Source organism: Molothrus ater, chromosome 6 (genome assembly GCF_012460135.2).
Source record: "Molothrus ater isolate BHLD 08-10-18 breed brown headed cowbird chromosome 6, BPBGC_Mater_1.1, whole genome shotgun sequence".
Classification (NCBI taxonomy): Eukaryota; Metazoa; Chordata; class Aves; order Passeriformes; family Icteridae; genus Molothrus; species Molothrus ater.
Window position 1 is genome coordinate 14766444 of NC_050483.2, and position 144179 is coordinate 14910622.

General features: G+C 42.7%; 2 protein-coding genes across 6 annotated transcripts in view; both read left to right on the forward strand.

The window, feature by feature from the left end:
• Positions 1-578: 578 nt before the first annotated feature.
• LOC118687564 (receptor-type tyrosine-protein phosphatase eta-like) lies at positions 579-73618 on the forward strand. The gene is given in 27 exon segments (XM_054515273.1): positions 579-854; positions 47205-47223; positions 48245-48346; positions 49132-49371; positions 49374-49406; positions 50005-50280; positions 52893-53083; positions 53085-53157; positions 53755-54030; positions 55147-55343; positions 55345-55423; positions 56662-56937; positions 57809-58075; positions 59777-60073; positions 60326-60460; positions 63017-63227; positions 63378-63493; positions 64042-64129; positions 65430-65471; positions 66404-66491; positions 67595-67685; positions 68489-68559; positions 68718-68852; positions 69292-69411; positions 69758-69918; positions 70383-70518; positions 71569-73618. Coding segments are annotated over 27 exon segments (3948 nt in total). The 5' UTR covers positions 579-785; the 3' UTR covers positions 71728-73618.
• A 15134-nt stretch (positions 73619-88752) lies between these two features.
• OSBPL5 (oxysterol binding protein like 5) overlaps positions 88753-144179 on the forward strand; it is a 174410-nt gene continuing 118983 nt past the window's right edge. For 2 of the 5 annotated variants that reach the window (XM_036383432.2, XM_036383433.2), the window contains exon 1: positions 127998-128154. In XM_036383432.2, the coding sequence (XP_036239325.1) occupies positions 128059-128154 (96 nt within the window). In that variant the 5' untranslated portion in view covers positions 127998-128058. Of the gene's footprint in view, positions 88869-126585; positions 127022-127468; positions 127660-127997; positions 128155-144179 lie in introns of those variants that run through there. The other 3 variants (XM_036383434.2, XM_036383435.1, XM_036383436.1) reach the window with 3 other exon arrangements.

Below are 144179 nucleotides of genomic sequence, written 5' to 3' on the forward strand. Positions count from 1 at the left end.
TTAAGGTTATAGAAGTGATTGCGTTTGATGATGTCACGTCCCTTTTGATGACATAGATAAAACATGTCCAAACCCGTGCCTGGAGCGGGATGAGACTTTCTTGGGGGACTCTTTGGGGATGAAAAATGGTGCACCAAGCAGAGCCCCTCACTGCGGCAAACCCCCGGCGGGGTAAGGGGCGCCCCTTACCCCGCCGGGGCCGCGTGTGGAGCGGACGGCGCAGCGCTCGCCTCCGGCCGGCGGCGGGGCGGGCAGCGGAGCCCCCGGGGCCGGGTTAACCTCGCCTTACCCCTGACCCTTCCGCGGATTGCCCGCCCCCGAGCACCGTGCCAGGGCCGCCCGGGCGCGCCCGCGGCGCCGCTCCCTCCGCGGTGCCGACGGAGACCGGGAAACTTTCGGAGAAAGCCACTTCCTCACCCGGCCCGGCCCGGCCCGGCGGGGGGAGATGTCAGATGCCGGCAGGGAGAGAGGGAGGGGGAAGGCGGGGAAGCCGCAGCCCCTCCGCCCGCTGCCAGACGGCCATTGAAGCCGCGGGCGGGAGGCGGCGAGGAGCGGCGGCGCACGGAGGGCACCGTCCCGGCTCTCGGCGAGCGCTGCCCCGCTCGCCCCCTCACTCCGCCCCGCGCAGGGCTTCCCCGCGGCCCCGTCCCCCCGCCTCTCGCAGGGCGGGGCGCGGGGGAGGGCCGGGACGCCGGGCGGTGCGGGGCTCAGCCCGGCCATGTCTCCGGGGGCGGCGGCGTCGGGCTGAGCGGCCGTGCGCGCAGCGGGGAGCGCTCTCCGCCACCATGAGCCGGCTGCCCCTGCCCTGCCTCCTGCTGCTGCTGCTGCCGCCGCTGCTGCTGCTGCCGGCCGAGGTGAGAGCGAGCTGCGGGAGGCGGGGGGCTGCCGCACCTGCCCCCGGCGCGGCTCGGCAGGGCAGGTGTGCGGCCGGGCTCGGGCTTTGTCCCGCAGCGGCTCCGCCGGTGCCGCCCGCAGAGGGGAGGGCAGGGGAGGCTGGGGCCGCGGTGTGGCCCGGCCGGGGCATTGCTCACCTGGGGCGGGATCCCCGCGGCCTCCCCCTGCCCCCCGCCCGGCTGTGCTGGGGTTTAACCCGGCGGGGCAGCCGCGTGGCTCCTTTCGGGGCGTGAGGCTGTCCCGGTTGTTTTCCTGGGTGAAAGCTGCCCTGGGTACAACAGGCACGGCTCCCGTCTCCCCGTGTTGTAGCCTGCCCTCCTCGTGTCGCTGCTGGTTGATTATATTAATAGGGTATATGTGGTAAGGGGGTCTTTGCGCATCGCCCGTGCCGCTGGTGCACATCACCCGCTGGGTTACGGCTTTCGGGATCAGCGCGGAGTTTCCCCGGGAAAACGCTGCCGTGGTGCGGAGCGAGCAGCCCTAGCGGTGCCGGGCAGCTGATCAGCAGGAGGCCTTGGCCAGCACGCTTGGCTTTGAGGCCCCGCTCTGTTCCCACGTGTGTTGCAGAGTGTCCTTCCAAGAACACCTTTCATTGATGTAAATCAGAATGGCGTGCCAGGTGACCCACTCAGCATGCTGGCACAGACTCTCAGCCTTGCTTCCCTCAGCTGATGTGTTCTCAGTGTTCCCGTAGGAGTGCTTCATGGCCGCTGTGAACTCCAGTGTTCTGGGGCTCGCTGAACTTTTGCTTCCAGATGTAGCCGCTTGTCCTCTCTGCCTCAATGGTTTCTGCTACAGAAGTGTGAATGTGTGTTGATAGGAACCAAGGTGCTCAGTAATCTGTGGTGACGGATTTGCCTGAGAGCTGTAGAGCAGAACTGTACTGCTGCTTTACGTTTTTGACTACTTTTTCCTTACCTTGCATTGATGCCAGCTTGTGATTGCGGCCATTGGCTGCAATTGACTGTTGTAAACCTTTGCTATCTCGTCTCATCTGTTTTAGTTTGGGGTTCCTTGCAGTGTTTTGTCATTTGATCTCTGTTTGTTGTTGTACCAAGCCTAGGTTTAAAATCTCTTCTGAGTAAGAGCTGAAACAGAATTGGATATTAAAGTATACCAGCATTTTGGAAGACCTCAGAGGAGGCCTGGATTCTCTTTGGGTACAGTCTTGCAGGATCTGCCTGCCATGACCTCTGTTGTTTGCAGTTTTTCTTCTCAAGCTGTGTATGATATCTTGTGACTTAGTGATCTCTAATGTTCTCTTAAGTCAGGCTCTTAATTGGTGTCTAGTATGATTAATAATAATACTAAAAACAGTGGAGCCGCTCTTCAATTACATGTAGTTAATTTTATGCATTCATCATCTTGGGACCCAGCTGTGGACCCTCAGCTAGGTCTCGTTAACCCTGATGTTATCAGAGGTCCTATCAACATGCTACAGGATATAGGTCAGATCTGCAGATTTTGGTGTGGCTCATAACTTCAGGTGGGGACCCTGCAGCTCATAGTGTCACTACTGAGAGTTCATCAGACAACATTCTCAATTTTGACTTGATTGTACTTGTGAATGTGAAAGCTGAGGCGAGGAAGTCTCAGTTTACTGAGACTCTCAGGCTTCTTACCTAGTGCTGATCAGCACCTGGTGGAGTTTTGAACATGAAGAGTATGTGCTTGGACTGCAGACAGGCGGGGAGAAAGGTCCTTAAGGATTTTTTTCCTTAGAGGACTAGGGTGTAAACCAGGTGCTCACTGATGGTGTGATTCTGCAAATCACCCTCTCACTAAATTTCACTGTAGCCACGTAGGGCTGGATAACTCATATTTGAAAAGTCGTTATGTTTCTATAGGCTGTAAGGATGCCTATGTAAAGCCTTGCTTAGAGGCAATGCTTCAAGTGCAATAATCTTGTTGGCTGTTCCAGTGCTGTTCACATGATCTTGCCCTGTAAAAATGAGGATGTTCTCTAACAGGGCAGATGAGGTCTTGCCCTCTAAAAATGAGGGTGTTCTCTAACAGGGCCAAGTCTTGCTCTTTGTGTAGGGCTCTTTGTATAGGCTCAGGCAGGTGTTAGAGTTGGCTGGTGTTGTTTGAGGTGTGGCGTGTGCTCAGGTGCAGGGACATGGCCTGGCACTGCCTGGGGAGGCATGGAGCTGCTGGAGGAAGGTGACAGCAGCTGGCAGGCATGTGGCATGAGCTGGGCCTTCATGTGCTGCCAGTAGGAACTATTGCCTCTTCCTTGCAGTCTCCAGCCAGCCCCTGAGTGGGAAGGCTGGGGTGGAAGTGGCTCTTGGCTGGCTCTGGCCTCTGTGTTGCCTCTCAGATGGCTGTGGGGTCGGAGAGGGGACAGCACTGCACACTGGCACCATTGTGGGCCCAGCCACACGCAGGGACCGGGAAGCAGCCGGAGCTGTGGAATAGCTGTGTCATGGCAGCTCCTCAGTGGTGTGATGGGCACATGATCTTTCTGTGGTGCCTTTTACTCAAGGATAAGCATCTTGCTTATTTTTCAGGAATTACAACATAGTGGGCAAGGTTGGAGTTGTTAAAAAACAAACCTTGCTCTCTGTTTCTTGTTGAGAGTGATCACATCAGTGATATGATAAATAACATCTAGTACTAAAAGAGCAACAGACAGTGGTTTTGGGCTTGTTTTGGTGTTGAGAATTACAAATGCCTTTTATGTGGACCTAATAGCTTGTTGTTACATCTTATTCCATGCACAGAACTACTGATACTGTGTGAGTTGATTATATAGGATTATCACTTATTTACTGGTCTGAATTTTCAAGTGAGAAGTTTAAATGAAGAACCATCTTATCTCAAATGTGAGCTTGCCATGTGTGTATGTTGCATGTGAGATAATGTCTGCTATATATTTGTCCTTATTAATCATCCTTGTTGAGTCTTCCTCTGTGTAGTACACTAAATTTAAATTTTAGTTTGTGAAATTATTCTGGGTAATCTTCAGCAGATGCAAGAAGAAGTTAATAGTCATTTCCATTTAACTTTGTGACTGGTCTACATACAGCTCATTTAGAGGCTTACAAAATAATAAAGCTAGAGAAATGCGAGGCTCCCTTGCTGCTTCTGTGCATGTACTTCTGGGGTAAACCCTTTAATGGCCACTATTAAAAACACAGTATGAGCATTGCTGATCTGGAGATCTGAGCAGGCCTGACCTTAGGCAGCACAGACCAGAAGGGGAAGCTGGAGCTGTGAACAGAGTTTGCTTGTGGCTGAGGAGCATAGAAATAAACTTTTCATCTGCCAGGCCAGGTTATTTTTGTATGATGATTGCTTTAATTTTTGCTTACAACAGCAACACAGGTTAATTTCCTGAGCTTCTTTATGTTCCTTACAAAGCCCCACAAGACAAGCACCTTCTGCAGGGCTCAATGGAGGCTTTGTCTTCAGTGTGGCATGGATGTGCTTCCTTAGAGGCATAGGCTGGCTGCACATTGCAGCACTCTCACATGGTTTCCAATACTTTGAGTCTCCAGCCAGCAACACACAACAAAATATCTTCTTCTGCATATTTGAGATGAGAATTGAGGCTCACAGTGGAAATGTTGTCTGTGCAAACAGCCACGCTATTATTAGTACTTCCTCAATTATGGGAGCTACATGCAAGTCTTTGTTGAGAATTTTCATGGCATGTAATTTTTTTATGGTTGGAGTTTCTAAATATGAGCAAAATTGCTGCTGCTTTAAAATCTTTGGTTGTTCATTGTGCAGGGCATAATCTATATAATTTTAATTTATGCATTTCCTTCCTAGAGTTACAGTGTATCATAGAGGGAGCATTTTGACAGTGCTGGAGAGTGGTTGGGTACTTGGATGTTTGTAGGTGCAAAGCCTGCCTATGACATTTACTTGCCTGCTTGAAAGATTCTCAGGATGAGTAAAGGCAAGAGACACTAAATAAACCAGTTGGTGGCTGCACATCTGGTTGTTAGCCTGATGCTTTTAGTTTGACTCCCGAATTTGAATGCAAATTGTACCTTGAACATCGTGAAAGGTTGCTGGAAGTGTAGGAGGAGCTAGCTGAGTTTTCTCCAGCAGAGAGGGCCTACTGCTATGTAGGGATGGGTGAGTGAAAGAACTTTGCCTTAAATGGAGCTATCAGTAGGAAATTAATTTTTCAGCAGGAGATGACTGTGTAGGGGAAGACTTCAACTGGGAGAGGGGGGAAGAAAATGAAGTGTAGGTAAACATGTGCTAATATGAAGTGTTAGAAAGCAAAGAGTGTGGGGGAAAGAGTGATCAGGCATCACAGAAAGAGAAGAACAAAACAGATGCACTGCTCTGGAAGGCTGCACCAAGGCTCTTCTCTAAGTGCTTTCCAGCTGTTCCCAAATGTATCTGCACATAAACAGGCCTCCTGGGGCTATTAATCCAAAATTCCAGGAGAAAATCCAAGATTAAGTGGGAAAAGTATTTCTGTAATCCAACAAAGAATGGACATGTAAATGTGGTCCAACCAGAGTTGAATCGATAAATGCATGGCCTCATTTAGTTATCTTCTATGGCCTTCATGGGCTTTCAGTAGAAAAGGCAGGAAAAGCTATGTCCATATCTTTCCATAAATGTTGTTGGTATTTGGCATGTCACTGAAAGTACTTCTTTTCCTATCATCATCAGGAAATTGGAAGAACCCCTTGATATTTGAAACCAAGCAGTCCACCCATCACTCTTTTCCTTCTCTGGTCTTTGTGAAGATACCAAAGGCAATGTAGGAAAGCTTCTTTCTCCACATGGAGAAATGCAATAGGAGAAAAGGTAGCTGTGCTTTTAACTGTGTCTCAGAATTGAAGAAAATGCACCTATAAAGAAAAAGAAATGGCAGCTCTAAAGGAGGAAGGAGGATGTTGGTGTTTGCTGTGGTGCCAGACCTGACCTTGGCTTTACATGGTGCTTCAAACCCAGCTGGTATGAGGGGGAAGAGGGCTAAGGCTGTGTTTGACACAAGTACTGCTCTGGGGAGGAGAAGGGAACCCTGCTAGGATCACCTTCAGGCTCTCCTAGCCAGTGCCTGGAAGTCTTTTTCTCTTCAGTGCTGCCCTTCTGCTTGTTTCCTGTTCTTCTTGTACTTCCCATTTGTTTGGTGCATTTCTGATTTTTCTCATTCTTCTGTACAGTTTCAGCCAAACTGAACAAGGAAAAGAAATACCTAGTGTGTCAATGGGACTCTCCTATTGCATGCAAAGGTTTTGTTATGTTCTGCATGTGGGCTTCTGCTTTAGGGTTGAGAATGTGGGTGTTTTCTTTAAATGTTGGGTTGGGTGTTTTGTTTATTGGAAGGGCCTAATGGTTTTTTGGTTGATTGGTTTGGCTTTGTGGTGTGCAGGAGAATGATGTCCACATACTGTAGTACTGGTTTTGTGGTCTGTGCACCAAATGAGCCAGGGCTTGAATATAAGGAATAATTTGTGTGAACTTCAGCCCCATTTTCCTCATTGAAGGTAAAAATTTTTGCTTCTGAGACTGTAAAATCGCCAAGTAAAGACTTGAACATCAGGTGCAGAGCGTTATTGCAAATTACAGCCTGTCTCTTGTGGCCTGGTAAGCAGATGCAGTCTCTTAGCACTTCTGAGCCCCAAAGTGCTGGAGCCCTCTCTCCCATCATAGTCCAGGTGAGTGGCTGGGAGCTTGCCCTTGTTAGGCTGTTATTTGTATCTACAACACAGCTGGCTCTGTGATCAGCTGCATTCTCAGAGTAATTCCTTACTTCCTTTTGCCAGTATTTTGGTAAGGGTTTTTTTTTTGGTGTCTGCCAGCTTGCAAGCAGTTGGGCTGTACCTAGCCTGCATAGGAGTGCTCCCCAGAGAGGGTTATTTGTGCAGACCAGCTTTGTGGAAAAGGTAGCCTGTCCTTGGTCATTGAGGGATGTAGATTGGCATAGCTTTAAATGCATATTTAAAAGCTTCTGCTAGTTCAGCAGGACTTTTTTTTTTAATGGAGTGTGTTAAAATGAATCATTCATGGATGTCTTCGCAGGTGGGTGTTAAGACAGGGAGCTCTGCATGCCTGTAAGAGGAACTCCTGGTCCAGTTCATGATGTTACACATCTTGCTCTGCTTGCTGATGGTTTGTCTCTGCAATGGTAGATGGCTCTGGAGGGTGTGGAATGCTTGTGGCTTTTGTTTCTGCATTTCCCGTCGTGGTGGAGCTTAGGCAGAGCTTTCTGTCATTATTTCCTCTTGTGCCCTTGGATTCTAGTAAATTAGAGCACTTTGAATAAGCATCCTTGTTTATTTTCTTATATACACACATGAGCAGGTCACTGCTGGCAAGACTGTTTCTACATACCTGATTTTGAGTCCTCGCTTCCAAATTCTATTTTCTACCAGCTCAGTTTCTCAAAGGAGAGAGCCATGCAGAGGGTGCCATCCAAAAGACTGTGAGTTTGTGAGTGCCACATTGACTCATGAGACAGGATGGTGCTGCAAAGGATGGGGCAGCAGAGCTTAGCTTTGGGACAGGCCAGCCTATATAAGCAGCAAAGCTTGTGACCATCCATGGTATTACAGGCTGGGAAAGCTTCCTGCTGCCTCCCTGTAGCAGTTGTTGTGCCTGCAGGATCAACAGTCCCTGTAGATAAGTGGAAATTGCTTCTTTCTGCTGCCTTTCCTTCCCAGCATTTCCTCATGCCCAAAGTAGCTCAGACAACTGATTCCCAGACTGTCCCCTTGAAACTTTCAACTTATTTTTCCTGAAGGTTTCATGATTCAGAAGGGGAAAATGGTGAGACTTCATTTTAGTTGCCTTCATCTGTCTGCATCAGCTTAAGGACAGGTGAATTGTTAGTTTCATCTGAATTCATAGTAAGAGAGGTCCCATCTTTGTCTTTATTTGTCAAAACCTGCTCTGCTGATTGACTTTGTGCAAGGTGGCCTCTGTGCTTTGAAGTGGAAAGAGCAGGGTGGATGCTGGTGTGGAAATGGACGAGGCTTCCACCACCAGGGACATCTGGATTGGAAAGGCAACCAGTTTTGTGTGCTAGCAGGGATTTGGGACAAGTGAGCTCTCTGAGACCAAGATGTGCTTTTGGCTGACAAAGAGAAGGGCTTCCACTGTTTCCCTCTGGGTTGCAGGTGAAAGAAATGCACATTAGCAGAAAGTAACAGTGTGAACCATCAAAAGAGATGGACTCACCCTTGCTGGTGGTTTTAGTACAATGTGAGATGTGCCACGGTTTCACTGTACTTTTTAAACAGTAAATGTGACTTTTTATGAAACACAATGTGAGGAAAAGAATGGGTGCCTGTGGCTGGCATCAAATTTACATATGTAAAATTGTATTGTGTTAATAAGGGAGTTTAGGGCTTTCTTCCTTTTGTGATCATGGTCTTTGATTCTGCAGGAATTTTACATACTTATAAGTACTTATAAATCAAGGGGGAAATAAAATGAACAACAACAAATCGGTAGGAGCCTTTTGGATCATCAAATTCTGTTTTCTTTATTTGCTTTTCTCTAGTGAAGGCAGAGATGGGAATTCTAATGTCTTCTTGACACTGCACGTTTTATAATTGCCCATTTATAATCAAGTTTAGAATTGAGTCCATGACTTTCCTGCTACATGAATTATATTTTTTAAATTCTAGTATTCTTTCCATCTGCTTGCAGGGTCAGCTGCTTCTTCTAATACTTGGCCTGAAGTTCAGTACCAATGAAAATATCCTTTTTGTGGTCAGCTCTGATGTGATATTTTTGTTAAGTAGGCTGTGCCTGGTTAACTGAGGTCTTTGATGGTTTCACCTTCTATGGATTTATACTTTTCTATTTTATAGAGGGGAAATGCAGGAATTGTAACCACAGTTTCCTTCCCACAGTCGTTGTAAGTGTGTATCTTCAACAAAAAAAAAGAAGTTCTTTCTCAGGGGAAGTTCGTTATCTTTGCATAACTTCCAGAGTAATTCACCTCTAATTCTGTGCAGCTGGGCACCAGGGAGAAATGAACAGCCCAACTTTGAGGTCAGGATCAGGCATTTTTATCTGGCACCCTGAGCATGTTGCAGACACAGGCCTGGTGTTCTAAACTCAGAGTTTCTGATAGATTTTGTACCAGACTGCTGAGGAAAGGAGACCAACGTACTCTTACATCTGGTAAAGGAGTGGCATTAATATTTGCAGGATAAAAGTTGTTTGTTGGTATTTTTAAAAAATTCAATATCTCTGCTGTTCAAAGTCCTATTTCTGAGATGAAAGGAAAAAATAAGAAATTTTTGTGAAAGTTTCTTTTGCATTTATTTTCAAGTGAGTGATAGACTAGCCAGTTATTCTAATTAACTTTGTACTAGTTTTAAGACTTCTTACAACCAACTAAAAAACCTATTGCCTTATTAGTACTATTAAATTGCTCATTTGAGTGATAAATTAAATGCATTGCCACATCCATTTAAAAATAATTGGAACTACCCCTAAGCTTAGCACATGCTAAGCACTGGTAGATATTGGTATTATGAATGTCTTAAATGAAATCCAATTTTAAGACAATAATTATGGGAAAGGACAAGGCTGTAAGATCTAGAAGTGGATCTGTTGGACCTTTGTTCTGTAATCTCCATAACAATGCAGGAAATTGTATGTATATGACAAATCTCAACAATACACTCCTTTCTCCCTATTAAAAGAGAAAACTTGCCTTTGTCTGTAACTTATTAAGGACTTGCATTTGGACATGTTAAAATTTCAGTGAGATCCAGAGGGGAAAAAATCCTAGCCTAGCCTTTTTTTTTTTTTTTTTGCTTCTGTTATGTGTTGAATCCATTTGGAGACGTTTTTTCCAGTTTAACAGTTTTTTTTCAGCCTTTTTTCCATTTTAACAGTTACAGATGAAATGTTGTTACAAAGTGTTTAGATGTTTCTTCAGAAGGTGTGACTTTAATGGCCAAGTCCTCCAGCACCATGTTAGTGAATTTTTATCTTCTTGTCTTTCTCTTCAATGATTTTTCACAATTGCTGAAGGGTAGTTTATCTAAAATATAAATGTCTTAACGTATTTATATGTGGATTTAAGGCTACATAATGAAACTGTAATTGCTTCTGAGCTTTTATTGTGTGTGCTCAATTCCTCTGTGACATTCTTGTTTCTGATGTCTGCTGTACACTTGAAGTAAAATAGCCACATTAAAGAAGCTGACAATCAGCTCTCTATATTCATGAATTTGAAGGCCTAAAATTCTTGGAAAAAAAGAGGTGCATCCTTAATTAACTTTATAATGTGCTTTTAAAAACCACCAAACACCCAAACTAAAAAAAGTCTTCCAACAACCTATTATATGCTTTTGATGATGAAAAGATGTAATTAGTTTATTGTACTCTGAATTCCGCTAACATTCTCCTTCTTTCTTGTCTGCAATATTTTGGGGAGTCCTGCTGCTGCTGCTGAGAGTGCATGTGCTGAGCTTTAGCCAGCAGCAAATATTTGCAGGTGGGTGCAATATCTGGAGCAGCCTTAGGCGATACTCATTTCCCAGTCCTACAAGACAGATCTACGGTATGTGGATTAACTGGTATTTATTTAACTATTGTCTTCTGACTCAGTCTTCATAATTTTACATGTATCTGTTCAAGTATTTCCTGGTTCAGTGTGTGAAGCACAGCACTGCAGGAGGAGTGAGCAGAAGGTCAGAGCTGCTATTGAGTTGCTGCAGAGCATGCTTTTCCCCCTTCACTGATAATGGAGCCTAGTTCTCTTCTTGGTGGAATTGGTTAGGACTTCATCTAATTGGTGCAAATAGTTCTCTTCTAAATTCTGAAAGTTTGAGCAGCCTACAAAAAAAAAAATGTCCTTTTCACTCACTTGCACTGTTTTCGACTTGCAGGAAGGGACTGCTGTACTGCAATGAGTTGTTAACTCATTAAGTTAATGAGTGGGTGATTCACACAGGGCAGCCCCTGCTTCATCTAGCAGAGCCACTGCCTGCTTGCAGTGCTCCTGCTGGACAGAAGGTCATTTCTGATGCTGCATGCAGAATTCTGTGCAGTGCACTTATGGTTTGTAAGCAGTGTGTGAGTGATTCCTCCTATCCCTAAGTTTAGGGCTATTCACAACACCTGGCACAGCTGCTGAGAAAAACAGTAAGTTGAAATGCTCAGCTCTGAAAAAAAAGCCTGTTGCTGCAGATCGAGTCTCCTGCAGTCTTGTTTCTGCAAATTGCCCACTTTAGTTGCTTCTTCTCTCTTGTAAATGATTGTTTTTTTTAATTGGAAAAAGGCAAGATGAAAGAGCAAACAGGTATCTCATATATGGGCATTTATTCAGTCATTGCTACGTGTGGTATTTGTCACTGTTGTCTCCAGATTTCATCAAAATTAATTCCATGGGTGTTAATCTGAGTTTTGCAGTGAGAACTGGTCAGCTGAACGTTCTGTCTCCTCCGGTAGAAATTGTGGAAAAGATGGGAGATAAGATAGTGCCAAACTTCAGTTTCCGTTCTGAACAAAGACCTCTTACTTTTGCTTTCCTGATCTCAGACATTTGCTGTTTCATGCTCCACCATGGAACATAGCGCTGATGAAATCCTGCTGGAGTTTTGAAGATAAAGCTAATGATTGAGAAGTTCTAGGACTTGCAGTAGGTTGTTTTGTCAAGATTTGTTCGAGGACTTGGGAGCTGCTCACCTGCCATGCCTCAAATCTTTTTTGCACTTTCCTCCCCTTTCTTTCAGTGGTTTTGTTTTGTGACCTGGAGGTTGTTAATGCCATGGGGCATTGCAGTTGTACATGGCTAGTACTAAGGAATCTTGTGGGGTTGGGAACTCTGGCAGTGACTTCAAAAAAGGAATCTTCCTCAGTCAGCAGGTGCATATAGGAAATCAGCATAGCGACCCACCTCACCTGTCTCCACCAGGATTCACTTCTGTTCACAAACTGCATCAAAAATGAGAGCTGCAAGGGGGAAAAAAAAGCTTCTTTTATATAACTTCCTGTATTTTGTGAATACAGGGTTCCTTTTTGGTCATGAATGGGTTATAAATCAGACAAAAGTGGGGTTGTGGGGTCTCGTCTCTTTCTTCTCTAAGTGAATTGGCTAATTCTTGGTGGGTTTGTAGATAGGAAAGGCATTCCTTACATCACGCACAGATGGGGAAAGGGTTCTTGTGTGGTGAGATAGACATTTACCTCTAGACACAGGGCAGCCTGTGGTAAACCACTCGAGTGCTTGGGAAAAGGGAGTAGGAGTGTGAGTGAGGCTGCACAAAACCTTGGCAGGCATTTAGTGGGACAGTGAATATCACCCTGGATACGTGTCATGGAGCAAGTCCCAGTTCTGAAGCCTCTACTCGTAGCAAGTGGTGCAGTGAGAGGCATTGGGATGCTAGGGAACTTCTGAAGGGATGGCACATGGATGTGCAGATCCTGCGAAAGGTAACAGCCATTCTATGGAAAAGGTGCAAAAATCAGTATGCTGGTGAAATATCTGTGTTGTGAATGGCTTCCATCAGGCTGTTCTAGCCCCAGGCAGCGTGTATTGTACATAACTGAAACAAACCCTTTTGTTGCTTTTGCACAGCAAGTACTGCTTTTTTTTTTCTGACCAACAAAACCCACAGTTTGTTTCTGGATGTCCTGTAGGGCTGTGACTGGCCTTGTGAGCAGTCTGTGGTTTGGATGTGTTGGGTGGTGTTTGGAGGACTTTGAGACGTTCCTGTCCCTGCTTTAATGCAGCAAAGAGAGCTAAACAAGAACTGGGGGTGGGTGTAGCTGAGGAGGACAAGTGTACAAGAGGCTCCTTGAGCCTGGGGTGTAGGCACTCCTCCATCATGTCCATCTCTGTGGAAGGAGAAGCAAAGTTTCTGAAGAAAAGGAAGTAGGCTGTTGGGGGGGGGTGATGAGTAAACAGAGTGTACATGAGCAGCAAGACTGCTGCAGCCTACGTAAGCTAGCAGCGTGCCTCAGCTGTTGAAGCTGTGCCCAAGTATGTGCTGTTTCATTACACAGAGCTGGACCGTATTCCCTCTGACATGAGACCGACCAGTCCACCTCCTCCTTCTTAATTAGATCCTCTTGGGATGAGACATCCCTTCCTGAAATGAGAGGGAGGCCAAATTCACACGCACCCGCCACCCCCAGACCTCTGCACTTGACAGCTGTGATAACATGGCACTGTCCCCTCTAATTTGGATTCTGGTTAAAAGTGATGGAAGACATTTCTGGACAGCTCATGTTGAACCTGCAGACTCTCTCTACATGAGATCATCATCTGTGTGCTGCTTGCAAAGAGGTAATGATGATCAGTGTTTGCTGATGGTCAACCCGTGATGATCTGAGAGCTTAAGAGGAGTGAGCCTGTCTGGTTCATCTGCTTCACTACACAGTAGCAAAGTCTCCAGTCTGTGATGGCCATTATTGAGGGGAAGATGTGACTGGTGTTACTGTTTGCATGTGTGTGTGTATATATATATATATATATATATATATAATATTATACTTCAGAACTCAAAACTCCCTAGTTGGGAGTGGGGCTACCTTGCTTTTGAAAATGCACGGGAAGGCAGTCTCTGTCTGAAGTGCCCAAACGTGTGTTACTTTAAGCATGTATGTGTGTAAACACACAGTCTGAATTTAGGGGTCATTTCTGTGACTTCATAATCCATCTCTGAAAGCCTAGGAAATGTTGGAGTTAAAGCTGCCAATTTGACTCTGCCCCTCTGCAAAGGATGGAGGCAGAGCCACACTCTTCTGCTCCCATTCTTGGCTGTCTTTGCTCAGTGCCTGCCCCCTCATGAGAAGGTGCTGCTGGAGAAGCTTCAGCTTGCCTGGGTATATTTTGGGATGCAGGTAGAGGGTGTCCCAGTGCAGCTCCCCATACAGAGCCTTACTAAGAGGTGTGTTTGCCCCCATGATTTTTTGATTAGCTTTTAAGCTGAGGTGAGAGCATTTCCCCCCCCCCCCCCCAGTGCTCCAGTTCTGCAAAGCCTCCATTAGGCAGAAGTCAATTAAGACTTTTTATTTTGATATCCTAAGTATTTCTGAAATATGTAAGTTTTTCCTAGCTACAGCAAGGGCAATTTTAGTGAAGGGAGCACTAAAAGGGTCAGGAAAGTCCATTTCTTGCCAGACCATAAAAAAAAAAACGGTCTTTAGGGTATTTAGCATTGGCACAGCAATCTGTTTTCCCCCTTTCTCAGTGTTTTGAAGCATTTTGGTTGCAACATTTCATAATTAACTAAATATATACAGGCAGATGCTGGCACATAGTCCTAAAACTTTGCCTCCAAAGCACTTGGGGTAAGTTATGAAGAGGGATCTTCTGACAGGAGACCCTGAGTAATGTCACATTACACCCTGTGAATTACCATTCAGATTTCTCATTTAACTAGTTGGCCTTGATTTTCAGAGCACCAGTGCCTGCCTCCCTGTCATACAGAAGAGCTCTTCCTCCTGCTCCTGTCCTGCTGCAGGTGTTCACCCCCAGCCAGGCTCTGTGGTGTGGGATGCACAGTGTGTGAGAGCAGCCCCAGTTAGAGACACTGGGGTGGTGATGCTCAGGTGAAATCTCCAAGCACACCTGAGATGGGCAGCCTTGACAGGGCTGTGGCACAGCCCAGTGTCACAGCCTTTCCTAAACTCTCTCTTCTCTGGGCCAGATAATCCTGGTGTAATTTAATGGGTGAAAGCTCCACCCATTCTCAGTTTTCTTCGTGCAAGTATGGATGGTCTTTCTCACAGCATTTCTCATACTTGTTTCTAAATCAAGTGTATCCCATTTTCTGAAGTCTTCTCTGTATATACATAATTGCAATTTGTCATTTTGATTGAAAATCCATCCCTAATGGCCCTGTCTTTTACATGTTTCCCTATAACATATTATTTTAGAAACATAGCTATTTTCATAATTTAGCATTTTTATCAATATGAAACTTCAGAACATGATTTCTCTATTAAAAAGTCTACTGCTAAAATTCAGCCCTGTTCTTTACAACTTTTTTTCTCCTCCTTTCCTTTTCTGCCCACACCTCAAGTCAAATTTTAGGTATGTAGGTGGAATAGGTTTTACTAATGAGGGGGAAACAGATAGTTACAAGTAGTGATGATGGAGAGGAATAAGTGCCTCTATTAGTGTTGTGACAAAGTGTTTTTTGCAGGACTCAGACTGTAGTTGCACATGGTCTATGGTGCAGCTTCCACCCCAATTTTCTTTCATGCTTGTATCCAGTTTTTGCATATAGACATCACAGAATAGTTTGGTTTCATTTGTATTTGTTTAGCTTGCTGAGGAGAAGGAGGGTGGTGTTTTAATTGAAAGCAAAAATTCCTGTGAACCATATGCCTCACTTTTCAGTCAGCTCTAATTAAATTTCTTTTTCCTCCCTGTTTCCCCTTTGTGTGCATGAATGAGAACTTACGTGGGAGATCCTCATCACTGTTATTGTGTCACAGTCCTGTTTTATGATCTTGTAGTTCCTTCTGTGTTGATCGGATTTTGTAATAACAAAGATTGTTATTACAAACACGTTTTTTGTGTGGAAAGAGCTAATGGAAGTTTAAATATTGCTACTGTAGGTCCTTTGGTCAGTATTTCAGAGTGATGATGAAAATCAATGTGTTGAGCCCCTGGGAAAACTGTTCTTAAATGTGGAGAAAAAGGCACGAAGGTCTAAAGTAACAGTGAAGTGAAGACACACAGACTTGGACTTTCTGAATTTCAGTGCTGCTAAGTCATTGGAAGGGGACCCTACTCTTGTTTTAGCTTTCTACCAAAAAGTCATTTTTAATACGAGTCAGTTTTTGAGTAACTATAAGATAATAGGATACTCTAAGTAATATAGACACACAATATATTTGTGTGTCATATATATCTCTATATATATGTGTATGTAACTGTGTATGTCCACAGTATCTATTTGTAAGTGTGGAACAGAAGAGAAGAAATGAGCCTTTAGTGAGAAATAATTTATTTTGCTATCTAGTTTTGTTTGTTTATTATCAAGTATTGTTTGAAACAGGCTAAAGGAAAAGGAACTGTGTTGAGATAAGCAGTGGGAGAATAATAAAAAAAAAGACATGTACTTGGCTTAAATGATGTCCAGACTTACTGTGATATTTTCCAGGCACTAGTATTTTCCTTTTTTCCTAAGATTATAAACAGTTGATTTTTGTTGAGTCTACAAAATAAAGAAGAGCAAGAGTATTAATATATTTAACTGTTCCTGAAATGTGCATTGGAGTGCTTTGTTTTACTCCTCCTTTGTGCTTTAAAGAGGAACCTTTCTACATCAGGTTTTAACTTCTATAACTGATTAAGGAACCATTAACTTGACAAATAATCGTGTGATGAATGGCAGGGGGGAAAATGGTGAATCAAATAGTGAAGTACTTGAATGGGTTCACCTTAGGCACTTAAAAAGAATTTCATCAGTAGAACATGCCAGCATTGTTTCAGTGGCTCTTCTGTTTCTGTTCGATCGATTCTGGGCAGGATGTCTTTTACACAGGCATTTTGTGTAACCGTGTCTCTGTAATTGGAGGAAAAATCAAGGGTCTCTCCCAGCCCCAGCGTCGCTGGTGTTGGTGTGTGTGCCTGGTAAGAAGGGTCAGGCAGCTGGTGGGGGCATTGTAGTGGTGTGTGTTTGATGTGTGTGCCTGAGCTTGGCAGGCCCTTGCTGGGCTGACATGTATCCACTCCAGATCCTCTTCTGGTGTGAAGCTGCAGCAAATACATCTGAGCAGGGGATGGAAAGATGGGATGAGTTCCCTGGGGTTCAGAAGGAGCACTGAAGGTTTGCCTTGCCAAAGCAAAACATGCATGCTTGCTTTCTACCCATCCCATCTTGAGGGGAATTTGGATTTCTTTAATGCCCAGGCATATGCTTATTTGTCTCCTTATGCCTGCAGCTCATTATGTCTTGGTTTAACAAGGTGTTGTGTGCATTTGAACTACAGGAGCCTGTTCTCTACAGCTTTTGGCCACATATCTGTGTCTGTTTTGTAACCTGGATGACAGCACTGCGAACTTCCCACTGCAAGAAGTTGTTTCTGGAGAAAAGAGAGAATTAAAAAACATGTGATGGATTTCGTACTTACTATCGAGAATGTATTTTCCTATGAAAATAGAATCAATGGAAATTTAAGTCACAGTCTCCTATGACATGGCAGAAAATTACTTATATGTACTGATAGAGCTCTAAGAGATTTGTTGCAATGTTTGAATGTCTCCAGATACATAAATAATGTCATATTATCATATCATGGTCTAGGCATATGTTGCCTTCAAACAGGAAAAAAACATAATACTGTTTGTTTAAAATTTTCTTTTCAAAAGGCATGTGCCAAAAAGCAGTATGCTGGAGAATAAGTTCAGTTATAACCAGAAGGCTTTTTTTTTATTAGCAGAATTGTTTGTGAATGAGCAATGGAGATAGTGACCTACAGGGTTTATAAAATGTGGGAATCTGCCTGTCTAGCCAGCACTATAAATAAATAAGAAAGGCTTTTGAAAGATTTTTGTCAGTTCAATATACATTATTTTGTTTCAGCAAGTCTCCTTTACTTCACAGGCTCCGTTCTGTATATGGTGCTATTTATAATCTGGGGTGGAGGAAGAGTCTCTGGGAGTGGGTGATTCACAGACAAAATAGGGCCATAAACAATGTTAACACTGTGGCATAATCTGATAAAATCAGAAACTTGGACAAAGAGTGCAATGCTGTTCCTCACTAGGGCTGTTGTGTGGCAGCTTTTTCTCCCTTTCCGCTGACCTTCTCTGACTTGCCAGAAATGCCCTCTAGTTTTGTTTTCCTGGGAGCCCAGCACTGAGCTGCTGAAGGTTAACCTGAGAGCCGTGCTCTGGCTCAGCCTCCTGCCTGACCCATGTGAGGAGTGTGTGTCACCGCTGGTTTTCTGGGACGTGGCAGGGGAGTGTCCAAGGACTTTGGTAGCTCAGTGGTTGTGTCCTCTGCACCCTGGCCTGGCTGCAGAGAGCTTGTGCTCATGGCCAAAGGTGGATCAATGATTGTATCATGGGCTGGGAGTTGAGGAGATGAGTTATGGATATGTGCTCTCTCACACTGCTCCGTTTGTGGGCTCTGGCAGAGAAAATGGAGCGCTTAAGAAAATCTGGAGCTTGCCTAGGACTGTGCTGGGGGACAGAGGGCAGAGCAGACAAGAGCTGTGGGACCACACTGAGGTGGTGTTTTGAGTGTGTGCCTTTATTATACAGGTAGAAATAGCATAACTACCTTCAGGAATAAGATGTGTGCTTCCTTATGCCAAATGGAACACTGACAAAGTCCAGGATTTGTTACTGGAAAGAGGGCAAAGTAGAAGGATTGTGAAGAGCAAGGACATAATCATTGATGCTTCTCTAAGGCTCTTCTCTAAGTTGGAGGTGTTATTTGAGCTGAACTCTGAGGCACAGTATACATTATATGCGTGTACATTTCTTTGAGGCTCTTACAGTCTGTTGGAGGGAAGTGATTTGTCAAACTTACCCAAGTACTGCATTGCAGAGCCCATCCTAAAATTCAGGGCCCATAATTGTCTGTCCAGCAAATCACAATTTAGGGAGTCACACAGGAGAGAAGTATATGAAGACATGAAGAAAAAGAGTGTAGCACAGGAGTTAAAGATGAAATTTTTCTGTGGTGGTGGATGGGGATCCCAAGGTACTTCCTGCTCAGAAGCCTGTAGGAACAAAATCAGAAATAAATTTCTGAGCATTCAAGCCACAACAGAGATGGAAAGCACATACAGTTAATTTTAAAAAGAGGAAAAACTAGCCCAACGAAATAAAAATACACAGGCAAAAGTGTGCACTCATCGTAGGCAGGAAAATTCTATCTTTTGCTTTCTCCTATTATGGGAGGGGTCATTGTTTCTTTTTCTAGTAAAAGAATCCTTTTTTAAAATGTCTGTGGGAAAGGAGAATAGTCTGAATTGAGTCTTTGAGATGTTGTATTACAGAGAGTCACAGAAAATGTACTATGCAAATGACTATCTGCCTTATTAGATGCCTCAATAGAGTTCATTGTCTCAATATTGCTATTATTGGAGATGGATGGACACTACGTGATTTTACCATCAAGCTGAAAAACTTCAGTGTTACAGTCTCATTACGAGGGCAATAATAGTGCACTGACTTAAAGGAGAGAATTGAATTAAGGGGAGTGAAAGGTCCATTGCTCTGTCCATTTTAGTTTGTCTTTTGTAGACTGTGCATCGTTTTAGGGGTCACAACAGGGGGGTTTGTGCTTCATGGTGTTGGTTTTGTTCATCTTTCATTGCTAATTTTAAAAAAGCCCTTTTATGGGGAGGAATCCTCCAGCACCTGCTGTGGTTTTGCTTGGTTGCAGTTGTGGGAATGCTGGTGTTGCTGGGTGGTGGTGGTGCTTTCTCAGGTGGGGGCTGCCCTGTACCACCCTGGTGTCCTCGTGGAGGCGGAGCATCATCAACTCCTTTGTTCCCTGATGTCAGGAGCTCATTGCAGCATTGCTCTTGTCCTTAGCTGGCTTCTTACCTGTGTGACTGCTCACTGAGCCTCCCCTGAGCTGTCTCTAGAGCCTCACACACTGCCTAAGCCAAAATATAAATCCCAAAAACTGCTGAAGCCAAAATCCGGCTGCTGTCCAAGCCTGTGCGTTGTTAGTCGCCCCTAAGCCTACTTTTGAGGCCTTGCTTTGATAAGAATGTTTTCTTAGGTCAGGTGCTTGAAATGACAACTAACTAGTATTTTGTGATGTGTATTTTTTTCTGGGCATCACTTGGTGTGCTGGATCTGGCTACATTACAGTATGGGAATTTCCAGACGAAACTTTGGCTCCAGAAGTGTGTTTGGTGTCTCTGTGGCCCTATGGCAATAGTAGGGATCCATCGTTGAGTGTGGAGCCATACTGCAGTTATCCATGGTATGATGTATCTCTTGAGGAATTTTGGTGGTTCTAAACCGATCATTTGCTTCATTTTTTTCTTGGTGTGGAGGGAGAAGCAACTGAGTTTGTCTCTCTTTTGTTATCTGGTTAATATGTGTGGAAGTTAATGAGTAGCTAAAAGCAGCACGGGGGAATTGTGTTGTAACACAGTAACCTCACTCAGTGTTTGCTTTCCTTCCTTGACTTTTCAGTTTTGGAGGGGATGAGGAAGGCCTATTACTCATTAAACAAAAACAGTTCTTTACAACCTGGAGCATTTTCCCCCAAATACCCAATTGCCTCCTGTTAGTCCTTGAAAGTAGCACCTGTCATGCAGTACTCTGTAATAGGTATTATAATAACCAGGGATTGCAATGCATACACACTGTGTGAGGCACATTTCCTGACAAATCTTTATGCAATAAAACCTAAATTGCAGAATAAGGCATGCTCTACTTTTACTGTGTCGTTCACTTTGGGGTATCTGCTCTAGATTTCTGTATTTCAGTGTTGCTTATTAGTATTTGGTAAACTTTACTTCCTTTTGGATATATGAATTTGTACTCTGTTCTTCTCCATTTCACTCTCCACTTCAGTTTTCCACACTGGTCTTGAGGGGTTAGTTTAATACAAGTGTGTATATAGGAAGAAGAAATGAAGACACTGGTGGCTATTGTAACCCTTTATGTTTTTGTGGAAGGATTGGATTAATCTCAGAAGAATTACATCTTCTCAGGTTAAAAATGGCCACGTAGTGTGGTCTGCTGGGCATTCTTTTGGGGAAGGTTTAAGCAGTAGATTACCCTTAATTCCTCTAGCACCTAATCCAGCAGATTTAGTCAAGTTGTAAAGCAGCAGCTCTTGTGCTTTTGTTTTTTTGATGACACTTTTCTACTGCTGTGACTCTGAATATGATGATTACTGAAAGTTTTTTAAAAAACAAAACCAACCCCAAAATGTGCACCCTTTCCTCCTGGAGCTTTTGGCAACACTTTCACCAAGTCAATGTTCTGTTTGCTCTGTGTTTTTGGTCATGTTGCACGTGGCAGACGCAAAACAGGGAACGAAAAGGTGCTGTAGGAAACAGCAAGATATGTCAGAAAACCCAGAAGCCTTTGTAGATTTCAGGAACTGTGCTTATCCCTAATAAATATCTTCAACTGATTAAAACCAGGGGAAAAAATCTAATTAACAATGCAGCTTTTTAGTTAAAATTCTGGTAATGCTGAGCTCAGTGAATCAAGCTAACTTGTGTTTTGCCATTATCCATAGAGATAATTTAAGGGAATGTTGGAAGACAGCTTGCAGTAGCACAATTTGTTTGGCATGTACAGCAACAGAAATTCTGCTTTTCTCCTGCTCCTCATCAGAAAAGCTCAGTGCACAGGTAGTGCATTGTTTTGCACTGAGCTATCTGTCTAGTCTTTCAAAGAATATGTGGGATTTTGTGTTGCTTGAATACATTCTGTGATTAGACATAATAGGTTTTATTATATGCAAAAAGCACACCTTAATAGTGGTTCTTGCAATTGTTTTGAACATCCTGGCTTTTATGCAGCTTCCCTTCTTCTTGTGTGACTTCTTTATATTTTTTTAACTCACTGTATTGAAATGATAAGAAAAATATTCTCATTATCTCAGTAAGGAAAGTATATTACACATTTATGACTGGCTGTGTAGAGTTCAATTAGCATTTCATAAAATGGCACTCAAAGCTGTGAAGAGCTCCTGGGGTGTTATTTCTCCCACCCTGTTTTTCTGACTCCCTTGTACATCTCAGAAGGGCTTTAGCTGCCTCTAGGAGTTTATATCTTATTTTCAGCATCACCCCTGCCTGAGGGGAAAATTCCTCCCCTTCTAAAGGAAGATGGAAGGTCTGGCTATCTGTTGAAGTGAACCCTTGTGCCTTTTGGTTGTTGATGATGGGAAGTGGAGCTGCAGCCTGTGACCACTTAACTCTTCTGACATCTCCCTTGCCTGTTCCCATTCCATGCCAAAGGAAATGTTTTTTGTTTGGGTTTTTTTGTGTGTGTGCTGCTGGCTTTGTATTTCTGCATATGACTTAAATTTTCTCTTTTTGCAAGGTTGGAGCTTTTTAATTCTTAACTTTGGTCCACTGGATTTTAGTAACTTTGAGTCTCCTTGCCAAAGAAGCAGAAGTTTGGAAATAACTTCTGAAACAGGGAGGGGTAGATTACCTCACTTTGTCATTCCTACAGGAATGACATGTGGAGTTTGTACCCTCCACATGCAGCACAAAAGGTGATTATCTGGCTGAACCTTTTCTGGACCATGAAGTATTTACATTAGGTGAATGCTGTAGATTTGTCTTTCAAAACACATGTTGTAGCAAATAGAATTAATGTTTTGCACTGGGGAAAGGGATAAATCGAATTCCAACTCCCTTAAAGACCCTGTATTGCTGTGGCTGGGTTGGAAGGGCAGTGGGCAGGAGCTGGTTTTGCCAGATGAGAACAGAGTTCTCAATAGAGTGGTGCCCTGGTTTCTGAGTGTTACTGAAGTACAAATATATGTAATTTGCACAAACAGGCAAAATAAAGGGTGCTGAATTTCCTCCTTCTTTCTTCAAGTTCTGCTATTTCAAGCTGCTGTTTTTGTGTTCTCCTAATTATTTGTGTTCTGCTGTATTTGTGTTCTCCTAATATTATTGCACAGGGGAAGGAGAACATTTTATTTTAAAACAAGCATTTCATGGCAGTTAATTTGTGCAGTGTTTATAGTAATTACTTGCAGAACACATGGTACCTTTTCTGTTGTGAATAAATACTGTACTAACCTCTGCTAAGGAGTAGTGCAGGTTGGCTAATGAATTGCATCGGGGTTCCCAACTGGTTCATTCATTTCATTGTTGGTCCTGGCTGAAAGATGATTTGTTCCTGCTGTGTCAGAATAATCCCTCTGCAAGTGCCTTGTGCATCTCAGTCGTGGCAGTGATAAAGTAGCGTGCCTGGAATAGAGAGTGCTTTTGAAAACAGCACTTTCTAAAAGGATGTTCTCATGTCCAGCCATGTACAGTGCTAAGGCAGAAGGACCTGAATTTGTCTGGTTTTTCTAAAGGAGTCACTTGCCCGTCTCGTGTCTTTCAACTGGTTCACATAGGCAAAAGACAGGAAAGTGAGGCAAGCAGGCAGGGAATGAGTGGATTGTAGAAAAGATGCTTTTGAGATTCCTGGTCAGAAAAGAACATGCCATCATTTTGTAGGCTGTCAGTAGAGCTTTCACCAGGAAGAATGATAAGCAAATGATTCTGTTTACTTGTTTTACATAACTGAAATATGCCACCTCTGTGAAATGACTGTCGTTGGCGGAAGGTGAATGTTTTCCTGCCTCAAATGCCATTGAAATGGGCGAGTGTTAGATCTTTTCCTTTATGTTTGAAAGAGGGTGAGGCCTTACGAAACAGCCAAGCCAATCTCATGGCCATCTTCTTCCCTGTGTCACCCAGTGACGTGAGCTGCTCCCTTTCACTCTGCTGGCCCGTGTCTGACCTCGTGTTGGGCTGGGTGAGATAGCTAAACTAGCAGAAAGCTATTCCCATTATTCTGGAAGAGAAGTTCTCTGCCAAGTGAGCTGCCTAAACAAATTCACTGTGCAGTCAAGTGGGTGACTGTGCCTTGGTGAGGGCAGTTTGAGGAGAGGAGGAATGGGGTAGGGTCAACCAGAGTCGGCAGCAGCAGTAGTAAAAGTTACATTAACTCTATTTCAGTTTCTTATGCAGTGTCATCATCCATCCCTGTAAGCCTCAAATCAAATGCCAATTTCAGAGCTAAATGCTCTGAACACCATTTTAATAGAGCAAATCGAAGTCCAGCATGGTGGCAATAGCAATGTGCTGATGGTTGATGAGGTTGTTTCAGCATTCAGTTTCTCCTACAGTTGCAAAGACAAGAAGCTCCTCTAAACATAAAAATCAATTTTTCTTTTTAAAATAATTTCTGCATTTGTTATTTTCAAGAAAACTGAAAATAACATGCTGAGAATGTTACACACCTGTGTAGCAAAAGCACATTATTTCCTATCAGCCAAAACATACCAAACTTACCAGCTTTTTCTAGGGACCTGTCTGCTACAAACCATGGGATATGAGAAGAAAGTATTAGTGTATGTCTGTGCCTTGCTGAACCTGAGGTTGGTGACAATGGTTAATTTCTTAATTATTAGGAATAACCCTCTTTTAATAAAAACATGCAATATTTTATAGACACTGTAATATTGCCTTATTCTTATATTTCTGCCACTTTTAAGACCAGTTTATTCAGACTAATTTGAGTAGTTACTGCTTGTTAACACTATGTGAAGGCAAAACACCTGCTTTGCTGAAGATCTCCTGTAACTTTTCTGACACATTCAGTGGGTGCAGTTGGGGTTTGTTTTTTAATTTCAGCCTAGAAAATCCTGATGTTAAGGTACCCTAAAATAGTTTGAATATTACCTTTTGGAGTAGAGATGCATGATTATGCTAACACTAATTAAGCTGGGCAATCATTAACATTGGGTTGTGATAGATTATGCAGTATCTGGCATTTCTAAATCAAGCTGGTTTTACCTTGAACTGATAATGTAGCTAAACCCCAAGGCATACATAGGTTTTGGGAAGAAACTTGCAGTTGGAGTCAGGCCTTGGTTCCCAAGGCATGTACAGATCTGTGACTTACAGTGAACTATTTTGGTGATTTGCTACAAAGAGCTGCAGTTTGTGCAGTGTAAGATCTAGTTTTTTGGTTTTTTGGGTTTTTTCTTCAGTTCACTTGTGTCCTGTCTGCCTAGCAAAAGTTGGGAGGACTGGGATCCTTCAGTATCTTTCTATGCACTTTCCTTTCTTGTTGCTGTTAGAAATTGCAGACTGGTTACTTAGAGTTCATGCAGAGGTCAGAACATGGGAATCTACTGGCAAGTATTTTTTCTTCCTCCTCCAGTTTACATTAGGGAAATAATTTTTGTTTCTTAGTTGTTTATTTTAGCCAAAGGCTCTTATCTGTGTCCCCAAACACATTTTGTTTCATTTGAGGCTTAATATTCATATTGTCTAAGATATTTATTACACTTTTTAACAAGAAAGGTGATTTTTAGACTTTTCTTGTAGTCATGTTGGTAAGGAATTACTTTTGGTTAGAAGATTGAGTCTAAAGCCTATTAGTTTTTACCAGGAAAAGCTCCAAAGCAGGCTGAAGACCTTTCTACAGCTCTGGCAGTTTCAAGCTACTGTTGCCAGATGCTTTCACTTGTAAATGTTATGACTGTATGTGTGCACTCACTTTTGTTTTGTGTTTATCTGTACCTATGAACAAGGTCTCAGTGAAAATAGTGATGTGAAAATAGACAGAAATACTGCAAACTTTATTCAAGCTGATTTTTGTGCCTTTGAATTATTCTTTTTGCCTCCATTTGGAACATGACACTTAATAACTCTTTGAACAAAAGTGATAGGGAAAACCCACCGTGGATTTTGGGTCTTGCTTTTGTGGAACATGTTTAAAGAGAGGTGTTAGGTGAGGTGAACCTGGGGCTCTTTTTGTGGCAGTTTCCCCTCTCAGGTTGTTGCAGGTGGCTCCTGAGCTGGGACTCGTGTTTGGGCTGCATTGGTTGGAGGAGTCAGGCAGATGGGATTCTCTAAGGATTCAGAAGATCCTTGGACAAAATTTGCCCTGGTAATTTATTACCTGCTTTGCCTGGCAGGGACTGGGCTGGCAGCATGGCTCAGTGATGTTTGAAATTTCCACAGTGGAACTTGTTACTTGTCAGCTTGCCTCCATCCTGCACCTGAAGAAGAGCAGCAAAGGAGCAGAGCAGAGGTTTGCAAAGGTGTCCATGGGCAGGAATTGGGACCTGGCTGTTTGATGACAGTGATTGTAGGAGTGTTCTGTGCAATCAGGAATGGGAGGAAAGCTTCCCCCTTGTCTGTAGTCTCCTACAGAGAGATAGGGGCTTGCTTCATTCACACAGAGCAGAGCTCAGAATGCAAACTTGGTTCTTTTAGAGGGGATCAAAATAATAATTGTGGGTTGGGGTGGGAAGAACAAAGCTGAACAAAAGTTCTTTTCTCCCATTGTCACTTGGCACCTCTTCCTGCTCTAAGTGCTCAGCCAAAGCATTAGTACTGAGCTGCTGCAGAGAAAGGCTGTGTACAGTTCTTGATAATATAACCAGGCCTTTTTTATTGAGTTGTATGGATTGCATATGGTGTCTGTTGCATGGATTGCATATAGGTATGTAGGTTACCTGTTTTCAGCTTTTTGAGGTGTTGACCATATTTCATTTGAGTTTCCCCATGCAAAAAGTAATCAGAGAATAAAATAGTCTGTGCCCCATGTTTTTAGGCTTCTGAAATAAGAGAATTTTTAAAAAGCAGCAAAACCCTCCCTTCTAAGTATATGAAGATTAAATCTTCTGATATAGGCGAGTTTACACAGAAATTTAATGATGAAGATCAGTTAGTCATACAAATGTTTGGATGTTTACCCACAACCAGGGAAGCGAACAGCAAACACAGTTCCCAGCTCTGCTGCAGCTCTTTCCTTATCTAACTCTTCCTCTTGTTTGCTGTTGCCTTATGGTGCTTTGAGAAGTAAGAGAGGGCTCAGCATTCCTTGGTGTATTTTGGGAATTCTTGTGCTGAAACTACTGGTGTTCTGTTCCATGTCATCTCTGTCACCCACCCTCTTTTTTTTTTTTTCTTCCCCTCTCTCCCCTGTCATTGCTGTTCTGAAATTCATAATTATTTTGAAAGTGCTGAGCTCCCATCCCCACTCTGCAGCAGAGACAATGAAAAAAGCAGGCATGTGTCTAATGACCCATGAAATCAATAATCCTTGTAAGCAGTTGGTTGGGAAAACGAGTCACATGTCTTTATTTTGAATGTCTGGATGTTTCAGAAAGCAGGCAATAGGAGAAGGTCTGTCAAGACAGTACTTGCTGACACCCGTGTGTGCATCAGAACCTGAGCAGCTGATCTGAGAAAATCTTTAGAAGCTGCTCTCAGATCTGTTCTTCAGTGTCTGTGGGGTCACAGGAAATCCTCCTAATGTGAAGTAATTTACCTTCAGCTTTTTCATTAGTGTGAAGGTTTCTTCTTCAGTGTGGAAGTCTTCCTAAAGGCTGTATGTTCAGGAAAGTGCTGCAAGCTCAGTAATAGTTGTACAGCTGTAGTTGTCTTGCCTGGCTTTCTTGCTGATCTTGGAGCTTGTCAGGGGAAAAAAAAGGACAATGTTAAAAGTGCTTCTCCTGATGTTCATTTCCATAACTTGTCAAGGTATGAAGGAATATGGATTTGTGGTTTCTGATTAGAGTGAGCAAACAAGTTTTAAGTTGTTAAGTTGTAAGGTCAGAGCAATTAATATATATAGATGTATTTTTCAGAGGCTTTTTTCATATTTGCAAAGATAACAAGTTTTGCCTGTTTCTGTACCAACAGCGATAGAAATCTTGCTTAAATAAACTGAAATAAAATACAATGAGGCCTTTAAAAACAAAGCATGGAAGGAAGGGGCAGCAATTTATTGGCTCATTGTGTTGATGACATGCTAAATACACAACTTGAGAGGGCTTAGCTCAGGGTCTAGTTCAAAAATCTTTTCATTTGTGTGTTGTGGTGAAAGGAGAAAGAATTCTTATGTCTGGAAACCGTCTTAGTACTAAGAACTATACTTTATCTGGTTAAACACTGTTGAAACTGAAAGTTTTTAAAATAGTACTGGGTGTTTTTTAACATCATGTTAACTGAAGTTACTTTGCATAAGGCTGTTCCTGGCTTCAGTAAGTGACTGTGGCCAGCAGGCCAGTTAAATATATTTCTGCTTAACACACTTGCTGCTGTGCTTATTTTGAGTAAGCTCTCCTTCCTGCACTAGAACTGTAATATTTCTTCATGTAATTTCTAACAAGTTATGCTTCTGTAGGCAAGGAGATGAGAAGTGTTCCTAAAAGCAGCCCAGTGGAACTGTTAAATGATTTCAAATTGCAGATCTGAAGTAATTAATTAAAAGCAAAGCAAAACAGAAAACCACAACCCAGTGAGAGTGGATAGAGTAACAATGGCAACTTGTCTGTGAGCTCTGCAAATTTGATGTACAAGTTGCTGAGATACAATAATGTAGAAACTGTTGCACCATTTTTAGCAGCCTTAAAAACCTTTATACTCAGGGCTGTACAATAAATCCTGCATCTTTTTTGTTATAGGGAAATGTTATCCTTTCACTATGAGACATTGCTGTGTTGTGTTTCAATTAATATGTGTACTCTAAATCTTCATATGTTAAATGCAGGCTGCAAAGCGTTTTAGATTTCAAAATTGAAAGTCATTTGATTTAGTCTGTTGCAAAAAGCCACTAAATTAGCAGAGCAAATAAAAAGGAAATAGCGTTGACAAGTTCCTTTTCCTTACCAAGATAATTTAAAATACTGGCTTGTAAAAAGGCCTGTGAGAAATCGTTATAAAATGCAGCAAGAGATCTTGTGAAACAAAAATTAGCTCTCCTCTTGGTTGTTACATGCAGCTGGTCAGGGAGTGAATGGAAAACACTTCTACAATAAGTTCTAAATTATAAGGGAAAGTAATTGTATTGAAGAATATACGGGTTTTGGGCAAGGGAAAACAGAAGCAATACTTGAGTATGACTAAACCCAGGGTCACAGAATTTCAGGCACTTCATTCTTGGTGCAGTCTTCTATATGCAACTGGTTCCATTTGAACTTCTGCACTTTTTTTGCAGGATCAAATCATGTCTAACATTTTCATAGTTCTGTGGGCCAAATACTGGCTGCCTGCTCTGCCTCATTCCTTACTCTGTGCAACAGAAACTTCACAAATTCCCATTCATCAGTTTGCTGAAAAACTGCCTGCATGTGTTCAGCACTGCAGTTACTGCCTCTGTTCCTTTGGTCCTCAGGCACCATAAGGGGAATGAAATGTTTCTAGTGTGTAATACTTTCAGCTGTTTTTTTATTTTATTATCATGCTCCTTGCTCAGAGGGATTAATATATTGCCTGGTCCCAGTGGATCAGGATTGCTTTAAGGCAGGCTGTTACTTTAAGCCAGACTTCTTATTGCAACTCTCCAAAGATGTAACCCTTAGAATTACAGTCTGTGTGATACTATGTTAAGTACTGAAAATAGGGATCACAGATGCCCTTTGCAGAAGGATTCCAGAAAATGCCAGTTTTACATGGTTCCCACTCTTATTTGCCCCTGAGAAACTCAAACTTGTTTTAAAAGCCCCTTTTGTCCTTGTAGCAGAAATGCTGCAGAGAGCTTTAAGGGAATTGTCAGTCATTTCTGCAGGAGCACACACAGTGAAGGGCTTTGGTACCTCATCCAGTCCTATCATAGAGGTATTTTTTAAGGGCTGATGTTTGCAGCAGTGTGAGGCTGAAATAAGTGCACACTTCCTTATCTTGTAGCACTTGTTGAGACTTGCAGTTTGGCCCACGGGTCATCTTGTGAACATGAGTTAGGATTTACATCTCCTTTTACCTGTAAAATGAATGGTGACTTTTTTTTTAAAAAATCCCTTTTTATCTGCTGAATCCAGGCTTGACTTGGATTCCACTGTGTGGGAATCAAAGCCCCTGGCCGGCCCCCATCCACCCTCCTCGTCGCTCTCCTCAGTTCAGAGCTGCTTCTGGCCAACTTCAAAGAATTCACTTCAAAGCTTTTTGGCAGGCACAGAACAGCCAGGCTGAGGTTGGAGTTTCCAGCTTCAGCAGAGTGAGTAAAGCCTCGGCTTCTTGGGGAGCCCTCTTCTCCTCTCCTGTTATTCACTGGAGCCAAACATGAGCTGCTTTCATGGGGGGCATGGAGGCTGCTTTCACCCCTCACTTAAATGTGCTTTAAGAGGGGAAAGTGCCTGGGGAAGGTAGGTACCTCCAGCTCTGGCAGAAAAAGGAACTTCAAATTCAGCTATGGAGAGAGATTCCATGTTAGCTCTCCACCTCCCCTGAACGCAGGATTGGCTTTATAACCCAAGTGCAAGGTTTACTCCTGCCCGTAAGGGATCCACTTCTTCTGTTTTAGCAATCCTATTGCAACTCTTCTGGTTCTGGTTAGTCCCTCAAAGATCTGGTTCCTCTTCTCAGCTTCCTGAGATCTTACTTCTCGGCAACTTCCTATAACCACAATGAAAATGTGCTCCACAGAACCAGTATGCACTGCCTGGAAATTTGTATTCTTTTGTATTTGGCAATGTGGGACCTTCTGGGTGTGAAATGTCCAATTACATGAGGGAACACTGCAGCTCCTGCTGGTGCAATTGCTCTGGAAACCTCAAGCAAGGTGGCAGCTGAGGCAGCCACGTCCCTCTTGTGCTGGGGTGAACCCCTCTGCATCTTCCTGCCTTAACATCCTGAAACTCTGTGTATTGGCTTTTGGGGGGACTCCTCTCCCCTCCAAACCCCAGAGCATGTGTTCTCTTAGCCACTGTTCTCGATTAAAAGCTGTCATGGTTTCAGGAGAAGCCAAATACCAATGTGGCTGGGAGAGCTGCCCGTGGAAAATGAAATGGGGGTGGGTGGAGAGCACCTGGTACATTTTTGTGTGAGGTACTCGGTGTTCTTCAAAAGCAGATACAGAAATATGTCGAGTGCAACCCTTATCACCTTCTCCAGATCCCATTTTGAATATTAATAGTTTTCTCTAAGACAGTGGCCCTGAGATGGTATGTGGTTTATACTATGCACTTGCCAGGCTATTTTTATATTTAAAGCCTTGCTCTTGCTGGTGGGGGTTAGAACTGTGGGAAAATGCTAAAAGTTAATTTTTTTCTTCCCCTATTATGTTAAAGCAACTCTCTGGCATAAGGAGAAGCAAGAGATCCTGCAAAAAAAAGAGGTTTGCTGCTTGTCAGAACTTTAGTCCAGAATCAATAACAGAAAAGATATCTCAAATACTGATTTTTCTTTTTATTAAACCATACAAATATTTTTTACACATAAATAACAAATATATAGATATAAAATATTTTTACACACACACTTCTTTCTGCACCAACTGTTTTGAGTGGAAATTAGGAAATAAAACTCTTGATACTGCCTGGCACTGGGTGTTCTTCCAGTTAGAGCCATGAATGCCTGGAGCTCTCCACCCCAGCCTGGCATGTGCCACTGGCTGGGAGTTGTGTGCTGGAAGACATTATCGGACAGGAACTTTTGATTCATTTGTGTGCACATAAAAAAAAAAAAAAAAAAGCAATTTTGGCTGCCATCATATCACTGAGATCTTTCATTGTCTTGATCTTGTTTTTAGAACTCTTGAGGCTGAGTGGTGATTGAAAAAGCTGTGCTGCAGGGTGGAGGCTTTCCTCTGCCTGATCTCCTGTGCCAAGTGGCTGCTGCTGCTCCCACTCAGGACTGGGAAGAGGGTCCTGCCAGCTTGGCCAGGTGTCAGAGCAGCAGGTGGGAAAAGCAGTTCACAGAAACTGCTCTATGAGGGAAATGCAAAACTCAGTTTGACCTCAGCAGCTAGCCTCTCTTTTATATTTTTTACCTTTTATTTATTTATTTATCATCATCAGGTGGGGTGGAGCTAAATTTGCAGATGGATCACAAAGATGCAAGATGGGTAAATGGGGCAGCATTTCAAGCTGATAGCAAATTGTGTCCAAAGCCATAGAGCTGGAAGCATCCAGTCTCTTGGGAAATCACTAAGGGGCAGCCCTGCTGGGGCTTAATTGGGTATAATGCCTCATGAAAGCTGTGTGGGTACTGAAAGAGCAGTTTTGTGTGTGAGTGGCCACTTTCTAGGTAAGAAACTGTGCCTGCGGTACAGTATTTTTTCTTCAGTAAAGGTACCATAATAAAAGGAGCTATTTGGGCCTAATTCAGAAGGCTGCAATGCTGCAATTACAGCATACATGAGAACACAGATTCCAAAAATACCCCAGGCAGGAGAATCTTGCCTTGCTCTGCATACATGAGGTGAGTCAGAGCGTTGCATTATGGTTTCACTGCTGCCACTTCATACCGTTGTCCTGCTTATAATTAAATGACTTTTGGGTCTAACTTCCTACTATTTTTGCCTATCAACAAAGCTGGGATTAAGTGTTTCAGATCCCTCCTTCCCCAGGCTTTTAATTTTGGTAGATGTGTTTTAGGTGTCTCCATATGGGCTTGTTGAGTAGATTTAGTCTCACCCTGAGCAGCAGAAAGTAATGAATATCATTCTTCCCATTGTGCTCTAACTGCATTTGAATAAGGGGTATGTACAGAGTGGCCTCTGAGAGAGGAATTTGATGCTGTTCCCCAAATTACTGCTATTTAGAGGGATTATGCAGAAAGCTAAACAGAAAGGAAAAAGAATGATTTATGTCTTTAGTACTCTGCTGCTGCCCCACCCTGGTGTGCAAACAAATGCCTTTCCCCTTCGCTTCTTTTGAATGTTTATTTATTGTTTTTACAGGATTTTCTGCTCCCAGAGCTGTTGGCTTCTAGGTGCTAATAAAATGTGAATGTGTCCCAGACTCACCCTCACTGAAGCGCACATAGTTCTGCAGTGGCCAGATTATTTTTTTTTTAGCACAACACAAAAAGAAAACAAAAAAAATCTACATCTTTGTTTTTGCATTTGGTGGCATAGATATGGTGAAATAACTTTCTCTCCCCTAAAACAAATTTCAATGGGAAAAATTGTGGTAATTCCACTATATCGTGGGGATGGGGGTGGAGGCTGGGAACAGGGGGCAGTCTTACAGCAACACAAACCCACAATTTGGGTAGTTTAGGATAATTTGACTGTTTGGTGTGACCTCATGTTAGAGTGGTTTACCTTGGGCTTCTTTTTTGCCTGTGTGGTTTGTGTTTAAACCCAAGAGCCCCAGGGGAAGGAGTTGATGGAAAGACAGCAGGAGAAAAGGGGCAGCCCATGTTTTTCCCAGTGGCACATCCCTTTATGTGTTTCATTGAAGCTTTTTTTCTTCATTAGGGCCTGACCTGGGGTCTGTCCCAGCAGGAATGTGTTCCAAGCTTGGCGGTAATTAAGGACAGCTGGGCACAGGGTGAGGGCAGCTCTGAGCTGGGCTGGGGCTCCTGGAGCTGCTGCCCGCTCCCATTTGCCCTTCCCAGGCAGCGAGGAGATTGCAGCGTGGATCTGCTGTGTGCCAGCTCAGCACTGTGACCCTGGGGCTCTTGGGAACCTTGGTCACCATATTGTGGCTGCTTGGGGCCCTCAGTTGCCTCAGCTTTTGTTGCCCGTGCTCAGCATCTGAAGGTTTTTGTCAGAATGGAAACAGTTCCTCTCCATCTCCCGCCTCGGTTTCAGTGTGAGTTGCAGGGGCTTGTCCTCGAGTGAACCCTTCTGTAAATTCAGCCCATATTCATGAATAGTTTAGTCTTCCCTGAAACTCTGTTTCTTAATGAATAAATGATTGAGCAAGGGAAAAAAAACAACCCTTTCCATCCAGAAGCAGCAATATTAAAATTTGCTAGGCCTGTTTCTCTATTGTTATATGGTCTTTGGGCTGCTGTGAGCAGTGTGGATCCAGTTCGGCTGATAAGCAAACCTGACTCCTGCAGTCAGGGGAAAAAGGCTTTTATTTTACTTGGGTTTCTTTTAGGGTTTTTTATAAACCTATACATTTAAAAAGAGAGCTTTGCAGCAAAAGCTCTGGTACTGCAGTAGAAGGAACTGGCTCGTATGGTAACACAGGCAAGGTATCTACATGGCAACATAAACTCTCTATAATCAGAGAGGAAACTATTACACATTTTAAACTCTTATTCCAAGCTGTTCTGTGTCTTGGGTGTCTGATTAGTGTTTAAAATAAAGGAGGAAGCTCTGGTGCTTTACTGGAAAGGGGTTTTTTTTCTGCAGAAGATCATCTCTGTTGGAAGATGATGTTTTGGGTCTATTTTGGGTTGTGTAGCTATGCAGATACTGTTTCTGGGGTGACTGAGCCACCATTTACACCCAGCTTTTCTGATAGCTGCTATAAATACACTCTGTGCTCTGTTGATGGAATTGCAATAAAATTTATACTAATGAAATTAATTAAAAATTTCAGGGGTTGCATATTATAGGGGATAAGAATTGATAGATACATGAACTGTTCCTGTGATACTGGAAGGGTATGTGAAAGAACAGTGTAAGAGCTTAAAATGTTACTGTGATAATATTTGGGAATGGGGGATCTTCATACAGTATATGTAGAAATGGGATAAGAGGGTCATTAGAAAAACTGGAAGTATCTTTCAGGATGCAATTCTAGTTAAATCAGGATAAAGAGTAGAAAGAATAATGTTTTATCCCCTTCTTCAGTTTTCTCATTCTCCAGTCTGTTCAAATGTCAGGGATAAAGGATGTAATTCAGATGAGACTGTTTTGGTTAACCTGCAATATGAACACTTTGAGTTAAAAATACCATAACTGCAATTTGTTTTCTTTCATTTTAATATGAAGGTTAATTTCTGATAAGTCATACCAAGTAACATAAGTTTTTGGGAAGTTGGCTAGGAAATATCCAGTGATAGCTGTTGGATCAAAAAATTCACAGATGTTACCAGAGAATTTCCTGTTTAATTATTGTCTCTTATTGTGGCGCTTGCTCCTTTCAGTGCAGGATTACCCCTGGACTGACCTCTGTCAGTAAAAAGGTAATTCTTTTGGTTTCTTAAATGTTTGGGTTGTGTCTGCTGATGCTGCATTCCTGGCACCAGAGTAGTAGTGTTTGAATGAGTGAATGTAGGTAACTTCATGTTCTTGGAGTCAATAATGAAACATCCTTGTTTGAAGTACAATTCAGTGGAAAATTATTTATTTTTTTTCCTTTGGCAGCTACAAACTCTACCTTTTTGCTTCTTGTAAAAGGCTTTAATCTTGAAATGTTTCTAGAAACATATCCCTGATTTTAGAGCTGTCCCTGATAAGTCATTCTAGTTGGTTGAGGATTTTTTTTTTGTGGTTTTGTTCACAGTGTTGTTTTGTTTTGTTTTTTAACCCATGACCTTGAGGCATGAGTGATTCTATGTCTTCCCTCTTACATGCAACAATGTCCTATGTGATCAGAGCTCATCTTTTTGGCTGCCTGCATCTGAACCCCCTGGGTGACACTGCAGGAGCTCACACTTGCTGGTCACGCCTCTATTTTCAAACAAGAAGGAAACCCCTTAGTTATCTAAACACTTTTCTGTTTGTTTGGCTTACTTGTAAGGAATGTGCTTTGGTAAGTGTCTTTGGGAGGCAGAACAGGGACTGGGTTCTAAAACTTAGTCTGCATTTAAAGTGGGCTCTGAACACCAATTTCACAATGTGCAGTTGCTGTTAGAGGCAGCACAGATGTAAAAATCACTGTATGGCAGGGCAAAAAGGGCTGTAACAGTGGATTTTAAAAGGTTCTGGGTCATGCAGACTGGATATATCACTAGGAAAGAAAAGGAGAAAATGTCTTAATAGAGATGTTCAGCCCTTAGGGGTTGTCTAGACATCTGCCTTCTTGCCTTTTGGCATCTGGAGGCTCATGTGTCCCAATGCATGACAGAAAAAAAGTCTGTGGGTATATTTTCATTTTCATAGCTTGAGTCAGGTGGTGGATCAGGCATCTTTCCAAACTGGGGCTTTGTGTGTGCTAGTGTATTGAAGCTAATGTGTTCCTCAGTCCTTTGAAAAGTGTTTCAGCTTTGCAGGGGCAGGCTGGGTGCAGGAACAGTGGTCTTTAGTCTGACTTGGCTTGGCGTGCCCTCGCTCTCATTTGTATGTGTCATCTTAGCCGAGTCCTCCCTCTTGATGAAACTCTTCCTGGTGGTGTCTGCAGGATTCCTCCTCACTGCTGCTGAAACACAGGGTGGAGGTGCTGCCAGGCAGGCCAGGGATTAAACCCTGCGGGGGTGTGGATCAAACTCCACTGTCAGCTCTCACCAATAAGACCAATTGTTCCAAAGTGCTCTTCTTGTTAGTTTGTTTTGTGCAGTTGAAGTGTAAGGAGGAATAAAAAAGCAAGCAGTATCTCCTAGACACGGGAGAGGCTGCTGTGGCCTGTGAAGGATGCACTGCTTTGTTCTGGTATGTAATAGGTCTTATAAATGTTTTATGTTCTATATTCAAACCTGTTCTTCAGGTAGTCACGTTTCTGGCAGCATTATATAACTCTGGGACATTTTGAATATCTCTGTTAGAGACAGGAGAGGTGCAGAGGAATCACCTTGTGAATCACTCTCTGTTTAACCCTTGTTGGAAGGAGGGGAGGAAAGAGCCTGAGGCCATTAGAAGAGCAGTTCAGGGAAGGTGATGTGGAAGCAAAACCACATCAATTAAAAGATACCAAGATAACAAGGTTTTAGCAGCTGGAATGCAATTAACTTCCTCTTCATTCTTATCTTTCTCCCCTACCTGCACACGGGTAACAAAGGTCATTTGTGTTATCTGATACAAGGCTTTGGAACTCAGTACCCTGAGTTCATGTGTAATTTTTTTATTGTGCTAAGATTACAGATATACCAGAATCCCACCAATGTGGTGCAGAGCAATTAAGGTTTGTGTTTTGTATTGCTGCTTTACAATTCTTGCTGTTGGCAAGCAGCAGTTTATAGATATTTACAAATGTTATCCCCCTAATCTGAGGGAACTCTGGCTGTTAGATGAGCAAAGACAGTAAATGACTTAGCCTTCTGTGGCATGCACATAAAACAGGATGCAAGGCATGGAGGACCTAGCTTCATCTTTGTCTTAGAGCTGGTTTAATGTGGCTTTAATATTTGAGTGTGAAGAGGAAGCTTTGCCCCATGTGTTCATCATGAAAATGCATCACAGTGAACTGAAGGGTTTCCCATGTAACCTTCCCCAAAGCTCTTGCTCCAAGCACAGACATATTTGTGTGGCTTTTCTCTTCAGAGCATGGAATTGTCAGCCTTAAACACACAGATGAGAAACTTGAGAAGCATATTTTTAGCAGATAATTCCAAGTTCTGTTTGTGAACTAGGTGTGTTTTAATACAATACTTGAGCATTTGCATAGCCTTACTGGTTTGTCGATTTTTCGTTTGTTTGATTTGGCTTTGTTTTTGTTTTGAGTAGAAGCCATTGGTTTGGTGCTGGTTTCTTTTTCTTTCTTTTTTTTTTAATTTTTTTTTTTAATTTTCTGTTTGGGGTTTTTTTCCAAATAAATAATAGCAGTGAATGTGCTCTAGCTCACTGGCTTTGGATATGTCCTTTTTTCCTCCCTGAATATGACAGAGCTGTTATGCTTTAGCTATTGCGAAGTATAAAAAATTAAACACCAAACACCAGGCCAGAAATAAATGTGTCTGTCTGTAAATCATAAGTTCTTATCCTTCAGGGCTTCCCGGGCATTTTGCAGTGGTGCAAGGAAACCTTTTCTGTAGTTTAGCTCAAGGTTAGAAACCTCTTAGAAAAGCAGTGGTTTTTTTTTCCCTTTCCCTGTTTGTGGTCTGTTGAGGGCAGAGGAGCTAAAGAGAACACATCTACTGTTTCAAAGACACTGAACATATAATCTGGGTGAAAACAAATCAAATCTACTCCTGAGACTTTCAGTTTGAGTCAAAGACTAATGAATTGGAGGCAGTGTTAATGTGTTGTTGAAGAGCAGCAAAACTGAAGAGGAAGGTGTTGTGATTGGTTATAGTACCTGCTGCTCATCTTTCACTCTGCCATTTCATATAGACACATTAAGAGAGATTAAAGTACCTTGAGGGACATCCCTCCATTTGAATTTCTAACTGTCCCTAACATGCTTGAAAACATAATTAGACTAAAGGGGTTAATAGCATAGGTAGGAAAAAGAGAAGTACTGAGGAAGCCCTCCCCTACCCCCAGTGTCTTCTGCAGAGTCAGTGCCTGACCAGTATTAGTACTTTTTAATATCTACCTTTATATTCCTGGCTGTAGTTGAAGCAATAGTTGCTACTACAGACTTAGCCAAAGGGAGAATCTGCCAAAATGCTTGGAGGATGGTACTGCACTTGTTGCTCCCCCTTTCTGCTTTTCTATTAGGGCAACACTATCAGATATTATTGTGTGACGCAATTATTCTTAATGGTGCACTCATACTTTTATTAAAACTTCAAAGTGCATTTAATGTGTTTTCTCAAGGCAGTCTGTGAAACAGGAGGCTGCCTGTATAAAATATACATTGGTGTGTCATCAGAAACAGAACTTGTATAGAGATTTTTTTCCTTAAAAAAAAATCTTGTGTGTTTAAAATTTGCAAGAACCATCCTCAAGTGGAGGGGGAATTCCTAATTGAAACAATTTGCTTCATCATTAAACTCACTAGTAGTGGGTCTTCATTTAGTGGTAAAACAAGTTGGGGTAAATTTAATGAATTTTGTCTTGTTTGTCTTGCACTTAATTGCAATTTAAAAAGTTTTTTTTTTCAATAATATTTTACAAAAACTTTGGATTTATCTGCCAAGGCCAGGCAATAGAAAGAGACATGCTTTTATATTCTGGGTTGTAGTACAGGTAGAACAAAATCCGTAATTGGATGGAGATAGCAGAAGCTATGGGAAGCCACATCAGGTACTGTTGCTCTGAGCAAAGGATGAGCAACATGTTGGGAAAATTGACTCTTAGCTTTGAAAGCTGTCTAGGTTTGGTTTGGTTTCTTTTTCCAAGTGATACACAAGGCTAAGCAAACACACTGCACAGCGATATAATGTGCTATGTATTTGAAATAAGCATGTTTCCAGACCGGTAATAAATAACATAAACATCTTGCCCTTAAAATAAGAGTTTGAAATGAGCTACTGGCTGTTCGATCTGTACCAGAGCTATGCCAAATACACAGATCAGCAGGAACTCCTTCATGTGTCTTGGAAAGACAGAGAAGCCATGGGTATTATTTTTCTGGAATAAAGAGTTTGCAGCTGTTCAGGCTGCAGTGTCGGTCTGATCCCTGGTTCTGACCCTGCACCATCCAGCCTTTTTCCACCACAGCCAGTGCTCCCAGATGGCCATGAAGTTGACCTTTGAGAGACGTGTCTATTGACTGGTAAATGAGAGAGAGCCCATGTTGTTGTCAGTGAATAACTTCTCATGCAGCCTCAATGTATTCACAGAGACAAGTCTGGCAATGGGGTAATGGCAGAGCCAATTCTCATTCCTGCTTCTATTCAGCTTCTGTTCAAAGAGGAGGAAAAGAGAGACTCTACCAGAGCCCCAGATGAACTTAGTAGAGCTGTACAATGAGATCTTTTGTTCCCTCCCAGGAGTACTACTACATGTTTTGAACGCTTGCAGTCCATTTGTCTTTTGCTACAGTTTAAATTCATTAAAGGATTAAATGGGCTGAAGATAGCAAACCTCAAGAGTATCCCTGCAGCCCCATAGTGCTGTGTGTGAAAACAACATATGGGAAAACATTGTTTAATCAAATTGTTTGTGTTAGTGATAATCTAATCCCTGTAGATGAGCCAGATCTGTGGCTTATTTTGGAGCTGGAAAAGGTTTCACATCACATTTTTTGCTGTAAGGCAATTTGCATTTGTTTTGAGGAAGTCAAACTACTTTGCTTTTAGGTCTCATCAAAAATGTAGATTCACTGTAAACCAGTGCAGGTGAGGATGTGATATGTTGTAAATAAGCACTGTGAAGAGAGTCTAAGGTCCAGCTAATTTATTGCATGAAATTACTTTCCTTGTGACAGGTTTATGATGTTTGAAGATGCACTGAGCCTGCCCAAGCCATCTTGGCCTGGTGTCATTATCTCCCACTATCAGCACAAGGCGGTGCTGACATCTGCATCCACGTTTTACACTCTTAACGTGGTCATCCTTAGCCTTGTGCTTTCCAGAATGACAATTTATGGGATTTCAGCGTATTTCCCTGTTGTTAGTCACTTGGGCTGAAGTTAGATGGTTTTACTGGGGCCTCTAGTGGTCTCACACTGCATGACTGCTCCGAAGCTGCTGTTTGGGAATGGGGAGGGAGGATTGCTTTCCTCCCTCCCTATGGATAGATTTACCCAGCTACAGGGCAAGGGCAGTGCCATACAGAAAATTTATTCGGGTTCTAGTGGAGCATTTCACACGGAGTTAGAACTGAATGTACTGAAGGAGCATAAATGAGTGGAAATAAACAGCAACAGAGCGTGAAGGAGGAGATGAAGGTTAGCCTGAGGAGTCTGTGTTGGGCAGTGGTCACAGGCTGGTTTCTCCCAGCTGCACCACTCACAGATTTTTAGATTAGGAAGTTTTCAGGACCCTGATAAGGACAGAAAGATAGACTGTATTAATAAAAGTATAGAATTAAGGCAGGAAAGAGTGAAACATTCATGTACCAGCATCAATGCTGCCCCTCAAAAAAAGGATTTTCTGTGTAAAGAAAAAGAGTTTTGAGCTCTGTGTGAGTGAGCTTGAAGGCTTTCACAGGCCATGTTTCTCCTGCCACCAGACAGGGTGTCATGGATGAAAAATTTGGTCCTTTTTGTCAGTATAAGTAATCTTTCTTGATGTTGTCTTTGAGCTGTAGTGTAAGTTTTAAAATCCCTTTGCAATTAGTTTTACTTGGAAAACCTCTCAAACCAAATCCAGATCAATGTTATTCTCCTTTTAAGTATTTTTTAACACTTCCCTGAGGAAAGATTGTGCAGAGTCCAAAGTGTCTGGCACAGCATAGTGAAATATTGTTGTGATAAGAGAAACTTGGGAGTCCTGGTTGCACTCAGCTCAGCAGGTCTGAACTAGGGCTCTGTCAGGAGGAAATGCTGCTCCTTTTTGTGACTGTGCTGCAAAGGCCAGGCAGCTCTGGCTCTGGTGAGCGTTTTCCATGGTGCCTGGGTGGCCAGCCCTGCTGACTTGGCGACACTGAGCGTTGTGTCATTGCCACACCGTTGTTTTTTTTTTCTTTCTCCATTTTTTCATTGTATCCTGCTTCTTCCAGGGTGTGCCTAAGTAATGACTCAGAGTGAAAAAATAGTGGTCTTGAGCAGTATGCAGGAATGTGGCTTGTTCACATAAAATAAAGGTTGATGCTTCCTCAGTTTAAAAAATGAAATGACTGGCAGTGTTAACTGGAAGTTCCTCTTTAGAAGAGAAGTGTTTTTTTGCAATTCAAGCACTGCTCTTGCACTTCCATCTCCAGTTCCACCCATGTCAGTTTAGTGTCATGGTTTAACCCCAGCTAGCACCGAAGTACCACATCCAAAATAGCCCCACACCAGCTGTGGGGGAAGTTTACTCTGCCCCTGGTGAATCCAGCATGGTATAACATGGAACTTGAGTAGGATAACAGTTGGGGGTTTAGTTGTTTTTTAGTTGTTGTTATGTTTAGTAGTTGTTTCAAGTATTACTCCTTGCCATTGTCAAATAAGCACACTGTTCTCTTTATAACCTCCTTCAGCAGGATGGTCTCTGAATTACATGCACAACTTACTGGGTTATGTGAATTATTTGAGCTTGTTGAAACTTTTCAGCCTTTTTTTTGCCTGAAGTTTTGTGGTTTCCTCAGTTGGAGGAATGATCCTACTAAACTATGAGGTGGTCTGCAGCACTTAATGCCTGCAATTAATCAGGACCTGGAGGTCTGGGTGAAATAACTGCTACTGGGCTGCATGGAAATATTTTAAACTAAACATTTTAGACTGGAAGTCACTGGAATTAAATCTAATGGTGTTCTCTGGGATCAGTGGTGAAAGAGCTATCAGTTGCAATGCAGTCATGTTTGGGTTTTGGTGTCTGTATTTTTCTCTTTATATTGGATATGTTGCCCAGAAAACTCCTTGCTCCTAGGCTAGCCATCTGAAAAGCAGACACAAGTAAAACTTAAAAAGAAAAATCAAGGAAAAAAGAGGTTGCTCTAGTATGTGTCATCATAAATACCTTTTTGGTGTCTCATCTTGGTTCTTACAAGGCTTTGTCTTCCACAGCATTTTCAGTTCATTGGAGGTGCTGCACAAACTAGAATGTCCTCATATGTTTTCATAAAAACCAGTGGAAAAAAAATTATATTTGGCCTCTCCTTGCAGAAAATCTTGCTTCAGGGAAGTCAGAATTTAGAAATGTCAGGGGCAAAATATAAATACATGCAAAGTGGAAATAGTCTTTCCTCTTTCACATAACTGCATAACAGCTGAAAATAGCCTGTGCACAGTTGTGTGTGGCTGTTCCAAGGCTCTGCACAGCTCCCAGATACAACAGGGTGGCCTAGGAGGGTCTGGCCCCACCCAGTTCATAACACCAGCTCACATTTCTTTCTTCCGAGTTCTGCATCTCCATCTGGTCCTGTGCAGGCTCATTAGCAGAGCTGCCCATTTAGGGTTAAAAGAAGACTCCAAAAAACATCTTGTAAAAACTTAGTGGTGTTTCTGAAAGTAGAACTTTTTTACTTGAGCATAAACCCACTTACAGCAAACATTCTATGAAGTGGTGTATTGTGTATGGGCTGTGAGTACCTGCATAAAATACCAGAGGGAAAACAGATGGAATTGACCCTTGCCACAGCATATTTTCCATTTTTCATTGGAAGTGACTGCATTATATTATTGAGAAAATCTGGAGATAATTTGAATTAAAAAAAAAAACAACAACAAAAACACAGAACTGTTGTGGAATGCAGTTAAAGTGAGTTTAGCAGAGTAAATATACACTAGAAAGGGGGGAAAATGATAAGCAACCTCAAACTCCAGCACTGAATTCAGAAAGCAATCACTCCTCAATGAAACTATGTCACATAATTAAATGTTCTCTTCTGACTTAGTCTCCTGTTGATTATTTCCTCCTTCAAGTAGTAAGGACCTGATACAGGAGGGCTAAGTATCCACAAATGCCACTGGAATTGGTAACTGAGCTGTTATGTTTGCGCTCCTTCAGCACACAGGCTTTATTCACATTGTCTTTTTCCTTATTGGACAGTGAGCACAGGGGGAAACACCTGCTTTTCTTGGCTTGGCATATCCTTTGTGTAAATTAAAGGCTGTCTGGAAGCGTGAAAGAGGTGTTTGGATGTGGCATTTGGGTGCATGGTTCAGGGGGTGATTGTGCTGGTGCTGCGTTGACATTGTACTGGATGACCTTGAAGGTCTCTTCCAGCCTTGATGATGCTGTGTTTTGTAATAGCGCCATGATGTGCACTTGAAGTTTCTGCTTAATTGTAGGGAAAAGTTTTGCAGTTGAAGATTTATGTCATTTTATTAAAAAATTGGAAAACAGGGCTATTATGTTACCCAAGTATATTTTAACTCATTTTCCAGTATGATATTTTTTCCACCCCAAAACCCACACATTGTTCAGATAAGGCATGTTATATCAACTAGGTTCATACAGGCTTAAGCACATAGTTCTGTGACCCAATTCAGGTGAACTCATTCTTCTTGCCCAGTGCTGGATGCTTAAAAATTTCATTGATTTGGAAATAATATGGAAATGAACAAGATGGAGCAGCCCTGTGATGGGTTTCACGAGACAGAAACGTTTCATCTTTCCAAAACCCACCTTGTCTTCCTGCAGGACAACACTCGCCAGGAGAAAGGTGTCACTCCCTGCTGATTTAGACTTTGCACTTCCAGGCGAGTGGAAAGATGTCCCCAGGTGGAATAGCAGGCCATGCCTTAAAAATCCGAGCAAATCAGCAAGTATTGGAAAGCTGTACCAGTCTGTGGACACAATACTTGGGCAATCCATTTTCATCACTGTGGGGATTCCTGAGTTGATTTTCACTTACTTTGTGTGACCTTGAGTAAAAGCTTTCTGTGGGAATACTTCCTGAATAAGTCCATGCTAAGTAGGAGATCTCAGAGGTGAGAGAGGGGTCTGTAAGTGGCCCATTTAGTGCATCTTTGCTGGTTTATGTTTGTTGGCTGAGTGGTGGTGGCTGACAGCATCAGCAAAGCCAAGCCTGGAGCCATAAAGCCATCATGATGGCTGTGTGATGATGCTTGTCCCAAAGCTCACAGTTATTCATGTGGGACAACTAACCACTGCTGGACATAGAGGGGGAAAAATGGTATGAGATCAGGGATACTGCCCAGCGGGGCAGTGATCTTAATTATGCTGCTGCTTTGGTGAAAGGCTGTTGAGAAGCAGTTTGGAGACCACTGTGATAGCTTGGGGGTATTTTCATGGAACTCCAAACCTGGGAGGATGGGTGGGTGGAGACTATGAGATCCAAAGGTACGCACTTGGAAGATCAGCTTTGAGAGGGGTGTGATTAACTCTCTGGCTTTTTGCATCTGAGTCACGAGGCACACAGTGCTGAGCACACCAGAAACAGTAAGCAGCAACCTCAAGTGGTGTTCTTGGAAAGGATTTGTGGTTAAGGGGTTTTTTGGCTAAGATATTTTGGTTTGCTCACTTTGACTCTTTAGCCATCCTTTGACCTAATACTTACATGAACCAAACCATGCTGTTTGTTTTGAAAACTGGAGCAGGTAGGTTGGCTGCTGTTGACAAGGGTTTTCCCCAGAGCAGGAACCCCAACTTCATTAGAGGGCACAGTTTGGCAGCAGAGCCAAGCTGAGCTGAAGTTCTGCACTGCTGTCTTCACTGTGGATCTCCCAGTGCATGTGTAGAGCTGGTGTGTTTTAAATCCGCCTCCTGAAAAGATCTTACTCTGAGTTATCAAATATCAATGGGATTTGGTCTTCTCAGTCACCCACTATTTTTTAAGAAGTTTTCCTGTACCATGTCTTAATTCTTCCTGGATAAGATTACTTGTGAGACTAATACTGATTCCTCAGTTAGGCAACCCAGTGTACGCCTGAGGAGGATGGAGCTGAATTCGGGTTGTATCACACACCACCAGCTTCTGGTGAGTTGTAAACTGCTCACATAGAGAGCACAGAACAGACCTTGTGCAAGTTTAAATGAATTCCTCAGCTCCTCTGGAACCTACAGCCTTTGACTGGGCCATAAACATGACTGTGTGACACACAAAAGAATTCTTTTGCCATAGCTGATGACAATGATGGGTTTGTGTATACATTTCCCTCCTGTTTTTCAGTTGAAATGGGTCAGTATTTGGCATTTTGCTGTCTTTTCTTGGTTAAGGATGTTCCACCCCTACCCAAAGCACCACAAAAATTAAAAAAAATTACCCAACTGTATATATGAATAATAGGGATTTGTGTCATTGGAAAAGAAAAGCAGGGATGGCAGGGCTCATGATGTATTTAATGCAAACACAAGGAGAATCAGGTGTTTAGTGCAAATATACTCTGAAATCATAAACAAATGCTTTGTGTAAATTCTAAGTAATAACATCAGGTTGGAGAACAGTTTGGTTCGTCGCTGATATTGAAAAATACAACATGGAATGACTGAGTCAGACAGGCTGATGCTTGGGAATGGGATCATTTGTTTTGTGTAGTTTTTGATTTCAGAAGGAGGCCTGCCTGCTGCCAGTGGGATATGATTTTTTTAAATTTGATTTTGCACATAGGGTTCTAGAAAGTCAGAGGGTATTTCGAGGGAATATTGCAAGGGTGTGATAAGCAAATAGAATGACAGGGTGCAGTTTTTAAATCATGTGACAGGAATTTTAGTGTAACTTTCCTTTTTGAAGTTGTTTGAGCATCCTTAATAAAAGGATGCCCTCTGTCCACATGTGACAGTACAACCAAATTTAAAGCAGCTTGGTCATTATTTACCATTAGATCAGATGTCCATAAAACAGGAATGATGTTCCTTGTTTGAGCTGGCAGGGAAGAAATGGGATGGTAAAAAGGAGGAGTTCAGGGTATTTGCTAGTGGCATACCTGTTTTGCAGCCATACAATAATACCTGTTGTTCCTGTTGCTCAGAAAGGATGTGTGCCCCTAAACTCATAATTTGTGAAGAAGGAGATGAGAAAGTTCATTTTCAGGCAGTTCTATAGAAGGGAAAGTAACTGAGAGATGATGGGTTGTGAATGATGTCAGACTCTTGATTCTTTGTCTGTAGGGCTCTAGAAATTGCTGTAGCTTAGTCCTGTGGCATTTCTTGTTGATTCTGTTCTGCTTGTGAGTTCCCTTTCTTAATAAACATAACATCCTTTTGGCTTTGCTTGTAGATTGCCCTGCATTTCAGGGGATCTCACCTCTTACTATTCAGCAGCTGTTTCCACACAGCTTAGCTCTTCTGCTCTGGACACTGCACGGTAGTGTCTTCCTGCCTTCAGAGTGGCTGTTTCCTTCTTGAGCTTTTCTTCCTCAGACACTTCATGAAGGAATGCAGGAGTATTCTTGACCTGGGTGCAGGCAAATATTTCCTCACTTCCTGAATAGCCTTGCAGTTTGAGCTCTCAAAAGCTCAGGTTGAGGAGGAGCCTCACACTTGGATGCAGGACATCTGCATCCCATGTCATGTCTGTTGTGTGCCATGTTGTCCATAGGGCTGTGCTAGACAAGACCAGGCATTAGGTCTTTGATGCCTACAAATGGTTTTTTTGCCTAGGAAGGTCACCCCAACTCTTCTTGCTGGCATTGAGACCATCACAGGAATAAAATTTAATGGTATTTTCTGACTGCTTTTTAAGGATGTGTCTGCTTGGACCAGTGGCTGGTGCAATGAGCTGGAGCTCCTTGTGGCACCAGCAACATGACAGCTGGGGGAGTGAGTGATTTGGGATTCCAGCATTGCATTAGGGTGTTGTGAGATAGCTGCTTATTTGAGTTAACTCATGGAATTGCACAAATGGCCAAGAAATTGGATGGGGGTGGAGAAAACAAAATTTCTAAGTGCTTTAGGTAAGACTGCTTCTTGCAGACCTCAGTCTGGGACTTTTACTTCACTCCTTTAAGCAGCATTTTGTGGTGCCACCTGGAGGGACATTAATATGACAATTTATGGGCCAATTCTCACTCCAACAGCAAGGAAAATGGCTGTTTGGAAGTAAAGTACAAAGTCTGAAGGCTAAAAATCATTCTCAAAGCAAAATTCTGCTGTGTTTGTCAGTATTACCAGCAGAGGAGTTTCGGGCTGCAGTTAAATGGCAACTGCTGATAGGGGTGTTAGGGATGTGTGCACACGTGTAAACTGGATTTCAGAGCACGTATCAAGTGTTTTGAACTTTGACTACCCTATGTTTCCTTCAGAAAATGGAAAACACTCTTTTGTGAGAATTAACAAGAAGGTTTATACAGCAAAAGAATGAAAGGAATATTCTTATTAATAAGAAAGACCTAATTGGCATCTGCCATTTTTTTGTGGGACAGTGTTAAGGATACTAACTAAAGCGTGTTTTAACTAAGATCTTATAGGTTTGGTTTATAAATGCATATGTGCAAAATAACCAACTTGTGTTATTCAAACCTTTTTTTTTTGATGACAAAATAAACTATTTATTTTTAGAATGTGGAAACTAACATTTTACCAGGATGCTTAGATTTTTTTTCTATCAGTTTGATGTATTTTTTTGGTGTTATTTTTATGTCAGTAGAAGTTTGTGTATGTGTTTTGCAAATTGAAAAATCTGGAGTTTTTAAAACAGATTTCTTCCTCCCTCATGTTAATTAAACCACTCCTTTTTTTATTTGAGCTTCCAGTGGTTTTAATTTCTGTTATTTGTTTTTGCTTTCCAGGTCAGATGTACAGTTGCTTGTAAGTATAATTCTCTTCCTTGCTCTTTTTTTCTTAAATATAACTCTCCTTATCGTAGTTGGCTTTAAGAAAGATCAAGCAGTGTGAGCAAAGTATTTAAAAAGAAAGCTTCCTAGACAGAATTTTTAGAAATAGCAATTAAAAATATATACTCAGTTATTTTAGTGACTGTAATACCTACAATGCATTTAAAGATATAAATCTGTATTAAAATCCCTTTGCTCTTAAGTTTGTAGAGAGTTCTGGTAAAATCAAGTGCAGGTGTAATGTGCTTAGAAAGGTGGGAAAGTACGCTTAAAGGCAATAAAAACCTAACAAACCCCAAAAACAAAAGACACAAAAAGTGATGCCTTTTAAAGAATTTCTGAAGTGAAATTCAGTTTAGAAATGCTGTTCTGGCCAAGATAACATGTTTTCATGTGGCAGAAATTTCTGAAAATGTGTGCAAATAAATTCTACCTTGATACGGAACATCAGATTTAAATGAGTTAGCCTTTAAATTTTAGGGTCTGAATCAACACTTTCTATGCTTTGGCCTGTAAAATTGGTGTAAAATTTCTGCCTCTAATATAGAGCCATGTCTGTTCCTTACTGGTGGGAACACATTGTAGGAATATGAGAGGGGAAAAGGGGAATATGCTTACGGGGGAGAGACAAAATTGCTATGCCAGGTTAAACAAAATTTCTGATAATACATGAAGAAAACACAAACGTGGAGTGTGGCTGCAAGTTGTTTTAACTGCTTTCAAACAAAACTGTACTGAAAAGAGAGGTCATAGTAGCTTTCATCCAAACCATGTGTAGAGTCAGTGGATGGTTGAAATAATGTGGCAGTCACTTGAATCTAGTTCAATTAATCTTGCAGAAATTAAGAGGTAAAACCAGGAAATGTGCAGTGAGATTTCTGTAGAACTGGGAAAACAGAAGTGACTGTGGGTCTGTGCATGATATCTGTAACTGACTGTATTTCTGCAAATGGGAAGTTCAGAAGTATTGTAAAGACAGTTTTTTATTCTTTCAGGCACTGAGGATTGCAGCTCAAAAAATGCAACTGCAGAACCAGCAACCAGTAGTAATGATGATTTATCAGTGAACTCTGCAAGTGGGAACAGAACCTCTGCAGGTGAAAGAGTGGTTGGGGCTGCATCACTATCTGATGAGATGAGAGGTGATCTAAGCACTGTAACACGTTTGTGGTTTGGAATGTGACTTTGGGGTGTTTTGCACTTCTATATCATGATTACACTAGTTCAGCATTGCAGGGGCATGAATCCAACTGCTTTACTGCAGTAGAGAATGAGGCCAAGAAATGCATCTGCACACCTGACTGGGAGTGCAGTTTCATGCTGTGATTGCAGCATGGCCTTGGAATAGTTTTATCCATGTTAGACTCAGGCTCCCTTCCCTGCTTGTTATGGCTTTTTAGGTTACAGGTTAATAGTTCAACTCACTGTGACACAGAGGTTTGAAATGCATAAGTGATGGGGTACAGCTGAAGTCCTCTGCCTAGTAGAGAACATTCTGTCCTATCACATATGTACAGGACAGGTGTGGGAATCTTTCAGCTGGAAAGGCTCCTCTCTGCAATATCCAGTTAAGGAAAGAAATGACACTGTGTTGTGTGTCCCAGTCTTTGTCAGCACACTGCATAAAGCTCACAGCTGAGGCAGCACAAAAATCACTGCTGCACCTAGACAGCTTTACTGCTAGAGGTAAAGTGAAGCTTGAGGAGTTGCAGTAGACAGCAGAGCTTGCAAGTGTGTCTTGCAGTAGAGACAGGTGGCTTGATTGTTTTCCTGGCTGATTTCTGTTTTACAGAGACTGGATATGGCAGGGAGGAGAGCACTGTATGTGTTTTTTTGTCAGCAAATATTCTTGTAAGTTTAAAGTTTTTTTCTCTTTTCATAGGATCCAGCCTGATTTATAACCTCACAGCAGAATACATTGGTGTGAATTCTGTCACCTTAAAATGGGCGGTGGAAAACAGTGGTTCCGAACAATACACATACAGGATAGAGGTTGTAAATTGTAGAAATGATACACTTGTGAAGAACATGACATCCAATGAAACCAGAGCAGAAATTACTGGGTTAATCCCTGGGACACTGTACAACTTCACAGTATTTGCTGTAGGAGCGAATGATGAGACAGAGGAGAGGGAAGTCCCATAGACCTGTACACAAGTAAGTCACAGTTTTTTGCATCCCTGTTGCTGATGGTCTGTGCTTTGCTGTACAGGACAGGGCTCTGCCCACCTGCCTGAGGTTGTAACTTAATAGCAGCCTTACCTGGGCCAGACACTAAGAATGAGTGGTTCACGTGTAGAAGAAACATAGCCTTGATTTATTTATTTACTTATTAAACAGCAAACTCCCTCTAAACCCCCGCACCATAAACCAAAGAATCCTCCACAACAACAACTAAACCAAAAACCAACCAATAAACCAAACTGAAATTGCCTGCATTGCCAACCATACCCATCCCTTTCCTGTCCACCTCTCTGGATTCCCTGGGAGCACTGCTTCAATGATGACCAAAGCTTCTCCTTTGGAGTGTCAAAGGGAGGTAAATGCCACTCAGCATGGCTTGTCTTCAGTTCTCTGTTCAGCTGCCCAGTGGTGCAACAGCCTCCAGGAAGGCCCGGTGATGTTGGGGTGCTCCTGCTCTCTGGAGCATGAGTGGTGTGAGGGAAGTGAAGCCCTGGTGTGGCTGTGTTCCTTGTTTCCATGTCTGTGAGCAGCTGTTCTTGCAGGTTAACAAGTTGTTGCTTGCCTTCCGCAGGGCCCAGCCGGGTTCTCGATCTCAAGGCAGAATCCATTGGTGTGAATTCTGTCACCTTAAAATGGGCGGTGAACGACAGCGCTGCTGACACCTACACGTACAGGATAGAGGTTGTCAATGGTACAAGTGATACACCTGTGAAGAACGTGACATCCAATGAAACCAAAGCAGAAGTTACTGGGTTAATCCCTGGGACACTGTACAACTTCACAGTATTTGCTGTAGCAGCTGATAACGAGACAGAAGGAGAGGGAAGTCCCATAGACCTGTATACAAGTAAGTCACAAGGTTTTGCATCCCTACTGCTAGTGGTCTGTGCTTTGCTGTACAGGACAGGGCTCTACCCACCTGCCTGATGTTGTAATTTAATAGGCGCCTTACCTGGGCCTGGTAATAATAGGAGCCTTTAATAGGAGCCTTACCTGCTTAAAATGGGTGGTTCATGTATAGAAGAAGCATAACCTTGATTCACAGCATCTGCTGTAGCATCTGATAATGAGACAGAAGGAGAAGGAAGGTCCACAGACCTGTATACAAGTAAGGAAATGGTGGACAGCTCAGAGCTCTTCCTAACTGCTTGAGGGCTAAAGTGTAAAGTTGTTTTGTGTATAGATCTGATGTCTTATTACTGTAGCCTTGTTTGGAATGCCTAGTAAGCAGTGTGCTTCTTTAGGTGTTGAAGAAATACATCCTTGGTTTTAAAAAGAAAATCCAGGCAAACATAATCCACCCTGCTTCCTCTCTATCTTTGTCCTCATGTCTCTTCATGTGGGAGATAATTTCTTGTCACAAATAGTGAGCCAGCTGGGAAGGATGCCCTCCTAGAGTTGGTGTTTTTTAATAGAGTTAGATTCATGGGACATGGTAGGTTGCTGACTTGGCTATGGTGATCATTAAATGACTAAGTTTCAAATTTACAGTGTAATGAATAAAAAGAAACAGTAGAGTTGCTCTCCTGGAGTCCAGGAAAGTTTAAGCTGTTCTGGGTACTACTTAGCAGCCTACCCTGGCAATCTGCTTTTGAGGGCTTAGGAATCCACGTGTGCTGTTCAGTTTTTAAAAACCACTTTTTAGAAGCACAGGAACAGGCAATTTGACTATGTCAAAAGTCAAGTAATAGGGGCAGAAAACCAGCTTTGGTGAGCAAGGAACTCCTGGTGGAGCTCCAGAGGGTGAAGAAATTGGATGAGCTCTGAAAGTGAAGTCAGGCCTCAGGAGATTACAGAGCTGTGGTTTGTCTATGCATGAAGAAGACACCAGGGCCAGAGCTCAGTTACAGTTGACACTGGCCAGTGCTCTTTCAGATAACAAGAAAGGCTTTTTGAAGTACATTAATAGCAAGGGGGAGGTCTAAAGAAAGTATTGGACTGATCCTTGTTGAAGATGGTCACCTGCCTAATAGGGATGAAGGAGAAGCAGAGGCATTCAATGTGTGTTTTGCCTCAGTTTTTGGTGATACTGATAGACCTTGGTGTGCCCAATCCCCAGAGCTGGAGGCCATGAGAGCTGGGACAGTGGCTTTCCCCTTGTGGACACTGGAACTGTGAGGGACCACCTGTATCAGCTGAATGTTCACAAGTCCATGGGGCCTGTTGGGATTCATCCCTGAGTGCAGAAAGATCTCACTGGTGTTACAGCAGGAACCCTCTCCATCAGCTACCAAAGGCCTTGGGAGCCCGGGGAGGTCTCTGCCAGCCACTGCTACTCCTATTTATCAGGAGGGTGGGAGGAAAGACACAGGAACCTACAGGCATGCAGTCATCAGGTGCCATCGACATGGGTCACAAAAGGAAAGTCCCATTTAATTAATTTCATCTTTTGACCTTACCTGTGTGGTAAAGTCACCCACCTAGAGGGGAAGGGAAGGTGGTGAAGGTGGTGAATGTAGTTTTTCCTGCATTTTACTGAGTTTTTTGCTTCTGTCCCTCACAGCATCCTTCTGGACAAGTTGTACAGCTGTGGGATGAGGGGGTTCATGGTGTGCTGGGTGTGGAGCTGACTGCAGGGCAGGGTTCCAGTGAGTGCGGCTGTGTCTGGCTGAGGACAGCACTGGACAGCCACCAGTGCTATCCTCAGGGCTCAGTCCTAGGGCTGCTCAACATATTTATCAAAGGTGTGGATGCAGGAGTTGAATGCATACTGGGTGTGGTTCTAGGCCCTTCAATTGAAGAAGGATGTGAAGGTCCTTGAATGCCTGTAGAGGAGGGCAAGAAAGCTGGTACAAGGGCTGGAGTGCCTGTCTTGTAAGGAGCAGCTGAGGGCTTTGAGCTTATCTAGTTTGGACAAAAGGAGGCTGAGGGGGTGACTTCATTGTTCTCCTCAGCTTCCTGAGGAGGGGAAATGCAAAGGGAGAAGCTGATCTCTATTCTCTGGTGTCCAGGGGTATGATGAGTGGGAATAGTTCAAAGCTGCCTCAGGGAAGGTTTAGGCTTGACATTAGGAAGCATTGCTTTACTGACAGAGGGTATTGCTTTACTGACACTGCAATAGGCTTCCTAGAGAGGTGGTCAGTGCCCCAAGCCCTTCTGTGTTTGAGACATTTGGACAATACGGTCAGTAATACCTTTTAACTTTTGGTGAGGCATGGGGTGGTCAGGTAGTTGGATGAGTTGGATGAGAGTAGTTATAGGTCTCTTCTAAGTAAATATTCCATTCCACTCTATCACTTTCCTGCCCACCTCTGGATTCCCAAGGGAAGCCTTAGGAGTTCAATCACTGAAATGGCCTGTGCTTATGTTTTGGGGTGTCAAAGGGTGATTAATGCCTCTCAGAATGATTTGTCTTCAGTTCTCTTTTAGCTGCCCAGTGAAGCCCTGGTGTGGCTATGTTTCTTGTGTCTGTGAGCAGCTGTTCTTGCAGATTGACAGGTTGTTGCTTGCCTTCCGCAGGGCCCAGCCGGGTTCTCGATCTCAAGGCAGAATCCATTGGTGTGAATTCTGTCACCTTAAATTGGGCGGTGAATGACAGCACTGCTGACACCTACATGTACAGGATAGAGGTTGTCAATGGAGCATTTGTGAAGAACGTGACATCCAATGAAACCAGAGCAGAAATTACTGGGTTAATCCCTGGGACACCTGTACAACTTCACAGTATTTGCTGTAGGAGCGAATAATGAGACAGGAGAGGGAAGTCCCATAGACCTGTACACAAGTAAGTCACAAGGTTTTGCATCCCTGTTGCTGATGGTCTGTGCTTTGCTGTACAGGACAGGGCTCTGCCCACCTGCCTGAGGTTGTAACATAATAGCAGCCTTACCTGGGCCAGATGCTAAGAATGAGTGGTTCACGTATAGAAGAAACATAGCCTTGATTTATTTATTTACTTATTAAACAGCAAACTCCCTCTAACCCCCGCACCATAAACCAAAGAATCCTCCACAACAACAACTAAACCAAAAACCAACCAATAAACCAAACTGAAATTGCCTGCATTGCCAACCATACCCATCCCTTTCCTGTCCACCTCTCTGGATTCCCTGGGAGCACTGCTTCAATGATGACCAAAGCTTCTCCTTTGGAGTGTCAAAGGGAGGTAAATGCCACTCAGCATGGCTTGTCTTCAGTTCTGTCTTCAGCTGCCCAGTGGTGCAACAGCCTCCAGGAAGGCCTGGTGATGTTGGGGTGCTCCTGCTCTCTGGAGCATGAGTGATGTGAGGGAAGTGAAGCCCTGGTGTGGCTGTGTTCCTTGTTTCCATGTCTGTGAGCAGCTGTTCTTGCAGGTTAACAAGTTGTTGCTTGCCTTCCGCAGGGCCCAGCCGGGTTCTCGATCTCAAGGCAGAATCCATTGGTGTGAATTCTGTCACCTTAAAATGGGTGGTGAACGACAGCGCTGCTGACACCTACACGTACAGGATAGAGGTTGTCAATGGTACAAGTGATACACCTGTGAAGAACATGACATCCAATAGAACCAAAGCAGAAGTTACTGGGTTAATCCCTGGGACACTGTACAACTTCACAGTATTTGCTGTAGCAGCTGATAATGAGACAGAAGGAGAAGGAGTGTCCAGAAATCTGTATGCAAGTAAGGAAATGGTGCCTCCAATTGCAAGTAACTGTGCTGTTTGTAGCAAATTGCTCTGCTTTCTTATTTTGGGTTTCCAGCTTTGTCCTGTTTCTTGTTGTGACATTGCTTTTCTGCTCCAGCTGTGTGCGCACTTGAATGCAGCGATCTTTGCAAAAGGACTGAAATTGTCTCTGTGTTTGCATGTGCCACCTGTAAATCGGTTACTTCATCAGCATGTCTGCTCAAGACTGTGTAGAGATCCAGCTGCTACCACAGCATGACTTTTCCTAGACACTTGAGGGCTGAAGAGACCCCTCACAACACCTCTGGGAGTGGGTTGCCACAGCTCGTACCAAAAGATGTGGTGTGCAGGCATGTGGTGCCATGGTCACTGAGGCTTTTTTTCCTTAAAAATTGTTTTGAGCTCTTTGCAGAGTCTGGGGCCTGAGTTTCCTGTGGGATGTGACTGACTCACTTCCTTGGGTTGCATTATCAAGTGTGGTGCCAATCTTGTTGACTTTTTTGCCAGGGCACCTTTTTCCCAGACTAGATAGATGGGATAGGAGTAGACACTACTGTTGTGTGCAGCTCAGAAATGCAAAGAGCACAGGCAATGTCCCTACAAAGCAATTTAGAGGAGTGTGTCCTGGAGCTGCTACTGAGTCTGTAAACTTGTCTAAGCGGCCTGAAGTGAGTTTTATCTGTCTAGAATTGGTGCTGAGTCAGGCTTGCAGACGCAGCTCCCTAAGGTATGTCAGCTGTTGGGCCTGTTCAAGCAGCCCATTTCTTTTTCCTGGTATTGAGGAGAGTTTAGGCTGAAGGTCTCAAATTGAGACTCATGGGCACAATTTTGAGTTACCAGATTAAGATTAGCTTGGACTGTTTCCTTCCCTGATTTCCTTCTGTTTCTCTGTCTGGAAAAGCACTGTGGAAACAAGTGATTGTTGTTGATGAAATGAAATAGAATATCCCTCAAAGTTCCTATGACCTTTCCAGAGATGCCTCAGTATGAATGCCTCAAATTGGGAAGTTAAGCTTGGCACCAAGTGATGCTCATTCTGTGTGGAATAGGGAAATGTGGCTGTGGCACTTTATTTCTTTTTTTTTGATGGGTTGTTGCTTTGCCTTTCACAGGGCCCAGCCCGGTTCTTGATCCCAAGGCAGAATCCATTGGCGTGACTTCTGTCACCTTAAAATGGGCGGTGAATGACAGCGCTGCTGACACCTACACGTACAGGATAGAGGTTGTCAATGGTACAAGTGATACACCTGTGAAGAACGTGACATCCAATGAAACCAAAGCAGAAATTACTGGGTTAGTCCCCGGGACACCTGTACAACTTCACAGTATTTGCTGTAGCAGCTGATCATGAGACAGAAGGAGAAGGAGTGTCCATATTCCTGTATACAAGTAAGTCACATTTTCCTGCATTGCTGTTGCTGCTGGTCTGTGATTTGCTGTGCAGCATGAGGCTCTGCCCACCCACCCAAGGGTCATAATTTAAGATTGTTGCAGTCAGAGGTGATGATTCCATCCTGGAGCTGGAGATGGCCAATCTCCAAGTTAGAGATGGATGTTAGTATAAAAGAAGAATTGCCCTGGTAGAAAGCTATTGGTAAAGCTTACTTTCAGCAAGGAGGAGAGACTTTTGCCTGAGCACTGGTCTCTTGCAAATTTGTGAAAGGGGCATTTGCATTTGTTACCTAGAGTATGGGGGCCTGAGGTTCTCATTTTAAGGGGCTCCCACAAAGAGCATTTAATGCTGAGTTAGCTTGTGTGATTTGGGGGCCTATAGCTGCCATCGTGGTGCAGCCAGGAGAGAGATTCAGGCAGCGCTAGATCAGGAGAACTCCTTTGGCCATCCAGTTCCTTGCCATGTTGAGTATTAAAAGTCTTGACATGTGGTGTTGGATGGACCATTTTGGAGCTGGCTTCCAAGGCAGTGGCCCAGCCTGATATTTCCACGCAGTGCATTTGAAGGAAAATGGATTAATGTTCTTGTCATTAGTCTTTTCCTAAAATGTGCCTGCATGTATGATCCTAGATGACCAGTCAATGCCCAAAAGTCTCCCCTGTGCTGTCTGTCTGTAATGGCTAATTGCCCTCTTTTAAAGATGCAGAAAGAATAGGAGACAGATGCAGAAAAAATAGGTGGCTGGAGACACAGTCTCCAGAGGGTCGGGAGGTGGTTTCTCTTCTATGGGAGTGAAGTGCAGGGCATGAGGATTGGAGTAGAGTGTCTGGTTCATCACTGCTAATCCTCCTCTAGTGATATTTCATCTTCCTTGTATTTTGCTGAACAGAGTTGCCCCACTGGCATCTTTCCCCTCCACTGTTCTCTCCTTAATGACTACCTTTTTGCCAGGTGAAACCCTGCAAGTGGTAGCACTGGGCATGACTGTGGCCATCTTGTCTTTGCCTGTCAAAGGAAAATGAGTCATGCTTGAGATGGCTCATTCTCAATTTCCTGCTACCCAGCTATTAATGCCAAAGCCTCCAGGAAGGCCTGGTGATGTTGGGGTGCTCCTGCTCTCTGGAGCATGAGTGGTGTGAGGGAAGTGAAGCCCTGGTGTGGCTGTGTTCCTTGTTTCCATGTCTGTGAGCAGCTGTTCTTGCAGGTTAACAAGTTGTTGCTTTGCCTTCCGCAGGGCCCAGCCCGGTTCTTGATCCCAAGGCAGAATCCATTGGTGTGAATTCTGTCACCTTAAAATGGGCGGTGAATGACAGCGCTGCTGACACCTACACGTACAGGATAGAGGTTGTCAACGGTACAAGTGATACACCTGTGAAGAACGTGACATCCAATGAAACCAAAGCAGAAATTACTGGGTTAATCCCTGGGACACCATACAACTTCACAGTATTTGCTGTAGCAGCTGATCATGAGACAGAAGGAGAGAGAAGTCCCATAGACCTGTATACAAGTAAGTCACATTTTCCTGCATTGCTGTTGCTGTCTGTGTTTTGCTGTGCTGGATAGGGCTCTGCCCACCTGTACATGGCCTGAAATTTAAAGGCTGCTGGCAGAGTTGCTGTGCTTTGCCTGCCTGCAGTCAGAGATGTTTGTGTGAAAGAGACATAGCCTTCTTTAAAAAGGCAAAGTAAAACAAACACCTCTAAAACAATGATTGTTAAATTTGGTTACCAAGAACTGTGTCACAGTGGACTCTTCCCAAGAACATTCTCTCTGGCCTGGGATTTTTGTGGGTGCATTTGTTGCCTTCACTTCTTGGAGGATTGGGACCTCAGAACATTCTTTTAAGGGCTCCCATATAGAGATACTGTGATCTGGGGCCCTGTGGCTGGAGCAGAATGAACTGTAGATAACACTGGCTCAGGAGTACATTCATGGCACGACCTAGGCAAGCTGCTCCTTTGCCACCATTCATCACCTCTGTTCCTCTTTCAGTGATATTTGGAGTTCCTTACCTTTTGCTGTACACAGATAGACTACCATCTCCTTTCTCCAGACCACTCCCCCCTTGTATCTCTCCTGACCAACATCTCTGAATTTCTGAGCAAAATCCTGGAGCTGTGGCATTGTAATGATGTATTCTGCTTTAGAGTGTCAAAGGGAGATGAATGCCACTCGAGGTTTACATTCCGTCAATTCTGTCTTAGCTGTCCACTGGTGCAACAGCCTCCAGGAATGCCTGGTGATGTTGGGGTGCTCCTACACTCTGGAGCATGAGTGGTGTGAGGGAAGTGAAGCCCTGGTGTGGCTGTGTTCCTTGTTTCCATGTCTGTGAGCAGCTGTTCTTGCAGGTTAACAAGTTGTTGCTTTGCCTTCTGCAGGGCCCAGCCAGGTTCTCGATCTCGAGGCAGAATCCATTGGTGTGACTTCTGTCACCTTAAAATGGGCGGTGAATGACAGCGCTGCTGACACCTACACGTACAGGATAGAGGTTGTCAACGGTACATTTGTGAAGAACGTGACATCCAAGGAAACCAAAGCAGAAGTTACTGGGTTAATCCCTGGGACACTGTACAACCTATCAGTATTTGCTGTAGCAGCTGATCATGAGACAGAAGGAGAAGGAGTGTCCATAGACCTGTACACGTGTAAGTCATGGTTTCTCACATCCCTGTTCCCGTGGGGCACAGGGCTCTGCCCACCTGCCGGGGGTTTTACATACAATGTTAATGTTAGGCAGTAGTGCTGCACACAACCTACCTGGAGTCAGCAATGGCAATGTGCGGGAGGGGGATCGTTGCAGGGGGTTTTGTTGCCCTCTGTTTCCTCTGGGTGAAGCCCTCAGGTTCTCATTTGGAAGGCCTCCCAGAGAGTGTGCATCGTGCCTGGGGAACCTCCCCCTTTGGAGGGCCCGTGGATGCAGCTGATCTTAGGCAGCACAGAATGGTGTGGCTGTCAGCCCTGCTGCTTTGCTCAGCCCATCAGCAGACAGGAGAAGCCTGAGTTACTTCTGCATTCCTCATGTTAGGCATTGTGACTTTTCGTCCTTGTCGTTATCATGTGCTGCCTTCTCCTTTCCTTTGTTTTACCCCATTTTGACTGAGGTGAAATGAATTTGGCTCAGAGCTCCTGACTGGGTTTTCCAAAGGGGTTCTGGGATGAACTTGGAGAGTTGCTGGTACTCTCAAAGTGCTGCTTGGCTGAGTTTCTGGAGTCTTCTCATGACTTTCACAGAGCCCAGCATTTTTTTCCTTAGCAGGGTAGAGTATGCTGGCTTCTGACATTTCCCATGGAGCACTGATGATACTTAATCTAACTGTTCCTATAGGATAGGGGTCAAAAGTCATGACTCCTCTAGAGTCATGTCCTCCTGGTGACAGGCATCCATTGTCACCAAGTGTCAGAGGTGTTCCGGGGCTTGTCTGTAATCTCCTATAATTTCACTGTTTTTGTAGGAGTAGCCGACAGTGTTACTGAAGAAAAATAAATATTTATAAATTGCAGTAGAAGTAAGCCCCAGTCACATCTATTTTTACTAAATCTGTTTCTTCTGGTACGCAATTATGCTTCTCCTTAGTTTCTTAAAATAATACTGCTTCTAACAACAAAATAATTTAGTAGATGAGTCTATAACCCCTGTATTTGAAAGTACCAAATACTTCCTTACCAAGAGAGGCAATAAATTTGGTGTGTATTGTAATTGTAGATTTATAAGTGCTTTGGTCCTGAAGCCCAAGTTTTACAAGATGTTTAGTTAGGGGAACCTTTCTTATCAGTCTTCCTGATACTTCACTCTTTAAGTATCTTTCTGTATCAGGTCATAAGCTTGAGTTTTTATACTATGTCCTAGAAGACTCTCACCCAAACTGGCTTGTTATAGTTGCTGCTTTTAAGGATGGCTACTGCTGTGCTCTTAATGGACAGAGATTAATTTAATTTTGTTATGTGTTCACCATTAAGAGTTTTACATAATTATAGAGGGATTTAGTGGCAGTCTACATACTACTCTAAAATGTTCTTAGAGTAATATGTTAAAGAGTTGAGCAGTATTTTGAAAATGTTGCGGATCTTGCTAGATAATCAGCCTAAATTTTCCCAGTAACCCTGTCTGTAGAGGAGGTAAAGAGCACAGAATAGGTCTGTGTATTGTGTTAAATAGTTGTCTTCCTCATAGGGTAACAAGTCCTTGTGTAGGCAGTAGGTGCCGTGTAGGCATCTTTTTAAAAGGGGAAGGAACACTGAAGTTTTACAAGCATTTATACACATAACATACAAATACACAGCTTTTTCTAATGGCAAGGCTTGATTTCTTACTCCTCCTTTTTTATTGTTATTCTCTTTTTTGGCAGTTACTGTCTCAGTGGATTCACTTCAGTGTGAGCCAGTGGCCAAGCAGCCTTTCCTAATGCTGAAGTGGAAATGTCCTCTTGGTAACAACTCTGGCTTCAGAATCAAAATATATAATATAAGTACTTCTGAGGTAGTGAGAGAAGACTTGGCTCCACGCTGCACGGTAGAAGGCTTCGAGCAAACCTTCCAAATAGCACATTTAAATTTTTTCAGCACCTATAATGTTACTATTATGACTCTTCAAAATGGCTCTGAAAGCTCTCCAGTGGACAAGTTGTGTCACACCAGCATTACTGGTAAGCATTAAGATCTGAGCATGAAAGATACTTGTAGGACAGAAATATTAACTTCATGATTGCAGAATACCAGACTTGGTATGCACTACATTATCAGCCTGCAGAGTATGATTAGAACACTATATTAATTCATAGTCTAATGTGATGCGCAATAAATATGTATTATGTGAACAGTGTTGATATCACAGCCTTTTCTTGTTTGGAAAACTTTTATCAGTGCTTAATGTACCTAAAAAATGTTTTTGTTGGCAGACCCACCTCCTCCAACTGAAGTTCCTTCAGTCAAGGCCGTCAGTCACAGCTCTTTGTCTGTTGAATTCTCTGATTTTGATTCACTGAATGGTCCATTGAAAGCCTATGCAATAATGATTACAACAGAAGATCAAAGTAAGGTGTTTATGATATTATCATGTAGCTGAAACAATTTACCAGGCAGCATTATGTTTTACACTCTAAATAGGTGTTAAACAGATAAAGAAAAGGCAGGCTCAGTATTTTTAATCACTTTTCAGAAATCATGAGGCAGATACCTTGCTTGAAGTCAGGTCACTCCTTGTTTTCAGAAGGTGCCTATTTTCACTCAGTCTTTTCCTGCCTGACTTAGCTTTGTACATAAAACTCTTATGTATTGCCCCTGTGCTGTTGCCACCTTGATTTGCCAGTGATTCCTTTCCCCAAGATCGTGTAGTGTCCTTTCTTTCCCCACAGAATAATTTTCAGACCAGCTAATAGAAGCAGCCTTGGAATATGAAATATTCTTCCCCCCTTTCTTCTTCAGCTGAAGATGCCTGCAGTTAGGTCTTAAAAGGAAAAGAGCTTTTTTTCCTGATTTTACCCAAAACACTTTAACTAAGCGATGTGGGCAGAAGGCTTAAATATCATTGACAGCATTAATGGAAGTTAAATTCCGTGGAAAACTAGAGAACTGAGAAATGTCTCTGATAGGTGAATGTCTGGTGGTAAAACACTAAATTAAGGAACTTAGTTTTGCAGCATAGGTTCCACTTGAACAACTGTTCATTTTTGCCTGTGCACTGGAGGAGTAAGGCACCTGATGGAGACAGTTTCTGCAAAGCGGGAGTTGACATTCATGCTTATCCTTTGTTACAACACTGGAAATTCATTTTGCACAATTTTGATCATAGATCTTCCTTCAGTAGTTTTCCATGCAATATACATCCAAGAAATGCATGTTTGTGTGGGATATAGATATATAGATAGATAGATAGATAGATAGATAGATAGATAGATAGATAGATAGATAACATCACATCAGTGCAGAAAATTCCTATTTTTCACATGCCTACTGAGCTGCCCCAGAACTGCTGATTTGAATGCCAGTCTCTTGCCTGCAGTTCTGCTTGTAACTTCAGCCAATCCTGGTTAGTCACAAGGAGATCTGGTGTATTCTTCTGTGTGGTTTGGATTGGAAGGTATTCAAGGAGGAATTTGTAGGATGAGACTGAGAGAAATAAGGGAGGAAGGTCGCCCACGTCTGTAATTTACAGTGAGTGCTTTGGTGGGAGCAGAAGACAGCCTCACAGCCAAGCATCTCTTCAGCCTTTTTGTTGAAATAGCACAAATATTCTTGAGATGTGTTTCTCTGTTCTAAACCAGTCATGGTTGCCTCTAGGATAGACAGAGAGGACTTTATTCTGTTGTGTAAGAAATACACAATGCTTTATTCTGTTGTCTAAGGCTGTTTGAAATGTCGTAGGGTGGTATTCAAGGCATCTACAAGGAGCTGCAGGTATAACCAGGGATGTACCTTTTGTTGGAATGGAAACTAGGGACACGACAAGAATAACATACATCAGGTGGTATTGAACACCCATTTCTAGGCAGCTGAGTTATTTGCAACCTCATCTGCTTTTAATGAGACCAAGTTAGTGCTCTAGAAGAGTTGTGTTGCACCATGTTGCTGCAGAGTTACAGTTGAGGAGAGCTTTGCTGCTGGTGGTGGATCACCCCTTGTCTGCACAGCTCTGAAGACTTACCAGAGCTTTTCCACCTTTCAGAACCTCCTGCAAGGCTTCTCCTTTTTAAAGGTGAATTCAGTATTATACCCACTTTTAGAAGGACCTTTTAGCTTTGTAAAGACACTCAGTAGAGAGCAAACTTCTGGCAAATGAGTGAGATTTTTTGTCCTGCCTCAGCAGTAGGGAGATTTGTCAGTTGGTTTGCTCTTGAGTTGTTGGGACAACTGGTAAATTGAGTTTATTATTACCTCTTAGGTTACATGTGCCTCAACTGTATAATTGCCTCAAGATTCTAGGGTTTGTCTGCTGTAAGAACAGACACTGTAAAGTGGTGCTGTTGTGCAAATGGTGTCCTGTTGGTCACTGCTCACTGTGGTAGCCTGTTCTTAATCTTCTGAAGGGGAAATTGTTCTTATCATTGTTTTGTCTAGTGCTTGTCTATGTCAAAGAAAGGCAGAAATAACCTCTTTTGTCTCCTACAGTTCAGGTGTGAGACTTCTTGTAGATAGAACAAGGTCAGGACAAGTTTAGTGTCACCCTGAATGAGGCCTTATGCTTTTTGGGTAGCACAAATACTGATGGATTTTTTTCTACACCATTTGCATTTTACTCTCTACATATGAAAAATGATACAACACATATGGATAAAGCTGGCTTGGCTGGTGAAATCTGTCCATGAGTGTGCCTTGTTCCAGCACTCATGCACCTTTATTCAGAAGCTCCTATACAGGCTAGAAGTAAAACCAATAGAAAATTAAAACAGATAACACTGGGGAGAGGTGGTGCCGTAGATTTCACTGCAGTAGAAGAGGTTTCTGAGATTATCTGTTGTCCTCACCCTTTCATTTCAAGCAGTACTTGTAGAGGAATGACAGCTGTAGTTGATGTGACCATCTCTGCCACTGTGCCAATTGATACAAAACCAGGGGATGAATTATATCCATGTTCTTGTTGTTTCCTGAAGGTTCTGAGTCTTTGAAGTTAAAATTGAACAACACATACAAAGATTTCAAGAAGAAGACAACAACTGCCTATGTTACATATGTCATAAAAACAGAGCAGGCAGATTCACATTCTTCCCGTTCTCAGAGTGATAAAAACATCATTAATGTAGGCAAGGGAAACACAATGTATGGCTACGAAAACGGACCATTGATCCCTCTTCGTTCATACAGGTATTTATTTCAAACCACCCTTTTGATAAGTTTTCTGCTGTTGAAATCTAGAAGATCATCTAATGAAAAGATTACAGATCTTGCTAAAGGCTATTGAAACCCTGTAATGTACCTGGTTTTGTTTTTTTCTTATTCCTTCCTTTTCAACAGGGCATGTGTTGCAGGTTTCACTAATATAACCTTTACGGATGACGTGATTGAGGGGGAAGATAGTTACGTATCATTTTCACCCTGCTCTGAACCAGTCTTACTGCCCCAGGATCCAGGTATCGTTAATGTCAAATGTAGGACAGGCAGCTTGGCACATACACAGCATGTGGAAATTCCTTAATTATGGCAAGTTTCATAATATCAAAACACCTGTTGGTTTCTCTGTATGAACTGTTTCTTTCTAGCTTTGCTTTGTAAACTCATACCTTGCTAGTTCTGCAGGTGACCCCTTTTTTCCTTGTAGGGTTTCACCTCAGGAGTAGCCAAAAGCCATGGCATGCTAAAAGGGATTGGATGACACAGTGAGACTTTGGTGTAGCAACAAATAGCAACTGATGGTCTCACAGTTCTGTTAAACTAGAAGCAGGTGTATTGAAATGCAGATACTGGTCCTTTGATCCCAATTTTATATTAATTTAACATTCTCTGGTTATTATTCTTAAGGAGATTTCAATTCTGGTACTGCCAAAGGACAGTAAAGACAAGATATTTTAGTAGAGTGAGGCATGCTTGGTTAGTCACTTGCAAGGTTCTGCTGTAGCGTGTTGATTCAGTTAGGAGTTACTGAAGAGGACAATGAGTAATACCTTTTCTCTTTTATCAGGTGTTATTGCTGGAGTGGTTATTGGATGCCTCTTGGCTATCTTGGCTGTAGTCGCTGTAGGGGGCTTCATATTCTGGAGAAGGAGAAGGTAATGTGTGTTTGTTGCTGTTTTGGTTGTGTTGAGGAGCACCAGTGTTTCACTTCAGTATTTTTCTCATAAAAGGGCTCTCTCTGTCCTGATACATGGCTGTCAAGATGTTTTAAAATATGTTGTATTAAAATGTTGTTTATATGTTACAGATTAGAGTTGAAGTATCAAACCACTCATTTCATAACTTTGTTTAAGCCCATAGTTACAAACTATGAGTTGAGAAGAGCTAAACAAAATAAATTTTAATTCATAGAACAGAATTATAGAATCATAGAATTGCTTGGGTTAGAAGGGACCTTCAAGATCCTCCAGTTCCTACCCCCCTTCGATGGGCAGGGACACCTCCCACTATCCCAGGTTGCTCAGAGCTTCTTTTCAGTCTGGCCTTGAACACTGCCAGAGATGGGGCATCCACAGCTTCTCTGGGCAACCTGTGCCACTGCCTCACCATTCATGAATAGTGATGAAGTTATTCAGTCACAAGTGAGCAAACATCTCAAATTATTGTGCTAAAAGTAATTTGGTATAATTGTACCTTAGATGGTTTGATTTTAAATGATCCATCAGTCATTCTTTTTAATTGCTTGATAGCTCGTCACATGAAACTTCTGTTCTGGAATTTCGAGAAGCTGATTAGTTTGAGCTGGTCTCCGTTTCCAACCTTGTTCAAATCATCTGGGATGTAAGGGTGCACAAAGGCTTTTTCCTGCTGCTGACCATCCTTTATGTGGAGTTAGCCATAGGGCCCTTAGTCCAGTTTTCTTAGTTGCTTTAAGTAACTGTTGTTATTTTTACAATTGTGTCTAATAGCTGTGTACAACCTTGGGAAGAGCTTCCTTTAAAGCTAGCAACATTTATTTTCATTCAGCTACCACTGAATGACTGATGCATCACTGTTGAGCACTTCCTGTAGCAATTCTGGGATTAGCAGCAGTTCTCCTGAGATATCAGTTAGTGGTGTGGATCCCTCAGTTGTACATCTTCCACCTAAATACGTGCTTTGTGTCCAGGCTTTATACTCTGGTTCCAACAGAAGGAAGCAGTCCCATTGGACAACATCACCAAAAGAAGGGTGAAGGTTTTTTCGGTTTTTGTTGGTTTTGGTTTTGTTTTGTTTTGTTTTTTTTTATTCTAGGTGTAAAAGTTTGCCTCAGGAGTTTGGGGTTGTTTTTTTTTCACACAATAAGATGCTTTAAAAGAAATTGTTCTCAACAGGCACAAGGAAACAGATAAGAAATTTTGTATAAATTCCATTGAATTCTACTGTAAACCTGTGTTATTTTCTTTCACCTTATAGGAAAGATAAAAGAAATACTGAAGTGTCTTTTTCTCCAATTAAGTAAGTCCATATCTTTTCTCCTGCTATTTTCTGAGCTCAAGTATTATTTGCAAAAATTATTCAGAGTACAGATACTTGTTTTCTGTGCAGTTTTATAGAGAATTTTGAAGTATTAGTTCCTCGGGGAACTGAAAGATGCCAGCATGCAGACTAAAAATAATTATGTTGATTGAGACTTCTAGAGCCACCACAGGGATTTGAGTGTTTACTTCATGAATCACTATTAGACACACAAGTGCTCCACATGGTTTTGAAAAACAGGGTTTGAATGAACCACAGACTTCATGCACATTGAGGGAACAATCAGAATTGTTGATAAAATGCAGAAAAGCAAAATATGTTCTGTGATCTGAATTATCTTTTTTTAATGACTACTTTGTGCTGAGCCATTCATCCAGATAATGTTGTGACTGTCAAAGCTGGCCATGGAGGGAGTAACCACAATATGTTGGAAGTCACAGGCACAGTAATTGAATCATGTTATTGGCGCCAGTTTTTGTGCTGGTGGAAAGCCATGGCCAGAACATCCCATGGAATCCCACCTCTGTAGACTTGATGGTTGGCATAAAATACACCAGGGAATGGGGTCAATCCAATGGGAGTAAGCAGCTGGCTGACACCTTGTGTTATGTTCCTCTCCTGACGGATCTGTTCTCTCCTTGATTTAACAGAGCAGTTAAATGCTATGCTTGATACCCTGTCCCCTGTAAGTGCACTGTTTTGTGGCTGCAACTAACAGTCATGCTTTCAGTCTTAGATTCACATAATGAAAAATACAACTGCATGTGTCTAATCAGCTTTTTTTTCTTCCCCTCACCCTCTGCTGAAGAATCAAGAAGTAAGTAAAGCATACTTTCTAACACATTAACTGAATTAATTCATGGCTTATTTACCTAACACCAGTTGCTGACATGTGGCTTTTCTCATTTTAGATCAAAAATGATTAAAGTAGAGAACTTTGAGTCGTACTTTAAGAAGCAGCAAGCTGACTCCAACTGTGGTTTTGCTGAAGAGTATGAGGTATGTGCCCTTAGTGGGGAGAGAGCTTCATGACAAATATTTTTGGAAAGACAAATCATCTTTCCTATGGAGCATGCACAAGGCTTACTGAAGGAGAAAAGAAGGGTCCTTTTTTATAGAGATGACTAAGCTGTGTGTATAGCCTTCCCTTCCCTTATGCAGTTCTGAATTTAGTTGAAATGCATGATAAATACTTCCTGTCCTGAATTATTATCTCTTACCGTGGGCTTGTGGCATGGCCTGCTTGTCAGAGCTCTCACCAGAGAAATTTTTGCCCTAGTCATATGCAGACTTAGCCTAGGGGACACTGTATAATTTCTCTGCACTTCAGTTTTCTCATCTTGGGTTGTTTTGGGGTTTTTTATACATATCAAGACAGGTCTGTTGCTAATCTCACTGACTTCTTCAGTGTGTGGGTGTGATTTGCAAACCACACCTGTGAATAGTTCAGTCAGAGAAACAGCAATTATGATTTGCTTGCTGACCGTAGGACTTTTTCTATGAAATGTACTAAAGCTCACTTGCTGTAAGGAACAGAGGACAGGAAGGAAGTGTCAGGGAGGATTCTATGTTGTCATGTCTGCTGTTAAAGAATCTCATTCTGTTTCTCATCCCCTCAAAGCTATTAATTGACTTTCTTCTTCAAATTCTGTCTCTTTGTACTTCACAGGCTGGTGCTCCACCTTGCCTTCCTCCCAGATTTTGCTTCCTTCAGTTGGTTCATGATGTCGGTTCATGATTTGCTCCTCTCTCCCTGTAATGTGTGCAGAGCTTATGCAGTAGTTCCCTGCCTTGGGGCCAGAAGGAGCTGCCATTGATATCAGTGTCTGTTTCCACAAAACTGTTTCCAGGATTTTAAAGTCCATCTGTGTGTTTTAAACATGCTGCTATTCCTACATTTTGTATTAATCCCTTCTCTAAAAGATTTGCCGCTGTCACCCTCCCACTCTGTAACAAGATGATTTTTATTGACATTTATCCCACTTTAACATGCCTACTTTTACAGCATAGGACACAAGGGTTTGGACTACTTTTCTGTTTGTCACATTTTTGTATGATTGCTAAACCAGGACCAGGTGCTCATGAGTCCTCCTTTATTGTAGGAACTCAAGTCTGCTGGTGTTCATCAGCCCAAATTTGCTGCTGAACTTCCTGAGAACAGGGGGAAAAATAGATACAACAATGTCTTACCATGTGAGTTGTTCTCTTTGAGTTTGCATCTTCTACTGGTTGAGTTTTTAAGTGAAACCTGTTGGGTTTGGCTAATCCAGCTTTAATAGTACGCAGAGATTTCAAATATAATTTTCCAAATGGATGAATTTGGGCTGCTACTTTCCCAAAGTCATTGTATAAACACACCTGAACAAGCCTTTCCTCAAGGATATTTCTTCAAAAAGCTTCTTTAAAGAACCTTCCCTTAACTAAATAACTTTAATTTTCCATTTGTGAGAAATGTGCAGTCCAGGTGAAAACACAAGAGGATAACAGTTGACCACACACAAATAAAGTTTCAGGCTATGAGAAATATTCAGACCCTGGCCAGCTTTGCAGCTCAAGTAAGAGTTTAAGCCCTGTCAAGCTGTCCATGGGCATCCCAATGTAGCAGAGAGTCAGAAGTAATTGAAAAGTGAACAGTGACAGGTACTTAAGGATGCTTTGGAGGAAAAACATTGGCGGCCATGGCAGCAGGAGCCAAATCACTTTTTTTAATCCAATAATTAAAACTGTAGAAAATTTTGTGTTGGATTAAAAATATATAAATTGATAATACCAAACCACATTTAAAACCAAAATAATCTATGTTTCTTGAGTGATTATCCTTGCCACTCCTTTTTCTGAAGCCTACTGCTATTTATGATTCCTAAGGTTATATTCTTATTCTTAAAATGCACATTGAACACCTTTTATTTAGAAACCATGTATTAGATAAACAATATTGTTCTGAAAGGTTCCAGTTCAAAAATTCATAGTTGTCTTTTCCTGTTTTCTTTCTGCAGATGATATTTCTCGTGTTAAACTTTCAAATCAAAGCTCTGGAACTGACTATATTAATGCAAACTATATGCCTGTAAGTTGCTTCATTAGCTGAAATGAAATATAATGTGTATTTTTCTGATGTAGGCATAAGGGCTCATAATGACGTTTAAAATAAGCTTTTATTTCTCGCTGATGTTGTGTGCATATATATATATATACACACGCATTCTTTTTGTTTTTTCTTCTTAGGGCTATAACTCAAAGAAGGCATTTATTGCTGCACAGGGTCCATTACCCAATACTATAGAAGACTTCTGGCAAATGATTTGGGAAAAGAATATCTACTCTATTGTTATGTTGACAAAATGTGTGGAACAAGCCCGGGTATGTTGTTATCAATACTGAATTGTCTCTTGAAGGCAGCTGCATCTCTAATTTTGTTGTTACCTTAGTGGTTTGGAGACTGGCCATTGTCTTTTAACAACCATCCTCTTGGTGGAAGACTGTTTTCTAAATTAAAAAAAGCACAATTATTTTAGGTTTGGGTTTTTGTTTGTTTGTTTTTTGGGGTTTTTTTTAAGCTTTTTCCTATTTTTATATCTGCTGACTGCCAGAAGAGATTGTCTCAGAAGGGTTGTGGAATCACTGTCATTAAGGCTGGGTTCTTCTCTCTTAAGAATGATTTTGGTAGATGTTCTCTTGCCCTGGAATAGCCCTTGAGAAGAGTGCCATACTTTCTAGCCCTGCTTCAGGTGGTGGGTTATTTAAAAGTGAGTTGTTTCATTGTTGCATGCGATGCGTCTAACTTTAACTCTCTTCTTAGACAAAATGTGAGCAGTACTGGCCAGACAAACAACCTAAGAGTTATGGTGACATTATTGTGACAATGGTCTCAGAAGTTGTCCTTCCAGAATGGACAATGAGGGACTTCACTGTAGAAAAGGTGAGGACTGCCTTGATTGTTGCTTGTTAGTGTGTAAATAACCTTGTGCTTATGCAGATACCTGTAATATGTTCTGGACCAGACAATTAGCCCCATCAGTAAATACAATGCAGTAGATATGAGCTTGGAGTAAAGTACAAGGAAATTATTTCAAAGTATTCTCTACCACAGCAGAAGGAAGAGGGAAAGTGGAATATCATTGTTCAAATCACTGCAGTTGTAACAGGCATCTCTGATGAAGCTGAGCTTGGCCTAGTACATGTGTCAGGAAGCCCACCTGTTTCTCCTCTGAAACCAATTTTCATTGTCTTTTTTGTTAGTTTTATAATGTCTACTCTTCCTGCAGTCCAACACCGCCGAGAGCCACATGGTGCGCCAGTTCCATTTCACCTCCTGGCCGGATCATGGCGTGCCAGAGACAACAGACCTTCTCATCAACTTCAGGCACCTTGTCCATGAGTACAACAGCCAGAATCCAGTGGACTCTCCTACTCTGGTGCACTGCAGGTAGGAAGAAGGTGTTTCTGTCAGGCACACATTTGTCTTGTGGTTTTTTTACAGTTAATTCCACTTCAGTGGGATTCAAACCAAAGTCTCTCTGTGTAAGGACATGGGCTATTTACCTTGCCAAACTAAAACCTTTGCCCAGGGCTTTAGAAACTAACAGTGCTGTGTAGGTAGCAAAGGAAGTGATACAAAATGTCATAAGAACAGAGCATCTCTCCTAGCCTGGAAGACTGAGCTGGAAAAGATGTCCTTTCAAGAGCTTGTATATAAATCCTGTGCATGAGCAAGGCTGAGAAGCCCCTCTTGGTGGTGGTGAGAGCCACCCCCCTGTGCTGCTGAGACTTTTATTACCCATGCTGCTGAAATAGTAGGAGGCATCATCTTGGCTTGCCTGGCTTTTTGTCATGCCAGCAGTGAGCAGGTGGTTGGGAGGAAGCACAAACAGCCTGTCCGTGTCGTTGCAGCGCTGGTGTCGGGAGGACGGGGACGTTCATCGCCATCGACCGCCTGATCCAGCAGATGGAGATGGAGAACACCGTGGATGTGTACGGAGTGGTGTATGACCTCCGCATGCACCGGCCCCTCATGGTGCAGACTGAGGTGAGGCTCTCTCCCATCCAGCAGCATCTTTCTCAGATGGGCATAATCATCCAGATGTAGCTCTGAGTTACAGGACAATAAGATATTAAGGACTTAAAACTGCTCTTCATTTAACTTCCCTCCTTTCTGCCTCATCTCTTCTCCACAAAAGTAGTTGCAGCCAGGGGCCGTAGTACATCCAAGAAATGTCTTTACAGAGTACTTTGTAGGACTGGCATTTGCAGCTGGAAGGAATCAAATCCTGAAGCAGACTTTTTGCAGGCTAGTTTTACCCATGGGGGTGTTTATCCTTTAGTTGTGAGCCAGAATTATCTGAGTCAAGTGGTCTCAGTGTGCATCTTTGCTTTTGTGCTGTGCAGGAATACAAGTATTCCTACAGAAATTACCACTTGGATCCAGGAAGGTGTATGGGCTAACTCAAGGTCATTTGGAAAAGGCTGTAAGGTCTCCATCATGAAAGTCTTTTAGGATAGCATTAGGCATGACAGATCCTAGCTCTAGACAGCAAAACTCGATCCTAGTTTTTTTATTGGGGGGATTTGATCAGATTACATCATGAGGTCCTTTCCAGCTCTATTTTCTGTAAACTATATGTCACAGCATCTGTCACAGTCAAGATGGCCATGACACAGTGTCACCATACAATTTCAGAAAGCTTCAACCCATACAGAGTAACATTATGCCACTTCAGAAGGCTGCAAGCATCTGCCCTTCTTATTCTTTAGCCCAACCTTTTGTACCCCTCATGTTCATGCACTGCACCTGTGTGCCCTCTGTTCCCTTTGGTGGTTGGTCAGTGCACCTGGGCACTCAGGTCTCATTGTTTTCGATGCTGTTCACCTGCTTTTCACAGCTGTAGCCCATTGGGGATGAGGCTCTGCTGCAGCTCCAATTCCAATTACCACAAACTGTGTATCTACACTATATATATGTTCTAAAACAAGCACTGTGATAACACTCTGTGCAGTGACCAAACCTATATTCAGAAGCAGAATTACTTCCAAAATCAGGTATTTTTTAGAAACATATTTCTGTCTCTCTTTCTCCCAGGACCAGTACGTCTTCCTAAACCAGTGTGTCATGGATATCATTAAATCCCAGCGAGAAAGGAAAACGGACCTTATCTACCAAAACGTGACAGCAATGGCAATCTATGAAAACTTCACACCTGGGCCAGCCTTTGGGAAGGCCAATGGCTACCATGCATAGTCCAGAAGGAACCCAGTGCCTCCATCCAGGAGATGTTACCTGCCCATAGGAGAGGGAGGTGTCTGACTCGTGTTTTCTGGGATTGTGTGCAGTGTCTCATGTCTGGCTTCTCCAGTTCTGTCTGCATTCAAAGGTGTGATCTACAGGAGGAAAAACACAATGCTGGCAGGAACTGCAGACTCATGTTAAAAAAACCCAAACAACAAAACCCAAGCAAAACTTTTTAAAGTTAACAGAGGAATCTTGTTTTTTTCTTGGGAATTTAACAGTACTGATAGGTGAAATAGCATTTGCAGTATGAACAGTGAACTAGAGTTTAAATATTAAAATAATAACACAAGCTTTTTATTACAATTTTATATGATTTCATTTACAGACACCAGGCTGGTGGGTTGTTTTAATATATTTAATTATAAGTTTCAGGAACATATTTTATCTACTGTATCTGGTTACTTAGTTAATAGATATGTGCCTCTGTGATCTATTTTTTTTTTCTGTGTTCCTTTTTATTTAAAAAAGGAGTACAAATGGCTCCTTCAAATGGACATTCATACTTGGAAATTGTGCCTTTTCTAGTTGCTACTCTAGAAAAAAAAACAGCAGAGATTCTATTTTTGTACTGAAACTCTTAATGAGAACACAGATTTTTAAATAAGGCTTATGTCAAACTTAACTGTAGTTGCACTGTTGGCAGGACTCTCCAGAAGTTTGGAGGTGAGCTTTGTTTTTGCATTTCACCACAAATATCCCCTGCCTTAACATTTTGGTGCCTCTGCCAGAGGAAAAGGAGTGTGGTCTGTCACTCCGAGCTTTAACTGTAGATAAAAACAGAGCAAGTGAATCTGTGAATGTGTGTGCGGGGGGTGTGTGGGCGTGTGGATGAAGGACAGAATAGCTCCTCCCTGTTCCTGCCTGATATTCCTTTTTTATACAATTTATAATGATTTATTTAAAGGTGCAATATATGATTTACTGAATAATGCTCACTCTAATAGAGTTTTTCTCAGGTTGGTGTCTTTTTATCATTGTTGTTGTTTTTCCTCAAATATATAAATCTGTGAAAATGCTGAAACTAAGGTTCCAAGTGTTCAAGCACTCCCAAATGGATCAACTGGCTTTACTGTTTCTACCAAAAGACATTGCACAAAATTCTGCTGTAAAGACAAATTTCTCAGTTGTTTTAGCCATTCAAAACTGAGACAAATCTTACCTGCCTGCATCTCACTGATCCAGTGTAATTATTTTGTAATTATTTGCAATATACTGCTGCTTTTGTTTTGACTGGTCCTTTTAGAAACTGAAGGAACAAGCAGAAATCCCCCATTTGCTGATTTCACAAGTCAAGGATCAGATTGGATTTATTTTGCTGGTACATAACTGTTAGACTTAGGAAGGCATTACCAATGAAGGACTTAGGTAGCGTGGGGTGGGGAGAAGGTGTGTTTTTTGGTCTTTGGATCATTGCACTGGTTGCATTGTAGATGAATATGAAGTTTATGAATAATGCTATAGAATAGCTGTAAAGCAGGGAAAAAATCTTATGAAGGTTTAATAACCAGAGTCCCTGGAATTCTGCTGCTTTTTTGTTGTCGTTGTTTTGGGGGTTTTTCTTTGTTTTTGTAGAGTTGTCAGAAAAAGCTACAGATGCTAGGAGTATATGTGGCTTTACAGTGGAACCTGGCAACCTCACAGGATCCAATGTCAGCTGAAGGAGAACATAGGAATTCCTGGTGCACAACTGTAACTTTACAAATATCCTGAGGAATTTTTAACAACCTGGTGTGAAACTGTGGTGTGCTGTGTGAGCAAAACTGGAGGACAAACCACAGTGCACTTTTGGTTGTTAGGTTTTGGGGTTTGGTTTTGTTGTCTGTTTTGTTGGGTTTTGTTTTTTTTGTTTTTTTTTTTGGGTTTTTTTTTTTTTTTGGTAGCAGCCACTTGTGGGTTCTTGAATATAATTTTGTTCCTCTTTTTCTGGAAATACTTTAAAAAACCCTCATCTTGAGGTTCCTGATCCTGCCCGGCTCCATCCAAACTGGCAGCCCACAAAGTGGTTCTCTCATTTGCATTCTTCCTGAGCTGCTGTCAGATGACAAAGATAAACCACTTGCACCAAACAAAACCATTCCAAAAGAACTGGGAGGGAGGAAGGTCTGCCCTTTCCAGTCATGTTATTTTCTTTAACTCTCTTAGTCTTTTAATTACTGCACATCTGTGCAGAGCACAGAGCCAGTATTTGTTATTCTAGGTTCCCAAGAACTTGCTGCCTTAGGGTGGCAAGTGCTCTTTCGCTTCAGGAGGCCCTTGTTTTGTGTAGCTTAGAGGAGAGGGAGATGAGTCTTCCATGCTAGATCATGTTGTTTCTATTCTGTTGCAGCAGAACATCAGAAAATGAGCTAGGACAGTATGTGTTTGTGCCTAACCACTGCCCAGATCCTCTTACAGAAAACAGATGGATCTGACCCATTATTTTGGTGTTGGAAGCAGGCATCAAATTCTCACGTGTACCATCATCTAAAGAGTATCCATTTTTAAAGAACTGTATGCAGGTGTTTTCCAAAACTGACACATTGTGAGAAGAGACTGAAAGTTGAAATAATTGACCTCTTGATTTTGTGTATGGGTGGAAAAAGTTGGTAAGGCTTAAGCTGTTGCAAACATAAAGTTGGGTGTAGTGTCAGTGTGAATAAATAGGACATTCCTTATAGGATGTCTCTGCAGGAAAAGGACTAGAGGTAATGCTCCACTATCTTGTGGATGTGTCTTGCTCAAGACGACTTGAATTCCTGCAAATGTTTTCTCCCTGCCCTCTGATGTTCTCTGTGTTACAGTTGCTGAGATCTATCTCTTTGGTCAGTGTTTTCTTTCATTGTTGCTTATTTAAAGCTGTCCACTGAAAGCTCCACTGTGTGACAATTGCATCTCTTGCATTTCTGTTTAACTCTTTCTTCCCATTTGGGGCCTGCTTAAGAAGGGAAAAGTTGATGTGTTTCAAATAAGTGACTGTTGAGTATCTTGAAATGATGTACAGATTTTATTGTTTTCGTATTTGTTGTACAGGAAATTTCAGTACATGTCTGTAATATTTTTAATGGTTTGATTTGTTCTTAAAAATATAAAAATAACAATTAAAAAGTATCATCCTAGAGCACTTTTGGTCTTATTTTTCCTTTGTTGGTATTCTGTTTTGAATCAAATTAATTTGCTAAAATACCCATTTCATTTAGAAGGGCTTTATAAATGGAAAGTGGGCTCCCATCCTCTGGGGTGGCACTTGAGTCACTTGTGTACTGCAGTCACTGGAGCTCCCTGGGACAGTGACAATCTGTCATTCAGACTTCCCTGGAAGGCCCTGGGTCTGATGTTCTTGTGTCCTGGCAGTTGGTAGCTTCTCTAAAGGAAGAGCTTGATACCAGGTAAGGAAACAGGACCATCATCCAAGGTCCATCAGAGATTTCCATTTGCTGAAATAGCTTGGGGAGGAGCAGTGTTTCAAAGACTTGATTGCTTCCAGAGAAACAACAGTGAGGACTGTTTCATCTGTTGAAGATATTGCATTGTCTGGAGATGGTGATAGAAGGGGATGCAGAAATATCTTTGTGGTGCTATAGCTGGCTGCTGGATTAAAGATCACCTGTCTGTAGATGCATAGAAAATTATCTCACTTAAGTGCATTTCTCCCAAAATTCTTAGTTGCTGTTCCTGGCTGCCATCTGAATCACTCCTGAGGAGGGTCACATGCCTGGAGGGTGATACTGGCACTGAGCAGCTCTCCTGTTCATCACAGGGTGTTTACCCTAAACTAAAATTTTGTGATCCTCTATTGTGGCAGCATTTCTCTTCACAGAGAAAAGCAAGGCACGACGTCCCAAGGATGTTTTCTGGGAACCGCAGCGACGAACCTCAGAGAAAGAAAAAACAATTCTTATCTCAATTGCTGCTCCTTTTGTTGTGCACAAGTGGAATGCATTGTGGAAGATGGTTTACCTGAAGGGAATTGGTAATTGGATTCTGGTGTGAGTGTTTTGATTGACCAATTGAATCCACGTGTGTGTGTCGGGACTGTCGGCTGAGATTCTGTTCAGTCAGTAGAGTTGAGTGTTTGTGCAGATTCAGTTTAGATGTAGTGTAATGTAGTATGGAATAATATAGTAAAATAAAATAATTAATTAGCCTTCTAAGATCAGTGGAGTCAAATGCATCATTCCTCCCCTTCATCAGGATTGCCTTGCTTTTACAATACTCTGTGGCACCTGCTGTGTTTTCTGAAACAACTGCATGGTGAGATGGGCAGAGACAAGTGTGATTGTCTTGTCATTGTTCAGGGGGATCATGTGCCAGCCATGTCATCCTGGTCTTACCATTGTGCTATTAGAACTTGAGGAAAGCCAGCTGTTCTGGCTGCCATTTGGAGCCTTAGTCTGTTTGTGTGGGCTAGAGCTGAACCTGAATATCTGGAAATCACATTTTGTATGTGGTCTTGTCATGTATTAGTTTTACTGCTTTGGAGATCTAAGAGATAGAGGTCAGAGAGGAGAGGATGTAATGTTTCTGTCCTGTTCTTGGCTTGATAAATGGGATGTATTGATGCTGCCCTTGCATGCCCTTCCTGCCTGGGTGTTATCCGGCAGCAGATATGAGATGAACATGTGGCTGGTTTTGTAGAAGCGGGTCAGAAATGGGGGCTTGGGAAGGAAAACCACCTGAAATCTTTGCACAGTGTGCTGTGCTGAAGCAAAAAGAAAAAGCCAAGATCTTAACAGCTCCTGGGTCTTCTAGGTAAAAACTAATTTAAAAATGCAGATGCAATCACTATGGTCAAGGGCTGGAATGAGGGGCAAGCAAAGATTAACAGTTTACTTGCTTCTGAGGTGGGCAGGTACAGTGTTCTCCACTTCCTGTACTCATCAGAAAAGTTATTGTACTTCCTTTTTTCTTTTGCTGTGGCACTGCTTCAGGGAGTCCCTTTCAGCTCCTCATGTAACACCTTGTGGTGTTGAAAAAACTCTGTCTGCAAACTGTTCCATTCTCAGCACTTTGCTGAACTGTTTTTGATGTTGGCACCAAACAGTGCTGCTCTCCAATCTTGTGTTTCATTCCATGTTTGTTACCCTTGGACTCGGTAAACCCCTTGCCTGTGCCAACCTCCTGCCTGTGAGGGAGGAGGAGGCAAATGAAGCAGAAAACCTGAGTTGGAAGCACCAGGAGGAGCTGCTTCCTGCCAGCATTGTTGGCTGAAGGGAAGGAGCTGTTAGTACATCTCATGTAGGGGAGAAGCTGGGAGCCCTTCTCAAGCTATTTCTTAAATCTGAAGAAAAATGTTATGAATCCAGGCCTGTTCTTCTTAATCCCCGTTAACAGAATCCCATTTATTCGTTCAAGTTGCTTTCCCTGGGTTTATTACATTTTAAATTAATATACATCATTTTCTGACAACCAGAAGCAAAGCAAGCAAATTATCCCCTTTTGCTGAGAAAAGTGTCTAGTTTGATCTCTAGTGAGTTACTAGAATTCACATTTTATCTCCAACTTTCCAAGTAATCAGAGAAAAGCCAGATTGTTTGAAGAAATGTTCCAAGTGTAGTGCTGATGTCTCATGGACATTCCTGATATATTCATAATGCTGACAGGATTTCTAGGGACACACAAGAGCTGTGTGCTCAGTGTGCGAGGGACAGAGTGCTCTTCACACACAGTGCCAGGCTGTTGCCCTTGTTTCACCTCAGGGCAGAATGGACAGGAAATCAAGGATCCTCTCTAAGAGATTTCTAGACTTGCTTTATTTTTTTGTCCAGCAGATTTTTGATGTGGTTCTTCCAGAGTCAGGAATATGCTGTCAGAAGGAAAACAGGCTTTTTGATAATGGTCTAGTGTCATCTCTGATTAAGGTATGTATCTACCTAGAAGGTGATTTTTGTTACTCCAGAGAGGAAATATATCCTATTCATTTCTGGTTTAAGCCTCCAGATGGCACATGACACCACTGGTCTTTCCAAGGAAAGCTTTCCCTGCCAGGCTGCTCCTTTTTCACTTCCTTCCCAGATTCTGATAACCTCCCTCTACTCCTTGTGCTGTTTCCCCTTCCTTGCCCTGGCACAGGTCACTCGTTAAGCCCAGGCCACTGTGCCCATGTATGCTCCACAGAGATATGTATGAGTTTTGTACACCTGATTAGTGACCTTTTTTCAGAAACTCCTAAGCTCAGCAATAGCCTAATAATGTCAAATAATCCTTTGCTACCTCAGGAAGTTCTCTTGCACTTCAGTGTTGCTGGTACCTAGGTATTTTCTGATGGTGTGTGTATTCCCAGGTGTAAGGGGTGTGGTTGGGACCAGCCTGGAGCTGGTTACTCAGCATTACCAGCTGTGTGCTCATTTCCCAGCTTATCAGTCTGCTCCACAGCTGTTCCCAGCAATAACAGATTGATGGGATTGCTGAACACAGTGCAGATACATCAATAAAGGCAGCAAACAATGACGTGCTTGCTCGTACTACTCAATACAAATAACAGTTAAAAGGCTGTTTCATTTAATGGATCTGTTTGTGTGTGTGTGTAACACTGAACATGACTTTTTCCTGCCTTTTTTTTTTACACAGGTCCTTGGGGAGATTTTAAATATAGCTTTTAAAGCACCTGGCAACATCTGCTGAGTTACCTTGGCTTCCTCTGTTTCCCATTTGAAACATGGTGAGATTTCAATACAAAGCTCTAGTGATAGATCCATGTTTTACAAACAAGGCAATAATGGAGATAGGTGTGTGAGAGAGCTCTAAATCTTCTGGAAGATCTATCTGCAACTGCCTAGCTGCTTACAAATCCTTTAGCCTTTGAGCAAGGAATAAATCAAACCTGGAAATAACATTTCACATCAGAACTTCCCATGTTTGTGTATCAGCACCAGTCCTGTGGAAGATCTGCTTTGAGTAGGATTTGGCTGAGCTGAACAGCTCTCAGGTGCTGCCTCCTGGCCTGAGTGATGCTCCCAGTGCTGATGGTGACAGGCCTGGTTGTCATGTGCTGAATGAAAGCTGAGCTCTGGAGGCCACTCACCAAAATACAGAGAAAAATATGTGACCAATGTGCATCAGTCAAACCTTTCAACTCATTGTAATTTAATTATAAGCCAGGTCTAAAGCTACTGAATTGGTTTTCTCCTGCATGAAGATCTCCTACAGTGCGACTGAGATGCCAGAAAATACATTTCATAATGTTTGATGCAGTAGATATTTTCTTGTGTCCAATCACTGGCATCACATTAGTACCATTCATGTTATTTCTGTTAAGACACTTGATGTTGCCACTTGGTGTTTTGAAAATGAGCTTTTTTTTTCATTTTAGAAAGTGTTACCTTTTTAAAATGCCACTAAAAAAGATTTGAACAGTTCCACCTGAAAAAATCTTTCTTGAGAATTTCTTTGTTTTATTTATTCACCATTTGGATATGTTTTTAAAGCAAGTGAAGGTAAAGATGAACATGGCTGTTTCAATCAGGATTTAGGAAAATATTCCATGTTTGTTTCTTAAAATGTGTTTTTTTAGTGAAAGGGACTGAAATACTGAGAAATCCAAAGAAAGCTCTGGTTCCTGTCACATGTGAATCATGACCTTCTCCCTCTTCCCCTATTCTTGCAAGTCAGACTAGAGAGGGAATGTTGGCATAGACAGAGCAGGCAGTTTGCACAGGGCCTTGGTAAACCAAGCTTACTTTTTCTTCTTTTTTTTTCCTTTTTTTCCTTTTTTCTTTCTTTCTTTCTTTTTTTTTTCTTTTAGCAATATTAAGCACACTGAAAAGGATGGAACAGAGAATAGGGAATCTGAATGTGTATGGATGTCAATCAGTAATATCCTTTTAAACTTTCTGCAGATGGTCTTGTGAGCCACATAGAACTTAAGGCAAATTCCCCTAACCCCAACATTTCTCCTATATGTAGATTTTAATATTCTATTTGTTGAACTATTTCAAGATGTATTTTTTACTCAGTATTCTTTTATCTGATTTACAGACTTGACTTAGGACCTTATTCTAAAGAGCTATAGAAAGTATATGCTCTTTTCTGAGGAGCATTGCACTGAGCCATCCATCACATATATTTAGGTTATCCACTTTTCATTTCACAGACAGAAATTAGTTATCTTTTTACTTCTTATTTTTAATTATTTTTCCCTCTGGTTAAATTATTCTTTTGCAATGAGATTTTATAAGTCAGCCTGATGAAGGCACAATGTTTTTACCTTAAAGCTCTCTCCAAGTCATTGGCTTTAAATGATATTAGAAGTACATGGATGTATTATTCTATGAGCCACGGTCAATTGGTTCCAGATGAAACATTGTTGTAGTTGCAATTTACTACATGAAGTGATCAATATTTTGTAAATGCTTTTAGAAGGTAGAGCCAGAATCTCTGGGAAAACATAACCAACAGCATCACAGTCTGCAGAGACTACTCTCTGCACCCAGAAAAACACAACACTGCAGTTTTTCTTGGGATTAAGCTGTCACTCAGCAGACATTTCAACTTCCAAGGACTTTGCTGTTTAGTTTATTTTGGAAAAGGCAGGACGGCTCTGGAGGACTCAGGTGGCTGCTTCCTCTGGGCTGAGGACACAGCTGCCAAGGAGGGAAAGACCATTTCCTGATTAGAGTTTGCAATCAATAATATGGCCAGAGGCAGGAGATAAACACAACCAGCAGCTGAGGCATGAGACAGCAGTGTGGTGCCCATGGTCACTTTAATAAGCAGCATTTGCAATTGTCTACCATTTTTCAGACTTCTTAGATACAAAATTTTTAGGAGACATTTGAAGGCAGTTTTGCAAAAGGCTCAGAAGTAGTTCCTTTCAGCAAAATGGGTGGAGTAGGAATAAAATCAGAGGGCTTTGTAGGTTCTTCAATGTTGGCATCGTTAACAAAGACACACAATCATCTTTGAAATACCCCAAAAAGATTTTGCAAAATGAATTTATGTCTTTGCTAGCAGCTAGGCTGTGGGGATGAATTGCTTTCCCAAGCCTGGGGGAAGCAGAAAGCACTCTTGCTGTGCTGAGAGGATGTGGTGGGGAAAACCTGTGTTTTTCATTGCAGGTGTAAACTGCACATATTTGCAGAAGTGAAGCTGTGGTGCTTCTTCTTGTTTCACACAACAGAAGAGGAAAAAATGAATAATTTCTGTGCAGATAAATACTTCCATTGCAAAAAATCTAACATTTCAATAACCTGTGACTGTACCAGAAACTGATAGGCAAACAGCAGGGAGAGATTAGTGTGAAGCCATTCATCAGCCTCTCTAGGAAAGGCATCATGTTCCAAGCTGACAGTGGCCTTTTAACTTTGCTGGTGTGTAAGGAAAATTCTTACATGCTAATAGTCAAATTATGATTTCCCATGATTGAAAGGCAGGAGCTACTAAGCATAACAAAGTGAGTTTCCCCTGCTCACTAGGACATCTGCCAGCACTGTGATCAAATTATAGCTTTCCTTGGCCCACAGTCAGGAGCAAACTGCTTATCCTTGATCAAAAGCACAGTCTGCTTGGGTGGAGATGCTGCAATTATTGGTGACAAAAGCCCTTTGGAGTGACAGTCTCAGGATGCCTCAGTGTTCACATATGGGGGAATCAATTGACTAATTACAGCAAGAAATAGCCTCAACAATGAAACTGAAAGAGAAGGTGGAGGTCTGAGGCGCAGGCAGCAGGTGTGAGGGTGGCCAGACAAGCGGGACGTGCCAGGGCTAAGGGCTGTGGGTGGGGGATGAGACATTTGGGGTTGATCAGTTGCCATGGGATGTGTCTGGCTTTATGATCTGGTTCTTGCTATGCAAAAGCAGCAGAGGGGCCAGCCCAAGAAGCTGCAGTGGACAAAGCAGTGTTTCACAGTTGTGCCTTGCAAAGGCTTTATCTCCATCATGGGCCAGTCTCCAGCAGCAGGAGTCCACAGCACAGGAAACCAGAATTCCATAGTGCTCTGAGGGATGGAAAAGCCCAGAATAACTCCTAAAGTTAAATGAAATGCCATCTTTTTGCCTAACTAAATACACAGCACGGGCAGAAAGCCAATGGAAAGGACAGTGATAGTTAGGGTTGTGCTACACCTGGGGAAATCCCCCTGTCCTGTGAGGTTTATCTGTGAGGAAGGATTTGTGACTAGGATGAGAATGCCTGCTCTCTCCAATCCTCCCTGCTTCCCTGGTAAATCAAAATCAGGCAGGCATCCTGAATTGTGGCCACAGGCCTCCTGTCTGCTAGTGGGTGTGGGGAGGACTCATTTCAAAGGGTGGAAGTTATGGCACCCAGATGGATTCCCCTTTGGCAGCAGATGAAAGCTGTGTGGTTTCAGAACAAAGAGCTTGATTTTTGCATGTAGGAAATTAAGAGATCAGCTGAGCAATGTTATACAAGCTGGAGGGGAAGCCTTAAAAGTTAAAAAAAGCACATTATACTTGGTGCATTAGGCAGTGGTGTTGACTGAGGCATTCTGTGCTAAATGAAGTAGTAACACAGCACAGGTGAGAGCACTGGCCCAGGACAGCCGTGGTGACAGCAGATTATGCCTCTTCTACATTGTGGGATATCACTGCTACTAAAAATAGGAGAAAAGTTCTCTGTTTTTTTAAAAAAAAATCTATTTGTGGCTTTTTAGAAATGGGGGCTGGAATAAAATGCAAGCAATGGTATCTAGCACTTAAGGTACAGAAACGAATAATAATTTTGTACTTTTTCTCAGTTTGGCTGGATTTGTGTGCTGGGAGCTGACTTGGAAGGCCTGGCTGGCATCAGGTGTTTGCTTATGCTTCATGGCTCCCATGCATGATCCTGCTGAGAGCACACCTGAGTCAAACCAAGATTCCCATGGCACTGGCAGCTGAGAACATCTTTTAGATTCTGGTTCTCAGAAAAAGCTTCTGTGCCGTAAGTAATTCCTCATTCTATGGGTTTATAAATGTTCCTCACTCTGCTTTGCCTCTCCTCCACCCCAGGCTGCTGCCAGGGCTATTCCTCACGCTGTCCCTCGCTGCTGGTGAGAGCTGTGCTCTCACTGGAGAGCCTTTCCCCAGAGAAAGCTCCAGTTTCAGGGAGAGGCAGAGCTCGGTGGTGTGGCAGGGGAGCCACAGGGCAGCCCCTGGCCCCTCTCCTCACAGTGGCTGCTCCTCTGCTGCCTCACCTGGGCACCACACCAGGCATGGATCTGTTCCTGCCCACCCCGCCGCCATCAGGCCTCGTCCGATGTGGCCACATCCACTCTACCCCACTCCCACCATTGCTGGGAACAGGACTGGCATGGCCCCTGTGCAAGCTGGCACTCAGCAGGTAGGTTTGCCTTCTTCAGACATTTCCCTCCAGACAGAAATGGAGGGAAAATGGTGCTGGGAGAAACAATGAGTCCCTGTCCCAGGCGAGAGGGCCCTCAGGGCCCTGAGGGGCCTCCTCGGGCTTCCCGCCACTGTGAGGGATGAGGAGAATTTGTTTCCAACCTCACTTTGGGGCTTTTGGTACATGCCTTGGTAGCCACCCCACACTTTTAGGGGTTACACTGGGCTGTCCCCAGCCTACAGCACCTGCTTGAGGGGCAGGAGGGCTGTTAAGAGCCCCAGGGGAGATGACATTTCTGCGCATCAGCAGCCAGGCCTCAGGCAGTGCTCCCCGAGCTCTGAGGCAGGACATGGATGTGGGCATCTCTGGCAGGAGCCAGCAATGTCCACAGCTGGGCCAGGCTGCAGGCTCACACCTTGGAGAGCTGGTGGTGATGGAGAGCTTGAGTTGATGAATCGTGCCCATTGGTCCTTGTGAATGTGGAAGGGGAAGAAGGTGAGGGTGGAGGGATTCATGAATAATTAAACTCTGAGACAGAGGAACATACATAATGCATGATAAATTAGTCCAAGTACAGCAGAGAAAGCATGGGTAAAGTTCATTTCAACAAGCAGAAAATGGGATGTGACAAGGTATTGACACCAGAACAGCTGTTTGCAAAAATTTTTCATTTATTTATATAGATTTCCTCCCCCTCACAGTTAGGGGTCAGCCTAGAGTGGGTCAGAAATCAGCAATGGAGATGGAAAACAAGTTTGGCTCCTGTTGGGTCCCAGTCCAGCACACTCCCTCCCTGGGAGATCTCCCTCCCTGCTTAGCGCTCTTCTTCCCTTTCTGGTAATCTGATGCAATATTTCCTGCCTGGTCACTTGGGCTGCTGTTTGACTGCAGCTAAGCGGGTAGGGTAATGCTCTTAATTCCATGGAAACAGAGAGGCCTGTGTTGACTCACTCTAGCCTTTTCTGATCCCAGATTTCCTAAATGTTTTCTTTCTTCTTTGCTGTATTTGCTCTTACAACATAAATTATTTATAAGATGTTACATTTGTTACAGATGGTAATGAGGCTGCCAAGCAGAGGGCATCAACTCTACTGCAGTGTCAAACTAATTTAAGGAGGGGTGTGTGTGTGTAAATGAAAACTCAGTCCCTTCCTTTTATTGACCTAACCCAGCAGATCTGTTCAAATTCACTTTTCCCATAAATAACACTAAAGGCCAAAAGCTGGATTATTAGACTTGCAGAGTTGCTTCATCTGAATCAGAGCTCGGAGCAACATGCCTTCTTTTTTCTTTCCTCAGCTGTGAATCCCTTAAGGTCTCCTTTCCTGTGTTAATGAATAAGTTAGGTATCTGTCATGAGAGATCACAGGAACCATACACTGAAGCTGTTTTTTACACATGCCTGCCACACAAACCCCCCAGCTGTGACAGAGCTGGTCTCACCCCTTTTGCTCATCACAGGCTGCTCATGAAGTAGGACTGTGTGAAGCAACCTAGAGCTGAGCACTGCGGCACCAATTCTTTGTTCTTGTCTCTACTTCCACATTCACGCCAAAGCAGCCTTCCCCCTCAAAGCAGGACCACTGGATACTGTGCCTGCTGACCTGCCTGCTCTAAGTGAGGGTATCTCACTTCTCACAGGGGTAGACAATTCACAGGGAAATAGTTTTCTCTTACTCTCTTGCAGGCTACTTTTCTGTACTCTAGGACCAATGCCTGTTTTCTGGTGCATATTGTGCTTGGATTTCTCCATGTTTCTGGAGCCCTGACAAACAGGGATCGTTTAGACTTGAGGTGGGTGCAAAAACAATCTGAGTTCTTCTGATTATTTTACTGTTTTTTATATATATGGCCTTTCATCACTCCTTGCTAGAAAAGGTGAAACTACAGAAAGTCACAGCATCCTGCTGTCCTTTGTGATTTCAGTAAGTGTGAAGGATTTAGTGCAAAAGTTTCTCCCAAATATCAATACTTTCTCTTTTAACACTGAGGTCACCTATATATTTTTAAAAAATAAATAACTATTAAGAAACTGTACAAACACTGAGCCCATAAAACATAGAAAAGCAGAGTACTGCTGTTAAAGGGTTAAGACTGCCCAACCCCCTTGCTGGGGACACATGCATGCCAGCTGCACATCCAGGTGCTGGAAGAGATGGGGAAGAGGGAAGCAGCTTTTGATCTTGTGTTACAGAGAAGCCCAATGCAGATTTAACAGCCTTAGCTCTAACTACAAATATACACTTCAGTTCCTTGAAGTGTTATAGGCTTCCTGCATGCTGCTGGGTTATCCTAGTGTAAGAAAGTGCTGTAGCTTTCCCAGAAGGAACACCCTAGTTCACAAAGGATAAATGTGCTAAAGAGAATAAAAATGGGCTATGGCTAGGCAAAGCACAAGCATGCTATGGAAACTCCTCACTGAACAGGTTCAGCAGATAAGGAGAGTTCTGCTTTTTTTTTACTTTTTTCCTTTTTTTGTGTGTGTATAGGGTTTTTCCCCTTCAGCTGTTGCAATGATTCACTGATTTGCAGGGCCACTCTTGTTATGGATTCTGAAAAGCTTTGAGTACACAATTGGGTTGATGAAATGCCCTGTCAGCCATCTCTAATTCAGCTAGATTTCTTTTCTTTCTCTTCTTTCTCCCTCCTAGTGCCTTAATCTAGATGTGCCTTACCACTTTAAAACTAAAGTGGGACACAGGGATGTCAGAGAGAGAAAAGGAAAATTTCTGAACTCCCTGCCCTGTTCCAAATTAATTAGAGCCCAAATCACCTCAAATATGTGCAGAAAGCAGCTTAGAAAATGTTCTCCATTACTGAATTTAAGTCCTGGAACTAAACTTTATGATGAGTGATAACCAAACCCTGCAGCAGCACTTCTCTGTGCAGTTTGACCTCATTCCAAACACAGAGGAGCAGAAAATGTATGTGTTCACCAGGTTTTTAGCACAATGTGCACAATTTCCAGCCTAAATCAACCCAATGCTTGCCAGTGGGATGGGACACCAGCACAGCTGCCTGGCTGAATGGTTTTTTTCTTTTCAGCTGTGTGAAAATGAAGAAGTTCCTGGAGGCAGACTGGGCTGGGAACCTGCTTGGCATCCCCCTCTTTTGTGTGTCACTGGTGTGGGTCCTGGCCTGCTGGCTTTGTGCTCTCCTGCTCCCAGAGGTAAGGAGGCTCCTCACCTGCTGTCAAGTGTCCCATGGTTTCTTTAAGCCAGCTGCTCTGAGAAAGTGTACGTCCAGCTTGGCTGCCTCTCTGCAGCCAAGGCACTGTTTTCTGAAGTTACTGCTTGACAAGCCTCTTTCCAAGACCCAAGGCCCTGTTCAAGGGAGCCCTCAGCATGTACTTGCCTTCAGGTTGGTGTGTGCTCCCTGCCCAGTGCTGCCCTTGAATAGACAATATGGCAGCACACCATGGCTCCAAATGGAGCCCTGTGTTTTACAGAGATAGCAGAAGAAACCCCAGCTGGAAGAAAAGCCTCTGTGAATTGACATGGGTCTATTCCAATTTACATCAAAGGAAAATCCAGATCATAAATGCTTGCACATGCAGCTTTTCTGTAGAAGAATTCTTGGCAAAACAAGGGCATGCTGAACTCTTACAAGAATTGGGCAACCCTGGCCTGCAGATTACAGAGTTACTTTGAAGACCATGTACTGTCCTCAGAACAAGATGGACTATGTACTGTCCTCGAATGGATACAACAAAGAAGAATAAGCATTGTGCAAGGACAGAGCCAGATGCCAAACATGGTATGAGAACTGCTAATTTAGCACACCTTAGCTAAAAACGCTTATAGCGTGACAGCCAATCAGCAACTAACATGGACATGTCATTACAGCCACTAAACCAATGAGCATTAGGCAGTAGTGGTGTGAGACAAGTGTACAGAAGCATAAATATGACAAGATTGCCAAATAAAGTAGCAATGTAGTAGCAAAATGTAGCCATATTGGTGCAATGGAGTTACTCAGCCAACTCTCCCTGGGACCCTCTTCACTTTTCAAGATCAGAGTACAAAGTCCAGACTGCTGAATTCAGTCAGGCTGTGCCTCTGTGCTGCCTGATTTTATCATAGTGTGGCTTCTGAGGAGCCTCTTTTCCAGCTCCTCCAAGTATAATACAGCCATCAGAGCTCTGGGGGACACATCTTTGGCTTGTCCTTCAAAGAGCTGTAGTACCAGCATGAAAGGAGAGGTTTCACATAAATATGTAGAAAGAGAGCAGAGGTCTCACATAAATATGTAAAAATACATCCATATAAACCAGGAGATTAGAAGCAATGGCATGTGAAAATGAAAACCAGTTATTGTTAATGACAGTCTTGCTGACCCTATTCTAATATCTAATTTATTCTAATTTCTAATCTTCATATTCTAATCTTGTTTTCCTTTATAATTTGCTTTTTCATTAAGAATCCCTTCCCATTTCAAGGTGCAGTGTGGCTTTTTGCAAAGTCTTAGCCTTCCAATGGGCTGTCTGCACTACAGACAATTTTGCTCTCCAATACATGTAGGTGAGGGTATGTAATATTACTGGTGAAGTCTGGAAGGTATTTGCTTTTCATTTGTGTTGGGAAACTGAAAAACATGTTGCTGAGAATGGGATTTCACCAGGGCTGCTGTCAGATTGGGTGGCAACTCAGCTTTGTGGATAAACCACCTTTTGGTGCAAGATTTCTGAGGAAACAAATCCAAATAGTTTTATCTTCAGAGAGGTTAGAGGAGGTAAATTCCATCAGGCAGCAAAACAGTGTGCAGAGACCACCTGTGCTTTTTCTCTACTAAGATTTTGTGGCAAAAATGTGTTATCTGCTGTCAAACTCTGTGTGTTCAGACTGATAACACAGAGGCTCGGTCTTATTCAGATTGTTAATTTACAAGTGAAGACCTCCAAAGGTCTTTCTTGACTTGTTTTCATGCATAACTGTCACAAATGCCTTGTCACCTTTAGGATTTACTGTTGATTGGATAACACATAGTAAGACTGATTTTTTTTTTACTGGCTTTTTTGGTTTTTGAAAGGAAAGGCAAGCCCTAAGGATCCTGGGATGTCAGACGGCTGCTGTGTGAAGTGTTGTTGCACACTGGGATATTTTGCTGCTGCTGTAGGACTGGCAGGGTGAAATCAAGGGCTCCTCTGAATGGCAATGAAGTCCAGGACAAACACGTGGGGCCGAGGACAGGATGGCTTCCCGCAGCCACTGCAGCAGGTCCAGCTCTGGAAGATGAAATAGGGGTAAGGTTTTCACAGTCTCCACATTGCCCCCCATGAACTGTCTGCTTTCAAGGGAAGCAACATTGTGTGAACAGTAATTCCCAATGCCCACAAAATCTGGGTCTGCTCTGGTACCCCTCTAGCAGCACGAATCTATGGCTCCAAATGTCACTGTATTGCTTCCCAGCTCATGAGGCACCTGCCTGACTGATTCCTTTACCCTTGTCCGTGTTCAGAATAGCTGTGCACCTATTTTACCCAGGCAAGCCAAGTGCAAGTTGTTTTTCATGCAGGATGACTGTGTGCAGCAGCACAGGCAGGGGAAAGCTGGAGTTTTGGCAAGCAGATCCTTAGTGTGGGGCAAAATGCTCGCCTGCACTCTGATGCTGATTTTCTCCTTTATTGGCTGCTCCTGAGGCTGCAGCCGGAGGAACGGTCTCCTGTGGAACGGCAGCTTTAGACAATTTTATTGGCTGATGAATCTGATCTTGCCTGGCCACCTTCCAGAAACACTGACTTGCCCGAGATGAGAGTGAGAGGAAGGTTGCTCTGCCTGGGGCTCTGAAGCAATTGTTTGGAGACCAACGTAACACCCATGCCTTGCTGCACGGTGAGTATAGAAAGACAGGTCCGTATAGCCACGTCTATATGCGTAGGGTGCTTCATGATCTGATTGCTGACACAATTAAATGTGAGGCTGCTCTGGACTGTGTCTCGTTTGCTGCTTAATTATGTGGAAATGTACTTGGTAAATGGCTTGCTGTCACAAAAGGCTCGATTAACTGTTGCAATGATCTGAGTTAAAATACTGTGTTTGTGTCCTACTCTGGTTGTTTCCTGTGCTGCAACACATTGATTTAAGCTTTTAGCCATGAGAGAGCAAAACGCAGCTGCAAGATGTTGATATTAAAATGTTTTCTTTGGTTTTGTAATTTTGCTAGTGGAAACTCAAAATACCAGAGCCGTTTGCTAATATTTGCTCAAGTCTTCTAAAAATTGCTGATTAATCTTGCCCTTTCTTTTTTAAGGGTAACTTCTGTTAAGTTTGATGCTATGGATCGTTTTGCAAGTTGTGCTCTGCCACAAAACAAAAATAGGGCAGAGCAAAGGAAGGGAATGTTTTTAATGTAGCCCCCAAAGTGTGTGGTCTCAAAGTGGCAGGATACTGCATTGCACCTACATCAGTTGCAAATAGCTCTACAGATAAATATTTCTGAAGAGCCCCCAAAAATATTGCTGCCTAAGGAACTGATGGTTGACCAGCAGCACTGGAACAGAATGAAGGAATGCAGCTTTTTAAACTGCAGCAGTCCTAACATATACAAAGATGCAGTTAATCCTGAGAGTGTATCATACCTGCTGCTTCAAAAATGATACTAAATAACCTGTTTCACTCTAGCAGCCTGCAGTGCCCCTGATACTTGGAGCGGAGTTTGAAAATGTGTATTTTTGATAGCTTTGGGAAACAACATTTTATCACTGTACTTGTTCAAAATACCTCTCCCTAATAATTCGTAGGGGTTTTTAGGAGAGGTAGTGCAGGAAGTGGGGTGTCAGTGTTTCCTGCAAACAGATCCCTGCTGAACATAGTGCAGGAACAATGTAGCTTCCTCAGAGCTAAGTCAAAGTATTAAATTAAAGCTGAGTAAAGCTAAAGTCCCCAAAGACTTCCCAAGATAGAACTTCCCATACTCATGGGCTGTGAGTAGCACAACTGTTGATGGCAATGATGCTTTTCTTCATTCTCCTTCCTGAGGACCAAGGAGGAACCTGAGCAGCTTCATGATTTGCCTCGGCTGGAATAGCTTTGCAGTACCATACTGGGGTGCAATGGATTCCTTAGGGAATCAGAAACGGATGGCATGGGGCTGTAGCCTCTTGGAATCACCTGCACCACAGTTGCCTTTCCAAATTGTGTTGAAGTTATGTTTTGAGTACTCTGGGAAGAGGACAGAGTGGGAAGGCCAAATTTGGATGTGCAGGAAAGACATGAACATTGATTTGCAGCTGTAGTTGTAGGGAGTCATCTCCCCATTATGTCCAAGTGGGGTAGAGGGGAGGACTCATTTGGTGGAATTCCATCTGTTTCAGCTCAGAAGTAAATAACTTCTGGCTCCCATGACAAGTGGGATGGCAGTCCATGAAGTCATGAGGCCCTGTTACCACCTGTGGTTATGAGTGAATTAGGACCTTTTATTAATGAGAAATGATGCAGCAAATATGGTTTAGTATGACTTTTGTGCAATTGTGCCATGTAACATTGACAAACTTTGGTTCTAAATGTCTTGTAAACAACTATTTGACCCTTCAAATAGTCTAAACTATGTTTTTGCTTGTTCCTCTGTGTCTGCACCATTCCTGTTCCTGTTCTTGCTGGCTGAGACTTCCAAGGCAGCCATGGGAAGCTGACATTCATACTCATTGGATTCCAAACATCCCTTCCAGAAATCACAGGCTCTGTCATTATAGGGAAGATGAGGCTGTTTTACACCTAGTTTTATAGATGTGTTTGTGATTTCCTGGGATTTTCTTGTGGAATCTGAATTAGAGCTTATCTGAGGTTAAGATTTAAGTTTAACAAATGTGAAAAGCATAGTATTGGCATACCAGCTCAGTACCTGTTTATCCTCCTGGAGAAGTTTTTTGTATTAATGTCAAACATGCATCTGTGAAGTTGCAATCTGTGGCTGTTATAGCTGTAATACTGAAAAGGGGGGAGGAAAAGTGAGTGAAGATGTGAATTTTGCTGGTTTAAGATTTAATTGAGACACATTGAAGGTAACCCTTGGTAGAAATGGAGCTTTGCCACTAAGTATGATGCCATTTATTTGGAGGGGAATGAGTGATTCTCTTGATTATTCAAAGGGCTTTTTGAAACCCTGCTACAGATGTGCTGCTGGTATGTTCCAGCATAATAGTAATCCTGAAAGAGCTGAATACAGGCTGCTTAGTTATTTTTGAGCCTTTGCCATCACTCTACATGCACAACAGGCAAAATGTTGGTGATTTCTGTCACTGTCAAGCCAAAAGTAGAGGTGGCCTCACTTTGGGCACCATGGAATGGATGCCCAAGGAATGTGCCTTGTGCCTGAGCTGTGTTGGTGGTCTCTGAGCAGTCCCAGGGAAGCAAGGGTGGCCCAGGGCCCTGTGGCAGGGCAGGGGATGAGGATCAATCACATGGGATGAATTGCCCTTTCCTGGCCTGGCCCTTAGCTTGTAGCAGTGGGAAGGCCATGACTGCAGCCACCCTCAAAACAAAAAACCAGATTTTTTTTCCTGTTCTGCTCTCAGTCTAGTGTGGTGCTTTGCACCCCAATTGCCTCCCTCAGCCTTGTAAATATTGCAAGTTTCTCAGCTTTGTTGGAGTAGATAAAAGATAAGGGCAGTTCTAGACATTTTATTTTGAGGGGAGAAAATGGAGAAAAGTAGAACGAGGAGGTGACTAAAAATATAAAGCTTGTGATCTATGTTAATGATTGTACTTGGCAATTCTGCAGAAATGAAACCAAGAGAAAACTATGATTCTTTGACTTAAGAAAGCATTTATATGGAAATGTTTTGGTTTTAGCTTAAGACCCGAGTTAAGGCAGTGGAAATACATTGATTTGTATTTTGACAGTTTAAAATGGCTTCTATGCAATGCTCTTACAGCATGTTAATTTAGAATGTGGACTTGCAAATTGCAATAGTATTTTAAAACACTTGAAATTCAGAATGACATGTTAACTGTCTGCAGTGATTTTATTTTTATCTTTGTTGGGTTGGTTGGTTAGCTTGGATGTGAATTTGTATTTCTGTATATGTATATAAACATGTATGTAAGTAGGAAGCTGGTAGGCAATATGCTTACATATATACCAGCATGTTATTGAGTCATAACATGAAATATTTACTCTCAGTATCCATGTGTAAAGTTAATGTGCTGTGGATTCATGCTAGAAGTAACAAGGCAAGAAACTTTATGCTCTGTGATACAGATAGCCAGATCAACAGTGGGAGTGAAAACTGGAATTGTTCTTCCGTTTCAATTACAGCCTGACAAATGGTGCATTCATTTTTCATTGTTAATAAATGGCCCATATGGCATCCTTTGATCACATGCTCTGCAGCTTCTGCAACAGTAAGGCATTTATTTTCAAGGAATACAGAACCTAACAATTGATCTCAGCTATCTGAGCAAAACATTGTCTTCAGTAAGGGAATGGACCCTACCAGGAGAAAGTACCCTAGGTAGCTCAGAGTTTTCCAGTCTGAAGGCTTGAAGCATGCTGCACCCAGCAGCAGAGCCAGCAACCTCCTCATGTTCCAAATCACACCGGATATAACTGGAAAAGCTCTTTCTCCACTCACAAATTCCATTCTTTCACAGACTACGTGAGGATGGCTTTTCCATGGTGCACAATCCAGCTTCCAGGATGCCTGGCATGCAGGGATAGAGAAAAACTAACCAGAGAAGAAATTTGGAAAGCAACGCAAAGCAAAGTTAGAATTTCTTTGTGTGTGAGAAATATGTATCACCAACAAACCCACCAGCCTGATACACACATCCCTTGGAATAAAGACAACCTATTTGCTTTTAATCACCTTGTTTATCATACCTTTTAGAAGCAAAACTTCTAAATCCATAGCCAGGACACCAGCTGGAGACATTCAGGAATATCTCCATGGAAATACTATCTTGGAAAGCAAAGCTTGCTGAAGTTTGCTCATTATTTTCTGAAGAGCACTGCAGTCTGGGAGAAAACAGGAGCTAGGCAACACCCTGTTTTCTACACCCACAGTTGCAACAGATACATGGGTGACAGGACCTCTCCAGAGCACCTCATGTTCTCCCTTCATGGTGTAGTTCTTGCAGCCACTTTGATCTTAGTGGGCAGACAGTGGCTGGGACCTTTCTGGGTGTTCCTACCATGAAATGATAATGATTATATACAGCTCATGCCTTTAACGTAAACTGAAGTGTTTAAAGAGCATGTGTGGATGTACACTTCTACTTCCCCAAACACAAGAGGTTTCCTCCCTCACAGTGTTCATGTGAACCTCCCAGGGATAAGGAGATGCAGGATGGAAGCAGGGGAAGGACAAGCCTGCTGGACTCTCCTTGGAAAAGTTTCATCAGTAAGACAGCAACGTGTGGCCACTTGTAACTGCAACACTGCAACACTGTCAGCACCCCCAGAGTAGTTTCAGCTTCTGCTTTTGCAGCAGCAAATGGCAAAACTGCACAGACTCACTCACCCATGACCCCATATAAGAGTATAAGGGGACACAAAGATTTGTGTCCCCTTAATCTTCTGCAAAAGATGGGCACAGTATGAAAGCTTAAATCCTAAAGTAGATGGTGCATTTCTGTACCATCATGTCATGTGTTTGATGAAATGTGGCTGGCTGAGTGTGTCCAGATGGGCATTGCTCCTTTGGTCAAGAAACCATTAAAATGTGGCAATTTGTGGAATCTAGGCTAAAATAGGTTCTCACAATGGAGAGCTAGTACAAGGCACAAAGTTGAACAAATTGGTCCCCACATAGGTAACTGAAGGGGGTGGGGGGAGGATGGGATGACTTTAAAGTTTATATGATAATTTAATTTGCTGATTTAGTGCTAATATAGAAAATGTTCCCCCAGCATACTTGGCTTCTCTTTTCAGCTGGCTTCTTAGGAAGAATTTTTTGAGGAAAATGCTCTGTGTGGTGTTACAGGCATGTAATTTTCAGGCTAGACTACAGAAGGATTATATACTTGTTATTTTGGTTTCCCTTGAGAGAGTTCTACAATGTTTCATAAATCCAGATGACTGTATAGGTCTTAGTGAATATGCAATTTGCCATATGGGATATATGCCGGTCAATGCCTCTGTTCTTAGAGGAGATGGTCACTAACAAAAATGATGTCTGACAGGCTGTTCCTTACTGTGGAATGATCTGTCTGTCATCTCCTCAGGTTCTTGTAAATTGCTGCGGCTCAAGATTAGGATAAAATATTTAAAAGTTGTCAAAAGCAGCTTAAAAGCCTCTGACCTTCTAGCTTTTAGAAATAGTTTAGGGGCTTATGATGTTGAATCCTGTAATCACTTTTGAAATGTTTTTCTAGTCCATCTTCCTTGAATGAACAGAAATGTCTATTTCCTACAAGTAAAAAGGGCCTAACTTTGGCCAAAAAACATTGCTGATCATGAACTTGCTGAAATCTGTGAGGAGAAAATATGGAATTGACTTGCTGAACTGATAAGATTTGTCAGGGATAGTCATGGGTAATTGCCTCAACCTTTTTAATAGAAAAGATTGTGCTTGGAAAAACGCATGGTAGAAAAATGCACCTGTCTCAGCAAAGGAATAGTGAACGCTTGCCCTGTGCAGGGCCAGGAGTTGGACTCAGTAGTCTTTATGGATATCTTCCTACTCAGGATATTCTATGATACCATGATTCTGTGACTTGAATTATTTTCCAGAATCCATGTTACAGGAAATGGGAGTTTTATCACAGCAGATTAGATTTTTATATTAAATGTTCCTGTTTGGTCTGCAAACTGAACCTCATTCCTCTTGACCTTATTTAATATGGTGGACACCAAAGTTTAATATAAAAAAAGAGAAGTATTATTTATTTAACTTCTTAACCCCCTTTTACATTACAAGGCTGTGGCTGGGTGGAAGGACAAAGGTATGATGCATGAAAACATGAATGGTTTGTGTTCAAGCTGATGTCTCATGTTGGCTCCAACATATGGGCATCACACTTTCTATCAGGGTGTCACAGAAATGCCATGAATCTCCTATATGCAGGTGACTTCTACCTGAGAACCAAGGTAACAAACATGACCCAGTCAAGTGTGTGATAAATATAGGCACCCACTGCAGCAACTTGCACCAACACAAGCTCTGAGTCGCAAGCAAGACACGTGGCTGTGTCTCAGCAGTCAGTCCCTGCTCCAGGCTGCAGTTCAGCTGCACTGGCTCCCAGGTTATTGCATCTGCACCAGGCATTTGCATGGTCCCAGAAAAGGTCTTGTCTGTGTGAAGTTTTGATAAAAGATGGTTAGATTTCTGCAAAATGAAACTGAAAGGAAATTAATGCTAAGTAATCTGGGAGATGTCTTTCTACCCAGGCTTTATTAATAGTTTCCTTCTGTGGTTATTTACTTACATTTACAGAGCTCAGCAGAGCTATTCCTTCCTCTGGTTTTATCTCATGAAATTCCAATGTAGAGAACTGTGATTCAGGGATGACACAGTGTGATGTAATTTAACTATAGGTAAGGTAGCTTAATTAACACTTACAGCCTGTCTTAAGGTGAGCTTAGGATATGCAATTTTGCCTTGTGTTAACAGTCAGTTTTTCATTTATGTCTTTCCTTTACCACTGTAGCAATGGAAAAAGACCTGAAATACTCTTACTTGTCATGTAACCTTGCAGCTCCACAGTGGGACAGGGAATGCTCTGTTCAAGAAAAATCAGTGTTTTGGGGGAAGGATTCAGCAAATTAAGTGGGAGCCCGTTTTTTCTAAAGGCTGATTCATACCAATGTGAAGATCCTCATACACTGTGGAGCAGCACTGTGCTGATCTCAACAGAGCTACTTTGTTTGATGGGGGTTAAAAATCCCAAGTGTGTGTGATTCTCTTCTGCTGATGCAACTATCACCACTGTGCCTGGGGAAGGTGCCTCTCTCTCTTCCTCTTCTCTCTTTATGGCCTAGCAACCTTACAATGCACTGTTTGTCCCCTTTGTATTTTGAAGGTTGCCCTTGCTCACGTGGCGAGCTGTGGCTCAGTGTTGCTCCTTGTGTGAGCTTTGATGCCATGAGCTTGGCAGCAGGGACAGCACAGCAGCACTGGCTTTGCTGCAGCTTTATTGCCTACACTGAGACCCCAGGGCCTGGTTTGCCCAGCTTAGCCCAGGCTGCCATCTCCCTGCTCACTCTGTTTACCTCCACATAGCAAAACTGTGCTTTTCTCCCTGCAGCAAGGCATATTGAGGTGGTAGGAGTTATGCTGGGATGTGCTCCCCTGCTGGCAGTGCCTTACCATGGTATACTGAACTGGGCTGCTTCTTACACGTGGGAGCAGGAAAAGCCTGTCCCCAAGCTGCTGCTCCTGCTCAGTTTATAGTTTTAAAAGGCACGGTCTGCTTGAGTAGCCCTCCTTCTGTGTTTGTAGGTCAGACAGAAGTCCCTGTGGGTCAGCTTTACATCTTCAGCTGTAAATGTAGGTCAGCTGGCTGCTGGGCAGAGTGCTCCTTAAAAGCACAGCTCCTCACACACAGCTTCACAGTACATTGCCTTTGCTGGTCTGTAAGGAAGCTCCTTTTGCCAGCATGGCAAGGGGTGCAGCTGCTCTCCTGACACTGGCAGTCCTGCCAGCATGAGAGCAGAGTATGTATTGGTCTAGGTGGAGCAGATATGCAATGGGAGCAATTTCTGCTGTTTCTGACACTTTGCTTTAGTAATGAGAGATTGATATCAGGCCTGTTAATGAAATTAATTATCATAGGATGTGACAGTGTCTGTAAATCAAAGCAAGTCCTTCAGTTCTTCTGTGCCCAGGCTTTGTTTATTCTGATACTAAACCTAAGATTTGCTCCTTCCTGAATCCTAGAGAGTCCGTCAGAAGTCTAAAATCTGGGAAAGAGTCTCAGGAGCTCACAAGGAGCCAGTTTAGTTCAGTTGCACTGTTGCTTCCTTCACAGCACACATGTGGTTTACACATTCCTGCCTGCAGGCTCTAATCTTGGCTGTGACACTCATTATGCTTTATTTTTTTTTTAGCTCAGTTCCCTAGGAAGTTGAAGCTTATGCAATCCTTATGCAAAAGGAATAGCCCTGAAAGGTTTCCCAAAAAGACAGCACAAACCAGCCAATGGCTTCATGAATCAGAAAACTTATGTTAAGTTGCACACAAAAGAAGGTGGCTGGTGCAGAGCTTCCTTTGTCCATGGCTGCAGGGACCCTCCAGCTGCCTGTAGAACCATGGCAGGGTATGACTGGGGCTTGGATGACCTCCAGAGGTCCCTTCTGTCCCCAGCCATTCTGTGATTCTGTTGTCCAGGAAGCACTAACATTTCAGGAAAATTCAGCAGAGGGGGACAGCTCTCAAAGGCAAACAGGTTATGACAAGTTTGAGAGGAAGGCTGTGGCATGCATGAGGTTGTTGGCATGACTGTGCTTGGAATCACCAAGTTCATGATCCTCCAGAGCCTCTGGTGGTTGGTGAATATAGAAAGGAGTAAGAGGATACACTGGAAGAGGTTTGTGTGGAAACACAAGATCTATTAGGTGGTCTGTAGGGAGATAAGGAGGTGCTGCATCAATGCACAGGGTCTTTCTAGACTTATCACCTCTCCTGGCAAGACACCTTGTCTGCAGTGCTTAGAGAGAAGGGGATGCACATGTGGCTGTGGTAGTTAACTAGGAAAGGAGTGTGGTGCCTTTTGTGGATGTTACATTTGCTTTCAAAGATGCAAATTTGTGGAGACATCATCAGTGGGGCCAGCAAAACAAACATAATCTGTTTGTAATATTGTAGTCCCTCTGCTCAAAGTTAGGTTGCCAAATTTCTCAGGGAAGAAAAGCCTTTTTAAAAAACTCAAACCTAAAAAAATTAAACTAATTTTCCACCAATATCTTTATTATTGAGACTTAATATATTACTGCTTTATTGAAATTAATTTATTTGGCTACCAGAAAGAGTAAAACAAATTCAGGAAAAACTAAGAAGAGGGGTTTTTAAAAATGAAATATCTTGCATTTTTTAAAGAAAATATCATTCTATAGTAGATTATTGAGACTATATGAGATTAAGTCAAATCCCATTAAATTTTTTTGGTTTTGTTGCTTCAAGAGAAGTATATTACTTTATCCTGCTCATGAATATTCAGTTCACTCTTTTTTTTTGTTAACTGCCTCCTCCTCCTTGAGCACAAACCAGAAATGCATAACCCCACATGGGAAACTGAAATACAAAATTCTACTTCAAAAAACCACTGCTAAATTGATGCCACTTTAATAAGCCATTTGCAGGGCCACTTCACTTAAAAGAAAATAAACCTTTAAGGGCATCCTTTAGGTCATCCTGACCTAAGGTTAGCTCTGCTGAGGCAAGCTGTCTGTGTCCTCAAAATAAGAGAAGTATCTAAAGCTTTGAAAAAAAAAGTACCTCAGACATAGGTGCAGGACTTTGACATGGCATCATTTGCACCCACATTTGGTGGGTGCTGCCAAAGCCAGTTGAATTCACCACCTGGTGGGCACCCAGCCCTGTCAAAGTATCAGTGACATCTCTTGGTCACCGGCAAGGACAAATGCCATTTCAGCTTCATTCAACTGTAAGTAAATACATGGTGCTCACACAGAAGTTAGTTACCATTTTTCTGCAGCAGAGAATTGGGCCAGTTGGAACCCCTTTTCTTTCGCCAAATTACATAAGAATAAAATAGGGTTTAATAAAGGAAAAAAACGTAGCATTAAATACGGATTGTCCCTTACCTCCCCAAAAGAAACCAAAGACATTTTTGATTTGACAGTAGATATAAAAACCCTAATTTTTTGCCTCATTTCCTTAACCATAACTAACAAATATGCAAGGCTAACTCTATGTATGTTAGCAGTCATTTCCATGTGGTAAAGGAGGAATTTCTGGTCAGATGTTAAGAGTACTGGCCCAGGGAAATGACTGAAAAGTTTGATCAAGGGTCAGTGCTGAGAATATGTCACAAGTCTGGATGTGTGACAAGCTGCCCAGACTGCAGTGCAAGGCAGAGGTAAACCTGTCCAGCTTGGCCCCAAGTTCACCCATCAAAAAATCACTGGCAGGATTACGTGCAGCTTTCTACTTTGATGCTCCTTGTTCTGCCAGTGTGAGATTTGTTCATCCCCTGTCCCTCATGATGCAGGAGGATGTGTTTTGCCAAGCTCATCAGCTTCCTCTGAAAAAAGCATTTCTGTCCTGGCCATGGCTGGATGCAGAGTAAGATTTATCTGAGCTGCCAGAGCTGAAATGTCTGGAGATATGTTATTGTATTTCCAGGGAGAGTCCCATATACTGACTGTGTGTATCAGCTGGACCACATCCCCAGAATCTCTGGGAAAGAGAATAAAATGGCACCCCTCTGAAGAGAGGATGTCTGGTTTTGCATGCCCAAGGATCAGTCAGGTGCAACACAAAAGGATTCAGTGTATATCCACACCCTCCTGAGCAAAAAGATGTCTGTCAGAGGGTTCTTCCCTTGTAAGGGTCTGCAGAGAAATAGTGCTCTAAAAATGCTTGGCTGGAAACACATTTGCTTTTATAATCTACTAGATAGATGCAAACAAGATTTCATCAGGAGTTCTGATGGATCTAGGCAGATACAGAGCTGCAATCAGACTGTGACCTAACCAAATCATGTCTTCCTTGACTCCTCTAGGAGCTACCTGAGGTTGATTGGCTTTTGTTACAGAAATCTATTTGGGCAGCAGTGAGGACGAGCAGGGAGCAGATGTTCAGGGAGCAGTTTCCTCAGAGAGGAAAAGGCTTTTTCCTGTGACTGCTGTAATTTCTTGAATGGTGATGGAGAAGGTGCCTGAGCTTTTCTGATTACTGCAAATACATACATAGAGCAGGAGCTGGGAGTAGAAAGGAAAGCTTTAGAACTGCCTGCTTTGTTGTCAGTTGAGGGTCAGGCTGCCAGCAGTCAATGCTGACAGTGGCTGTTTTAAGTCAGACTCTGTCAAGGTTCTGAAGGTGGAGGGAATGTGCTTTTAGAGGCAGGGCAGTGACCTGGAAGGAAGCAGCCAAAGCACTGGCAGCAGATGAGATGTGGGTCAGAGGCAGCTCGGAGCAGAAGGTGCTTGCTGAGCCAGGGCTGCCTGGCTCAGTGGGAGGTGGGTGCAGGAAGAAAATGAGGTGTTTCTACATGGCCACTTCTCTGTGCTATGGTCTGAGAAGAGGGGGGAGTTCTCCTCAGGCATTTGAACCAGCTGAGCTGTACCTGGAGAAAGAAGTCAGGTGCACCTGGTTTCTGGATTATTCTTACCAAAAACTGCAGTCTGGGAGCTATCTGTCTTGCCTCCTGCCAATGTACTGGGAGGACTTTCTTTCCCATGCCACCTGACTGCAGCTGTGGATATTGGCAGTGTATGTTGCTGTGAGAGGATGCTGTGTAGGAGCACTCAAATTGCTTCCCTTGGCTGTTTCTGGGTACCAGGAGCAGTATAACTGCCTTAGATCATCCCCAAATGTGGGCCAGTTAACTTGCCTTACAAGAACAACATGGTCAGGAGGGGAGCAGTATCTGGAGGCTGTGCTGCTGGTAGTGCTTGGTTTACCTCACCCATCCCTGCCCAGCTGTGCATCCTGCTGAGGGTTCTCTTATCAGAGACAACAGCACATCAGAGGCTCTGCTGCCTGAGAGTCAGCACTGGGGGTGGAGGATAAGCAGACAAAATAATCTTTACATGAAAGAGGCTAATCAATCACTGAAACAACTTACCAGTGCTTGTGGGGGACCCTTCACCTCTTACAACAGCTAAATAAAGATGATGTATGGGTTTTTTTAAAATATAAAATACATATACATGATTTCAGTGACATTTTCTGCCTTGTTCCAAACAAAAAGCCAGACTATGACCAATGATGTTCTGTGGCCTCACACAAACAACTCTATACATAATTTATAGAGTTCTAATAAATATTTGAAGTATACTATTAATTTTCTCTTGAAATATGTGTACTCTTATGTCTGGATCCTTCTTTTGATACACAAATAGATTTAATAACAAGTTAATTCCTCATAGCTAGTGACTTTCATTTATTCTGGCATAAAACAACTAGTATTTTTCCAAGTCTTCCACAATCTTACAAAATTAAGAATGGAAAGCTGAAGGGATGTTTTGGAGTCCAGAACTGCTAAATAATTGAGGACTCAATGTGAAAAAAAATAGTATCCTAATATTAACAGAGTTGAGCATGAACTGCAGAAAGAGCAGGAATTATGTAAATTAGCAGATTTTGAATATGAATCCCAAATCCACTGAACAATCTGGACTATCTTCCTGAGGAAGCATTTCACCATGCTTCAGGCCCGTTTGGGTCTCCTGCTTCTTTTCCATACACCTGCTCATTGCTCCCAGGTGTGGCAGTCAGTGGCCAGAGCTGTTTTTAAGCATGATGGGCTGTATTTTGCTAGGATGTATCTTTGTGTAGGTTACTAGTGATTTCCAGGAGGCAGCTCACCAGGACTGCCTGGAGTAGCTGGATCTGGGTTTTTTGGCTTTTTGATGTGTGCAGCTGCTGTTTTCCACATGCTTCAGCAAATGTGGGATTGGAACCAGGCTCCACTTTGGAGGGGACTGACACAGGAAGGAAGGCTGCCTGCAGTGCCAGTACACCCTGCAAAAGGAGCAGGAGGGCCAAAGGCATCAAATTTTGGGGCTGGGCAAGATGCCCAGTCAGGAGCACAATTATTCATGGCCTTGCCTCTGCTGTATTTGTAGTCAAGGAATTTTATAAACACCTTATTCATGGTTAAGTGTGTTGTCTTGTTAGTGACAGTCTTATGTCATATCCCAAAGTCATATCCCATATCAAGAGCTCTGCAAATTAAATTGCTACTTTACATTAGACTTTTTTTCCAGTGGCTGTGAATTCCTTAGAGGTGCTTTGCTTTATTAACAAGAGGAGTGTGTGCTCTGCCAGAAGCTGAGAAGAAATAGGTTATGATTTCTGGAGGATAGGATTTCAAAAGCCCTTGTAGCTGCTAAGGTAGAGTTTAAACCTTTTCTGCTTGGGCCTTGCAAGTGCTGTGCTTGCCAGGTTGGCCCCTGGCCTAGGAATGTCAAACATCAGTTCTCACACACTCATTTTATGCCTTGTGGTTTCCTGGGGTGTCCACAGAGGGAACACACCACTCTGTGCTCAGACACTGGTCCCAATAAAGGTCCAAATATGCAAATTTAGGCCTACTGTAAGCTTTTTGCAAAAACTCTTATAAATTCACCAAACTGAATTCTCAAGTTCTAGAAACATGAATTATTCTACTTAAATGATTTCCAGTTACTTCAGGATTTAAGCCAGGCATAGATAAAGCCAGCAATATAGTGAAGTAAATTCAGGGAAATGGAGTTCAGTTATTTTTAATTTGGGCAGCTGAGCCCTTCTCTTCTATCAAACAAAACAAAGTCCTTTCTTTAGTTGTTTCTGGACATGCCTAGAAGCACTAATATTTTTGCAGCTTGATTTTTAGTTTCTTTTCACCTCATATTCCCTCTGCCTTGAAGAACAATGTATACCCCTAGCCATGATATTTAAACATGCAACCCTTTTCTTTGGCCTCACACTAGAAATGTTTTTATTAGATAATATTTGTCAGTGTCATAGTTTACTTGACAAAGTGAAAACTCATTGTGGTAGAATATAATCTCAACCCTGGTCTGACAGTGTGTGCTACATGGTCCTGTGCAGGGTCAGTGGTAGGAAGCAAGGATAGCTGGCCCCAATTCACAGCAATTCTGAGATTGCAGCTGAGATATTGGCCACTCACAGAAGAGAGGATACTGCCAAGGAGGTTTTATCACTGTTTGCTCTCAGTACTTGCTCAGGATTGAAGGGCTGGCTCTGGAGCAGGTAGATGGGGAAGAGGGAAAAACTCTACCATGGGAAGTCCTCGTGTCTTCTGAGAATACTGTTTAGAGACTGAATTTTGCTGCATTTTTAAGTCAACAGTGGGGCAAGAATTAATTTATCTTTTTTTTTTTCAGAGTGTTACAGGAAAAGCCAACTTTACCTCCCTTATGTGATTGCTTTTAGGATGTTGAAGAAGCATTTGGCATAAGAAGGATGATTTTCCAATGAAATACAAAGTCAGGTCATACACCCAGCTCCTTCTTAGCTGGCTGTCAGTCTGTACAACAACATGCCAGGCAGTGTTGTCTAGCACCTTGCTGGTAAAAAAAGGCACTCAAACCAGTTTCTGCATGCTCCCTTTTTGAGGAGTTGCTTTAAATCCCTTCAGTTAAACAAGGTCTTCTTGTAGGGATGTGAAATCTGGTGAAGCTCTGCATGAAAGCCTTAATGTCCAGGATATAACTGTCTCTTTTAGTGAGATTTGTTGCAGACCAAATTAAATCACTGGAGGAAGTTCAGCTCTCTTTCTGATAGCACTCCCTTAAGGATCAGTGATTTTACACTTGAATATAAAAACCACAACATTCTCAAAATGTTTGGCATTAATGGGAATGTACTCCCATTGAAGTCAGTCATTAAATAATCTTCATTTTAATGAAAATAATTCTAAAATGCCATCTGAGAAAAGCCTTCCAGACAAATTTTTAACTTTACAGAAGTTATTTTACTTTGCCAGACTATCTGAGACACTGTTTTATTTAACTTTAGTTTGACTTCTGGTTGGTAGGAATCTTCCAATAGTCAGTGAGAGTGAGCATTTCCAGAGGGCAAATCATTGTAGCCACCAGTGATGCCTTTTTTAAAACAGGATTAACTACTCTGTGAAGGTTTGGGTTGCAGTGCATTAATTGGGTTTTTACTCTACTGACTATAAAACTATAGATACTTGTGGTTCACTCCAGGTGTTTATTCTTACCACATATGCTTAGGTGCTTATAAAAAGGGTTCAACTTTGTCTGTCTGTCAAAATGTGTGTAGATATAGTTGCAGTTCATACCAGAGGTGAATTTAATTTAAAACAACTCAGATTAGCCATTATTTAAAAGCCTCGTCTTGATCACTGCCAGATTTTCTAGGCAATGAATCAAATAATACTTTCATTTCTGCTTAACTTTCCCTTACACATTGCCTTTCTGCTTAACCTTCCCTCTACACATTCAGAGGTTTTTCTCTTCACTGGTTTTGTTTGTTTGCTTTCTCCTCTGTACTCCCAAGAAGCTGTAAGCTCTTGCAGGGCAGTGCTGGTTTAAAGCTCAGTGAAATCAGGTCTCAGACATGTTCACCTCTACTGCAATGTTGTGACTCTCCCTAGTGCCAGTAGGAGTCACACACCTCAGGTCTTGCACATTGTTTTGAAAATACTGTAGCAGATTTAGTCTTTTAAGACATATTGTACTTCCTTAATTTCTTGGATGATTTCCCTTCCTGAAAAATGTGCTAATTTCTGTGCATATAAACACTTGCTGAGGAGAGCAGCAGAAAGAAGCAATTTCCTGTAGTTATTTTGTCAGGACTATAAGTGAATGAATCTCGTTCAGCAAAAAAACCCAATTGAAAATCAGCAAACACTTTGAAAATTTATTTTGCTTTTGCAAATAATTCAGGGAAGAGGGGAAAAAAAGTGTCATCACAATATACCTCAATCCTCTTGACCAGTATATCCTTTGTTATCAGACATTATTAAGTTACCTGTAGACCTGAGTAATTTTATCTAGCAGGGACACATTTTTTAGTCTTTCTTTTTTATTCATCTGCTCTGCATGGGCAACCCCTTATGCTTTGCTGAAATCTAAGGCTATGTAGAGTTAGCAAGATTGTTCTGCAGAGGGTACCCTGAGTGCCAGAGAAGTCATAGAGCCATGGAGAATGATTCCAGTGTGTCCTGCTTTCCAGCTGGGCTGGCAAAAATACTGTCTTGATGGTATATGTTGTACTGCAAAACAACCATTTTCTGGCTAAAACACAGCTCAGTACTGGTGTAACCCTGCTGAAATGACTCAGAAAGGCTCAAGCTTTGTCCTGGAATGGCTTCCACAAACAGGAAGCCAACCCTCAAAGAACCACACTGATGTGCACACACCCAATGCTAATTTGGGCACAGTAAATATCATCCTGACTCATCTGTTGGCTTTCTCTGCCACTCTTTCTGGAGGATAAGGACTGCAGGTTTTATGGATGCTGTTTCTAACAAGCAAATCAAATCCTTCAAGCCTGCAGGAAAAGTCACATCCCCTTCTCACTACTGTAATTTCCACATCATCCTGACTGAAAAAAAAAAGGTATAGTTCTGGAAATATATCTAGAGGTAGGCTCCAAGGGGAAGAATCTTTAAATTTATTTTTATTCTTGTAATTAGATGCCTGAGGAGGAACAAAAATCTCTCTGTGAGAGTACAAAGTGCTCACCAGTTAATGAAATGGAATCAATATCAGGCATGTTAAGTGATGATGTTATGTTCTCCATTAATTTGTTTTGCACTCATTTATTGTGAACCTCTTAAAAGAGCTGGTGATTGAAAAGACATATGTCTTGAAAGCATAAGGATTTATTCTGGAAAAGCATCCATTGTTAACAGTCCCATGTGAAAACCATCTAATTGTATCATTGGTAGCACTGGGGTCTCATTTATCTTCTCTTTTTGCAATTCCAAGGTTTAGTTGCATTTGTTTCTATTTGTACCAGCCAACCTCATTCAGGCTGGAGAAATGTTCCTTCTCTAAAAGGTTCTTTCAGGTTGAAAAGGGCTATAGGAAAAATGAGAGAGCTCTGTGTTCTGGAGAGACATTTATCTCAGTTCTAACGCTGGCACAAATCTTACAAATCCCCTAAATCCTCCCTTTAAGCCTTCCCAGAAGGGTCCTGGCTCTGAATGCTTTCAGGTGTGGGTTCCTTATGCAGGGCTGTGGTTCACTGCACAAGGCATCTCTAGAAGATGTGCCTGGAAGAAAAGCCAGAAGAATTAATGAACAAAACTAGCACCTTCCCTGTTTGTTTGCTTGTGGTTTTTAATCTCACCCCCAAAATCTTCTGGAAGCCAGGTGGAGAATCCCCAAACAGGAGGCAGCCAAAATCTCTGTAAAGAAGCTGGCTTAACATAAGCTAGCATGGTGACCATGCTGAGCTGATGCCCAAGAGAAATGTGTAGCAAAGATGAGAAAGGCACACAATTTGCAGGTAGAAGGCAGCATCTTAAACACAAAGCATTGTTCTCTTTTATATCCAGCACTTGCCTGCTGGATATTGGGCCCAGCCCTCAGCTGGTACCCGAGGGGGGATGGACTCTCTCTGTGCTAAGTGAGCACTGAGCTCAGCAGTGAGCATTAGGCCCCAGAGTGGCTTCCTAGTGCATCCTCTGGTGCACAGCAGGCTTCAGAGAGCAAAGCTTTGCCAGGCTTTGTGCTAGGCATTTCTGGAGTGTCTCTGATGGCTTGTCTGCTGTTTTTTATTTTATTTTTCTTTGTACTGGACTAGACAGGATCCAGAAAAGGTTTTGCTTCTTTTTACCCCCCTTTTGGGATGAGAAAACAGGCTAGCAGCAGGCAGTTTTCCCTAACATTTATTGAAACCTTTCAGCTTCAACAGCTCCATGTGTGCCAGTACTGAACAATAAGTGCCAAACTAATTTTTTACAGGTGATAAATGAGGTGCCTGAGTGTTTGCACATGTGCCTCATTTATTTCAACTGGCACTGTAACATATTAGCTCAGGCTATAGGCCTGTGCCCTATGAAAGAAAGTGAGGTGGAATAAATCAGTGCAAAGCACGGATGCTCCTGAGGTAGATTTTTTCCAGCTAGCTGGAGTTCAAGTACTGCTAAAGCAGACTTCATGTAGCAGGGCAGAACAAGCCTGTCCAAGGCCCTGAATATCTAAGTACTCAGAGATTATTTTGAAGACTTTACAATGTGAAGGATTACAGCTCCTGGGAAGAGGCAGGCTTTCCATCTGTACTTTTAAAGTCCCAGTGCAATACCATACCTATCATAATTTTTCTTCCCTAAAATGAGGGGTGGGACAAAACTAAGGGAAATTTTCCCATTTCAGTGGTGTTTTGGAGTGGTTTAGTGAGGAATTATTAATGGTAGCCAATTAACCAAATGGTTGCACACACTGAGTTTCATCGAGGTCTAATGACAAATGCCATGGACTAAGCACCATCTTCTTTCTGTAAATTGTTAACAATTATGTTTCCAGTACTACCCACTCATGCACATCACCCAAACTCACAAAGGTGGGTGCATCCTCCTTGCCCACACAAGGTGGCTCCCCCCACCCACAGCATCTCCTCACGTCTTTTTATCTCCCAAGGCTGTTTTTCTTCCAGCTCCCTAATCCTGCACCTCGGTCCTAGGCCCTGCTATGGGTGCCTGTGGAGGGTGCAGGCAGCAGTGGGAAATGGGGGCCTGCTTCTCTGGGAAGAGTTGCTTGCTGCTCTGGGAGGTGTGTTTGTGCTGGGCTGATTAACACCAAGCTGCTCCATGGTGTTCAGTGGCACAGAGAGAGAATAAAAAGAAGGTGGTCCCCAGAGCCCAGTTTGACTCAGGAGTTGAGAAAGTGCAAGGGAATGCAAGGGAATTTGAAGAGACTGTGGCCAATGTGAGTCGTCAGCCAGTGTGGCATCAGCCAGATGTGGGAAGCTGCCATTGCTTGTAATATAATAGAGGCCTGAGGTGCTCACATTAGCCTTCCTTCCTTCTTCCCTGAATGATGGCAAGGGTAAGGAGACTTTTATTTAGCTTTTCAAAAAGAGGTAGATCCTAAATACGGGCAAAGTTTTGGGGTTTGAGGGGTTTTTTTTCCCCTGCAGAAAATTCCAAGAGGATTTTCTGTGTTGGAAAATCACAAGTTGACTGAAGAATGGCACTGGGAAAACAAGGTGAAGATATGCAACACTGGGCTGCCAAGAAACTTTCTGGCTTGCTGATTCTGTAAGTATCCCATTAGACACTAGCTCTAAACAAGCTGTGCATCTTTTTATAATCTTGTCTTATAGGGCAATTTAAACACTGCTTGATTATCAATTCTGATATCCATTATGTTGGAATGAATAAGTGTGCTATTTTGTGCAGTAGATAAAACTAGTGAGATCATATTCCTCTTTTATTTTTTAATGGGGATTTCTTAGATGTTGCTCCAGTTCTTGTAACTTGAAAAAGAATGTAAAAGAATTTGGTGTGTTACTGAAATGAGCAATGTTAAGGCATAACCCACCCCATAATGGGTTGTTGTCTTATCTCAGCTTCATTCAAATGAGAGTGAAGCAACTACTTTGCTGAATTGCAGTATTTATTATTTAGGCATGCAACATCCACTCTGTTATAGTAGTAACAGTCTAAGAATATCAGGTCAGCCTGGCAATTACTAGCTGCTTCATTTATTTGTGGAAGCAATTTGTGCAATTCATTATCTTTAAATGTAACACAAGAAGTTTGCTGCATTTTAGTTTTTTTCCTAAGAATTTTTACTGTATTTTACTGCTCTGACTCTTGCAGAGTCATTTTTAGCTGATGGGAAACAGAGTAGGAAATGGGTGAAAAGACAAATTCTCTTTGTCCTACTATAGCACAGTGTAATGTCGGTAAAAGATAACACCATTTGTTCTAACAGCTCATTGGCAGTAGCAATTTACCTTCTACCTTAGAGTATCTGATTTTGACCTCTTACATGTCTTTTATACCACTGTAATGTTAAGATTCTTAAAAGCATTTTGATTTCGGCACAAATGCAGCAATGTGATTAAAGCAGGATGAAGCATCTACTTAAAGATAATTATGTACTTATATATGCTGCTGAAGATGACTTTCCTGCTGATTTATGCAAGGGGAAAATTGAGTCCAAAAATACCTAGGAAATAAGGCAGGTATCTATTTCTTTTGAGATACCATATCCTCTCTCCTCCTCTTTTTTCCATATATCATATTAAAAAACTATCTTTTTTGATTTTTAAAGACTCAATAAGGGTGTTTTCTGCAACTATGCTGATGTCCCTAAATTTATGCCAGTAAGTTGAATCTCCATATGCTTTCTATCATTCCTTAGCAGTCTCACTAAGCCTACAGTATCTGTTAAAGCTGTTTTGCTGTTTTGACAGATACTGTTAAAGAACAGAAGTTTTAGAAGTTTTAGAACTTCTATTTAGCTTTTTGTTGTTGTTCTTCTATCTTCTGAAAAGATTGATGTTGACAGAGACTATTAAGTTTTAAATCTTTGGTTTCCTTCAACTTAGTGATGATGGGACACTCTCTGCAGTCGCAGAACCTGTGCAGGATATACCAAATCTCCCTGCCAGAACCAGGGAACTCTGCTCACCCCTTTAGGAGTGCAGCCTCATTCTCTCTTTCAAAGCTGTGGACTAACAAGTGAAGGCCAAACCTTCTGGGCTTTCACAGCACACTCTGATACTGGAGCACTTTACCTGTTTCCTACCGGTCCAGCGTTTTCCAAAGCCCAGTGTGGGCAGACTGTTAGTCCCCCAGGGGGCATCTGTTTAGGCGTGGCTAAATGGCACCATTTACCATTAGATGGTGCTTCCAGCCTGTTCCTGCCTAACACTCTTGTTCCTGGGATCCCAGCCCTGCAGCCACAGTTGCTGTTGGAGGGAAGAGGCCCTCTCGCTGGCACTTGCAGTAGAGCACCTGATCTAAGCCCAGGGAGCAATTTTTTGAACTAAGCCCAGGAAGCAAAAGAAAGCCCAGGGAACAATTTTTCTCTTCATTTCCAGGCAGGGTGCTTTGTGGAGGGTTTATCTGACTTTGTGGTTACTCCAAGCTAGGAAATAACACCTTCGTGTTGATGTATAAGGTGGGAAGTCTTTCCATGTGGCAGGTTAACTTACAGTCCCTCACAATCTGCAGCTATGGAGAAAAAAAAGATAACCTGTGTCCAAGAAGTTTAGTGACTGGATTGCTGCAGTCAGGACAATTAATCTATTCCTTATTTCGAAGTTTATTAAAACACACTGCTTTTCCTGATAAGTGGTCATAGTCAATGACAAATATTAACCCAAAATCCATAATACGCCCTCTGGCACACTGCTCTATACATTGTGCCAAGTGTGGTTATAATTCTACCCAGGTGCTTTGCTGCCATGGCCTTGAGCTACTCATTAATATTTGTCCAAAGAGTGCCTAAAACATGGGCATACCTAAAATGTGAGCACACCAGAACGTGTGTTGATAGCCAAATTATGGGCACGGGTGGCACACACTTCACTGAGGCCTGAGTGAGTGCAGGTAGCTCAGTTTGGTTTTGCCTGGACCAGCATTTTGCCTTCCCAGGGCTGATGCACCCCTGCAAGCGAGTCAGAGAGGCACATGGCATCCTGGGCAGCCAAGGTTCCAGGTACACAGGAGAGAGGATGTTCCCCTTTAGTACAGTCACACCTGGGGACTGAAGTGTTTCCTTCCTGCATGTCTGGCCAGGCAGCAAACAGGGAATCCCTTCTGAGCCATATACAAAAAGAAGGCATACCCTGGTTTTGAGGGTGGAGATACCAAAGTGCAGGACACGAAGCTCTGAAGCTGGAATGTGGTGGGTTGGGGAGGTGCTCCCCAGACCTCTCTCTGGAGCACTGACCCACAGCTCCCAGTGAATCAGTGCTTCCAGGAGTATGAAGCAGGATGCAGCTTATGGCAAAGATTGCAAGTAAAAGAGTTGTAAAAAGAAAATGTGCAGAGTTCTTGAGGCCAACCAAGAGCATTTAAAAGAGGTCAAATGTAGATCATAATGTTTAGCCTTGGAAACATTGAACTCTCACAAGCTGCTTTCATTTGCGTATTTAGAGAAACAACGCAGCGTGTTGGGGCCTCAGTTTGGGTCGGGTGCCTCAATATCATGAGTGAACAGTAATCATAAGATCCTGTCTCTTTAAATTAGAAAAGCCAGAAAATCATCTTCCTGAGCCTTCTTGCTATCACAGAGGTTTACAATTTATGTGGTATTTGTCTTTTAACCCGGAAAAAAGAGGTGACAGCAAATTGTGTTCAGATGTTCAGATAAGCTCTAATATATGGAAAGAAGTCAATACTCAGAAAAAGCTCTCTGTGGGCTCCAGTATATAGATTTGCCTAAGAAAAAAATCCAGACTTATGCAATAATATGTATTTGGGAATTTATAAGAGGGGGATAATACTCTAGTTTGAACGGGAAGTGGGGGAGTTTTGAAGGGAATGTTTTCTCCACTGTCCAAACAAAGAGCCAGAGCAAGAGGACAATTCCCAGAACCAGTCTCAACAATTTAGCAAGACCTCATCTGCTTAGGAGCAAGCATTAATTGATGTTGATTGTAGCAATTTACTTTTCCACTGGTGAAAACAGATACACAACCTTACCCTTTGGAATTAGATGCTTGGATCTCCAGGCCAGGAAAGAAGCACATGGAGATGTGGACTCCTCCTGAGCCACAGGGCAAGCACAGAAATGGAGAGAACTCTCTCCTTTATTTTCAGCTTTCTGGCAGTGTTCATAGGAGCACTTAACCCTGAGGCAAAGAGGTCAGCCTTTGGCTCCTGCAGAGAAGAAATGAAAGGATCCAATAGCACAGCAATTCTTTAGTCTTCTTTTCTTTTTAAGCTATGCATGATTCATGGGTTACACTAGAATCCCTCCAGCAGAAGGCCATGGATCATTAATGCACAAGTCCATAGGATATGTGACTTCTTTCTGGTTTTGTTACAAATCACATTGTCTACCTTGCACACAGCCAACTTTACCTGTGGCTCTCAGCACCCCCCATTTACAAGTAAATTCTCTGTGCTCCAACGTGTCATGTTAGATGCACCTCCTGTACAAGGAAACCACCTCTGTACAAAGAAACCCTACCACCTCAGGAAAATGTGCACTGATGAAAGCAGTCAGTGCCCAGGAAGAGTTACACAGAGCAGCTTAACTTACACACTGCAGCAGGTCACACTAATGTAATTGCTGACCCTCTGCCTTTGGGCACAGAGCACAGCATCCATGCCACCCCGTGCAGTACAGGGTGGAGAGGATGCCCTTCTGGCTTCCGTTTAGTTCAGGTCAGACAAAAGGATGTTTTGTGTTGAACTTGAAGACTATCTCAGATTTTAAGTAATTTTTTTCACTCACTGTGTGTTCTCTTTGTGAAACAGTAGCTGTAAAACACATTAACAACTGTTGTCCAAGATGTCTGATTGGATAGTAAAAAGCTAAAGATAAATAAATAGGCTGGGGCAGACAGGTACCAAAAAGTAGCAGATGGATCATCAGTGGAGCACAGTGTGATCAAAGGTACATTTATTTGCAATAGACTATGCACAGAGGAAAATAAGATGTTTCTACTTGTCTGAGTGGCAGTAAATTAGTACAGTAACACTGAATTCTGGGGTTCTATGTGCGTGAGTGCTCAAGATCGGACTTGTTTGTAAATGTGTTCATAAATGTGCTCATTTTCTCAGCTAAGCTTCAGTTTACTCATAATACCCCACCTAGCAAAGCCTACCTGTCTTCCCAGCATGTTCCCCTGAGAGTGGATAAAAAGGTGACTTTTCCTCTGCAGCTGAAGGAACCTCCATATGTGCCCCTGTCCTTTATGACTGGGGTTGCATGGGAGTGGGAATTGCAGTCCAGCCCTTTATAGTGCTGCCAGAGTGAAATACAAGAGTTGTGCCCTGGAGTCCCACCACAGATGAATCTAAAACCTGCCCTCAAGCAAAGATAACATCACTGTCACTAATAGTAAGTTATTTTAATATAATTTTCCACCTTCATCCTTACTGCTCTTACAGGGAGGATCCAGCTGTTCGAGTGTGAACAGCTCCTCAGTTAGCAATTTCAGGAAATCAAAATAGATGTTGGGAGAAGTGAAAACTTACAGATTTGTGGCCAACTGGGACTCATCTCCTGCCCAGCCTCCAAAGAGATGTGCTTTTCAGGGCCAGGCAGCTGTATTTGTATAGTGGTTTTTGTGGGCTCACCATTTCTCAGCAACTAGCTTCGAAAAGTCTCACTTGACTCCTACTTCCAGGTAAAAAGAGCTGCAGAACACCTAAGATTGGTTTGGTCTATTTTTGCCCCAGAAGGTGTCACTGAAGAGCCAGGAAAGGTGCAGGTTTAGTAATAGTTTTAACTGGGCTCTTAACTGCAGTCTCAGGAGGTGGAGCCTGGAGGTTGGAAGCAATTTGGAGTTACAGATTCCTCTGCCTGCTGTGGATCTGGAGAATTTTGCATCACAGAATAAATACCCTGAAACTTGCAATGCTGTGTTATTTCTCAGCTAAGTCATCCCACACTCTGTAACAAAACCAAGCCATTCTTGGGAGTTTGGTGGGGGGAGTTTGTTTTTTATAACTTACCTTTAAAGGATTGTGTTCATCTTCTTGCTCTTCATGCTATATCTGTTGTGTCAACATTATAAATAATGCATAATTTTAAATAATATCATTTAAGATAATTTTATTGTCTAGGTCTTTAGGCCTTTTCTTAAGAATAGGAGGAAGAGCTGGGATTTCCAATTGCTTTGCTATGATTTATTATTATTATTATTATGCATTGTGAATAATCATGGAAGAAGCACAGATTTGGCAGTGATGTAAGAGGCCTCAAGCAGCTTGTACTGTGAATTCCACAAAGAATGAGTTATACACAGCAAGCTGGGTATCCTTCTCTCTATTTGGAAAAGGTAGTTTGAGTTCCAGTTTTAAGTATTTTCTCCAATGTTAAGCATTTTAGAATTTAGAATTGATCTGATACTGAAAGCAGATTTACAAAGGCTATTCGCCTCCATGATGGATATTGGAAAGAAATTCACCACTGATGTGGCCAGAGTAGAAAACCCTCTCAAAAGGATATTAAATGCTCTGCTTTTAGCCAGTCTCTTAACTACTGAAGACTAGGCTGTGATCTGATCAGATGTGAGGGGTAAGATTATCCTACACCAGTCTACTGCTGGCTGTTGGTTCCTTCCCCAGAAACATCTGCTGCTGTCTGAGGCAGGGTAATGGACTGGATTATTGCATCCATTTTCCCATTCCTGGGCTTAAAAGAAAGTAATTGGAGGGTCTTAAAAAAAAAAAAAAGAGGGGGTGGGTTAGGTGATGTTGGGCTCTATAGCTGGTAGATTTCTGGCCAGTTCTCTGCTCTTCAGAGTATTGATATTGCAGATCTCCTCCTTTCCTCTAGTTTCCAATAGCATGTTCTCAGCTGAATTGGTTTGTCTTGTCTATAGATTAATACAGCACAGCTCTTTGACATATTGTAGCTCTCTGAAGTAAAAGAACAAAGGAGGGAGAATACATTTTTCCCTGACAAAGCTATGTCAGGTTAATTTCTCCAACCTACTTCCAAGGTTTGAATGAAGAAATATGAAAAAATGTTCCAAAGTCACTAAAAAGGGTTTCTTCTTGTTTGATAAAAGCCACTCCAGTTTCACTGTAGTGAAAATACAAATATTTTTCCTAACCTGCTCAGCATCAGATGAACCACAAAGAGGCTGCAAGTACTTCCAATGGCAGAAATACCATAAGCTCATAGGAAGGTATAAGGATAGATGTATAGGAATGTTTAGGAATGTATAACTTATTTTGTTTCAATGAGAGGAAAATGTGCTGAAGCCCCCACATTTTTAACAACATAATAGAGTGTACACAGTGACATTCTGCTAAAAAAGTTTGATGTTCACACTGAGGGAGTAGAGCAGAGGAGACTTGCTGGTTTCAGTGCTGGAATTTTGCCATTTAATCTTTCCTCTGGCAGATCAGCATGGAGATTACATAGCCTCTGTGCATTGTTATCCACAGAAATAAAACCTATAAGAATTTGTTCAGCCATACTCCCCACTTTACTGATCCATTTTTTTATTTCAGCTGCTAATCTGCTAAGGATTTCAGCCTTTAGCTCAGGGTTATCAGGATGGCATTGTGAGTGGATAACATCTGTTTCGGCTTTCATCCATCTAGAACACAAGCATTAATCACTAGAAATGGAGTGTGAAATGGAAAGAAAAGTTAAATGCACATTTAATTCTGAATGCTCTTGGAGAAAATGTCTTTCAGGACCTGACCAGAGGGAGAACTTCACTGCACTATAACTGGGTTTGCCAGTGCATTTTACATGAAAAGCTGGTCATTATCTGACAGAAGTTCTGCTCATTTCAGTTTATTTTAAAGGCACAAACCTTGTCCTATCTAATTTAAAAGAAATGTTTAAAACAGCTAATCCCAAAACAGGGCATCTGTTCAGCTTAATTTGGTTGTGGTCATCAATAAAGCTTCTCTTCCCATGCTTTCTTGCCCCAGCTCACACCTGGAGCCCTGAGCTGTTGCAGCCTCATGCTGCAAATGGGTAGCTGTGGCCATGCTTTCTGGGAGTGCTGAGGAATATATAACAAGGACTAGGAACAATCTGGGACCAAGACACACTAAGCTGACTCAATAAGCCTTTTCCAAGCTGAGTTTATAGATTTTCAGAGATGCTGTAAGGAAATATGTTGATTTTCTACTGGTCTGGCATGTGTCATAGGAGCTAGACTCTTAATTTTTAACTCTAAGACAAATGATCAGCCCTGCCTTGATGGGAGCAATAAAGCACAAGATACTGTGACCAGAGTTAATTTGGGTTGTTTCTGAGCATGTGTACTTCTCTGACAGCTGGATGGGAAATGTTTACAGCACAATGGGCTGGATTTGCTCCATTTTTGGAGGATTTATGTGTGGCAGGTATCCTGTCTGCATTGGAGATCATGTTGGGTGGTGGCTCTGGAAAGCTGAAGATGGAAGATGGCTAGATTCAGACCTAGCTGAGGATACATGTTTAATATCTATCCCCTTTTGCAGAGGATGTTTCCAGCTTTGCTTCTTACATCACTGTATGCTCAAAAAGCAGGCAGTAATTATCTTCTGAACCTATTAGAGAAGGCTTCTTCAGAGTTCTTCCAAAACCACAGAAAATAGTTGATCCACAGCAGTCAATACTACCTACTTCTGTCATTTTAAAACCTCTTTTTCATCAACAGATCATTTGTCAATGCATAATTTCTCTGCAGTGCAATGAATTCAGCAGATTACCTGCCTCTGTATCCTTTATCATTCTTTTCCCTCGTCATACTTTGAGACAAACTGTTCTCAGCATCTTGATCTCTCAAAGTCCCTGAAGAAAGCCATTATAGCTCATTAAAAACATCCCAACAGCCCTTGCCCATCCATCAGGTCAGTGCTATAGCTCTGGAAGCATCCTGTTTCCAGATCCTGAGAAGGATGTCTCTCTGGGGACAAGAGAAAAACCTGTTAATGAGAGTATTATTTCTCTAGCATTTCAAAGCTGAGCCCAACCTTAACCTTTTCATAAAAATTACTTCATTTGGTGCCCTCCCTCTGACTTTCTTGCAGTTTAACTGTAGGTAGGCTTAAATACATTCATTTTATGCATAGCAGCAGCCAAGCTTGCTCTGTATTCTGGGAAGTGTTTCTGCAGGCCCTCTGGTCCTTTGATTTCCTTGTGTGCTTTGCTAAGAAGTGAAATAGTTAATGTTTACTCATTACAGTCACAATACTTGTCAGCTGAGTTGGCATCTTTTCAAGGGAAGGGAATGTCATGCAGCAGAGACCAGCTCAGTCTCTCCTCAAACTCGGCTGATCAACATGGGAGAGTCACAATAGAAAGGGAAAGAGAGAGACTTTGAACCTCTCTAATTAAACCAGCAGTAGTTCCCAGGAGGACACACTGTGTCTAAAAATCAAAGCCTGTCTTTTTTTCTGTATATTGCTGCATATGCTTTAAGCTATTCTGACAAGATCCAGTCTTCACCTAAAATCAGTGTGTCCACCCTGGTCTAACATGAGTCATCTCATTAGACCAGTATAACCAGGAAAAAACAACTGCACAGACAAGCTCACAGGTATCTATTTACATTCACTTTGTGTTTAGAAAAATCCTTTCCCATTCTAACAGATAAGAATTTGCTTTTACAAGTGAGGTGAGAATATGTCAAGCAACTGCCACACATTGAATCCTTTGTGTTTTCTCAAGCTGATGACATTTACCTGTGCTTTGAGTAAGAGTGAAGAGTCTGTCACCTCCCCAGATAGTCCTTTCCTACCTTTCCACCCCCAACTTCCCACTACCAAGCAAGTTTTTCTTTCTGTTAGAAAAAAAAGTAGAGAGGAGAGGAAGAGAGAAATTATTTGCCTTACGCTTTTTGGGTTATGTTGTTTAAGGTATATCTTACTGCCCTTCTTATAGAAAAGACAAATAAAGACATTTATTACTTGGTTTTACTTCTGCAGAGATAAAAGCCTAAACCCAGAATACCATCTCTGACTGATTGGTTTCTTCTATAAACATAACTTTTCTTCTTTGCAGGTCTTTTTAGATTTGAAAATTTCTTCCATTCTGAAAACTGGTGCTTTTAGAAACCTCTTGTGAATTTTAAAGGGAAAATCTAACAAACTCACAGGAAAGCAATAGAGGAGTCAGCGACTGTTTTTCTGTGCAAGTACTGAAGTGCAATACTGAACTGAGCTAAAATATTGTTATTTATATCAAAATAGGAGTAACTGCAGTTCTAGACATGGTAGATAAGACATCAAGAGTATAAAATGTATGTAAGCAAAGTCTGTGAGAAATATTTCATTCTGCACATGAAGAATTGAAGGCATAAAAGGTTTGCAAAGAGAAATTCAGCATCTGAGGCCAGAACCAGGACCTAGTCTGGAGAAGTTCTTTTCCTTACCAGATCCTCCTTTCCTTCCATTGAGTTCTATGTTCTGTACCAGCTCAGAGAACAGACTTCTTGAAGCTATTTAGTATTCACCACAGAGATCAGCCTTGTAATTTTGTGAAAAGTAACATCTGTTCAGGGAGAAACTGTGTGTACATGTGTAAGCAGGTTTCCAAGACAAGTATTTCAGAGAAGAGGAAACAATTTTGCTCAAATATCCCTAAAAATTACCAGCCTATTTAACATAATCCAGTGACCCAGAGCAATCTTCCTGGGGAAAGAAAAAGAGTAAGTGATGATGTCCAGACCCCCACCTGACACCGAGTGATATTGCTCCTTTACAGATCTACTCCATTATGGTTTTGCTGCCTGATAAAAAGAATTTCCTGTCAGTGGCAAGTGCAATTTTTCAAAACCAATCTGTATCTTGGACTTCCCTCTGGCTTTAGGCAGCAGAGCCTTGCATCACTGTCATTGCTGATACAGGCATCCTGTGAGTTGTCTGACTGTGTCCAGAACTGCTGAGGTTTGTCTGCATTCACTGGACAGTTTGACAGAGCTGTGAGGAACATGAAGTTTTGCTGCAGAAGCACAAGCTGGCTGAGATGCTTGGCACAGCTCTGATGAAAATAGGATAAATTTGAAGGTTTTAATATGACTCCACACCCATGAAGGTTGATTTGGATTTTGTTCTGCTTAAAAAAACTCTTTTCCTAAGAGTTACTTGAGGTACTTCTGAAAAGCACTACCAAATTAGCTCACCATGTTCAAATGTAGTTATTTTTTTCACTCTGAGAATATTTTATTCTACCCATTATGCTTTTATCTTCTTTGTAGCCACTGGGAAGCAGGACAAGGATTAGTTGCATATCAGAGAATCTCCTGTTCTGGGCAGCAAGAGATCATTGATGGTCTTGAACTCTGGTTTCATCCCTATATACTTGATGAACATTACACCTTTAATTGTACACATATAAGTAATAACACTTAACTAACGCATTCCATATATTTGTGGTTTTTTTGCAATTTCTCAGTCAATGTAAGCACAGGTAGCATTAGTTGTTCAAACCTATGGTATGTTTCTCGCTGATTGCCTTTCAAAGGACATCTGTTCTTACAAGTTGGTCTTACTTTTAATGTCTGTATCTTTACTACGAGAGTTCAAAGTGAAAGGCTGCTACATTTAACAGTTCATCTTCAAAACAGTGGCACAAAACTGCCATGTGACAATATGTGATTGAAAAAAGCAGCCTTTGGCCTCATGGCAAGGCTTGCACCCAGTGGAGGCCTGGTGGAATGTGGGGCTATGGTGTCCCAGCTGTGGGATCTGCTTTCAGCAATGTCCTACATGAGTTAGCTGCTCCACACAGCTGTTTTCCCCTGGCTGTCAACAGGGACAAATATCCTGACCTTCACAGCCAGGTATAATTGAGGGAGCATTACACAGAAGGGCTAAGTAACACGCTCTAAGGCTTGTGCAAACCTAAGGAGCTGTTACCAGGCATTAGATAAGATGGCATGTTATCCTAAAATCTGTGTCTTTGCATTCAGGGTATTTTTTTCTATCAGTATCTTCTTTAGATTTTTTCAGTCAGCAGCCTCTTAGTTTCTCAGATGTCACTCTCTCTCTTTTTCAGACAGATCAGCAATGTGATTTTGAGGCAAATATCCAGATCATTTTTATTTACTGCTCTTTGATTCATATCCAGAGCAGCCTCAGAGTACATGCACCTGGAATCCCTTTCAGTGAATCAGCAGGGGAAGATGCACTCTAGGAGCATGCCTAATTTGCTGCAGTTGTTGATGGATGCTGACTTGATGGAACCAGACTAAAGCTACTCCAAAGCCAGTTCTCTGAAATGCAAATAGTGTGCATGTTGCATCCTCACTAGCAATTTCTTTGCCTTACAGATGTGCTCCTGCTTGCTAATGCAGCAACAGCACAAGAAAGTCACACACCACACCAAGTCTGGCTTCACTGTGTGAAGGGATTAGGAGACACAGTCACTGACAGGGTAACAATACAGTTCATCATGGCTGAAAACATAATTTAATTTGCAAAATGATGGAGCAATTACCTACAGTTCTCTGTGGCCACCATCAGGTCACCCATGTGGAGGACCTAGTTCCCAAGGTATTATCCCACTATTTCAGGACTCCAGTAGTAGCTAAATCAAGCCATCCTCTGTAAGAGCACCTTTGTGTTTTGACTGCAACAGCACAGATCTAATCAGTGACTCTGGGATCAAACCAGGTCCTTTGTGGCATAAAAGGGACAGACAATTTGCTCTGGAACAAACCTTTACGTGCCGTCCTTTTGGGCTGTAAGTCAGAGCATGGTCTTTGATAGTGTTAGATCTGTTCTCAGGAAATATTTTTCATTCAGGCTTCAGTGTTTTGTGTTTCATTTCTATAATTGTAACCTGTGACTGTTACACTGGACAGGTCTCCCTGTTTGAAGCAAAAGGATGACAAAAATACTGGCATCCCTCTGTGCAGACAAACCAGACATCCTTCAGAAGCAGCAAAAAATATTATTGTACTTTTTCTTCCTGATCTCCTTCAAGCCCCTGTGGGAGTTCACCGGAGGCATCAGCAATAACAAAGAGTCCTTAAAATGAATTGTAACAGCCAAGGCGACTTTTTTGCTTGATCACAAATGGAGCCAGAAGATGAATTTTGGAGAGAAGAGCAGGGAAGAAGCTGTGAGAAGTTCCATAATTTATTAGAGATGAGCTGGCTACAAGAGTGAGTCAAGAGTCAAACAAAATAAAAAGGGTCAAGAATGAGAACAAACACAACCTGGGAAGCAGCTGTAAGCTTGGGAATATGATACAATGTTATTACAAAGCTACTAATAGAGCTGATTTGTGACTCTCTGGCCTGACCTCCAGATCAATACTATACATTGAGCGTCAGGAGCTAAATTCAATCATCTTTAATTCAAAATGCCCCTCTCTGGAGAGAACAAAGTAGTAAAAAAATAGGAATTAAGCTGTGATTTCTGTCTGTCTAGATCCAGATCTACCTATGGACAGAGTATTGATCAGTCAATACATAACTAAGTATGTGTGCAGAGATTGGTACTGGCCCATATGAAGATCTATGTGTCTATGTTTATGAGTCTGATAGGAGAATCTTTTATAGAAATACATGTGTTGGATTAGGTTTGCATGGCCAAGATTTGGTAGCATGAGGACTACAGAGGTGGCTTCTGGGAAAAGCTGCTGGAAGCTTCCTCCGTGTCCAGCAGAGACACTCCCTGACAATCCAGAGATGGAAGTGTCACTGGCCAAGGCTGGGCCAACTAGAAGTGGTGGTAACCCCTCTGTGATAACATATTTTAGAAAAAGAGAAAAAAAATGATTGCACAGTTGTAATTGTGGCCAGAGAAGAGGGGAATGAGAACATGGGAGAGGAACAGCCCTGCAGGCACCAGGGTCTGAAGTGCAGAAGGAGGGGGAGGAGGGAATCTCTGCTGAGATTCCTCTGCAGCCCGTGGTGCAGCCCATGGTGAAGCAGCAGTGCCCCTGCAACCCATGGAGATCCACAGGGATGCAGAGATCCCCCTGCACACCAGAGCAGGTGGATGCCTGAGAGGAGGCTGTGACCTGTGGGAGGCTCACACAGAGAGGAGCCCACACTTGTGCAGCCTCTCCATAGTGAAGAAGCCCCATGGAAGAGTGACCCATGCTGCAGGAGTTTGGAGAGGACTGTTGCCCAGGGGATGGACTCACATTGCAGCCATGCTAGAACTTCATTTATACACATATTTATATGGTCAGATTGGATGGGACTCTGATCAACCTGATGTAGCTGAAGATGTCTCAACTCACTGCAGGGAGGTTGGATTGGCTGACCTTTAAAGATCCCTCCCAACCCAAACTCTGCTATGACTCTCCTTATGGGTATGTTTACATATACATGAATGTTTTTGTTTCATCCTTTGAGACTTTGTAACAGCTAGCTTGCTTTGTAATTAGCTTGAAACCTGACCAACAACAAGGGCTATTGGAATGGTTTTGAATACCAAATTGGTTTTGTGTCATGTCTTATCAAAGTTTTTGAAATCTAGCCCAGATTTCACTGGACAATTTGTCAGATCCTGGATATCTCGGCTGCTTTCCAGCCTGCTGCAGAAGGAACCTTGCTCACTAGATCAGCTCAGTATATTGGGCTATTCTCTGAGATGATACTTGCAGTTAGTTAACTGGCCAGGCCTGTGGGAACAAATCAATGACAGCCAAACTCTTTGATGTATTTTTCACACCAAAGCCATAATGGCAGCATTCAGCTTAATTTGCTGGCTTAAACATTTGGAGGAAAATAAAATAGGTCCATGGTGCTTGATATGAACTGGCTTCAGCTGAACAGCAAGAAATTAGAAACTTGGGTAGTCACAACTAAACATCATTTAACTCTAGCTGTAGCAAGACCCATGTATGTGGAACAGTTTTGCTTCCCAACACAGACTGTAGTTCAGGATTCCTGAATGAGTGCCTTGAGACTGAAGTTTACATTGGTGAGGGTGCAGGGTAGGGAAAGTAAGGTCTGCCCTAAAAATCTTGTTTAATATAAGATACCTAAGATCACAAACAATTTCTCTGGAATGAGGTCTGGGGTGAAGTAGTTGAAATGGCATTGTATTTAGATTCCTGAAAAATATCCTGGAGGCTAAGGTTATAGAAAGCAGGGCACCATCCAAGCAACTGATGGGTTGGATAGAGAAAATAAATCAGGTAAGAGCAGCTGGGATCTTTTATCTTGTTACTGGCAGGTCTTTAAAGCTGCCTATGAAGCCTGTGCTACAAGCTCCTGCTGAAGACTTTCCTGAAAGCTCAAAATCTTGTTGGCAGGACCACCAGAGCTGTGAGAGGCTCATGAGCCCTTTGGAGGCTTGGCCCATGGGGTGAAATTGCTAGCCAGATAACCTCTTTGCTGTAACTCAAGGCCAAGTGTGGACATGGAAAGCTTTCTGACCACAGTGTGTGAGTAAAGAAAGATTTTCAGTTTATTTACCTACTCCATCTTCTGCAGTGCTGTTCCAGGCAGGGATCATGGCACTAACATGGCCAATATCCATCATTCATAGAAATGTCTCCTAAGATGAGCTCAAGGCAGACCATAGGGTCTGCAGATAGGAGACAATGCAGCAGAAAAGGAGAAGAAATACAGAGCAGCAAGATCTAAACAAGGTCTCAGAATTGTGTTATCTGCCCACCTCAGCCAGACTGAAAAGAAGGATGGCAGCTGACCTCTGATACTGTACAGTGAATATACTAGCCAGGAGAAAAACTTTTGCTAGCAATCCACTCAGGAAAAGTTACCTCTGCTAACAGAGACAGACAAGAAAACAAACAAAAACAACCCCAGTCAGAAACATCATCTCAGGGAACACACTAACAGAAAGGAGCTACCACAGCAAACAAGTCTGCAGGATCAAAACACTGTGGCGTAGATACTCCCTGCACCTCTTACTGGGTCCCAGCTTTCAGCAGTATCAGTCACTGGAAATTTTCTTCTACCTTTTGCCACAAGAGGACTCCAGTCTCCAGTGGCTCCCAGGGAGATGGTTGTGGTTTTTCTACCTAACTTTTCCAGAGACGTTTTCCAGCAAACTAGCAATTAGGATCCTGGTTTAGCAGCAGCTCTGTTTTTCAAAATGTAAAATGAACAAACATGCTTTTTTCAGAGCTCTAAACAGACAGACTACTATTTGTTAACAAGAAACTCCTGCTCTATCCAGCTATGACATTGAATATTTTTGCTAAGGAACATTGCACTGGAAAACCCTTGTGGGTAAAAGTGATCTTTTTCTTATCATTAATTGCATACAGCTGTGTTGAAGCTTATGACTAATGATAAAGACCCGTGTTTAATAACATTTTTTTCACTCATTTGTTTTAAGCTTCCTGCTTCTTGTCTCACTATGTGCCATGAGCTTAAGGGCAAGTATCCTACAATGCTAACAACCATTCATATGATGTCTGATTAATGTGGTTATGGCTCTAGAGCCATTGTAGTAATTATAATGATAGAAATATGATCCTGTCCATTTTCATTTTAATAGAGGCCAATAAATATATCTTATGGCTTTTATGGCATTTAGCTATCTAGTCATGAAGGGGAGCTTGTAGAACTATTGTAACTATGTTGTGAGATATAGGAAAGCATAAAACAGCAAGTCTGCTGGACTCTGCCAAATGAGCATGCATTTACAGTTCACATAGATGGGGGTCTGATCTCTGCTGGGGGAAGAGGAGCTCGTTCAGCAGCTGTGAAAGGTGGAGGATTGAAAAGGAAGATGCAGGGGAAAGCACTGCAATGATTTCCTAGGCAGGCTGCTGACCTGAGAGAACTCAGTGCTCTCTTTGTTGCTGCTGCTCACCTGCCTGTCTGCATCTACCACAATTTCTAGACAACACTGATATTGTGTTGTTGCACATCTCCAAGGGTTGCCATAAAAATATGTGAGATACTGCTTTTCAGTGTTCTGACTATCAAGGTCTTCAAGTTGCATTATTGGATTGCTAGACTGAAGTAATGACAGCTGAAACAGCCTGATTAGACTCTCCCAGCACTAGAATTAAAGCTTATTGTGCTTTGCTGCTTTCATTACCCTGTTTATGATAGAGTTCACACCAGTTTACAAGGCGTTTTAGGACAGAATTTTGTTTCTGTGGTAGGAAAGTTTAGTGTTACAAACACTGGCAAATGCCCAAAGGAAATACCACAGCTGCCAACCCCCTGAAAGGAATGCTGATTTCTTGCAAAGGAGAGCTGAAGCCAGAAGGGTCCTCAGCCCTAACTGCAAGGTACATCCATCAAAGAGCTTCTGTCAAAGGGATATGTGATATCTGGGGGACACTGATGAATTAGCTTTAAGCTAGGGAGCTCAGGTGGCATTAGGACACAGCAAAGCTCACCCCAAATGCACAGCTGGGTTATGAGCTCTGTACTACACATCTAACCCCTGGGGGTTTTATGATACACACCTCAGGTGTATCTGCATGGACTGCTGACAGCACATAACCAGCAGATGTGTTTCTGAAGGGCTGTTAACAGAATAGACACTAGAGGGCTGTGGAAAATGGTCTTCAAAAATATTACTGTTTGCATTGCTTACTCCCCACCTTTCTGTGGGGGACTTATAAGGAGGAGAACAGATCTAGGTCCCAGCTTTGACAGACAGACAGGGAAGTGATGGATTGCTCTAACCCAGAGTCAGGGGACCCATCTGGTGCAAGGTCTGAAGACACAGCAAATTCAAGTTCAGGGCTCCCTGGACCATAAGAAATGCCATGGCTGCACGATGCAAAGCATCAGTCTGAGGTAAATTTTCTCTCATTTTCTCCAGTTTATGGACAAAATTTTGACAATTTAACTGACAATTCTGTGTATCACTAATGCCTCATGCACTGTCCTAGAGCATATAGGAAAACCTAATGTATTATCTTTTTTATCAGGGTCTCTAACTTTTTTGACATAAAGAATTTTGGATGCTCAGTTTTTTATCAAATGAGTGTTGTGCAGCAATGTGGCAGATGAAACCCTAGTAATCATGGAATGATTGCCTGATAAGAAAATAATTTAGTAGAAATCTTAGCCAAAACACTTTTAGAAGGGTTTTAAAAAACGTCCAAAATGGAAATCCCTGGGAAGTGAACTTTAAGTCCCACCAAGATTCATGTAGGGTGCTAAAAACTGTAGATCTCTGTAGCAAAGTAGCTGAGAAGCCATGATGGGACAAAGCCAGCCTGGATGCAGACAGGTGGACCAATGTCAAGTCCATGCTTTTGTTAAAAAGCCATTTGTACCAGACAAGGTGCTGGCAAACTACCTGGCTGCATTTGAGTGTTCCAGCTCTAAAAGCAGAAGGGAGTGGAGAACACAGAAAGGACTCCAGTGTGGCCTGGAGCAGACAGGACAGGAGGCAGCAGGGAGAGTGAGAAGGCAGCATGAGGCAGGGTGAGCTGCTTCATGCTCTGAGAGGATGGCTCAAGCTGGCAGTGCCCTGAGCCAGGGTGATGAGAGGCCTTGGCATCTCCATGCAGTGCCCTGCCCCATTGCACAGTACAGGCTTGCCCTCAGGGTTAAATTTTGGTGAGGATTAAGTGAAAATCCGGACCAACTTGAAGGCAGCTGGAATCATGACAACTCTCCACACCTTGCAGATGATGGCAGAAATCACAACAAATACAGGTGAATTTAGAATCACCTGCTCTATGCAAGTGATTCAGGGGCTTATTTAATGGGTAGAGAAGTGCTGTGTGAAGAGCAGGGGCAGCTTAGGCTGTGTGAGCTGTTCATTGTTTCTGTTGTGTTTATAGTACTTCTTTCCAGGGAAGAGCAAAAATGGATGTGACTTCTCCTTCCCACATCATGCTCTACTCCTAGCTAGGTACAGTGCATTCTGCTCTATGTCCCATTGAGCTGACCAGGAGAAAATCAGCTACCTCTACTGGCATTAGGTATGTGGATATCAGTGATGCAGGGTGAAGCCTTCCCTGGATCCCTATCAGTGATCCAGGGAAGCCTGGGCTGGAGTTGGCTGGAGGCAGTAAGTGAGAGAGATTATGCCCTGGTCCAAGCTGACCTTGCATCTTGGGATGAATTCAGGATTTTTCATTAAGATCTGGGAAACCTTTTCAAGTAATGAGTTGCTTTTTCTTTAGTGCTGGAAGCTGGCTTCCCGTGTAGTGTGAGGAACATCAGAGCTAGAGATCTTTGTCTTGCAAACGGTAAAGAGAAAAAGGATCTGGCTTTTTATGTGAAGGGTGGGGTAGTAAAGCATTTCAGGCACATGATTTAATGCTTCTGGTTTCAGAAGCATGAGTCTGAGCTTCATGCTGTATTTTGCACCAAAGCTTCAGCTCTACATGGGTGATTCAGACTTTAGTGATGTAAGTCAGACTCATGTTGGTCACATTATCCCCTCATGTGATTTTTGGTTTCAGAAAGTTTGGGTGCCTTTTAAGTTCGCTACATCTCTTCCCATGGAGTTGAAGGAGGTGTGAAGTCCTGTTTGGCTTCCTATTCTCGGTCCAGTGCTGAACCGTGGGACCTGCAGAGTGGAGGAGAGAGGAAGCATCAGTTAAATGCGTGTGGCTGGGTCGTTTTCTGCCGTGATGCTTTACCAGATACTCTGCTGCCTGTAAAATCATGCCTCCCCCGAAGGGCAGGCAGGCTGAGACCAGGCATGCGATGATTGGACTGTCCTCCTCGTCTGGAGGAGCTTAGGGGTCCGCGCTTGCCATGGGATTGATTTTTCGCTCTGGATGCACAGGCGAAGCTGGGAGCGCGCCCAGCTGCGTGTCAGGGCTGCATATTGCATGGGCGCCTTTGAGCCACGGCGTCGGCGGAGGCGTGTGGCTGGATGCTGAGACAAAGTGCTCCTGCAGCTGCAGGGCTTCAGCGTGGTGATTCCTCCAGGTTGGCTTTTCTCCATTATCTTGCGCGTGGCGTCAGTGAACCCCAGGGAGGGCTTGCTGCTTGCTGGCCGGGGGGTCCGCCTGATTCTTGTTTAAGGGGTTGGCGGTTTTGCTTTATTTACTCTGCCTCGGCTTCGGGCTCTCCCTGTGCCGAGGAGAAGAAAGACACGAACTGCGGGGAGTGCGGGGGGGAATAACAAACCGAAGGGAGCCGAGCTCCGGCCGGGAGAGGCCGAGGCGCTCCCCGGGGCGCTCCCGCGGGGAGCCGAGCACCGCGCCCGCTCCGCGCCGATCCCGCCCGGATTTTGCACGTTTCCTTCTCCCTTTCTTTTTTTCCTCCCCTCTCCTCCGTTTTTATTTTTTCGCCCTCTATTTTTCTTCTCCATTCCCCCCCTCTCTTCCCTCCCTCTCTCCCTAGCGTGGTTGGATCAGTCTTTTGGTATTTCCTGCCGCCGCCTCCCCCGAGCAGCTGTCCGGCCGCGGCCCGGCGCTGCGCGCTTTCTGTGCCGCCGGGGGAGCGGCTCGGCGGGGCCCACGCGTGTCCCCGCTCCCGTCCCACGCGTGTCCCGGCGATGCGGCGGCGGCGGGGCGCGGCGTGCTGAGCGCGGCACCGCGCGGGGGCTCGGCCGCCCCGGCCAGGTAAGAGGCACCGGACATCCCCACCTCCCCCTAAAATCCACGTCCTCCCCCGAATCCCCGAAGCCATCCTCCCCAAAATATCCTATAAAAGCAAATACCGCCCCCCCCTCCCTGCCCTAAATTATTCCAATAAATCCTCCGCCTCCCATGCTAGCTGTTCTTCCTGTCCCCCGCGCTGCCAGGCTGCCTATTTTTAAGTATAACGTGGTACCCCGGAGTCGGCTTGCGGGCGGCGTGATTTCAGCGAGGGTCTGAGCGCTGGCAGCTCTGGGAGGGTACCCTGCCGCCTGTGCCCGTGCTTTGTGCCCAGGCTGTGCGTCGCCGCTTCTACGTGTGCCTTTTTTGGGGTTTGGCGACGGGAGCTGTGGGGTGGTTCCCCTTGCCCCCCGACTTCTCGGCATGGCAGGGCTGGGGAGCCAGCAAGCGGCCGGTGTGGCGTGTGGGATGGCGTGCTGTCAAGGAGACCTGATTTCTTTAGACATGTGGGCATATCTGGTAGGTGGAACGCATTTTTAATGTACTTCTTCCAGCGTGGTGAGGAACTAGTAAGGAGACTGCGCTGTTACTAATTGGCTACATTTAATTGACAATAGTAATTACCTTTCCTATAGGTGCTTGTACAGATACCATGGTGGAGACCATAGGCATTGCTATCTAAAAGCCAGATTTTGGAAACCTGAGTTTAGAAATGCTTGTAGCTTGCACTAAGCGAAGCAAGGCAGCATTCTAGAGAAATAAACACATAAGCACATGTGACTGACTCTTGGATCAGAAACCGTATATTTCAAGTGCTATGCAAACCTAGAGCATTGTAGTGTGAAACAATTGTTTAACATAAGTGAGGGGGAAAGTTCTTTAAACTGCGTAGCAACCTCCTCACTTCATCCAGGTGCAGCTGTATCTTTGTTGTCAAAATATTCCTTCCCCCTCTTTGCACTGATGTAGGAGATAGCAACAGCATTCAGCAATGTCTGTACAGCAGAGAACAGCCATTGCACTGGATGTGTCCCCAGCTGCCACCTTTCCTCCTTGGCAGCAAGTTTTCAAAAAGGTGTGAGTGGGGAGGGAGAGACAGAAGCCTCAAGCCAGGCTCTGTGTGTGGTAAGTTCTCTTCCCCAAAGAGGAGAATGGGTCTTCTCAGCTGGGCAGTTCCCAGCAGGATGGTAGTGACCCTGGGAGTATCCCCACCCCAGCAGGGCAAGGAGGGGGACAGAGCTGGGCCAAAAGGACCTGGGGCAGCTAGGGAGTCAGATTCAGCTCCAGGGGTTACTTTGTGGTATTGTTGATGGAGGTACAGACAGCAGCTCTCTGACTCAAGGAGAAAATACAGGCCATAGTCCTGCCCACTGCCTATTCTGGTTTGAAGAGGACAGTGTGAACCTAAGGAATGATTTAATCATGGTGATGCATGAAAGTAACTGAAAGGCGGATTTACTGCTCTAATCTTTTCATGGTGCTTAATTTAATTTTCATGTGCTTTATTGCAACACTGATTCATCAGGTGAGTGGGAGGGAGGCTTGCAGAGTACAGGTGGTTCAGTTTCCATTACTGGATTAGATATTGCTCAAGGTGCTTTCTTGGCTACAGCAGGAGAAAAATGGCTCTGTGTCTGATACAGTGTTGTGGTTTGGAATCAGGATATCTCTAGGGAAAGGCCATTCCTATAATCTGTAGTATGCAGTGTTTGAAATCAGTGTGCCGTGCTCAGAGCAAAACTGAGACTCGACTAATTCTTATTATGTTCATAGATCATAAAAATTTCAGTTAAGCTAATCTGAATTGGGTTGGACTCGCTCCATGTCCAAGGGAGCTGTTATCTGCTGGAGGCAATTGGGAGGTTGTTAGCGTTGCCACTGCTGAGGTCTTTTAGTGCTGGATCTGGGGCTGAAGAGGTAAAAATGAAACTGCCCTGAAGTGTGTCAGCAGGGCCCTGCTGCCTCTGAGCTGCAGAGCACAGACCTCCCTCTGCAACTGCAGAGATTTCTGCTATTTGATCTCCTGTTTTATTTGGGGGAAAGCTGCATTTAGTGTTTTGTCTCCTGACCTCCCTGCCTTTGGAGCATTAACAGCACAGTGTTTTCTCAGCCAGAAATGCTGCTCCTCACGCCTCCAGTCCTCAACATGAGATGTCTCTGGCAGCACTTTGTAGGTGTTTGTGCATGCCTGCTGTGGTTACTAAGGTAAAGGAAACACAAGAAGTAGCTCAGGGAATGGGAACAATCCAAATGCCAAATACACATGGGTTTTTGGCAGGAATGACAGTGACCTGCTCTGCCAGCATGTCTCAGTGTGGGTCTGGGCTTGCTCACTCCTCATGCAGGCTGCTGACTGTCACTGCTGGTGTTTATGATGTGCTATGGAGCATCAAGCATCTTGAGACTGAGCAAACTCCTCCCAGGTGCTCCTCAGCCCTCATTTTGGAGCTGTGTGGTTGTGGTATATTTAATTGTACAGGGCTGTGTCTAAATCACAGGTTCTGCCTTCATCCCAGCTCCTCCCCGCCACTGTGGCTCTTTCTGGTCATGCAATGAAGGGGGAAGGAGACAACCATCCTGAAAAACACCCTTTTGATAAGTAGCTGCTGAGCCTCTGTGGGGAGGACTAAGGAGCAGTGTACAACCTGCCCAGGTTTCCACATTTCTCAATTATTGGAATACTCTTTCTCTGCTCAAGGCATGGGAGTGTTGTCCTTGCATCGGGCTCTAGGTACTGCATATGCATCTGTGTAACACAAAAAGATCAAGGGACTAAAGGGGAATATTCTGCAAAATTGAAAGCAGCTAACACCAGGCTAGTAAGAGTTACCTGTAAATGGTTTCTGCCCATCACAGAAGGAGAGTGATGTGAAAGAGGGATTAGGGTTAGAAGGTTAGAATAGTCCAGCTGCTTGTGTGGTGGTATTTTTTAATTTCTTTCAAGCTGCATAAAAAACATGGGCATATCCCTTGTTCTTTAGTCTCAGTTTTCTGTAGTGTCTTTAGTTGAAATGGTGCCATTTTTTCCTTTATGCTCCTTTCACATTGAAGGATTTATAGGTATATAAATCAAAGTCTGAATTGAAAAGGCTCAATTCCCCTCTTTGTTTAATAAACAGCCAGCTGTATACCTGGGCTTTCCTTTGCAGTGTGCCACTGAGGCCTGTGCTCTGTTCCAATATCAATAACTTTACTGTGCTGGCGGTTTTCTTGATAGTAGTTTTTCTATGTGTTTTGTTAAACTCCATGCCAAGCTTCAACTTACTGGGAATTGACTGCAGGGCTGTATGAGTTGGAGTGTTTTGGCAACCCGGTTACCATTCGCATGATTATAGCATCAGTGAAAAATTAACCAGCTAAAGGCAAAAGAGAAATACTTAAAGGCAAAAGAGAAATCCTTAATAAACTGGGACGTGTGCAACTCTCCTTGTGGGGAGGAGGGGGGAAACTCAACAAGGGGCTTGCCTGCTTCATCCTATCTAATCTGTCAGTGAATCAATCAATGTGAAATTGTACCCCCAAGGAATAATGTAATAGCTATTTTGTGTGTATTCCCAAACTGGAATGCTGCTGTAGTAGAGTCCTGAAGGGTGTGCTGTCTAAATCGATCAGCAGAAACCAAGATAAAAGCAGACTTGCTGCTGATCTATCAGATGTGGCAGAGAGGCATCGAGGGATGAAATGTCTCGTTCTGTGTCGAGTGCAAAGCTTAAATGTGAGCTTGGTCCTTCTGTGTCCCAGCACTTCAGGCACAAAAGCAGTGTACATGATAGCTCTCCTTCAGTTTTCTCTCAGCAAAATCATGAGATTGCTCTGAAAGGTACTTTAATTTTCATGCCAATGCATTTTGTTGCAGGCAACTGTCGTAGTGTCATTGTTCCATCCCACCTTCAGTGCTGCAGAGGCAGCTTGCCTTTTCTTACCTGTATTGTTTGATGTCAATTGAGAGTGGAAAGTCTGTGCTAGCACTGCATTTTTGAATTGATTTGCTCTTAGGTTAAAATGATGGGGGTTCTCTCCTCACAGCAATAAATTGCCATGTCCCAATGAGGAGAGGAAGGGAATTCTGCTCCATTGCGTGGTATGGGTAACTGTTGATCATTGTGAATAATCTTTGCAGAATGAAAAGAACAACTTAAATTTCTTTTGTGTTATTGTTTGGATATTTTTGCATGTTCTCTTTTTGCTATCACTTCAGCATCTGGAGAGAATCACTTTTATGTAGAAGTAGGAGGTGGCCAAGGCTTTTATACACCTTATCAAACATTGCACAGTTCATTCGGGCAGCTCTTGCTGGCTCATCTGTAAAATCCCTGAAATGTGAATGTGAAATTGCCACTGGAATTAATGCTCTCTGTCAGAGTGGTTATTCTGGCAAGCTCCTGGCATGGATGCAAATAAATGAGATTTCCATTTTATAAGATGAATGTTTGTCTTTTCTTTCTGTCTTGCCTTGAAAAAAGCCTTGTGCACTGCTGCAAGCCTGACAGTTGCTGATGCAGTGAGTTATTTTTTTTACCTTACCTTACTAAGGAAAGTAATCTGGATTTGCAGATAATTTCATTTTCTTTCGTGTGTGGGTCAGACAGTTCGGGTCTAAACAGTATTTTTTTTTTTTTGGTAAATCTGTAAATCCTTATTTGGACTATGAAGGCTTTCAGTGGGCACTGAATGCACAGTACAAATACAGCATTAGTGGGCAAGGCAGTAATTTAAACTGCCTTCCATAGAGCTCTGTTATTGTAATCTAGAGCAGGACACAAGTGTGTTAAATATGAAATACACACTGTTTGTATTTTTCAGTTTTGTTTATAGTAGCTTTTCTTCTTTCCTTTTTGACATCTGTCATTTGCCCCAGCCTCCTTGTCCTACTCTGCCTTTGTAACCTTTCTCATTCAAGAGGAGATAGAATGTATATAACCATGTGTAAATTTTTTTTTTGTTTTGTTTTAATTCAGGTTCAGTGGATGCAAACAAGACCCTATTTCTTGGCTGTTAAACATATTTTTCAGTGTTGTGGGTTTTTTTTTTTTTTGTTGTTTAGTTTTTTGTTGTTGTTGTTTTGGGTTTGGTTGTTTTTTGTTGGTTTTTTTTTGACTGATGAACCACCCAAGCTTTGTTGCCTGTAATCAAACTGCTGTTACTGCCTGAATTTCTCTCTGGACTCCAGGTCATGGGAGGCACCTTGGCACAGCTGCAGTCATTTATTAATACCTGCACTCATTTATTCCTACACCTATGCATTGCAGTAGACTTGGGGAGCTCCACTTGTGGACAAGGCTGGAGGCTGCTTAAACCAAGCCTAGACTGTCAGGCTTCTAACCTAGTTTTTCCCAAGCTGGTGTTCAAGTTCTGGCTTGTGGAATCCCTCAGCGTAGGTGCTGAAGGCTTTCTTTTCCAAGAGGGTGAGGTGTACTGAGAAGCTGGGAGGATCTCCTAGCCATGAGTATATCTGAGAAGTGCAGTGCAGGGTCTCTCATTTCTGAGTTCCCTGAGAAGGTACATGGCTAGGGTGTGTCAATATCAGCTTTCCATGTTTTTTTCATCCTCTCTCTGCCTGGATTGTGTTCTTTGGTGTCAAGGTCTCTTATTGGAAATTCACACAATATTTAGAGCAGTATTGTCTTGGATTTTGCTGGGCTGTTCTGTAATATAAATAAAACCAGTCTCATTATGTAAGCAAGATACTGAATAACTTGTGTAAAAGAGCTAAGACAGTGGGTGCAACAGTGGCAGTTTTATTCTCTTTGAACAGGTGCATGCCCATGAGGAAATAAGAGGTAGGTAGGTAGGGACCAAGTGAGAAACATTGAGCAATAACAGACTGTGACTCAGAAGCAATTTAACCATAATAATCCCCACAACACTAAAGGTTCTTTTTCCCAGAAATGCACAATATGCTTTTCTCTGCTATAAAGCTGTTGTCAGCTGACATCATTGTGTTAACATAAGACTTGCTGTTATCCACAAGATGCACAGTTAGCAGAGAGCACTTCCAGTGCTGGCTGCTGTGCTGGCTGCTAATTATTACTAATGTTCTCCCAATTGTTGAAAAACAATATATTCAAGATATTTCCTACTTAATATTTTATTCCTGATGGCTGGTAGGCTTATGTTGTGTTAAAAATAAGGCTTCTAATATCACTCCAAGTATTACCAAAATTTGATTTATTTAGGAGAAAAGGACCATTTACCAAATGCCTCTCTTGAGTACCTGTTGTAGAGATGCTTTGTCTTTTTTTTTTTAATAATTTTTTTAGAGTACCAGTGTGGAAATTTATGGCTTTTATTTTTTGTTTATCGTGACCCTCTCAAAGTCTGTGTGTTTTCCCATTGACTTCATGGCAGCCAAGTGCTTTTTATCCTGTATGTCTCTTGGAGAAATCACATTAATGATGTATCACTAGCCAGAGAGAGCTTTTGCTGAAAGCACACAAAGGCAATAATTTACCTTGTGATTTTATAAAAGGCAGACTTTTTTTCCCTCATATTAAAAAAGGAAGCTGTTGAAGTGAAGGAAACTGAACAGAGAATTGGTACTCAAGTACTATCTCTGCAATGTGAGAGGGACATTGCAATACCATTAATGAGATTCTCCCATTTTTCCTTGGAGATGTGGTATTGAATTTAGAAATAGATTTTGAACAATTTTCCACTGAACATCTCACTTTTCTCCTCATTGAATAGCTACAAACCCTTATTGTTTAATAGCTATCTTCACTTTTAACTGATAGAGTTTCATAGAGGTAAGGTAATAGCTGTGAAAAGGTAGGACTTTTTCTAGACACTGTTTAATTTAGTGTAATTATATTAAGTGCTAAATTGAAAGAGGCTTTTCTAGTGAAGATGAGGGTAATGAATAGTTGTGTGTTATTACCATAGCCACAATGGGGGAAGGAAGAAGTGATTTAAGTTTTGCTCGAGACAGAAAAAAAGAAAACCTGCCCCAATGTGGTCCTTAATAATTAATTTTCCCCTCTCTATTGCTGACTCCCAGGTTTTGCTAGAAGAGTTTTCTGCCCTTGGGATGCAGCAGTTTATTAAAGGAATCAGCAGGCACTCCAAGTGAAAATGGCTGTGGAAATAGAGTGAAGAACCAGATTGCACCCTCCAGCCAAGCCTGGAGCTACGCAGGCAGGGGCACACACAGCAAATGCCATTGCAGCTCTGAAGGCACTGCAGTGTAGCATGGCTCCCCCGAGGCTCTGCTCCCTCTGTGCTTTGCCCACACTGCAGAGAAAGCTGTGGTTTGCTGCTCTTTTCTGCTTGGAGCAAGTTGCAACATCTCAAGTCCCCGGGCAGGTTGAGTGGGCGCACCCAGCTCTCTGCCATCCACCAGCACCCGCCCCTGCTGCTCTTCCCGCGCCAGAGCTGCGGCACCTTGTGCTGTTGCTTCCCTCCATTGGCCTTGTTTGAGAGCCTGGGCAAATCACAAGGTGTGCAGAGTTGTGTACCCCATGTAAAAACACACCAACTCACTGTCTTGGCATATTTGATGCGAGTGAGAATGGCATCTTTTATGCCACTTTTAACATGGAACTGCTGTAAGCACACCCTGCCTCTCCATGTGGATAGAAGTGTTCTGTCTGGGGCAGGATTTCATTGTGTCCTTGGAAGCTGAAGCTGTTAAGGGGAAAACCAAAGCGTGTTCCCTCGTTTATTCACCTCTGTACCCTGGGGTCCAAGACTTTTCTGCAGTGTTTCCTGCACTGGCTTCTCTTGCTGTCCTGCTAGGACTGCTGCCAAGCTGATCTACAAGGACTTGTCCCATACAAGTGTTTATCTCCTGGGAGCTGCACTCATGCCATGCTCTTACCTCTCAAAGTCTATCAAGAGTGCGTGTGACTGTACTTGACACTTGTGATCTGGGCTAGATGTGAACCCCTAGGGAAAGGCAGCGTGTGAATTATTTAATCTCTTGAGCATTCCAGGCCCCTGTATAAAAAGCATTAAGAAATATGGGGCTTTCCCTTACTTTAAGAGAAGGTCTGTGTTAGCCTTGCTTGAACTCTCAGAAAGTTGAGTATTTTGAGCACTAAAGTTCATACCATTGCTCTAAATTGATTGGAGTGCAATTACAGAGGACCAGTGTAAGCAGTGTTTGCTCTCAGGTGGACCAGAAATATTCCTGATAAACCTTCTGTTTTCTTCCCTTCTCTCCCTCCTTCTCTTCTCCAGTCATTTGGCTCTCCTGGATGAGACAGGTTGAGGCAATGCAAGTAGGATAATTTTGTGGTTAGGGCATTTGGCTTTGAAATCAGGAGATCACTGTTAGTTCCTGCTTCCATCACAGGCCTCCTGTAGCTGTGGGGAGATTGCTTGCACCTCTGTGCCTCTGTCTGCACCGGAAAAATAACACAGTAAGTTTTGGGGTTGGGTTTTATTTATTTTCCTGTGTTGGCCTACAGGGCTCTGTTATGAGGGCAGGGAGAGGGTCTGATCTGTTCTTGGGGTTATTTGGCATTGTCTGCTGGCCCAGTTCCAGCCAGAGTATGCCTGTTTGCTCTCTGGATAAAGCTACTAGGAAGTCTTCAGGTGCATCTTTTTTCTTTCTTTTTTTATTCACTCAATTCTTTTGCCATGCTTTTTGCTTTCATTTAACATCAAAATTAAATGGTTGGTTAAGCAGAGCAGCTTTTAATAATGTGTAGAAAATGAGCTGAGCTGTACACATAGATGGTGCCCGTAGGAAGCCTGGAAGTATCCCATAGTGTTTTTAATGGGCAGTCCTACTGCACTGTGAGCTGTTGGCTCAGTGAGGCTGTCTTAGATGAGCTACAGATGAGACTCCCAGTACTGTAAATATCTGTGCCATTTAGCTTTGAGTACCAGGAAATGAAACAGCGTGGGAAATAAGAAAAAGGTTTATTTTACTGAAGCCAGTAAAACAATATTTTCTTCAGCCTGATTTGGAAGTGGACCTTAGAAAAGTTAAGTGGAGAAGAAATGCAGTGTTTTGGGACCAGAAGCGTTTAACAAGCAGCATGAGCTGCCCATTGCTGGCTGCTCTGCTGCTTGATTGCAGCACAGCGAGGTGCAGGGCTCAGGCAGCTGAGAAAGGCTCTTCAACAGTTGGCAGGGTGATCTCCTAAGGTGCTTATCTGGTGAGAAAGTGGGCTCAAGTAGGAAGGCTGGAGTCTGCTTTCTGGACAATGTAGCTTTTCTTTGCATCTTGGATGTTAAAGCCAGCTGTATCAGTCCTGTTGATCTCATTTGGCTTTGCATCTGCAAGGATTTTAGCCCGGGATTCTTACCTCTAGTAATTTCTGCTTCAATTACAGCATTTTCCTTAGGCAGGTAGGGTATTTTAATTTTTGGTGGTGATTCTTTTGTGCTCTTCAGAAATGTGTGGAAATGGTAGTTTTCTTTACAGTAAAAGATTTCTCTCTAATCTGGCATTTTTCTACCTTCTTTCTTCCAGCTTTCTCACATCTTTTCCCTCTAAGTGATTGCAGACTATGATCAGGTGATCCCTTACATGTCTTTGATTAGTTAAATAGGTTGAACATCTTAAATCTTATTGCAGTTGATTTAAGACTGGAGACAGCCTTATGGTTTTCTACTGGATCCTTTCCAATTTTTCATGCTGCTGCATTTCAGGTAAGGATGAAGATTGCATGTGCTATGTCAGCAGTGATCTTGCAGCTGTCAAAGACAGAAGTAAGGTTGCATTCTGGCTCTTGCTCTTTTTGTTCCTTCCCCCTTGTATATGCTTCCAGGAACTGAGCAAACCCTGTTCACCCACGATATTGCACTTGGCATTCAGACTCTGTTAGTTATCTATAGTTCTTTATAAATCAGAGCTGTTTTGGAAAGCCAAGGTTTGTGTCTGGACAGGGAGGAGGGGGTGTTTTGGTCTGGTATGTGGCAACTCAAAGTTATTTATCATAGATTGTGCTCTCTGCACTTCAATAATCTGCTGACATTTTGCCAGTAATAAAAAGGTCAAGGAAAAAAGTTGCTTCCTACAAATCATGGCATTTGATTGTTCTCATTATTAAACAGAGCATGGTTTCCCTGGAACAAAATTTCAGCCATCCCCAGCTTCGTAAATGATAAATTGCCCGCTGGTACAAATGCATAAAAATGAAAAAGCAGCTTCCTTTTGATCTTGCTGGTCCCTGTTCAGGGGGGTGATTTGTCCTTTCCTAAAGCAGGGTGTGGGGAAGATGCAAGAAGGAAGTGTCCCTTGGATGTTAAATACACTAACAAAAAGAAATTATGCAAAGTTGACACTTGTAAAATGTAACATTTAGTTGATTTCAAGGGCCAAAATCTCTGTAGTCTAGGATTCACAAAATGTTACATATTCCTAATTTTTAGGAATGGCTTTCTGTGTCACCTGCTAAGAATGCTGTGTTAGGTCCAAAGCACAATAATGCAGTTAAACAAAACATTGTATCCTCTTTTTTTTTCTTTTTTCTTTTTTTTTCTACAAACTTCCCCATTGATTTTTGTCTCTGAGATGCCTGAACTTGCAGCTGAAGGGCTGTTTTTCTTGTTACCCCAAGTGGTGCTTTGTGATACAGAGATCACTCTGTGTGAGGCAAGGCTCTGGCTTAAATATAACAGCAGTGGCTGGGCAGTGGATAAGCATCAGGAGTCAAGTAGGAGATGCATGGACACCATCCATGGTGGGGAGCTTGGGTGGATATGAGGGAGCTCAGAGGGAAAAGGTTAGTGTTTGTGGGGGCAGGCTGATGAATGGTAGTGCTGTCAATTAGGGTAGTTTATTGGTTTGCACAAGAAGCAGCAGAGTTGGTGTATTTTTGTTACAGAAAATTAACAAAAGTGTCTTGCAGAGTGTTGGCTTGTTTCTCTTGCAGCAGGATATTTGCTGCTACCCCTTCCCAGAGCATCTCTGTGGATACCTAAGAATGCACAGCTAAAAAAGCTGAATTATAACAATTATATGGCTATGGTGGACAGAGGAATTGTGTACTGCAGTTCTTACTGCCAAATTCAAAATTAATTTGAATGTCAATCCTTTCAAAAAAGGGAGTCTAGAAAGGTCTGTATTGGGGGAAATACAGCTTTTGTAGTCTCTGGCAGATAGAATCAGGTTTTTTTAGGTTTTAACAGTGTCATTACATGAAAGTCCAGCAGGCAGAAACTGCATATTTATCTACCCAGGAATTCAATACTCCTATTAATTGGTGTTGGAAACAAGCCAAATCCACTTGAAATAGATTTATTTCAAAAAAATGCTGTTTTGCCATTTGAATTACTTCAGCCAAAGCACTCCTGGGCAACTTGGTGGGTTTTACTTTTTTACAGAGCATTATGCATGTTGATCCTGGCCATGGCTGATGCCTTGTAAAATGCTGAAATGTGCTGGAGCTGGAGCAACCCATTGGCTGTGAGGGGGCTAAAGGAGCATTCCCAGCTTCCAGCCATCCCAAGGAATATGGGGAATCACCTTCATGCCTCCTCTTCTATATTTAAATGTTTTAAAAGGTTGTGCAGGATAATGTAGTGTGTTTCTGTACTTGCTTTGTATCAAACAGACATGCTGCTCCTTTTCACCCAGCAGATGTGTGCCGGGTACCTAAGCAGACTTCAGAGAAAGCCCCTAAAGGTTTGCATTTAGCACAAAAAGTACAAAATCTTCAGCTTTGCCTTTAAAGTAACTTTTCTAGGATGACTTACATCTGGAGGTCATTCTTTCCTCTCTATGCTCATTTCTACTGTAAGAAAGGATGCAGGTTTCCTTTGTGAAAGCATCCGGCGCTGCTGTGTTTGGGTTTGTGTGCTCATCCTCCTGCTCTCTGGAGTGTGTCTCTCACAGAATACAGTCATTTCTGCTCAAGATTCTTTGTTTAACCAGCACTGGCAGGCTGGGAGATAAAGGTGGAAACTTGGAACAGGACTGAAGAAATGGTCCTAATTTTAGGAAGGTTTGAGTGGAACAGGAAGGGAGCAGGTGGGCAGGATGCTCTGGGGCAAACACACAGTGAAATGTCGGTGCCTGTGTGCATGCAACAGTCACATCTTCCTTACAAGTCTGTTGGATTGATGTGACATTTCTCATTAATCAGACACCAGTGTTATCCTGGGAATTTCTGTGGCTTGTCTCCACCCCACTTAAAACTGGACTTAATGAGCAGCTTCTGGAAAGTGAGGGAGAAAAATACGTCATGCCTGCCACTGTTTCCTTTCACAGCTCATTTACTGGGCCTTTTCTTGATATATTCAGTAGTTCTTCATAGACTTCAGAAGGGTTGTTTACAAGAGAAATTTATCAGGTTGCATTTTCTCATAAATGTAATTCAAGGAAATGTCTCCCACTGCTATTTAAAAACTAGTATGAAATCAGGCAGTTCTTTGCAGCTATCAGAGGGTATGTCAATGGCCATAGAAAACAAAGAGGGAGCCAAGGAAAGAAAGGCAGGGTAATACAATGGCATTTGAAATACTGTTTTGTTTTCATTCAGATATTTTTAGCTAATGGTGATTTTTTTTTCTTTATGTGAGTTGATGTGTTGTGTCAGTGGTAGAAGCTGCCAGCGTAGATGTTTGTCCCAGGAAAAAGATACCAATTGACACTGAATACATTTCAGGGGCTGCTGGATAAAATTATGTTAAGAAATGCTTCAGCAACTCTCCAAAATCTAGATTAAAAATTGCAGCCCCAGTTAAATCAGGTTTTAATTAGTCTTACAGCAGCCCAGAGCCTTTGCTTTATTTCCACAGCTATCTTTCTGCAGCTTCAGGCACCCCTCTCAGGTAGACACGCTCCTTTGCTTTGTTTCCTGCAGTCCTTCCTGGGAGAAGTGATCTACATACTTTCAAAGACACTGATTGATTGTTTCCAATCTCTCCTTGGCTTGAAATGGATTTTTGTCTTTTTGATTCTATATATCCAGTTAAGTTCTATATATCTATATTCTATCTATATATCCAGTTAAATCCCACTGAAGTTATGTTGGTAGTGGGGGGACACTGGGGAATGGGCAAAGGTGGATGATGGGAACAAGGAGAAAATCAAGGCTCATGGTGGTACTCATGGCTTGAATATATAAAGGCATAATCTTCATATACATTTGGGCTGTCTTTGTAGTCCAGTTTCTCTGGGCCTTGAAGATTTCATGGACTGACAGTGTGATGCAATGCTGGGGACTTGCCATGTTTCTAGGTGCAAGCAGGACATGCCCTTTACTAGGTCTTCATGAGTTTTCTGGTATTCTACAGAAAAGCTGCTCTAGAAGAGTAAAATGATGCAAAAGGTGTGTAAAAACAGGCCCTGAGTCTCCCAGGGCATGCAGAGTACAGGTGCCTTGTGCTGAAAAAGTTTTCTTCCCTGCAGTTCTATTTGCTAAGCCCTCCAGAATGGTATATATTCAGCACTGTCTGTTCTGGAGCAAGCAAACTGGGAGCAGTTCCACAGCATCTTAAAAAAAAAGTAGCACTAGAGGCACGCACAAAAAAAAATCCCATTCCTTGCTGATAAATGAAGGCAGCCCCAAGACTGCTATAATTTATATGCTTTCCTTTTTCAGTGCTGTCACTGGGGAAAATAACAGTGTGCCTGCTTGCTGTCCAGAGAGATGCTGTGCCAAAGCAAATAGTTGCAGCAAGTGGCAAGCAGAGAAGGCACCAAGGTATTTGATGGATGAGTGTTCCTCCCTCAAGCAGAGAGGAACGTTTGTGAGAAACTAGTAATATACTGTGGTTGAAATGGCCCATTCAGGGCATATAAAATTCCCAGTCAAGTTGCCCAGGAGAGAGTTGGACAGCTGGTGTAGGAGCAGAAATCACTGCAGATAAATCAGGTTGGCATCTAATTGATTGTGGGCCCTGGACAGGCCCTGTTAGTTTTTTTTCCTCTGGTGGATGAAGTCAGGAAAGATTTCACCGTGTGATGACTGACATTTGTTCCCCCCAGCTTCTTGCCTTCCTCTTACAGCTGCCTCAGTTCAAGAGAAACAAGATGCTTGTCCTGTTTTGCTGCTGTTAGATTTGGCATTGCAGCAGTGTTCCCAAGTCCTTATCCTGTCCAGTCATGGCAAGGAGCTGCTCAGACAGGTCCCAGAGCTGGTGGTGTGGGGCAGCATTAAGCTGGATGGAGAGCTGCAGCATCACTGTGGGTGAGCATGGCTGCTGAAGAGCTCTCCAGAAGTGGGAGCAGTTCCAGCTGGCTGTGAGGGTGGAGGCAGGCTCCTGTGCTATAATTACAAAGGCTGGTGTTTAATTGCTGCTTCCTGCTTCAGAGGTGTGCTGTAAATTAAGAAGGTGCTTTACAATAGTGGCATTTAACTTCTTTCTGTCATCTGCTTTCATTTTAGTTGATCTGGGCTGGGATTTCTCAAGGGAGGTTTCCTGTGCTCTGTAAATCCCTTGAAAGTGTGTGGGCACTGGGTTCTTAGCTCTCTGGAGGTGACTTGATGTTCCCTCTAAGCCAGGATAGTTGGGCTCTTCTGCACATCTGTTTGTGCAAGACCACTGTGTCCTACATATAAAATCCAGGGACTAGTTGAGCTGATGCAAGAGGAAGCTGGTCCATCTCCTCTGTGTTTCATAAACTGAGGAACATCCTGAGATGCTCTGTGATTGCTGGATGTAAGGGAAGAGGAGCGAGTGCACAGCTGGAGGGATGTGCAGTTCAGTGGGGCATTGAACTGCAGCCCTTTAAAGATTGCTGAAGGGAGAGCGGGCAAAATAGTGCCCTATTTTGGGGCTGCTAGCTCTTCTTCCAGCTTTCTTTTTCTAAATTTAAATGAGACAAAGACCAATTCAAGGCTGGAGAGATAGGTTGCACATTCACTACGTGTTCAAAATTCAAGCTCTGGTGTGTGGGTATAGTCAAAATAGCTGTGACGATGCTTCTCGAAAAATACCTTGCTCATCCATTTGTTAGCGATAATATTAAAGATTCAGGAAAATTTCATCGGTCTTGGAGATCTCAAGGATGTTAGAAATTGTGAAGCTCAGTTTAAAAATAGGAACTTCAGGGAGGGGGGTTAAGAATCCTTCTTTACTACTAAATTTTTAAAGTTCCAGCTCCTGTTCCACACACACGTCCAAGCTTTTCTTTCTCCAAGGAAAAGGTTGGACTTTTTTCAGGTTTTACTGACAAACAAACACTTTTTCGAAGCAGTCCCCTGAGGTTTAACACCAAAAAAAAATTGTGAAATTGATTACAGAATGTCAAATCATGGCAGCCCTAGTTGAAACACACAACAGAGACAATATCTCTTTAGTATCCTCTTTTGCACTCCCAATAATTGCCAGAGGAAGGTGTTTGTTCGTGTGCAGGACAAATTGGACTTAGCTCCAAGATAATGCCATGGATGGGTCATAGGCCTCCCACTGGTGTGTGAGCTGTGTGGATATGTGCAGATAAGAGCATTGGATATAGGTTTGTCCAGGTGCTCCTCCACATTGCTCTGTTCCCAGGGGCAGGCAGAGTTTGTAGCTATGTGCTTAAACTGCCCCTGGTGCTTGGAGTAGGACACCCAAAGGTGCTTTTTATCCAGCTCTGTGCTGTGCCTTCCTTTGCTGGCTGTAATTGGCAGGCTTTATTCAGGAAAACACTCTGGCCAGTTGGTGTGGTGGTAATTAAAGTCACTGTTATATGTTATAATACTGTGTGTTGTGTACTCTTTGGAGGAGGAAGGGAAAATAGGTGAGGAAGTGGTAGCTTTGAAGAAGAGGAGTGGTTGTGCCAATTATCCTGGATGAGTTGTTCAGTGACAGTTAATCCATGTGAGTGAAAACAAGTCCTCTGTGATGGAGTGCCAAGGTCAGGAATTTGAGCTCTGTTTGAAGAGTGAAAGTTACAATCTTGCTGGATTAGAGTTCCTTAGAAGAAAACATCTCTTGAAAAATTGAAGCAGTGCTTTTCCCACTGTGTCATCCATGTAGTCTTCTCTCTTTTTCATGACCAGAAAAGGACAATGGCAGAGGAGTGTTAAGACCCCCTTAGATGAGTTATTCCACAACTCAGGGGTGTGACACAGTGGGTTTGTGAAACTTGCCTCAGAGTATGTCCATGTTCATGCCTTTAGGTGCAGTCTGCCAGGGGACATCATCCAGTGTGTACACTTGATTTTGCAGGAGGACAACTACTGCAAAGATACATTATACTTTGCCATCCCTGGTGTCAACATAGCTGATCTGATTTATACCACCTGGAGCTTCTGTTCAGTATGCTGCTACATTTTTAGCAGGTGGAAAATGGTCAGATTCAGAAAGGTGACTGATGTGATTTTGTTTGTGTTTTCTCATGTTGCAAACAGGATTGAGTCAGGACTCAATGTTGGAGGTTTAGCTACATTTGCAATACAGTTCTAGTAGCTGGTAGTTTGGGGTATCTGGTTCACCCATATGAATCCCTCTATTGTGCAGAACAAGGTCATTTTCCTTTCTGTCTGCTTTCTGTTTATTTAACCAGACACTATCTTGTAAACATTTTGTTCGATATCTGTGGCATCATTTTCGGTTCACTTCATATGTGGGTTATATGTATTTATCCGTGTCCCCCTGCCCACCTCTCCACCCCCTCATTGTTAGTGGATATGTTCTGTAGGCTATCCAGAGATTGA